We start from the raw sequence: 137,672 nt of genomic DNA, 5'->3' as shown, positions 1-137,672 counted from the left end.
ACCCAGCTGTGATTCTCATTGGGCGCGTTCATCAATCATTTAAATGTAACACACGGCCTGATATCGAGCACACCCCTTTCCTGGCTGGAGGCTAACCGACCACTCGGCTCACTTTGTCTTGACATCTGTCAAATCGAGGCCCGCCGCGACGGCAGCCTCAGCCATTGTTCCTTTTTCTCTGTCGGCCCGAATTCTCTGCTATCCTTTCTCTCTCTCGGCCTGCTCGTGCATAATTTCGTATGCACTCCTAAATAAGTCCGCTCGGACAGCCATTACCATTGATAGCGCTTCTCCCCGACTCTCTCGTTCTGTTTCTGGCCTCGGTCCCCTTTCTCTTCCATTCGTTTCGTCCCGACCAGAGCCTACGTTCCAGCGAACGATACCCACGGAACGCTCGATGGGCGCGAGCCCCTCCCTTTGCCTGTACGCTCGAGTGTCGTATACATGCTCAACGTTGGAACAGGTTCGTGAAATATGAAGACTTTAATCAAACGGATGACAGAAGAAGAGCGGCGGGTTCCAACTGGAACCGCAGCGATGCGGGGAGTGAAAAATTAATGATCGACGCTCGGGACCGGCCGCCACTGGCTTATCAACTGTTTCGCGTGTGCGCGGCCCAGTTAGCGGCAACATTTTGATCGCGCTGGATTTCTTACTCGACATTGGCCTGAGTTTATACAGGGGAATGCCGCTGCGTGTTCTGTGAGTCATACGTAGGATAACTGGGAATATTTGATTTTAAAAAGGATGACAGGGAGATAGAGAAATATCAACAAGGGGAGGATAAGCGCAAAGTACAGTGAACTGAAAGTGGAGGCAGAATAGATTAAGGGATATATAATTAATTAATTGAGTTTGCGAGCAGGAATTGTTGAGTACTGAATTTATTATTTTTAATCAAGTATTCGCTACGACTTGAAGTTTAACATTTTGCTGGTTAGAGGCAGGGTATAAACTGTTTTTTCTTTTAAATATCCTGCAAGAGTCACACGTTTTGTTAAGCTCGCGCCTTAAGCTACGTAAACATACCGAGGGGATAGGAATAATAGGAGGGCGTAAAGTCGAGGCGAATGAAAAATTAAGTGGAGGGGAAGCTCTGGCTTCCATTGTGCATTCAAGACACGCTTTCCCGATCGATCAGCCTGCAGAGTGCATTTTTTAGAGGGACATTGTGCATTAAACAACCGATAAATTGTATTCGCGGTGTGTTCAGGTGATAGGGCGACAAGATATTTATACGCTACACCATGTTTTGTCTATCACCTGAAGTTCAGTTCATCGTCGATTCATGAATACTGTGTGGAAACGTTGTGCAAATACGAGTTAGAGAGATAATTAGGAAATGTTTCAGTTAACAAGCGCGAAGATACTTCTGCCATAACTTTTTTGTGAGCACAAGAAGGATTTATGAAGGGATAATAAACGTCGAACAGCCGTTGAATCAGGTGTGTACACGCTAGCATAACACTCACGAAGTTAATAAACCGGGACACCAAATGTAAAAGAACGGAAATTCAATTACCCCGGCTACCCGTACCACCTTAACCTCAGAAATCCAAGCCGAGAGCAATTTTTCTCTTTCCACTTTCAGTGATTGCCAAAGAGATTTAGTACCATGGTCGAACTGGTGTTCGTTCAGAGCGAAGGTGTACAGGAAACCAGTGCTCGAAATTCATTCTGCTGTCTATACTAAACGCATCCGGGATCGTGAATCGTCCCGTTTTTTCTTCCTTCCTTTCCGACAAATGTGCATCGAAAACAGGGAACGAACTATGAGGAACGATCTCGAGAGGTAGCGCATCGACAATTTTCTCGCTTTAACGTCGCATAAATCTTCGAAAAAGGAACGCCAGGGATCCGTGAAACTTGACGATTGCTCGCGAGGTTCGCGTCTTTTTTCTTTCCCTCTCTGAATATTACGAGAATTGTGTTGCTGCGAAAGTAGAAAATCCGTGGCGACGCAAGGATCTCGGGAAAATCAGAAATGCAGTGGCTCACGGGCGATATTTAAATCCGAGGGATCCTGCGGGAAGAAGGGCTGCGCTAGACATAAAGATTATTTCTACTCCTTTCGATGCAACATCCACGCCATCGCTCGCAGATACATCGAACTCGCTGTATTTGATCGACCGGGTGCCTTAGGGAAATTACCGAGTCGCACTAAGGAAATCCTTCTCACGATTGACGTCTAACAATTTCTGAAGCAATTGCGAGGATTTCTGAGCGCATCCGATTCTATCAATTGGTGCCTTACGAAGCTGCTGCTCATATCAGATGATATAACATTCAACTGAAGGTCTTATTTGAACTCACTATTTTCCATTCTCAAAATGTTGCTAAATGAGAAGAAAAAATTGATGCATCTTAGGATGACTCGAAAAAGTTAACCGATTTTTTATCTCCTCTCGCCAACAGCGATTAATCTCGAACCCTTGTGTCACCCCTTCAGAAGATAACTGAAATCTCTGTGATATCAAGATAAAATCGCTGTTTAAAAAAGAAAGGAAAAACGCAGGGGTTGTCAGGGTTTTAATTATCACGATCGATCGAAATATGCCCCTAATCGGATGGGCGTGGACACGTCGATCCGACGGGACAAAGAAAGGGACTTTCCTAACAAGCGAACGACGAGGGGATGTTTTTACGTGGCATTCAAGTCGGCTTACGGTCAGCATATAAATTGGGGTAAACGCGACGGAATCGTGATCCTCGTCGGTTTTGTCCCGGCCAAGGGTTGGCCCCTGGCGGATCAGCATAGGGGAAAGAGGTTCCGATTGGGAGGGTTGACGATCGGGCCAGCGTAATAATGATTAACCTTAAAATCGGTGAAGCTTAAAGCAGGATCCTTCAGTGTTTCGTTGGAGAACGATCGACGCTCGGCCACGTGCACCTCAGTACTTGATTAACATGGTCCATTTGCTGTGGAAATTGGAAAAACAGGATATCCTACGACGAAATGGCTCTCCCCTGGTCAAGCCCCGCGCGCGCATTGAGCATTCATTTTTGGTGCTTCTCGCGGCGAAACGCGTAGCCTCTATTTTAATAAAGCGAAGAGAATCGCGATGGGATTATTTTCCTCCCCCTCCCATCGCTCCATTCGCTTTTTTCGTCGACGCTACAAAAGCTACATTTTATGTATGAGTTTTATCGATCCCGCGGAGTTATCTTTGATCGTTGTTTAAAGCCATAATCACGTTACACGCAGAAAAGAACGCACGATACGCGATGAAATTCCGCGGGAAATTTCCCCGGAGTCACAGCTATCGACGACAACGATCGGCGATGTTTTTCGCGAGGCTCGCGATACTCGATTGCCGAATAAAATATTCAAGAGGCAATGGCGGGGGATACGAAAATAACGAAAACGAATTGGTAGTCGGGCCATCGTTCGTCGTAGCATCGCCGGGATTTACATACAATTGGTAGATTCGAGCTTCAGCGATAAACGCTGAACAAATTCCGATTTTAATCAAGCGTTTGATCGAATCACGAGAATTTCGGCGCACTAATTTACTGTCCCGCGCACCGTTCGACTCAGAAGCCACCGACCAGGAATTGCGCGACGGCGAAATCTCGGGCGGAAACGTTTTGATCTAGCTCCAAGGCGGATTCCAGACAGCCATCACCGAGCGGAGAAAGAGGGTTCGATTAGGACCCAAAACTGCGGAGGATCGTAATGAAAGGAGGAAACCGGGCTGGCTGGAGCAACGTCAAGAATCGAAAGGGTGGTTGCCTCCGAGATTATACGAGCTCCCTCGCCACGGTTGCACTAACCTTCGAAAACCACCGACCAGCATTTTGTTCCCCGACTCCCTGTGTTAACAGTACTCGATCCGGAAAACCTGTGACCTAAGTTCAACCCATTGAACAGTTTTATTTAAAAAAAAAAAACGAGGAGGAAAATGGAAGCTGCAATACCAACCAGAGGCTTTTACAGCACATTGCAGTGTTTACAAAAATATTCGAGGAAAAATGTTGCACTGCATTTCGCCTCTATTTTCGTAAAAAATTTCCTAGACGAAATAGTACAAAGCAGTTTTTACAGAAGTTTTAAATAAACCGTTCTAATTGCGCGAATCATGTGCCGAAAGCTCTTATTTAGCTTTCACCTAGTTATTTCACGGCTTTCGTCCATGAACGATTTTACTGTTCCCAAAAAGTATGATTAATGTTAGAAGAAAGGAGCATTTATGGGGCTCTGAAGGCTGTCCGAGCATCGAGCAAAGCGAGTCGCAATAAATAACCATCGGCCTAAGAAGATTCCTCAGGAAGACCGGTTCGCCGCGCCGTCAAAGAATGCCTCCATCAAAGCGCAATTAAATCGCCCTGGGCTACGTGGATTACATAAAGCCGAGTTATTGGCTTTATTGGAAATTCGGCGAGGCGAAATCTTTTGAGCAATCGGTCGCTTTTCTTCTAGCCTCCGGCTTGCTGCACCGCGAAAGTGTTCGTTCTCCGAACTCCGAGCTGGCGGCCCGTGAAAGTTGACTACACCTTTTTCCTCGCGATATCGTTCGCGATCAAAGGTAATTATGATGTTATTGCCGCAGGAAGCAACTCTACGCTGGATGATGGACGACAGGCTAGCACAGCTGACGTTAAATATTGTTTTATCACCTGTACGGTCGCGTACAGGCATTGTCATTTTATTAGTTCACATTAGTGGAAGTACCATTAGCCAGTGCCCCACGACGTCAACATTACTGACCGACATCGGTGATAATGTCGGTACACAATCGTTTAAGGATCTACTCATTTATCGTGGAAAAGAAATGAGCATTTACGTAATAGGAACTGTGTAGGGGGAAAAGTCAGTGTTCCAGAGGCTTGTGTATTTTTTATTTCGCTTAGGGATGGCATGAAACCTGCTGTCTAGTGGTGTCACGAGGTAGAAAGGGAATTTTTCGAATGGGGTGGGGGTTGCCTCACTAACCAGTGATTGCTAAGAATCCCCACCTCCTGACGTCACTAGATAGCAGATTTCATACCATCCCTCAATCCATCCAATATTGAATATATGTTGGCCACAGCGTAGGTATGCGAATCCAGTCTCAGAGTTAATTCAATGACTTCGGTTCTTACCTTTACCTTGATAAATCAGAAACACGTTCCCAGCGAGGAATCTCGTGATCGTTCACACGTCCCCGTTCGTGCAGACGGCCGATCCAACCTGGGAATAGACGAGTCCTATGGGGATTCGCCTAAAGCGTCTCCCATCGAAACGATAAATTCGAGACCCCCCAAATGGATCTTGCGAGCAGCACGCAATCTAGAGCGAACTCGGTCGTATCTCGCTCCACTCGTGGATTTAGTTATGACGAACTTCGGGAGCAGTTCGGGCTGATTATGCGACGTCCTTTTTATTATTACGCCCGCCGTGGCAAGTAATTTATGTCTGATGGAGTTTCGGAATTCATTTCGTCGTTTACGAGATGACAAAACTATATGAAGCCGCCCAGCCGGTGGGAAATATGAAGAGAATTGATGGTCGAAAGGAACGAGATAATCAAGCGACATTTCCTTCTACCCCTCATCCTCTCGATCCTCCTGCCGTTTTCCTTTCATCCCTTTACCTCGAATGACGATAACATTTTTTTCTTTCCCTCGCCGACGATCACTCTCTAATTCGCGGATTATTGAAATCGTCGATGCACGTCGACGTTGTACCAGGCACTCTTATTCGACGCTTATAACGGGCTGGATAGTGGCTCGTGAAATACTTTCCGACATGGTACAAGAGCTTAATATTCATTTATTAGAGACCCCATTCTTACGACTCGCATTCTGGGTCATATTGCATTTAAAACTACACCCACCGCCGTCCACGGTATTAAAGCGTTCTCTATCCTCTCTCCAACCGCCACCGCGTAATTCTCGGATACGACGAAGACACCCGAGGCCCCCATTGTTGTCTCCCCCTCCTCCCCAGTATTAACTTTCCGCGAAACATAAACTAGTCGATACACCGAGCCGGCGAAACGAACTCGAGAGCATTCCTTCGTATCATCCTCCGACGATGGACTTTATTAAATCAGCCAGTTCCTCTGGAATTTGTTTAATTTCACGAAAATGTTATTTCCACGCAGAACTCCGATGGAAGAAGTTTCCGCGAATGGAAGAGGAAATTATTAAGATTACATTGGAGGCGAGTTATAGCGCCGTTGAATTTCTTGTCCGGCGATTTAATTCGTTGTCGTATTGCGGAGTTGCCAGTCAAGTTGTTCGAAGTGGCGAAGTTGGTACTTCGAGAAGTAGAACTTTGCCGTGACGTTCTCGACGAAAAGGATCGTTGTTATGTGACAAAATCGAGAGTAATCGCACACGGATCTCTGGTGACAGCTGCCGCTCTTGTGTTAGAAGAATTATATGCACAATAGACTCCCACCTGTACTGTCACTCGATGAAATATCGCGTGGGATGGGTAGGACGCGCCTCCCACCGACTGCAATCACTGTATACAGATTTCGCAATGGCACGTTGCCCGTGGCAGCTTAGCCTATTTTGTTGATGACAAACTGGTTATCTATATTCTTGTCCGGTCGTATCGAGTGACCATTAGTCTTCGATCAGAACAGGCCGAAATAAAGTCCGATGTGTTCGGTATAAGGAATTATGACGTTCCATGACAACAATTTATAAATAGTTCATTTTTCATCACTGCCATATCCAGCAATTGAAAGAACTCTGGATTCGTACAGTACCGTTTAAGAAAGAATAAACAAGTCGTAAACCAAGAATCAGCTTCCCATAGGAAGAGGCACATCCCTTAAACAAGGTAGCCGATAATATTCGAAAAAAGGTGAAGACCGATGACTTTTACCCTGAAGCTCGCCCACGCGAGGCCCCTAGTTAAAAGGATGAACGACGAAGGAATACCAGGTCCATGCCTATCAATCCTTTTCTGCAATTCCCATTGATTACAACGTTGACCGACGAAATCGTGCGCGATCGTGCACAATCTACGAAGGGCTTGTAGTGGATGTACATATGTACATACCGCTCGAGGGTAAAGGACGCCAGGGGCATGTCAGCCGAGCTAGCTGGACAGCCAGTTCGGGCCAGACAGCGTCTAATTATTATCGGGAGAGCCGAATGAAGGAGAACCGGCGGCTGCATGGCACGATGTCGATCCTTCACGTGTGTCCCCGTGATTGCACGTCGCGCTATTGCCTTGTAATCTCACCACTCCACTCGACGCGCCCTTTCTGTCCTAGGGCACCACGATTCTACCCTGACGTTCCTCAACAGTCACTCTCCCTACTGTCATCGATCGCCGATTACATGGGACCACGTCATCACCTGTCAGGATAGTTTTCGATGTCTGCACCTGTTCCAGAGCATTTGTGCACCCAAAGTGTCCAACTGTTTTTTTTTTCAAATTAGGGTATCAAGAGTTGGATCTGAATCGTAGGGAGAGTTTAAGGATTTTGTTTTAATCAATGAGTCTATATTTTAGGGTTTCTTCGGGATTCGCTAAGGTACTTAGTTAGGTACTATTTTTAGAGGTTGCTCGATGGAACGTGCAAAAATACGCCCACGTTATAGTTCAATTGCTCGTGAATCCAGTTCGTGTCCCTCTGGCGAGGTCTGATCCTCCACTATCGTGTCTTTACCGTAGGTTATCGATTAATTGCGGACGCAAACACTATCAGGCATGAATCTCAATCCTATTTCCTATCCCCGTCACTTGGAATCAATCACGCGCGACGTCTAAATGTCTAATCAATTACCGACTATTGTGTAATATTGCTCTGAGGGTATAACTCATAATGCGATCTCGATGGAATTGTTACCGAATTGAAATATTTCTTGATTGAGAGGAAATTTCAGTTCCTAATTAGTACGTTAAGTTTCTCTCGAGAAACTAACGATCATATTACCTCCCAGTATAATAACAATTAAATTTGAGAAAGGAAATTAAATGGCAGATCACCTTTAAGCTTAAGTCGGTGACATTCAAATACCATTTTCGTCTGTCTGATGACCGACATATCTCCTGCGTTCTCGGTGCTTAAAAATTGTTACCCGAAAGGTGGGATCATTAGAAGCCATCGTTGGAAATACTTGGACGGAGCGCGGGCATGGTCGATCGATCAAATCCTTCAGCGTTTCGCAGGCATCCGGTAATTAAAAGGCTGAAGGATAATTAAGGACTTCGTCAGTGTCAATTTTCCGGTAATGAGGAGGGTGGATGTAAATTAAAAATTAGAAACACCAACGCGTCCCGATGGCACGAACCCTCGCGTGTGTAATGCGCAAACGTGACCGTTAATTATTTATTTGAGACTCATTAGCGGCTGTGTGCGGCACGGAACCAATTCCTTCGGCTTCGTTCTCATCGAGTCGCTAAACCGTTGCTCCATAACTGCTGGGTACTACTAATTTCAGCTCTCTGCATATTTGCTTGTGACTTGCAAATTTATTCACTTTTTCGTCGACCTTTTCCACTAGAACTGAGAAGCAAAACGTTGCATACCGTCCAAGGGTACTGTAATATTATTTGCTCGAAAGACCCACCAATTAGTGAAGATAAATCACAATACATGGATCGTGGGAGTAAGCAACTCTTTTAAGCAACATAGGTCGGGAATGGATCGAAAATCCAATCCTTCTCGACTTGAAATGACGGTGCTCTATCCGCCGATAAGGAAACCAGTGCAAGGCGGCCCGCGGCTTTAATTTTTAACTCTTTCATAATTGAAAGACCCGGCCCCGTGGCTCGGTCTTCTCATTAAAAAGTTTCTCATCCACCATCTGCGCTTCTCGCTCCGTCTTCATATTTTATTCTTTATAACAGCATAAGCTACTCGGCGAAAGAACCACTTTATGTTCGTTGAGATTAGTTGCCCAAAGTGTATCCCGCTTCCCGTTTCCCAACGTATTCGTGGCCGCGGAACAGCGAAAAAGAAAGACGCGCGATTTCGCGTAACTCAATTAATCTGACCGCGATATGGAGCGAAAGTGTGTGACAAGCTGACGATAAACAAGAAATAGCGAAATTTTTTAATTTCCCTTCGATGCGCACATCGTTGTCGCATGTGTATCGATCTTAATCAGGACGACTTTGTTCTCGGTCGTATTTAAATTCATTACGGCCCGCATAATAAATGCTTTCGATTACGTCTGGGCCATAGCGCCATAACGCGCGTTATTAAGAAACCGTATTTGCAAACGACGTTACTGCATTGCGACAGTACGTGATTCTGGAACTTCTGAAATTCATACCGTGCCTTTGGTACGTAACCGTCGTTAATTGTACGTGTTTATTGCGTGGCATTCATGAGTCATAAAATCCCAGGTGAACGCGAGATTGACGTGTACGTGGAAATATATTTACATGAATAAACATACTTTGTGCAGTGCAGTAACTAGGGAGTGCGGAATTAGACCTACAGCGAAGGTGAGATCAGAATGGTCGACTCTGAACTTCCGTGTACAGAGTGTCCACAACACGTGTATGTTTAAGGCTTCATTTTAGAGTTATTAATTATTGAGGGAACTACTAGCGCAAAATGTGTCTGACTTGGAGCCTATTCTACTGACCCCGCTGTGTCTGACCTGGCTGAAGCACGTCGGCGGTAGAATAAGTCTCAAGTCAGGCACATTTCCCGCGTATTTTAGGCGTTTCTTAGTAATTAATAACTCTGACATGAAGTATCAAATGCATTTTCGTCATTTTTAATTTTTGTTTTATCGTAGCATGCAGAATCGCCTCTTAAAATTTCTGGCACCTGCTATCGAACACCGTGTATATTTAATTCGCGGTAATATTGAATTAATTATTTATTGCTAACTACTTACTGCAATGATAAATAATTAAATTTAATTAATGTTTCATGTTCAATATTTGGAATATCGCTTGATATAACATTAACTTCACAATTGGAATGAATTAAATTTCTGTTCAATATGAGTGGGACGTATTTTCAGATTTTCTGGGAAATACTTTCTTTACATAGACCCCCTTTATCAAACTTCAATAGAAAAATTCAATAAATTTCGGTCAGATGACTAGTAAAACAACTGCTATTACGTGTTATTCGAACGTTTACAAGGAAGCCGCATGTTGTAGCAATGGAAGTCTGTGTAGTAACAATTAGACATTCTGCTCAAAACACCATTATTGTCCTCTCAGCAGCACCGTCGGCGGAGATTAATGAAAAGATATACATAAATGTGTGTGCACCTTTGCACAATAAACGTATACAGTCGCGTCGATCACCCGCTGACTCTCTCCTCGATTATGGCTAGTCACCGTTCGACAATGAGCGTGTTCAAAGCGATATTTCTCTCCAGCAGGCTAGAACGGTAACAGCCCGAAAGGAACTTTGATTACCTGCCCTTTATTAATGCAGCTCGGTTTAAAGGCACACTGCCAGACAAATTGTGCTTTATCTGTATATTAATCGAGATTAGAGACTTGCGGCGGCACAAAAGGAATGTGGAACGCTGTTGCTGACCGACGCAACGATAAACGACGCAACGGAGCAAGCTATCTAGATGGAAACAGGTAGATGAATATCTGCGCCCAGTTCGCGCCTTAACACCTCACTTGTTGACACTATCAAAACAAATTTTTCTTCCATGTCTGTCAGAGACAGTTCTCTATAACAATTAGAATTTCGAGAGTAACTGGAGGCCGTTACAGAATTCACGGGTTTTTTTATCAAAAGGAATAATCAAACACGGTAACTCGTTAAAATTATCATTAACGCTTGATGCAATGTTCGCTCTCGAGTACTTTCAACGTTTACATCGCTTTGGCGCGCGCGCAACGAAAATCCCGAATAAGCTCGGCTTATACGGCCATGCAACAGCGTTCACGAAATCTGCTAATCCGATGGTAAACGAATAATTGAACGTCGAGTCACTACTGAACGGGGCATTATCAACCGGCTGCCCCTGTATTATTATAGTTCGCTATAGTTTGCATGACCATCACTACGTCTGATGGTGATTAGGCTGTATCAATTAACACAAGCCTGCAATTGCTCGCATTAATCTCTCCCCTCTAACGGGTGTCTCTAACAAGCGCCCAGTAAATTCGCCTCTATTTCTGCAGGCGCGCGCAGACAGAGGAAGGGGTGCAAGAGGAGGAACGGTGTTTGTACGCGCGTGATCAAATATTCTATTAATCGTATGGCCGTCAAATCGTTATCATTGCGCTTCTCGTTAGCCAGGACAGGCAGGTTATTGCTAATGAGAAACGACGGGACCTCGAGGCTCCATTATTAATCGCTGGACACCCTATCTGTCGCATTTTTGCCACACGTTTCTACCCCCGTTCATTTCCCCTTGACCAGCGGTCCTACTCGCTCTGTTCGCAGCTTTCAAATGGATTCGCACCCCTCTGTCGCGGTATTTTATTAATACATTGTAATCGCGATACGTGGACGACTTTGTGTTGCGGTTGGAATATATTTTTAGATATAATTGTCAGGGAAATAAAGAGAGGGAATGGTGGACTTCATTTATATAGTCGGTATCGATGGTTGAATATTCGAAAGTGATTGACATTCATTCACTTGTTTTTTAAACCCAGAATATAGGTATTTTGAAATACGTTGGATTAGCTTTCATTAAAATAATGGAGGAGGAATACTTAAAGGTCATAAATTCAGTGTAACAGTATATGTAAAGTTCAAGGAACGGTGTATGTTAATGCGAAAATTCGCACGACATGAACCACGTAATATTTTCCTGTGACTCACTTTGCATAGCATATCCAACTGCGAAGGCAACGAAAAATTGTTCAGCCGTACATTTTCAGACCCATCGATTCTGCGTGTTGATTTAGCTTCGTTTCGTACTGATTACAAGTCATATTGTTAATTGAGAAATGCTGTAGCTTGCCGTAGCCATTATCTGAAATTTTAGGATTGGTGAGTGGTCTGCAACGATACAGCATCGCATTAAAAATTCTATAAACTTCATCAGACTTACACTTGGCAATTATTAACGCGGATTACCAACGGTGTGGGGTAATTCCCCTCTGAGCAAACAAAAAAGGGGGATTTAGGTGTTTCCATATGCAACACACGTCTCACAATTCAATATCCTTGTTGCCGTTTGTTAAATTTAAAAATTTTTTTAAATTTTTAAATTGAATTTAAATTTAAATTAAATTTAAAAAAATTTTTAAATTTAAAATTTTTAAATTTTTCAAATATTCCATTTCTACGTCATATACGGTAGCTACAATTTAACAGCATAGATAAATTATCATTCAGTAAGAAGAACTAGAGCTTCTTATAGCGAAACAAGAACGAAACACCTCTTAGATATTCATTGACGTAAGAAATGTTAAAACATAGGTAAAGCTCGTGCGAATAAGCAAATGCAAAAACTTACCCTCGATCGACAATTCCGTGGGACCATAAAAACAGCAAAACATTCGTGTCCAGCCGTAGCTGCTTTCGAAAGAGTTGTAAACTGCTTCCCCTTTTTATTTCACCTTTATACCTTTAGTTCGCTCGCGTAATTACTCCGCCTCGTAATAAGTAATAATTAGAGCAGTTTCCTTGCCATTGCTTAGCCCTTTTCACCAGTTTTATATACATATTCGCGGTCGTGATGCGTGCCAGAGCCAATCGAAGAGGCCAGTACCCACCACGTTAAGAATAGAAACGGTCTTTTAATTTTCGCGATTACAGCTTCCTCTTTACGAGGGGAGTTCTCCGCGAACATACACGGGAGGGAGGGGACTTGGTATTAAATGCGCTTCCTGATACGATCACGGCCTCGTTAAAACGTCGTGATTCTTTTAAAGACTGTTGAAACGAAGTCGGCCGACCCGACGAGACGCTTCGTGCCTCGAACGTGAAAGCAAACACGCGAACAGTGGAGGCCAATAAAGACGTTCGCGCGAAATACACGCGAAATGGAAATGCAAGCTTCTCCGCTGTCTAATATGTCTCGACGAAACAATGCATATGCATGCACGGTACGTCTCTGCAAGTACTCTGGTCGCGAGCATATAGGCTGATTCACTTAACTCCGCGTAATTGAAGTTAACTGTCCGCTAGCAATTGAACTACGCGACGGGGATGACCTGAATTTTCTTCCTTCAATCTCTCAGCCTTTGGATCGCCTCTATCGTAATCGATAAATATTTATGCGAAACTTTTGAGGCAAAGTATCGAGAGTCTTAGATATTCATAAACGTTCAACGTTTAATGAGGTTCTTCGAAAGTCTCCGCGAAGTCGAATTGCTTCAAGGATCGTTCCTACGTAGAGAGGAATGAAATATTTACAAGTTTCGAAAGTTGGGTTTGGGCAAATTCACTCGCTACTTTTCAAATTCTTAAGGTCATTTTTCAAATTCCCCAGTTCCTTTCTTTACCATTAATCAGCGCTACATTTACCAACCATTCAGGAATATTTAAATTAATTATCGTAATTGATTTGTAGTGCTATTCACATTGATTTCATTCTGAATTAATTTCTAGGAAGAAATATTGTTTACCTCTTCTACTGCCAAAATTTCCAAATTCTCTTGACGTTACACGACAATAAGTAATTAATTGCTTTCTAGTAGAATCACAGGCAATGCCGTGGTCGTGCTCACGATCAAATCTATTAGGGGGAACAATTAAAATCTTTTTGCAGCTCACCGTCTTAATTATGGAGCTGGAATGACGAAGAGGAAGGTTCGACAGACGGCTAAAGACGGTTAACCGTTGATGACTATGGAATATATTTCTATTGGAAGGCAGCAGAGTCGAAACGGTCAGAGGCCACCCGTCGTGAGACGTTCTACCTCCTGTGGCTCTTTGTCCTTGTTTAGATCACTCATCACGGGGCCGTGTGCCCGAAAGAGTCATTATACAAGCCCGATTCTGACCGCTCATTAACTCCTCTAAATCTGCCCGACCGTCGTTACTGTCCTCGTGATACCCTGGAACTTCGTTTGCAAACCGGATCCACTGCATCCTTCTTCCTCTATCTTGAAGCAATCAGAAGTTGTGAAATGATAATCGGGAGTCTTCACCAGGTAGGATAATATTTTGACTTCGAATAAGTAGCAAAAAATATGACAAATGGAATGAATAGCAAATGTCAAGTATTTACCTCTCAGTGGGAGGTATAATTGACTTGTATCACTTGTATTCGGAAGGTCTTTTATTTGAAGAGTTTGGGACAGGTAAAATTGTTCTTTTCGTGGCCCTCAAAATTCAGTCTGTTTTTAAACAATTGTAAATATGGAGATTTTCTACAATTGAAGACAATTTATTTAGGCCACCAAAAACTACCCCCAATAGTCTCATTTCATGCCAGGCTAGCTTCTCGCGTAAGCCAGTTTATAAACCAGAATCCTGTAAAAACCTAAAATACGCGGCACGAAAAATTTTGTGAACACAAAAGCATGTCACCGAACTGTCAAAACAAAAACAAGTAAGGATAAAAAAAGGCAAGCGTCAACAGGGTGTCAGTCACTCTTTGTTAGACTGCGCGCGCCAGCAGTTCGACGCGCGCCATCAACGTCCTACTATTTCACTATTTTTTTATCTCACTTTTAACGAAAGTCATTCATTGTCCATCGCACACACTAAATCCTGCTAACTCTTTTTTCCTCCCTCTTTCCTTCTGTTAGGCATTCGAATCAGGACAGGAGCGCTTCAGAATCAGTCGAAATGCAAGTGTCCTTCAGTCCTTCGCTAAGGGTACCTTGTTGCCATTTGAAGCACGATTATATCGAGCTGAATGGTGAACCACTCTCTGGAAGTCATTAAAAATTTCATTCGTCACCCTTAGAACGAGTGTCGCGGCTAAACACGACGCAGCGTCGCGCGGCGCCGAGCGAGCGCAAAGTCGCGTAGGCTTAGACTTTGTTTCTGAATGCGCGACACGGGTCACGATGCTGGCTCCTGCGATCCGAACTGAAAAGACGTCGCTGCTGGAAGATGAAGGTGCCCGCGGACGTTTAAATTACATCCCTTGAATTCAGGTGAATTCAAGTTTGACCTGTATCCGCGGGCCCGGATAAATATATTCGTCGTTCTGGGACAAAGCCAGTACATTCGCTTTTAGCTCGAGCCACGGACGAGTGTTAACCCGCGGCTTCTGACGCACCTGCATAATAGATGGATTTCCCGTCACTTCCTCTGCCCTTCTGCCTTTCAATGAAACTAACTTCTCTCCGCGATTTTGGATCGCTTGCTTTCCGAGATTCATTTCCGAGCACTCCATGCATATCTCTAGGCAATTAAAACAGGGCAGCTTTAATTCTTATTTAGTTGATTAACTGCGTTGCCAGATGCCAGGACAATATAGCTTCCAATGATGTCAAAGAGTAGAAGCGTAGGGGTACCTCAGGCAATGCAGTCAAACACCGTGTAGTAGCCCAACTCTTCTACTCTCTGACGTCACAGGAAGACATTTCGTCCCGGCACCTACCAACATTGCTGATTAAGAAGGTAGACCAGTCCACACGTCGACAGAAATCTGCTCCGTTCATCCACGCCCCAACGAAATAAAGCCTCCACAAATTTGTCTTCCCGCGGTACCCATCCATTACGGATGATTCAAGAGCTAAGCCGTCGCTCGCACGCGAGCCTCGGCTAATTGCATCATCGTCCCCAGTGGCGAACGATTTTATCGATAACCAGGCACGTTCGCAGAATTTCCACGGCGACGCGCGAAATTTCGCAACAGCTGCGAACCGACGGTCGTCCCGCGGGCTGGATGCAACAGGAAAAAGTCTAGCCTCGTTCGGGACGTAATTCGTTCTAGCCCCACGTCATTCTGGAGGAAAGGAGGTTAGATTCCGACCGATTGGTATAATTTTTGGCTCGATCAGAGAGAAAGGCGAATCAAAAGCGAGTGGATGTCGACTTGATCGCCAGCCTTGGGCGTAATTGGCCGGGAAAGGCCGATAATACATCGCAGCCTTTTGACAGATGGTACGAGGTCTCGGGCAAATTGCCGCTTGAAGCTCGTTCGCTTCGTATCCCCTTCTCACGCTAATACGCTGGACGTTGTTTTGATAATTTATTGAAATCGTCGAGGGTCTAAGCCGCCGCTACGTATACGAAAGGATCCGCGTCTGTGAAATATGGCCGTGCGAATTACACGAGACGTCGGACCCCCGTCAGTCGGCCAGCCTCGGCGATGCGGAATTTCCCGGCGGAGAAACGAGCGGCGTGCACGCGCCTTACGCGACTTTATCGTCTTTGCGTCTGGAGAGAATGCTGTTGCTGTCGAACAGTCTGGGCTCCATGATGGTTACATTGTCCGAGATAGTGTTTAATCTATTGCAAAGTAGATTCGCATATCATCCTGTTATGTGAAGTGTGTGGAGTTAATTTTGAAACACGGAGATTTCAGAATGTAATGGAGCGACTGCAGGAGACATGCCTTGAATTTGAAAATAGGAAAAAGTCGATGGCTTGAAAGCTTCCCGACGAGAAAATGTTCTGACCTCTTTACCGAGTGTACTAAATTTCAGTCGATTATTGCGTAATGCGCAGCTTTATGTTGTTCTCTAGCACGGAGCGAATTCTCGCCCGAATGGAATAACAAACGACAAAGGGAAAGAGACGAAGTGCTCTCATACGTACCATATGCTCATGAAGCGTTTTGAATAATGCGTCTAATATTTGCGCCGCGTGGATCGCTCGATTACGATGCCAGAGCCTCTATTCGGGGATGGCGAGCGTTCAATGTAAATGAAAGGATGCGCGGATCGTAAAAATGACAGTCATATATTAGCAACCGAGCCTTCTGCATCTGATACAGGGCCATTGAAATATCGAGCCAGCGGAATGGCATTCTCTGATGAAATGAAATACGCCGATTCGGCAGGCCGAATACGCGATATGGAACCGTGATTAGCTGTTTCCCAAATTTGCCCTGGATTCGAAAATATTGCTTGTGCCTCGATGGAGCAGTAAGCGCAATGTTAGTCCTCTGAAAATTTCTATGTTAAAAGCAGGCTATTGTTTTCCAAGGACAGAATAATGCAACCTTTGTTTGACAGCGACGATCCTTTTGTCTCAGGCTGAATTTAGAGTACAATAACCAGCTACAATGAATATTCTTTGCAACATGGGGCTTAGAATTCGCGGCGACGAAACGACAAAATGAAGGTAATTGAAGCGTTTTTGCGAGCAACGGGTTGCGTTGCTACATTTTTCCAGAGGATCCAGCGAACGAGATGTTCGATAATTGCTACTATTCTTATTTTACCCACCTCCATTAGCAACTAATTGCCATCATCTACTCGTTAGACGTTCTTCTGCATCAAGACTGAAGAATAAAAGTAACATGGTGTTCCTGATGTTGTTAACGATGTTGCTAGATATAACCTGGACATCCATTAAGCTTAAAGGTTGCTCTTACGATTTACGTTCTTTATTAGAAGGCTAATCGTCCAAGGAATTGAATTTCAACTTACTCTCTTTGTTTTTTCCTCTATGTATTCACATGCTGGGCCTGCCAATTAACCCCGATACCTGCGTCATTTATTTACACGAACTCATTTTACAAACAGGCTAATCAGTCATCATCCACTTGCTCTCCTTCACGCTCTATCATTCAATGATAAAAAGAAATATTGAACGAATGAAACCTTAGTCCTACATGATTTTTCTTGACCAATTATATCAAGAAATAAGCAGGCAATGATCGACAGTCACAATCAAAACTGTTGCACATGGCACGCTGAAAATTCCGTCAGCGTTTTCCAAGGTACCTTGCAATAGTCGATTATAGAAAGAGTTACATCGCTGTACCCTCTGTAATTATGGATAATTGGATGGAAAATACTGTCAGATCGCGGCAGCCAAGGGCTGTGCTACCGTCCTTTTTCTGATTTACGCAACAGGCGGAACATTTCACGATCAGCCTTTGACGTACCACGCGCCACGAGCCCTTTACTTGCACCCTCCTTTTGATCTTTAGCATCGCGCCACTTGCAGTCAGGTAAAAGTTACTTTATTCGAGATAACGAAACGGCGCATCTTGAAACCAATAGCATTTACAACGATTCCTTTACTTCCAGACGATTTGATTCAACGGACACAGTGTCGTTTGTCTGTGCATCTTTCATTGCACATTCTCTCACAATTATGCACTTCTGTCAAGTCTTCGTCGCGTTCCTTCTTTCTTTACAAATCTTCAATTACATGGAAATGCAGAAAGAGACGAATTGAAAAACATTCAAGTATAAATTATTACAGCTTTCAATAATCGTCTAGAACTCTTTAACTGCAACTTATCCAGCTGCAGACTCTAGAATGGTCATTTATGGTCTTTGGCTGTGAGTGGCGAAAAATATACAGTCGATGGCAAGCGGCGCCGGTCCGTGGCCACGCTGTCGCGTTTCCTGTGGAAAAACAATAGCTGTCGCGCGATCGCCGCGAAAAACGTTGCATCGTCGCCAGTTCATCGGCGCGTGTCGAGCGCGAAACGAGTAGAGTACACTGGCAAATGAATTGCCGCGTCGAACCTGATGCACAACGACGAAATATGCGCGCGTGAACGGGCGAGCGGAAGGGAGCCGCCAGCCAGGGCAGATTAATGTAACGAACGGTGACGCGGACCCCTGGACCGCCGAAAATCGGGATTCGGGGCGAGATTTGCGATAAAAATGTTTTACGACAATGGACGCCGCTGTTACGTTTCGCGCGACGCCCCCGTCAGAACGCTCTCTCGCAGCTTTCACGGGTGAATGGGAATGGCTGGGGGAGGTTTTATTCGAACCTTTGGAAAAATAGATTTAGGGTAGTAGCCACTGTATTAGTTCGATCAAACGCCCAAGGAAAAAAGAGGAGTAAAATAATGAAAATTCGAATAGAATTTTAACTTTTCCGAAATTCAATTTATGTACACTTCTCTCTAAACAGAGTTAGGTTCAACTTCAATTTAGTGTGGCAGGTACAGTTTGTCTGGCGCAACTATACAAAGAGACTCAACGATTCGCATATTTCTAGGAATTGGAGCACATCATTCTGCGTATACAGTAAATATGCCAGACTCAGGTTGCAGGTACTATTGTGATCATGCGACCATTCCACGAACGAGTATTCCTGCGCTGAATTCTGACACAATAAACTCTACGGAGAAATTCCTGTCTTCTCCGTTAGGTAAAGATTCTGGACGTTCTTCCAAACGATGAAATAATCATGAATACGTAAACGTAGCGTGCCAGCGTGCATAATACACTCGATGAGCTAACAGTTTCCAACGCGACGTCCCTCGATTGACCGAAGGGAGGTCTTCAACTTTTCACGCTGCTTCTTCGCTGGGCTTCTTAATCCTTCACAAAGCGCAGAAATATTAACGCGATCCCTTACCCGGCAGCATCTCTGGCCTAATGCACAGGCCGACAGCCGAATTGACAGACAGTAATTTCACGAGATCGTAACGGTACTTTAATTAACGGATCCGCTAATTCGATCCTATTGATTCTCACCTTGGGCAGGTCGTAACAGGGGACCGTGGCAAAGGTGAGAGGATATTCTCGCGAGTGTGGACGCCAGCAGGCAAGTAGAATCGCTTCGCCTCTCTACCAGTCGGCGAAGGATGTAATTAAGCCCTGCTCGAACGATGTGTAGCGCATCGGCAACAATTAAAATAATGACTAGAATCCTAACAGTTCCGAAACGTTTCGACTGAATGCAGTAGGAATAACGTAACCTGGTGATTTAAACCGATACGATATATTTTTTGGGGCGCAATCTGGCCCGCTCCTCCTAATCGTTATTGACTGCGCCAGAGAAGCACGCAGAACGCCGATAAATTAACCGTATGAGTCAGTTTTAGCGAAGTTTCAGACCATCGAAATCGTTTTACGATACTGCGCTCAAGGCTCTCGCGACCCTTCGTGGAGCGAACGTTAACAGCGCGGGAAAAAAATACACGAAACAGTGGAATCGACTCGCTGGAAATATTTCGGTCGGAAAACGAATAAAGAACGAGAGAATCCAGAGGATAGTAAAAATTTCAGGAAGGTTCTATTATTCTACGATCTATAGAAAATATCGGTAAACTATAGGTAGAGACGTATAAAGGCTCAGAAAATGAAACATGGTTACAGAGGATAAAAAACGAACTTATAGAGTCAGGTAAATCAGACTCGATTCTTTTAAACGAAATACAACAGCAGTAAAACGGGATCGTCGCAAGTCGGCATCTTCTTTCGGCACTGTATCGATGCCACTTGTTTCCAATGGTGAAGTTCCTTCGAGCAACGACGACGGTGCAAGATAGATACTTCTCGAAGGAGCATCGATCGGTGAAACGTTCACAGAAGCACGATTCCATAAAATTAGGTACATTTGGTCAATTTATCTGAGTAGGAGTAACGTCGGCGAGCACTCGCTCATCCTCATTTTCCGCGATCAAAAATAACGACTGGTCCCTGACCGGAATGGCGAAATTTCATGCAGAGCTAAATTAGTAGAACTTTCTCGTCCGACAAGAGGAGCAACAGTTGTCTTCCAACCTATTTCAATTCTCCGATACTTCCGAACAGAGGAACGCGCTACTTCTGCGGCGGCACAATTCTCCATTGTACTCTCGACAGCACAACGTAACGTCAGCAAACGCCTTGAAAGGTCCTCGAGGGAGGAGGAGAGCGTTCAAAAGGCCATTGTTCCACTCGGGAAACAAGTGTACGAGTCATTCTTTTAAATTTGATTTAGCCACTCGGCCCGAGACCCGTCATCGCGGATCTTCCTTCGGCTCGTCCCCTCGCGGCGTTCCCTCGAAGAGGAAACGGGATCGAGGCGGCTACCCAGCCGCATCTTTCTTTCCCTTATCCTGCGGAAAGTTCACGGCCGCAGGCCGAGGTTATCTGTTTGCAAATTAACGTCGAGCCACGCAGCTTCCGCGGACGTGGCCAGCAATAAAAATGGAAATCGACAGCAACGCCCTAAGGGACTGCCAGCGGAAAGGCTCTGGAATTTTCAGTAGGTTCTCACCGATGAATCGGGGACTTAACTCGGGGATGATCCTTGGCTCTGGGGTTCAGTAACTTTATTGCGGTCTAGAGACTGGATTATTTGACGAGTTGCCTAGATGAACTTTGTTGGAAGATAGGGAGAATCGTTTCTACGAGATAAGCATACCCTCTTGCATTCTGCTACAGCTTCGACATAATTTCTTCTGTCAAGAGTACTCCAAAAAACTCGAAGCGAGTGTTGCTATTATTCTCATTTTTAAAAATTCGCTTAATTATTTTATTGAGATTTTAAAAAGCGAACTTGCTGAACCATTTCTGTCGCGTTAAATTTTCCGAAAATGAAGTGGCATTTAAAAATGGTACAGCGAGCACTCCTGAAAATTGTTTGGTGCAAGATTGTTCCAACTTCATTTAGTGAAAGCCGATATCAGTGTGCGAGATGGAGTTCGCGTCATAATTAAAAGACACGCGGAACAATGAGCAACGTGAAAAAGGCGGACTGTGAAGCCGTCATGCTCGTTGAGCGGTTTTGTAGAGTCGGACGATTCAACGGAGTTACGACGCGACGCGCCGTAGAAAGAAAGTTTATTCCGTGTCTAAAAGTTTCCTCAGCTTGGGCTTGGAATTCACAACGACTACATGTATCCACGTTTCTTCCCTCTGCTCTATTCCTGCGAGTTGCAGTGGCAGACTTTCTGTTATGAAACAGACTCGTGTGGATACTTTCGCGTGCTCTCTGCCCATTCTTAGTCAAAGTATCTGCGATGAAATAATTCAGAGGTCGCCTGAAGACGTGGGTCGTCTTCTTTGAATGCATGCCACAGGCCGAAAGTACAAGCCTGGGTCTCGAGAGAAGCAAAGAACGACGTTCAGTGAGATTAACGAAAAAGGAGTGTAGGTACTTATAACTACAACTAAAAAATTTGAAGCGTAACTAGTGAACACATAGAAATAGTATTCTATGTACACTTTTTGTTCGAGAAACAACATTTTTGCGAAAAAACCTGGCTTTGGTTCTTTGACCTAATAATATTGTGCATAGTGGAGTGATGGATCGTTGAACCAATGCAGTCATACTCTTCCTATTTACCGTAACATGCAAAAATACAAGAGGTAGTTATTTTTCGACTACAGTGATTTTTTCGCCGAGTGTAAACAGCGCAAACAACGTTAGAGTAAATAAATATGGATCGCATGCGTATCGTTTATAAATCAAGATGAACAGGTTGGGCAAAACATCCAGGGGAATTGCATTCCCAGATCATTGATTTTCTTCCCCCTCTGTATTCTCCATTCGATCAGTATTTGACGACTGTGGAAACCAAAAATACATATAAAGGGAAGGTTCAAAGGAGTACAATATTTACAATTTTCTTCGTCGATGCAAGGATCGTATGATCCTGTCTTTCTCTAAGAGAACCATTGGAAAGTTTACATTTTACCAACCGTTTGAGTGCACGAGCAAAGCAACGTGAAAGTATAGTATAATTTGTAATATAACTGAGAAGAAAACGATTTCCAGGTAAAAAGTAAATTTAAAAAAACGCATTATGAAACATATTTTCGAAAGCAAGCTTTCTATTAAAAATACCGATTAATCGGGTTAAAGACCCAAATGGCCAACGCTTTAATCGTCCCAGAAGCTGCGTGACGCCGCACAGAGACCTCAAAGAGTGGCGAACAGCGGGCAACAGCTCGATGGGCAGCAGGGAAGCAGACGTGATCGCAAATGAGAAGCAAATGAAAAAGCAGTTCCGTCGAAAGGCGTGTTAAACCGACGGTTACGTTGGACCACGTGCCCGTTGACGGCGTTCCCTACCAGCGCGACAAAAAAGAGGACAGGAAATTGTATCAAATTGGAGAGCGTTGGGATTAAGGATCCCTCGAAAGCGGGAGCGTGGTTCGCCAAGCGGTGGGTTCGCACATGCCCCGCTGATCCGACCATTGTTGTGCAAATCCAACAAAAACCGGCCCTCTAATCTCGCGAACCCACTTGAGATCGCAACATGCACCCCGCAATCGTACAATTAATTTATATAGGTATCTAAAGTACTTGCGACACCGTCCCCGTTTCCCCATTGCCAGACAAGGATATTTCGACCCTGCTGTCCGTTGCATCCTTGATAATCTTAAATAATCTCCCAACGATCCTGCACTAGAGACCGCCTCACTTCCCTAGATACCTTCCTACTCATTGTACTCACACGTGACAACTGTTTAATCCCGAAAATATTATTAAAAAATATCGTGGAACGTCGTTCATTCTCAATTGGTCGCATTATGTATTTTTTCTTCTAGGATCTGGAAGGCTTCAGACCATGCCAGTACAAAATTAATAGTATATACGTACAGAAACTAATTCTGCAACGATCGCTTCGTTATGAGAGGCAACTATCAAGTAAGTGCAATATTCTATAGTAGACAGTACTAAAATCAAAGTAATTGAATTGTCGCTGAATTCAAAAGGGAAATTCAACGAATGGCGTCATTCCGCATGTTCACCGTTACGAATTTTATTATATCATTACATTTGGATGAGATTAAACAATCGAATGGCGTATCCTTCGCGTATATGAATTGTTTAATTTTACATTCGCTTCACGTGGAAAATACGTTCATCGAGACTGTATCTGCCAAACATAATATTTGACCGTCAAATATCGGAGGGAGACAGCAATAACGCGTTTTTGAGCACTGTTATATTTTGCAACAAAATATCATGGGATCCTGGCTGAACGTTGCTCGTTGACAATGGTCTTCGATCTTCCTCGAAACGCTCAGTGATTGATAATTTCCCATCGATTACAATTTAGAACAGTGTTCCGATGACACAGCGTAGAAAGACACGCGTTATCTAATTAAAACTAATATCGATTTATATGGACATTTCGCGTGATTAACGTATCCCGCGCCGGACCCGTTATAAATGATTTAATTAAAATCTCGCGTAGTCGTTACCGTCGCGTTAATTTGATAACACGTTTAATTAACGTAGGATGAGTTGTTGATGGTACAAGTTGCTAAATCGTCGGCTATGCGGATGGGAATAACGATCGGAGTCGTTAAAAATGAGGACAGGAATAAATTATGCCGAGGGACGTAGCGGATGCACTTTCCGCAGAAACCGGGACGAAATGATGCAACGGTACTGTTTTATAATCATTCATGTGCACCTTGAGTATCATCGATTCCGTTTCGATACGATCGTCTCGAAGCAATGTAAAAAGAAACAGTAGGTATTCGATTCCGTGAACCTCGCTCTAAACGCGAGAAATTTCCTACTGGCGGTTAATTCGATATCGATGAGCAGTGATTGTCGGCTGTTCTCGAAATGCCACCTCGCGATTCGATTTCTCGCAAATAATGAAACGTAAACACAGATACCGCGTGTCGAGCAACGAACAATCGCCAGGGATATCGGCTGGGAATGATAAAATCTCGGGGAATTCTGGCGAGGCTGCGCTTCCGATTCGGAAGCTGCGTTAATCGCAGCCAGTGCCTTATGTAACCGTTTAAACGACCATCGTACGGTGGTCGGTGTTCGCTGCACGATAAACGCGACCCGGCCGAATTACGCACGGTCGATAACACTGGCTTGCACACCGGTGTTTGCAGCTCGGTCGCTTTAAATCGCGATCGGGCAGTAGTCGTTTCTGGCCTACGCGACAGGGATTCATTTCCGACTAGCACGCTTCCTCGTTCGCGAATATCTAACTTTTTTTTTCGCCGTGTCCCAGATTTTCCTACTTTCTGCATATTTCCGCTTTTGCCAGCGAGCCATTCGTTTGTCCTTGCCTCTATCTCGAACTTCGACTTTTCTTTCGTATATACCTTCCCTTTCTGCTCTGTCTCCTTTACCTCTTGACTCTTTACCCCTTTTACCCTTTTCTCCACTTTTTAATTTTCCTTCCTTTGTACTTTCTTTCCTGCGCCCTCGCTCCCCATCCCCTTCCAACGGACTCCACTTCACCTTCTCGCAACCCTTTAGCCCCTTTTCCACCCCCCTACGTCCATTTCTCGTTTTCATTTAACTCCTTCCTCTAATTCTACCCTTTCCCTTTGGCCACCTAGTTCCCTCGCTGCTCTGTCCCTTCCCCCTCGATCCCCCTTTCCCCAACCCCCGTAAACACGCTCACGCCAAGTGTTTATACACGCTGTTGCGAGGCCGTGTTTATCGAACGTACGACGGCCGTGTATCGTCGCGCACGAAGGCGACACGGTAGTGGCCGCTATCTTCCTGACTGGCTGGAATTACACCATTATTGTGCAAATTAGCGAAGACCCGTGCATGATAGGGCTGCCGGACGTCTAGCAGGATTAGAATTAACGTGGTCACCCTGAGCACCAGCGACAAACGCCTCGTGATTACCACGAGATTGGCGGTCCTTTTTGGAAAGTCTGCTCTTCTTTCATTAATTAACGAGAAGTAAGCTAGCACCTTCACGGCTGAATCGATAAATGAACTGTGCTGACATTTAAATTAATTCTGTACCTGAGAGCTGGACCAACCCAAGTTCATTTTTTTCAAAATTATCTTCTTTATAGAATCTTATTGCTTTTCTTTCACTTTATTAGAATAATAGGAATTTAGTTATATTATAAATGAAGGAAATTTAATAGTATAAAGTACTTCAAATACTATCCTGAAAAATACCAAAAAAGGTCTTGAGTCACGTTTGCTCTTAGGTACAGAATTTTCAAACAGATTCTTACTTGTTTAATTAATTTTTCTACATCTGACATCTAGAAGAATATTCATAAATTTGAAGCAATCGTTATTTTTAATATAAAATTATGAAACTTATTTTACGTTTAGGGGACTTCTTATTATAATACTATCTATAATCTGTAAAGGATTTATGCGGCAGAACAGAGTGTTTAGTTCGAAACAATTTCTACAGTAACTAGCAACGATCATGATTGCGAATCTACGGTGTTTTTCACTTACACCACGCGAATAGAATGTTGAATCGCGATCCCACTAATTTACGAACGAGCTCGAAATACGAGGCACTTTCGCATTTGCCCGCGTGCTCGCGTAACGTTCGACCTCCACTTCCGGCCGCGGGTTATCTACGCGCGATTGTGCTTAAAATTCCAACGACGCGACTGTTGCCCCTGTATCACGCCAATTATGCATCCCTCTTGCTTTAACAGCCAACTAAAATCCTTCTTACGATAAACAGCAACGGCGTAGCGTGCAGCGAAAAGAAAAAAGGCTTAACAAGGATCTCCGTTGAAGCGAACTTCCCTTATCGCTAACGAATTTCATTTCCTATTTCGGGAACTACCCACGTACGTTTACACGTTACTGACAAGATTACAAGATTTCATGTAGAAAGCTATCGATCAACCGCTACATCTGAATTCGATTGTAATTTTTATAATTGAGCGGTTGCATCGTTTAAACAATCTTAGAAACATAGGCTCGATATTTTCGTTCGAGTTGACATCGTTCTATCTTCATGGATCGTCCACGTTGCAGGGGAGAGCAGAAAATGTTGGGTCATCGGGATCATAGTCCTGTCCTTTCTCGTCTGCGGCCACAACAGACGGGCTCACCCCTCCCAGCACAAAAGTACATTGTCCTATTGTAAATATAAACTGTGTATTCCGCAAACTGTTTTCCTGACTATTTGTCGCGTTTCAGAACATATTGCGCGCCATGGCCATTTAACTGTGCGCCTGCTTATTGTACAGAGACAGCAGATGGCGTGAAAGTAACGTCTCTATTATGCACTGCTGATAAATGGCCAGCCCTATTTAACGTGGCTAATCGAGCTGCATATGTAAGGAACGCATGCGGTTATGCATTTAAGTAGGTGGTCCTTTTTAAATGAATTTCATCTAAGGTTCGAGAAATAGATCGTCACCGATGAAAGCTTATTTGCGCAACACACTTACCTAAAATATCACTGTTTTTTTTTTGCGCTTTGATAGAAAATATTTTTATCAGTGATTTGTATGCTTCTACTTGACCTTAACATTATAATATCGGTGATCTAAAATTTGTAGTAGATACCTCTTATAAATAAAAACATCTCAGCAGTTTTGGAACAAAGTTCAATCGAAATAGAATCTGTAGAATAAGTTTCCTAAGAAACCTTATCAGCAGTTTATGTTTTTTTTTTCTTTATTTTCTTATCTTCCAACCGTCATCAGTTCACACTTTTATTACCATACAAAGTAGTATCGCAAAGCATGTTCAAGATGAGGAACAATTAAAACGAAATACTTCATAAACTTACAAATTTTCAAATTGCTGCGAAGTGATCCCACATGCAATTACGAATGAGGGTTACCGTGACGATGCGTGTGTCAGTTCAGAGGCCACTAATTGAAAGGGAAAGGCCGCGCGAACGGGCCACATTGTTAACGAAATCTAATAACACCGGTCAGGAGGATACGTACACGCGGCCGCGGTTTCTTTCGTTTCGCGAAATCGAATTGATGTCCCCTCCCCCAATGTATACAAGCGTGCTGTATGGAATCGGCACGGACAGAGACTGGACTCTCCCCGCAACAAGATTATGGTAATTGACTATCCGACTTGGAAACCCCCATCAGGCATATCAATTACGTACGTATGCATCCCAACCGGGAATTTGCCTTTGATCCGCTCAAACTCAGAGGTAACACAATTCACGCCTGCGTCTAATCTCAAATGGGATTGCCTGATGGCACAAGGGGCATCGAAATGGGCTTTTCCGACTTCACAAGAACGCGACGACCGTTCCGATACCGCGCCCGGTCGTCGAGGACACCTCTTACGCCCCGACAATAATCCGGTTACTTCTTCCCTCTGCGCGCGGCCATTGCACGTATTCAAACGGAGAAATCATTTCCAGGATTTTCCTGGGGAGCCTCGCCGCGACGAGGGGAGATTTTCGCGGATTCGATCTAGCTTTCGTCATTCGAGGACGAGTAGACCGATCGCCGTTAACGCGCCGATGAACTTCGCGAGGGTTGCGATTTATCTTTTCACGGTAGTGGGTAATATTGGTCAGGTTGGATGTCCGAGTCATGAGAACTCAATATTTATATCAACAACAATTGGCTGAACGTATGAATTTCTATGGATTTTATACGCTGTGACCAAAGTCCTTAGTTACAAGGTTGCTAACTGAGCATCGTTGAACTTGAATAGACAGTTGGTGATCTAACAATCACCGTACTTTCAATTCAATTATTGATACGGATAGTTGGAAACATTTAAGATTGGCTCGATTCTAATTAGCTCTGCTATTTCTACCCGAATGATAATACATACATACATTTTATTAATGGAACAGATTAAAATAAATTTGTAACGTGGCTGGGTAAAGTAAAGTTGTTTTCAGACTAGCGTTCTATTTGATGTGCTTTTTTTCAACAGCAGCGATGCGGAGTAAGGATAAGCTACCAACGATAACCTGAAATTTAACCCGTTCGACCCTGCCGATATAAACTGTTGTAAAAGAGATGGAATATGATATTTTCTCTCACTCTATTAGTTGACGATGCACTACTGTGGTAGCAACAAAAGAGATAGTGGGGATAACGGTCACCTCTTAAGGCTAAGCTCGAGACTACTCCTCAGTCTGGCAGCACAGCTCGAGACAAATCGTCTTGGATTAACGGTTTGACCACTGACTCGAACACATCGTAGATACCAATATGACAAGATTCATTATTTTCGCCACTCTTCTGATCGTCCAATTCAACGTCGGTCTTTCAGGTAAATCAATAGATTTATGGTTCTTCCTTGGTCCCACCCTTTCTCTGTAGGGACGTAACCATCCTCCCTTCATCCCTGCGCCAATCGAAGTGTCCCTATGCTTTGCTCGAAATTTATTGCGCTCATCCTTCCGTGCGAAACAACTAGATCAAGCTGAAAAATGCGATCCCTGTTCGACAGCTTTGTCGACCAAGTGCTTCACTTTAGAGTTTTTACAAGAAATTGTTAGAACAGTTACAAGAAGATCATAATTGGTGGTGTTTTAAATCAGACATTTGTGTTTACAGATGATGTGATTGAAATGGACGTTGGAAGGAATGTATACTTAGATACACATTTTCAAAATATGTATAAAATAAAAACATGTGAACTCGAAACAAATATAGGAGAGAAATTTACGTATACGCCTTACGCGTATGACATTACTGACCGTATTTCTAGAAAAGAAATAAACTATTATCGTCCTTATAAGTACATTTATCCCCGTAGAGATGATAACGAAAAACAGGGCTGTTCTGTCTATATTTATGAGATACAGGTAGGGGATAGCGGAAAGTGGACAATAAGGACAAACTTCACGAATGAAACTATTCCTCCTATAATGTCCACGTTCAAAATTTGCTCAAGACAGGTAACATCTACGTTTATCTTGACTGGTATTTCTGTCTGAAGAAAGTAGTGGCTAACCAACTTAAATACATTTCTTTATTTCATAAGAATCTTGTTTTTTTTTTAAATTTCAATGATCAATCTTTTCATTTAATTAAAGTAATTATAACTATATTACTTACAATCGGTAATTTCATGTATACTAACCCTACAAAAATAAGGAACTGTAACAAGAGGGCGAAAAGTAGCATTGTAAAGTTGTACCATCCGTAGTAAAAGTCTTGCGGCAGGAAAGGCATTTTAATGCATTTATTGCTGCAGTAGTTCAATGTAGTGGCAGACATAACATTTTACCGTGTGAATCTCGCGAGAATACAGTGAACGCTTTGTCTGACGACGAAGCCGTGCAACCACAGAGGAACAGAAAGTGTACAACGATCTCGCGTACTGGATTCAATTTTTCTTCTTGCTCGCGATGTAGTACCTAACCTGGCCACATTTTAAATCAGATCATTACTGTGCTTACACGATCTCTAGGTAATGTACATTTTGGTTCTGCAGGAGGTCAAAGTAATACCGTCCAGTAACATAGAAGTAGTCGACGGATATTACGTGCACGCACAACTTAACAAAACGCTGATGAATCTTACTGAATGTACAGTAACTGCACCAAATGTGCGTGAACCTCATTGTTACTACCGAATATAATATATCCATAAGTATAGAATGTTATGTTTGTATTGTACGAAGTGCTGTCTTAGAATTTTCGTGGAAACCAGAATTTAACATTTTAGGGAACACGTATCGATCTCTTAACTGAAGAGAGGCAAAATTTTTATAAATTCGGAAATTGTGGATTTCGGGCATTAATGAATTTGGGCGATAAAGGCAGCTGGAAGTTGATAGCTGTCGATAATGACGTCCTGCTGTACACTGGCATCGTAAATATCATTGTAAAAGAAGACAAACTTATAGAATATGTAAGTTTTTTAGCAGATCACAAGCAGGAAGTGTAGAATGTTTTAAAAGAAAAATTTATAAATTTGTGTACATGTATAAATAATAATTTAAGACTTCGTAAGTTTACGATATGAAGCAGGCTGTACTGGACTATCACTAGCCACTTATTAAATCTTTACTAAATCATTTTTTCAATTTTCCTGGAGCAGGAAATTCTTCCATTGAAACGCGGCGTCATGGGTCATCTAAATTTCGAAATTAACACTGAGTTTTGTGAACTGGAAGATCCAATGGGAGTATTAATATCAAATTTAAAATCGTGTCATTACACTATACCTGTAGTGACAATACGTGATGAAGGCATTTGGAAATTGCGTTATACTGTTTATGGAAAGCAAGACCTAACAGTCATAACCTTTAAAGTCACTACTTATGGTAAGTCCTTTGTTTTTGTCGATTGTGAAATGAAATTAGGCAACAAAAAACATTATTTATCACTTGTTACGTATGTTGTCCAAGGTTGTATTATGTTACTTCAATTACTTTTTCAGATTTCAATTATAATGTTAACAGTAGTCTTACTCTCACGGAAAATAACGAAATTCAGCTGTTCTGTTCAGGAAAAGTTTATGAGTCGAATTCCTTATGTTTGTTTACCAGGCCTGATGGATATGTATTGAACGCATATTCTGGAATTGGAACAAGCTCGTATGATCATTTACTTAACTTTTAATAATTTTAGAAAGAAAGGGAGTTAAATGTCATGTTAAATTTTATTTTCCATTACATTTTTTATTACATTATATATACATATACGCGTAGTAAGGTCCTCGAATGCACTAAATGTGACACGTTTATTATGACAAGCACAATTTTACCCCCATCATTCTTTCTCCATATGACCGCTGATTTTTTTATTCGTACATATTTTTTATATCCTATTTCGTGTGTGTATTTTCTGCTTTTCCCTTTCTTTTTTTACTAGGTGTTACGTGCCTTTCCACTACACAATAGCGTGCCGTTGTATTACGTGCAACGGTCAACAACCCCTACCGCGTTTATTTATTGCCACATGCACTATTATTTACCGGAACAAACGGCTGTACACGAGTGTTTCTGGCTTTTAAAAATTCGAATGGCCATGCACTCCGGTGTAGTCATAAAGGCTAAGTGCTTTACAATACGACAATAATTATGGATCGACACGGAACTAGGAATACAGGGTGCTCTGATCTGACCCATAAATCGAACCGTACAATCGAAATAGTCCCATACGTCGAAAAGATTAGACAGTTATCTATATCACAATTATTGTTACCTTGAAATTAAACGAAAAGCAAATATGTTCCTAATCATTACTATGGCATTTCAACTTTGACAAAAATGTCATTCCTTGCAATTAGTGAACGCATATTCCTTTTTTAACAGGTACAGTTCGATGAAAACATACTCTAGTGTGGAATATCTGTATAATAAAAAAGTGAAACTAGATTGCACTTTGATTATTCACAAACCAAGAAAGTATGATTATGGAAGTTGGAAATGTATCCTAAAGGACGAACGTACATATGACGGTGCGATTATTTATGTCAGCCCCAACATATTGAAGGGAAACGCAACGCAGGATAGCGATAAGAAAGTGAAAGTCTCTGCAGAAAGGGTATACGCGAAGGTACACGAAACATTTAAGGTGAATATGAAATGGCATTTGTATTACATTAAATTGACGTGTAATGAATTAAAAAAGGAAGGCACAAGAAATTTACTGGTACAAACATTTTTTAACACTCCCAGGTTAAGTGTACCGCTAACGCATCACTGGACTACTGTTGGTTCCGCAGTCCTGACGGAATACCTTACACCGCTTCTGATACTTCCAGTAACTTTCATTTGGGTGAATGTGCGAAGACAATTGAACATGCCTATTCCACGCATTCTGGAGAATGGCTGTGCAACGTGGGAGTTGTTAATGGATCGGAAGAACATCAAGCATTCCTTGTGACTGTCTCAGGTGAGCATTAGTAGTGTTATAATGCGTAAGTTCGTTTGGTTCGCTTTTGACAAACGATATTTATTTCAAAGTTTGTTTGGTATAACAGTACAATCTTCTTATCTATTTTATTTATCAACCTCACAGAAGATTACATAGTGCCTGAACATTCGAGGATAGCGGCGAAATGTGGAGAGAACACAACTCTGTCTTGTATCATTCTTCCGAGTGTAAGGAACAGGGCAGTTCAGTACTGTCGTTGGATTCGTCCAGATGGTCATGGAATTTACAATAGCATGAATAATCGATACACAACCACCAAAACCCCCAGTCAATGCACTTTAATCATCGGAGGTAAGTACTGCTGTTTATTTACATGTACATATATTTGTAATTCGATAACTTGCGTTATTATATAATTTTACTCGAAGCTTTATTTCGAAGTTGCGATTATGTTTCATTGAAAATTGGTTAATAAATTAAATCCCAATCGTCGTGCTGCCGTGGCAAAATATTAATGTCGAATACAAGTGCTTTTTATATATTAACAGGAACCATCCTACATAACAATTTTATTACATTCAACACAGTATTAGAGTTTTATGCATTTTTGCGCGTGCACTTTAGGTCGATATAACATTAATTACCAACGATTGCTTTTTTTAGATCGCGCTTGCAAATTCTCTTGCACGTGTAACATGGTGAAAATAATCGTTTCTCCGCGTAATGCTTGGCTTTTGATCTCGATTTTAAACGAAAATAACTCTTTAGTCAAACGAACAATTTTCGACTGAAACAATTTACGAAAGAAACGTTCAAAAACTATTCACAGTTGTGAATAGTGTAAAATTGTAAGATTCTCCTTAACAGTCGTATAATTAGGATCGTTACTGTGACTTTGGATACGCCATACGAGTTTCCACCTTACTCAGGACAAAAGTTCCAAAGACGCATACGTTTGTACGGAAATCAAACGGAAACAAGTAAAGAACGGGGGTAAAAGTATCCAAGATGCACGCAGAGCGAATACCAAAGCGGTTCCAATTTGCAGACTCTTATCTCCACGAAACGCAACATCACTTACAAAGAATCACCAATTTCGTTTTCTCCCACCCCTTGCCCTATCCCCGACGTCGTGGAAACTTCTTCCTCCCTTCATACCGGAATACCAACTACCGTTTGATATACGCGAACACGCTCGAACAGAATCGATTCCCAAGAAGCATAAAGTACGAGGTCACTTCTCCCTCGCTGGAGAAACTTGAATTTCCACATAGACGGAACTTCTCATTGACCCTTCCCTTCTGGATTCGCGAAAATCGAGAAAAGGAAGCAAGACAACGTATCGCTAACACTAGCTTTTTGTATAAGACTCAGTCGACGTAGGAACGGTTTTCTGACAAGGAACGTCTTTTTTAATGTGAACACCCAGTTGTTAGGGAAGAATAAATCACAGAAATTGAAATATCAGTTAAATCGTTAAAAGGGTTGACTTCCGTTTCAGGGAACTACAGCATAACGGACATCGGTGAATGGACATGTGTAGCTGGTTCGAAGGACACAGATGTCACGGAAGCGAAAGCGACAGTGGTTGTTTTTGATAACAGTCCTGCACCTTTGAACCAAACTCACAGTCAGTGTGCCTAAAGCTAAAAGACGCCTCAAGAGAATTCGGCGATTGATCCCTCGCTTGCGAGACATCGACGTTTTCTCCGACACATCGATGCCTAACTGTTCTCTGCGAATCAAAGTTCATCCTGTAATTGGAAACAGCAGCGACTCGTTTGGCTGAAAGATTCACGACTGAATTACCGTAGGAACACAACTTACTTGGAGCTATCTCGACGACGACGATGGGGGCTATACCTTCGATATTCCCCAGGAAGGAAATATGCTAACGATCTACAAAGAGAAACGGTACTGCGACTACTTTTCCTTCTTTCTCAGCCTTCTCTGTTTCTTCCGCCTCCGGTCTCCGTGGCGATTTAAAATGTATAAGCCAAAGTGCTTTCCCGTAAAAATGTAAATAAAATTGATTCGACTCGACGCTTTCCCTTACGTTTCGTTTGCCCTCCGCGGCCGATCGTTAATGGCGTACGAAGAAACGTCTCCGTTCTCTGGCAGAAGGAGTAGGACGAGCAAGGGAGAAAACAATTAAGGATTGCGTGAAAATGAAATTATAACTGGGATATACACGCGGCTTCTCTGCGGACCACAGACGTTTCCCCATTAACGAACTCCATCGCGGACGAAAATAATTCCAGCGCAGACTGTCGCTGACAGGTTTTTGTGTGTTCGTTAAGAGTCGGATTTGTAAGCATTCGTTTTTCTACCGAACTCGATTTTCTTTGCGCGGACCCGATGGGCTGGGCGAAAAAAGAAGGGGTCGCGGTGGGAACGAACAAGAGGGAAAACGGGAGAGAAAAAGGGAGGAACAGCCGATAGGGCGTTCGCGAGGATTTCAGAGCGACGAAATTACTTCCATTTACAACGGTCCGATAACGAGTTATTGGATTTTGAATGATTGAAATTGTTATCTGACGTTCCTAGAGGGCTGCATTACAATATTTTCTGAAATGACTGACGCCTCGAGCCCCTCGAAAAATTATCTTCTTCCCGTGGTTGGTAAAGTAGAGATATAACCATTTGGAAACATAGCTAAGCTCCTCTAAAAACTATATACGTACAATATAATCGAAACAGATTAGTCACCCATTAAATTGTAAAAAAATATACACGTCAAATATTATTCAACTGTTTAAAGGGTTACAAATTCGTCAAATAAATCCAAAATTTCAGAAATATTTTGCACTGGATGCATCGTACTCGATGACGCAGGAGTTGGAATAACACAGTGTTTGGCTAACCCAGTAAAAACATCGATTTTTACAGAGGATATTCGTTTTACAGAAAAACGTTCAATTAGTAAATACGAACATGGTAGCTTTGGCAAACCGTGTATTCAATTTCGAAGCGCAAGTTGAAGTTCATCGCACGGAACACAAAAGATCCCTCGCTCTTATTCTGGTTCCGAGTCCTTTCACGGACACGCGATACGCATTAAACAATCGGATTCGTGGCAGGGCACCGCAATAAATTGCCTCGAAGGAAAAAGGAAAGGGCAGAAGGAGCCGTGTCTGCTGGCCGTGCTCGAATTGCTGAACTTATTTGTGTGTCGGTGTGGTCTAGCGTCGCTGGGTCCGCGTGATTAAGACCCGGACGCTGGAACGGCCGATAGCAATAAGTTCTCCGATTTGCGAGCGAGTTTGTCGCGGCGCACGAGCATATTCGCTCGTTTCATTGCGGATCTAAATTACCAGGGACACTTGCTGGACGGGGCGAAACGCGTCTCCTCGGTCGAGCATGGCTCCGAGCTCACCGTGACTCGATCATGTTCTTCCCACACTCGTGTTCTTGTTTCCTACGTACCACTTGATCCCACGCATCCTAATGCGAGGAAACTCGAAGGAGAAATCTCTAGAACGGTCGAGGATAAATAGTCGAGAGGTAATTCTGAAACCTTTCCTAAAAAAGTCTAACTCACCGCAGAATTGTTTGGTTTGCTCTGGTTGTAGATCATTGAGTTGAGAATCCGTTTCGTGTATTGGAACGTCGAGGGTCTAGTTGGGGACCCAATTTATTGCATGTTAGACGGGTAGGCCCTTCAAGTGGCATGGCAAGATGCAAGGTCCTCTTTAGATTACACATAAATCTTTTGAGTGTCTCTTGTACAGGTTTTTAAAATGTGATTCTCGTTTTTTTTTTTTTATCTGTTGTTCGTTACAGCATGAGTTTTCTGCCTTTATGGTAGATTTGTTATCATTTTAGGACAGGTATACTGTAGCATATTATAGAGAAGAAATAACGTTCTTCCACCCACTAAGACGACAATCGAGTTGAGAATTCATTGTTACAGTATTGAAGAAATATCCTTTCGTTGGTAAAGTATTTTCAATGCAAACCGTCACGAAACATTCAGTTCACTGAATGGCTTTAAGGAATTCCATGGTAGTGTCAGGCTAAGTCCGTGGAAAAAAGATTAACTTAGAGACAGCGTTGTACGGCGGACCGTTGATCTAAATTACAGGAAAAGCCAGGGGAACAGAGTGGAAGGAGCAAGGTACGTGTTCTGTTACCAATGCTTCCATTTGCCCGCCCTGTCTCTTTGCCTTATCCACCCCTTATCCATTTCACCATCCACGACCAATGCGCTGACACTATCTTTCAGTCGTATTTACCGCGTAGCGCCACGTTTCTAAATATTCTAAATCTTCTGTCTCCGCGTGATGAGTCTCATCGGCGATGATTCATGTCCCTTCGACATTTGCCTACAAAATTGACAGACTTATCAATTCCATAGTCAGCCAAAAATCTATATTTTCTAATTATTAATTAAGTGCCGCGACTCTTGAAACACACTTGATAAAATTGAAGAGATCCCAAGCTATCTGAGTACTCTATAGAAATTGTCTGGAGGTTAATTGGCGGATCAACCAGCGGAGTATTTGACTGAGATGAAATTATCGTTAGTCAGTTAGTAATCTAGGGGGCAGTCTCTGCAGTTAGCCAATTAATAAATTCGTGTGGCTGATCCGAGGGACAAGGTTCTCACTACCTCGATTGCTTCACGATCGAGTAGCTGCCACTTGGATAGCGCGCGATCGAACGTGATATCACGCACGCGTACAGAAGAGTACAGAGGGGGTCGAAGATAGAGACGGTCCAAAGGATCTGGTGGAATCGTAACGGCGGAGCGAGCCACGTTAAATCCAGGACTGATATCTTGAGCCCTAGGTTAATCCACCGCCTAGATTACTCCTCATTGCTTAGTGCGCCGCGAGAGTCGCGTGTGGGTGCACGCCGCGTGTATAGGTGCGCTGGCCGAGTTAGAGATTGCGAGGGCAACAAAAAGGAGCTGCTACGATGAGCGAAAGATTGCCGACGCGCTAGTAATTTCGCTGGATTAATATTTAATATCCTGACAAGCGGGCTGAGAACCGAGCAGAGGAACGATCGCAACCCCTCTCGTTCGTTCCCCTTCTGATCACCGCCTCTCTGTCCTCGTTCGAAAGCAAACGATGGAACTATGCAGCCGCATTTGGCTTTCTTCAACCCCTAACCCTTGACCCACTGTCACACAGGGAAACAATGAGACAATCCCCGCCTCCCACGGAATTGTCGGCTTCCCAAATAAGCGCCGATCGAGGCCCCGCGACAGCGCGTAATCACACGCTTTCTCTCCGCCGTTGGCCTCCTCCTTCGACGTTCCCCAGCTTCTTGCAATCACACGCGGTCCCCCGTTCGAGATTGGAATGCCTTTCAACGCGGGGAACACCGCGCGGTGGCGGAACGCCAGCAAGAACAATAAGGCGCCACTTTCGGTTTTCATGTTTGCGACTTCTCTGCTAGTTTGCTCACTTTTCTAGCCTTTTCTCTATGCCCTCGTTTACTCTTTATTCTCTCTTTGTCTTTGTCAAAGACTAGCGTTGTCTGTGGAAATCCTTGACCGAAAGATCGTTGTCGGATCACAGAAAAAGAAAAAAAAACTGATATTTCGGTAGAAATGCTTTTGTTAGTGGAATGTGTCAGGAAAGAGTTAGAGTTCTGACTCTTGTGAACCAGAGTTCCCCTTATAAATACCATAGAATCAATGGACGTATAGACTTCGATGCTGAAGCACCAGATAATAAAGCCCAGAAACGTAAGTTCTCGCGAAGATAGTGTAACACTAGTATTTCCAATAGCTCTGAAGATAGCACCGAAGGATACTTCATTGAGATTGCTCGAGAGACGTCTACTTATTTTGTCCAGCGAGGTCCAGCTCTCTTTTGTCCTCAATTTTAGATCGAGGTGAGTCGAGGAATTTAAACAGTCAATTTATGAGACGGAATAGAATTCGATTGACGCGGAATCCTCTATGACAGGGGAAATACTATGCCGCGGAAACAATTCGACAGGATGGAATTGCTGACCGATGAAACGGAAGTCGATCGAACTTTCCTCCATTCGAGGCTCCATGCAATCGTACGCGTTCCCCTTTTCCCGTCCCCTCACGCCCTACACGTGCCCCAACTCCAATCGCCGAACCCGAGTAGGTTTCCAGTGCAGGTCACAAGTACCTACTTCTGCAAAAATCTTGGCGTGTCGGTAGAGTAGATAGGTAGCACGGGAATTCGAAGAAAAGCGCGAGTGGAATGCGCGCAACGTTATTTCAAGCGCAGATTATCAGCGATCTCTCGTGATTTCATCCAGGACTGCTTATCTGGGCCACATCATTTCATTTACCGGAGACGTTCGAACGAAATTCCTCCTCCTTTCTATTTGGTGAACGAAATCCAAGCCTGTTTCTGTTTAATACGCATGCAAGTAACTTTGCATCCTTTGTATCTGAAGTAGGATGAAAAGTGAATAACTATTAGGGTGGTGAAATTAAATTAAAATTAGATATTCTTATACAAAGGAAGTATCAGTCTGAATATAGAAGCGTACCTATGCATGAAATATGTATCTAACTTTGAAAACAAGAAGGTAGAATACTATCACCCAGTTCTAAAAGACGCCAAGAGAGCAATCTACCTACTTCTATCGCACGAGGCTTGTAACAAGAACCAATCAAAAAAGTAGGACGTGAAGCGCATTTTCACCTGTGTTTTCCTCAGGGCATAAAGAACTGCGAGACTTCTAGTTCGCTCTGAAATATTGAATTAAATCTCTAGCCAAAAGCGAACATCGAACAATACCCCGCTGAATAGCAGTTCACAGTCGGCGGGAGCACGTGGACACAAGGGTCACGAACAATCGAATTTCGTAGAAGCAATCGGTTGACCCCCCTACACCCCTCGATGGAGGGACGAGGGTCCAAACTTGAAGCTGCTTTTGTAAAATTCCACCAGCCTCTGCAAACCGCGAAGACACGTGTGGAAAGCACGTCGGCTGTTCTACTTCCCCCTTCAATTTCAATTATCTAATTGAAAGTGACGATCCCTTGACCTATCTACCGCGTCACCCTCTTACCCCACGCCCTGCTTCCACGCGTGGAGAAAGGATGATCGTCGGGACCAGCCCCAAATGTAACCTCCGATAAATTGCTGCAACCTAGCGAGCCCTTCCTCCCCGAGCAACGGCGTAGAAACGGCCAATAACTGTTAAGGACACCCATCTGCTTTGTTCCCAGCACGAACGGTGACCAATGAAGGCAATAAGCGCCGCTGGAAACGCGCGTGTACGCTTTGCTGACGCCTGCGTCCGCGCCTTTCCAGACCTGCAATTACAATCCACGCTGCATTACACGCACGTCCCCCCGTTTCCGTTCTCGCCACCTCTTTCGTCGTCGATGCGTGCACATCCATCTCCAAGGAGGATCCCGTCACGTTCGCCCTCGAAGACCGAGCGGGGAAACTTTTCCACTAGACTACGTGCAAATCCTGCTCGCGCTTCAGGGGTAAATACACCCCGTTTGCGATCCCCGAAGCGGGGATACAAGACACGACGACCTCTCGTCGCTTATGGTTTCGTTGATTAAGAGCAGGGAGGCTTCTCATCCCCTTCCTTCTTGATGCTTCGAGTTGAACGCGCTGACACAGAAGCCAGCCAGACGTCTGTAGATGAATCTTGCGAGGAATCGCTTGATTCGCGGCACCCTCTCCCGATTCTGCGGTCAACACGCACAGTGAAAGAAGGGCGTTGAGTCCTTTGAGGGGATTTTGGAAAGGGGGATTCATGGTGACCTGTTTTATAAGTGGACCACCTTTGCTCAATGATTGAGGTTCGTTACACGGTCACCAGTCATCCAATCTACAATGGATTATACAGTTCGAAGAAGTCCTCAAGATCAAAAAATCTTCACAGGAGGTTGCAAGAAAATACATATTTCGCACGTTCGCAGGACCAGCCAAGAAGAAGCGTAAGAAACGAGCAAAAGAATGAAAAGAAACTTTTCTGCCGAGGTACAGGCGAGTTCCGCGCTGTTTTCGCGAACGCTTCGACCGCGATTTTGCTCGGGAATTTGTTTCCCAAAAAAGGTGTGGTTATTTTACTTCGTACCAGGATAACTTTCTTGCTCGGTCTGCTACAGTGTATGCAGTTAATGCTTCGAGCAGCGCACCTTCGGAGAATAGAATTGAAATTTAGCCGCGGTTGGCTTAACTATTTGAAATATTAGGCTCGAAGAACAGAAATCCACCGTTGACCGGGATATCTCGAATACCAAAGCTATCATTCGATAGGTGAAAGATTCGACCACGAATTCCGAGACGAATCGATAGCTCTGCTCCTTTCTTTCGCTCATGATATTCACTCGAAAAGTTTTCTTATCTCGTGGAAGAAACAATCGAGGCTTGATCAAAATTCGGAGGGCGGTAATCTGCGAGCGTATCAAATTCATAGGTTCAGCGGCGAGCGAGCGAGCGGAATAACGAAAAGCAGCGTATAAGAATTCACGTCAGGTGGTGGGAACGTTAACAAGAAAGTGTATGTAATCAAGAATTTCCGAGGCAGCCTCCGCCAGCGTCACGGACTCGCATTAGGTGCTTTCCTTTATTTGCCGCAACCAGGCTCCCTCGTTCTCACGAAACCGAGAGACAGTCCACGTCCGCAAACGGTGAAATACTGAGCAGTAATGGAGCCAAAGAGTATCGTGGAGCTTACGGTGTGCGGTTTAAACGGACCACTGTCCGTTTCGCCCTACGTTCCAGGCAGAAATCAACGAAACGAATTTCCAAGCGTTTGACTCTTAATTTTCGAAGAAAAAGGAGAAGCGTAATATTAAATAATTTCAAGATCTCGACGATGGAGCACCATTCCTATGATTCATCGCTCTTCAAATCATCCCTCTCCTCTCTATACCTAAACTGTGAATGTAACAAAAAGTAATAAAATAAAGAAAAATAGAAAAAGGACAGGAACGATGTAGAATCTCGTCGTTCGAGTTAATAACAGTATTTATCAACGAGATACTTGGGTGTCGAGGGTCGAGAGCTTTCCTCCTATAAACATTGGATGTAGTTTCCAATAACAGGCTGCGCTGCGCGCTCTTTTTCCGAATGTTTCCGGATAGGGGTGGTCGGGGGGCGCGGGTACACCGTGCAAAACAGTCAGGAAATGTCGCGTGCAATTCGACGCGCCACTGAAAAAGCTCTGTCCCCGTTATATTTGCGAAGCGCGTTTCCGTGTGCTTTTACGGTGATCAGTCCTGGCTTTTGCCACCCCTTCCCGTGGCCAGGGCGCACCCCTGCGGCGCGTCGCGACGCGAGGCGGACGAGAGCGTGGCATTAAACGCAGATGGCGTCAGTTTTACGCCGCGAACGTACAATTGAGTGAGCCGCGTGGGAGAAACCGCCATAGGGATAATGGCGATGGGAATCGAAGGAAGAAAGTTCATCCTCCATCCTTTCTTCTGAAGATTCCCACTAAACCCCATAGCCGATTCCCCAAAAGTACGCAAGCGATTCGAATTGTCGTTCGAACGAGTGATTTTTCTCTGCGCTCGAAGAGATCCTCTGCTTTCTCCCCCAGGAAGAGGGCAAACTTTACCAGGCAGGGAAACACGTATGAAGGTGTAATAAAAATTCACGTTGCGTTTGGCTACACCGAGCTCGCTGTTAACCAGCGCGCTGCCTCCGGCGTTTTTCGTGGCAGCCCGCGCGTGGTCGGCGAATAAAGCGCATCCCACCCTCCACGCGACGATACATAAGCTTAATGCTATTAGCTGTGCGTCAGTCATGCTCCTTGGACTGCCTTTCTCCCCCGAGATAAAGAATCAGCCGAATTTCGTGTTTCGTCAGAGCCATTGCCCGCTTGCCTGAAGGATTCTTCGACTTTTATGTGTGTACAGTTTTTCTTCTGCTATTCTCCTTTTTCATTGTCGCTAAAAACGGAAGCTTAAAGAGCAGCCTGCGTTCAGTTTTGATATTTGACACTCAGTCATAAATATTTATCGAGAACTCAGTTCGACGTACTGACGTAATTGAAACACGATTTCTCCATTAGTATTCGACCGTACTTATTCGGGAATTCGATGCTTGCCCCTATTTTTCTCTGATCAATATAGTTCCCACGATCTACTTCGATTATTTTTGAACTAAGGTATTTTTGTCGCAGTGAAACTTGGCAAAGTGCTAGTGCAAGGGCTAGTTCAAGAGATAGTATCGAGCGATATTGGCTTCATTTCACTATCAAGCATATTGAACAGACAATGCTACCAATCTAAAAAAAAGGAGTTAACGACCTGTTGTATATGACTTTTCAGCGCCATCGTTATAGATTTATGTATCGCGAGAGTGGATCGTCAGCGAAAAGTTTCCGCATCGACGGGAACGTTATCGCGACGGCCGCCTCGTTATTATCAAACACCGTCATACCTTCCTGGTGACACGCCCTCCCTCCCCCACCTTTTGGACCGAAATTTTATAACGTATTAAAAGCGTCGATAATGTGCATACATAATTACTTGATACAATATAACATAATACCATCGTTTAAATAGACCCCTGGTATCACCTGCAACTCATGCACGCGCGAGCGCGGTGTGACGCAAATCACGCAACCATTAACAGGCGTGAAACTGTGTACGAGCTTAATGGTAACTTGCCGTGGAAACAAACTTCAAACCTCGATCGATTTCGTAGCAGATGGAACAAGTTGCTGCGTTAAACGTTCGTATGTCGCCGCTGTCGCCCTATTTTATGCTATAACTTTTGTTTATCAAACTTCCGTGGCAAATAATTGCGCCCTTTGTTACAGCTTCATCTCTGCACGGTCCACCAACAGTCTATCCTTAAATTCTTGCACTTCCACGTACATACGTGCTGGTGCACCTATTTGGAACATAACGCAAGCTTGTGCACTCAGTGTCTGACACGCTCTGACCATTCGTGAAGCGAGCTATCTTATATAATGGATTTAACATCACTAGTGAAGCTTAGGATCTCCTAATTACCTGACAGATCTGTTTCCTCTCACGTCATTAGTTTTTTTCATTTTCCCTTTTGAAAAGAATACTAGTTTGCTGAGGATTAAGATAGTTTAAAGAATTTGTTAGCACTTTCTTATTCAAGCTGAGTCCAGTTCCACTTCCGTCGCTACTGCGCTTCCCAAAGGAAATATCGCCTTTATTTATTCAGAATCATGTTCATGGCTCGATATAAGTCTTCTTGATTCAAAGCTCTCGTATCAGACCATGGTCATTCAAGTCGAACGAGCCGATATTCCTCTGCGCGCCACCGTTCAGCGTTTCCTTTGCATCCTGTCCCGTCCTGATCCGGATTTCCCCGAAGAAATACTCTCGCGGTGCAGAGTTTCTTCGATGCTCAGCCAATTCCAGCATCCCAGCACGAGGGGAAACCGAGAGTGGCCGGGAATATCCATCTAGACCAAGCTAAGAGCATCCTAATCGCGTCTTAATCTAGTCGAGGATGCACAGGACTTCGTGTCTGATCCACAGGACCCACGGCTGGCAGGGACGGCAGTTAGGATTCAGGAAGGGCCACGCCTACTCCATCTGCAAGGGCTAAGCCACTTTGGTTTGATCTCTCGCACGTAAAACTAAGTCTCGAAATAATTCAATAACGACATTAGTAAGCAACGCCCCTTTCCTCCCTCGATGGGACGCGTTCCCTTTCGTAAGCCAGCACCGTGACTGACTCGTGTCCCGCGCGAACCGAATTACTCAGCTCGCTCGCACCCTCGTCGGAGTGGCACGTCTCCCCCGAGATGGATTCGATGCTAATACTGGCCGACTAATTGCACGCTACCAAGAATCAGGAGGAATACGGCATGACAGCGCGCAGCCAGCCAGTGATGGCGGTCCTTCGACGACTCATCCCTCACGGGGAATTCAATGATCTCTTATGACACATGGCGATCTACTTTCCTCCCTTTCGTGTTGGGGATTTAACGAATACTTTGGCATCTATACGCGTTGAAGAAAAACGTTGAGGTGTTGCTTAGGAAAAATGGGAAGTGCTCAAAGTCCTTAAAAAGGAAGATTAAAGTTGATAATGGTAAGAAGTCTGTTGATTAGAGATTTATTTGATAGTAGAAATACCATTTTGTATCTCGGCGATGCTGGTGTATCAAGTTGGAGGAAATAGACGTGTATCGTGAAATATGAATTTAAGAAAGTAGAGCAATTGCATATCGCCGCGATCCACCCACGGCACGTAAGTAAACTGTCAGCTCTTGCAAGGTACAATAAATCTAAGAAATATCGGTAACCTGAATTTTCACAATAATGCGCCCCGAGCCGCTCACCAAAGACGTATAGGAAAGGAGAGTGGATGCATTTTGTCGTATCAGGAACTCTGCTCATGCATCACTCGCATAAATGTTCGTCAAATTACATATCGGTATTCTGTACGTGGCCTTAAGACATCGATCGATATCGATATTGCTTCTCGATGCATGCACCGTGTGTTCCTAATAATCCGCTACGATGCACCTCTTCGCTAGCACATATTCTCTTTAACTATGCATGTAAGAGAGCTAAAAAACACCAAGAATAAATGATCAAAGAAGAAAAAATAATTCATCGACAAAAGAAGTCTTCAAATTTGACTCACCGAACACAAAAAACATTTCTTCGATCTTCGCCTAGATAGCAAATGGTTTAATTGAAAACACGACAAGCAGGAGCGTCAACTCTGCGGTAGATCCTCGTCAGAGAAATCGCTCGTGTGCATTAGTCTTCCTCGGGTAGTAGGCCGAGCAGGGAAACCGAAAGCGTTCAAAGCTAACAAGAAATTGCGCAATCGCCGTCGTACATCTCCCAGTGGTGCGTTTGATCCGCGCCGGTTTTTGTCTCATAAATAGCCCAGCTAGACAGAGTACAAGCAGGCGAACACATGGCCAGACGAGACCACCAGAAAGACTCTCTCGTCCTGGGCGGCGTGCACTTCGGAGCATCTGGTTTTGCAGTGACGATAGCCTCGTTAGTCACACCACTCTCGCTCTCTTGTAATCTTATTACGGAGTTGGCTCGTCGAGACGCCCGGCGCTTCCAATTTTTATTCGAATCCTCGGCCGCTTTGTCATCCGAGCCAGACTCCGTGCCTGGCTCCTCCGAACTGAGACGTCACGCACTTATGTGCATACTTCTCGTTGGCTCCTCATTGAGGGTCTTCTTCTCTCTCGTTGTCTCGACCATGCCACGCTTATCTCTGCACGCTGGGCTCTATGTTAGCAGAAAATGGGGAAAAAGAGGAATCCACTCCTACACAGTTGGTTCCACTACGTCAATAGGCGCTCCGATCGCGAGGGTAGTTCCCCACGAGCGTTCTATCACTGTCTCCGAGACAAAGTGTCTTAATGGCTGGTCGTTAGTATGCTAATAGACGGTGGCCTCGCATGATCTGCGCCAAGAATGAGCCGAAAGAATGGGAAGGAGAATAGGACAAGGGGGTCGAGTCGAAGTTCGACACTAGCAGCGATTAATTATGGCGATCTGACTGTCACGGTCGCGGATGAGGAATCATTAATTTCTTCTTGAAATTTTAGCACAGGCTCTGGAACAACGAACGATACGTACGCGGACGGGGAAGCGCGAGATTCCATGGTGGATATTAGGTTGTGGTAATTACAGCCATTAGTTCGCGCATACATCAATTATCGATGACACGATGACACGAGTCCGCCGCTCGGAGGCATCCCTCACGATGGGAATGCCTGCGCTCTCTCTAGGTATGTATACATCACCCGCGTGGAACCGCTTCTCTCTGCGTATCCTCGTGTCTCGTATTCTCCTTCGTAATGACTCGTTGCTTTTGCCTGCTGAAAAGATGCTGGAATGATAATTGATATCATATGAATTACGTCCGTGTATCTTCTAAGAAAAGACTCTCTCTAAATCATGATCTCTGAAAAGGAAAAACAAATGATCAAAGATCGGCGCAGCTTCGATCATTGCCACCTGTCGAGGAAAAAGTCGATCCTATCCATTTCACTCGATCCTGCAAATTACCCGAATTCGATGAAAAGCTCATTAGAGCAAGTTGAAATTAAAGTTACGTAACTAGAACGCATCTAATGACAGCTAATCTTTCTTTATCGAGTCATTAAGAACTAATTTCGGCAAGGCCTATTAATCATGTCAGATGGGAGGACCAGCATTAACGATGATATGTGTGACCACGTTACATTGACCTATCGACATATTTTAGTCGTAACCTTGATTTATTCTTCCTGTAGCTTTAACATCTACACCCACTATTCCTCGTCTCATCTTCCCTCGCCCACGTATGGTTCACAATGGACAGAGCAATGCTCTAGCTCTAAGCCATCCTCTCGATATCCGGTTGAATAATGTGAATCGCGTGACCGATCGTCAACGTCGCCAATTCACAGTTCAGTCAAACCGGTTCAGCAATATTCAACTATTTTCCCATACTATAGATGGATAAAAAACAAGTCGCGTCAAGTCGTACGGATATAATTGGCCTCGCGTATATTTTCTCATATTTATGTCCTGGTTCGTAGCGGAATTACGTACACTTACTTAAACTGGTCTAAACCGGTTCGATTTCCTGATATTTACTGCTCTACCAGATCAAACGAAATAATCACGCCACGTTGCAACTAATTAAAGCGTCTACGCTCACCTAGCACTATTCGTATCCCATGAGAAGTCCCTTGAAACACATCAAGGGCAATGCATTTCAGGGGACTACTCATGGGACACGAATAGCACAGTCAACATTCTCACTGTCTGTGCCACTGCAATGTGCAAAATTAAACGTCCACTGTTAACGTATAACCGTGTCGGTAGCCGATGTAACGATACAGACCTGTCTGCCTTGGCATGGGCGTGAAATAGCGCAACAGAGTTTCTTGTCCAGAGAGAAGGTTTTCTTCGTGCCGTTCACACAGCCGTCAATAATTAGGAAAAGAGGCTGTCGAAGCGTGGCCACGTGTGTAGACACGAAAGACGTCCCACGATATGAAACTGCCCCGTTAGGTGAATAAACCCATAGATATAAAGCATGGACATCCAGTCGAGCGAGCCATGCGATAAGATATAAGGGAGACGGCGCGCACCAAGTCCCCTGGGACCAGTTGAGGTCTTAATTACTATCCTCTCATGCTGGAATGCCGCGTTATCATGCGGTTACTTTTGCCCGACCCGTGCCCACGTCCACGGGTCGGGCAGTGAATTACACTTTCCTTTTTGGTGGACCTTTCGAGCAGGCATCACCGTCGGATAAACGTGTTAATTACACGTGACACTCGACGACTCCGGGAAAGAAAAGAGGCACGGTGGTGTTTAGTGAGCTTTGAGCGGGTCTATAGAAGGAGATAGGAAGGAGGCAAATTGCAGGGGGCGATGGTTAATTGTGATGTATTAGAGGGGAGCTTCTCTTTAGTACGACTATCAAAGTTTTTATTTAGGATACTCATCATTCTGGTAGATTAGATGCAAATTAAGTCGAATGTGGTGGAATTAAAAATCCAGCTGGACTGAAATTGTCGGAAAAACGAGGCATGGTAAGGTAATTAGTAAACTATGTATAGCGTTGAGACAGCTTTGATCTCAAGTACGAGGCTACTCAATGACAAGCTTTAGTCGACCATAGAAGAGCTACCTCGATATAGTATCGTCCATATTCGTGTCAGCGTTCAAGCATGCTAGAACATGTTTAAAGTTCTATCCCTATCGCTTAAGCTCCAATTAATGCGCAGTCTATGAAGTATCTATTAAATCGGGTTTATAATAAGTTACACCTCTTCCTCAGTTAAAGTCACTTTCCAAAGAAACAGAAAATCATGACCATGGAAAGTGAGAGACCCACTCGGCAGATTCTACTCAAGCAACTAGAAACGATATTTCTCCAAAGAAAAACGGAGCAAATCGATTAGAACTTCGCCCTTCGTTGAATCATTTCCCAGCCAGACATGTATTATGCATCTTTCTGTATTGAACACTTTTGAGAGCTCCTGGAAGTGTATCTTCTTCCAAAGAACTTCCTAGTAAAGTTTCAATTGTAACATCCAGTTAAAATGACTTATCGATAACTTTAGGAAGATCTCCTCGGGAAATATCTAACTACTAACAGCACACAGCGATCCAACTTTCTTCGCTGCACCCTGAGACCGAACGGGTTTGAAAAAATCGAAGCTAGTGTAGTTAAAAGTTTCAATACGTGCAGATAATGGAACGTAATCGAGCGATCAACCGAGCAACCGCTGCGTTATTTTTACGCCGACGGTGTCTCGCTAGTCGATGATTGATTTGACAGTGGTATTCGAGCGCAACCAAGGGAAACCTTTTCGTGAACTGTTCGATGGGGGATGTTGAAGGGCGCGAGGAAAGCACGGAGACTCCAATCTGGGCGTTCGAGCTTCTTTAAAATTGTTGGTGGCTGGCCGACGACTAATACTATGGCCAGGAACGTCGATGAGGCAGATGCGAGGATGGGTCGTTTGGGTCTCAGGTGAAAAGCCTCCGCATGCACGTGCACAGAACTGATCCGTTTTAGGCGCAACCGGGCGCAAGTAAGGCACTTTGAAATGAGATAGGTTCGTTATTTTGATAGCCTCCTCAATGCTCGCTGGTGCATCCACGGGATCGTGGGCCCGCTTTAGGTACCGCGGAAACGGATTAAGGTACGGTGCAGTGAAGTTCTACGAAGTCGTCAAAAGTTTGCAGACTCCACTCTCGCAGGCGTTCACAGACGCTCGTTTGCCGCTTGTAATGTGATCGATAGGTGTAATTACTGAAATAAGTGGAAAAATCGTCTGTCAGAGAACCGAGTCCAGCATGGAAGTTGCGTGATAATTTGTTAAAGTCCTCGAAAGTGATGATCGCTTAGTTTAATCAAACTTGAGTTCGCTGATTAATTATCTTAAATGTGTAGTATACACTAGTAGTCTAAGGGACGAAGATGGTTTGCGGAAACAGAACCAAGGGCTGAACATATTCGTGTGTAAACCGCCATCGTCTCTCTTAGACATTATCTCGAGCATGAAATGCATCTATGGTCCTATGAACTCAACCCCTCTACCCTAAATACACATCCTTCTCTTCTGACTGTAAACAAGACTGCAGCTCATGGTCCTCTGAACAATCTGAAAAAAGTTTTCGTACCGTTATTCCATCCGATCGAGTCTCTATAAATTGGTTACCAAACTCCCTCGACTTTTATCGAGTGAGCTACCACGCGAGTAGATTTCTCGTGTAATGGTATTGATTTTTTGATAAAGCAAAATATAGAATATGTGGTAGAGTATGGAATAAATCTTAAAACACTCCGAATATTTTATTTTTCAATTATACTACTGTGCAATTTATTCTCTTTTCGAAATACCACCCACATTTCGCGTAATTATGAAAGTGCAAACGTTACACGTTCGGCAAGTTCTTGTTTGTTTACTGATCATTAAGCTGAATTCGCATTAAATGGCTAATGCCAACCATTGATTCTGGATAATTTCAATTTTATAATTAATTACGCAGTGCAATTTCGTAAAAGAATATGTATTTAAATACTGTTATTACAAATATACACACTATAATTAACACAGACATTTATACTGTTAAGCGTATTAAAAATTGGTTTTGTTTCGGGCGATTACATGACAGAATAATATAATGTAAAATAAGTATATCAAATTAATTACTTGTAAGAACAAACATATACTGCACAAATTAAGATCACAATAATTGGAACATGAAATAGTATCAGCTAATACTTATGCATTTATTTTACAAGTAGCACGCTGTAACAAAATATATACATTACATGGATCTGTTTACTTAAACGATTAGCTATCTCCACTTCCATTATTTTGTTTTGCTTTGACTTGACTAAGCTTTTTAGACTTTTTACGTTCTCTAGAATCGCATTCTGAAAGGCGAGTATTCGTTACTGCGTCACCGCAAGATAAGTCATCACAAAATTCATAATCATCACTTTCTGCGGTACTGTTCTCTTCTTCTTCATTTTTAGTATCACTTTTTGAAATTTGTACCATTTCTGATTTTTTTATTTGTGATACATTTTCTATCGCTGGAACGTTGGTAGCATGAGGAACCTATACAAATTTATTCGTGAAAGTAACATGATGCACAAAAACGTAAATAGGTGTCGTGGATTTTTGAAAATATTACTTCAAATACTTGGAAGCCAATGAGTTACCTGCAAAATTATTTGGACCGGATCACGCGCCTTTACATTTTCTATGGACTTACTTTTTCTCTCTTTTCTATCATTTCTATCTTTTCTTTGATAATCAATGCCGAACCTTAACAGTGGTCCCAATCCCAAATTAAAAGATGCACCAGATAAACAGAATGGTAATATTATTATAACAAGTCCTACGCATAGGAAGAGCATACACCTAATTAACCATGCATATGTCCATGGAAGGTCCTCTGAAAAAAACAAAGGAAGTTGAGATGCAAAATTCCAGTTTATAATGTTAATAAGAGTATAATACACGCACATAGAAATAAAAGTTATGTAAGTACCTGTGGCATTATTTATAAAACTAGATACAACAGTTCCCATGTGCGTAATTGGATGAAGAATAACTGTGGTAATGAAGTACGATAGAGCATGTGCAGGTGTAACTTTTAATTTTGGATTGGACATTGTCAGTTGATAATACTTTTCACAATCATCACTGGCTGTAAAAGAATCACACGTAAAAATATAAAGAAAATTCTTCTAGTACATTTTATTCGAATATAGTATAGTTACCAGACATAAATGAAACAAATTTATCCCACCAGCTCATCTTATGTGGCTGACATGAGATGGGTACTTCAGCGAATTTCATTTGTGCTGCAACACTTTTAACTTCAGCTTCCTTTAGAATATGTAATACAAATTAATTTAAAGCTACTGTGTTCTTTCAACTTTAATGATTAATTAATACTATTTACCTGTAAAAGGTGCCACCATGTCATAAAAAAGCTCATTACAAATATGATTTGTATAAAAATGAAAATAGAAAACCCTCGTCCGCGTGTAATCATTCTAACTGTTAAACAAATCATTAATATTGTTAATACTATTATAGCTGCATCAAACTGAAACATTAAACATAATAAGTATTTCATTAATATATGTAGATACAACACAAAATGGGATAAATGATAAACAATAATGATATTTTCTTACATGCTCTTGCACTATTTTAAATACCATGCTAAGGTTTGCATACAGTTTATCGAAACCTTGCACAATAGTGTCTTTATAATTGTACTGAGGTTTTTTTATTATATTGCTCAAAATTTCATCAATTTCTCTCAAGGATGTCTTTTGAATATGAAAATTTTGTAATTGCTTCATTTGTGAATGAGATACTTCAATTTCCAGTACCCCTACAATTGATACCTCATCCATTATCTATTAAAAATAATAAAAAAGATTAAATATTTATTTTACTTAATCTATTATATAATTTTTAATTGATTACATCTACTAATAAAATGATTGCTTGTAGTGATACCTTTACATTAAGATTTGATAATATCATGTTCACAAGTCGTTTATAAAAGACTCCTTCATGATTACTGTAATTATTCTCTTGTTGATTATGCTTAACTACCTGTTCTGCATTTCTGTATTCTGTTCCAGAGTTTTTTATTCTAAAAAAAGTTAACAATTTAGTTATGTACAAATAAGTATATGTTATCATATAGATAACCAATTATAAAACTATACAAACCTATTTTTATCAGTCTCTACATACTCCTTATCTATATCCTTCATTACTTTCTTACTGTGCTTGTCATAATAAAATGAATGTGGATCAATTAATTCCTCTGGAGCCCTGTAAAAAAATCCTTAAATATCTGACCATATACAGCAATAAAAGTATTTTATCTTTAAACTATAAAAATTCATTAAATTACTTACACTGTATCTTCAAAATAGTTTTCATCTTCACATTGGACAATCGAAATAATAATAAAAATACTTATTAATATATAAATAAAACCGGCTAAACACCTCATGATAGAAAAAATGAAGATCTAAACACGATTTCCTTAACAAACTAGGTTTGTGCACTATTCTAAAAATATTGATGTCGTCAATTGTTCCTTAACCTTTTATGAATTTACTATTCTACAATAAATATACACATAATACATGACATGCTCTAATAAAATAAAATTTATCTCTTTAATTCGCATAAAAAGTACGTAATTCAGTTTAAAATACACACTTTAAAGTACAATCACAGTGACAAAACAGTCGTACCATACTATAGCAAATTGAAAACATAATATATACCATAGACAAGGTGTACAAGTAGATACACTACCTTATGAAATTTTATAGCTCAAGTAAACTACTTTATTGATTTAGAAACCGTTTTAAGAAGAGTAGTTTTGCCATCTATGTCGAGCGCAATAGTCATGTGGCGGTGAGTTTATCAACTAAATTGGTCTATTAATCAGTTTTGATACTACTCGAAATGCAATATTCTGCAATATTAAATAGAATGAAATGCAATAAATGTAGATGAAAGTAAAAATTGTGCGTTAATGTACTTCTGTATTTTATATTGTTCGTACAGAAAAACAGTATTTACGTATAGTGGAACAAATGCAATGTGGTGTATTCTTGTGCATACGACCTGAAGATCATAGATTGAGCGAATCCTAATTTTATAAATTGAAATGGAAATTTTGAATCATTTTGATCGTATTAACGAAAGGTAGATGTGTATTTTTATTAAAAATTTGATAAACCAATCGTTTTCTGGTATGGCACAAGAAAAGAATAAAAATAATATAACAGTTTTTAAATGTTTAACTGTAGCATGGATGAAAGTACAACAAGCAACGATAATGTTGGTGTAGTTCTGGAGGAAGCAGAGATAATAGATTGTGACACGGAAATAGAAACTGTTCCAGAAGAAGATAATCTACATTACCAATTATGTGAGGTGAACAGAAATGATAATGCAATTGCATATCGTGTGGTACAAGTCAGCGATAATCACAGAAATAATGCTGAGCTATCAATAGCTACGCCAATCAATAATACTGTTCAAGTTTTGACGTCACCCATAAATGGTCAATTTTATGTACTTAGTAATAGTAATGAAGTAGTCACCTCTGAGTCCGCAAGAACAGTTGCTCCACGTGTAAAACTTCAAATTGACAATCCACAAAACATCCTAACCACTATAAAGAAGGTAATGCATTTCTTATTTCTAAGACAATAGTAATTGTTTAATATAGCAATAACTATAGCAATAACTATATTTACTTAGAGGGATGAAAGAAGAAGGGTAACGCATAATGAAGTGGAAAGACGCCGTAGGGATAAGATCAATAACTGGATATCAAAACTAGGAAAACTCTTACCGGATTGTGAACAAAGTGCAACAGGAGATGGAGATGTAAAGACAAACTTTGAATTGCAGGTAGGATAATTTTCAAGCTCTTAAAAAAGAATTCAGAAAAAGTTGTTTTTTAAAGATATTTGATTTCACAACACTTATATATATCTATTATTTGTAGAGTAAGGGAGGAATTCTAGCTAGAGCATGCGAATATATTGCAGAATTACGAGATGTGCAAGAGAGCTTTTCCCAAAGTTTAGACGAAAATGCTCAGCTGTCAGAAGAAGCTAAAAATTTAAGACAAGTAGTGAACCAATTAAGGAAAGAAAATTCTGAATTAAAGGCTCAGATTTCAAATAGTTCAACTTACATACTTGGTACCTAATTGTAAGAAATATATATAATTTATAGTTATAGAGTACAATCTTATAAAGGATCAGAAAATTTTAATTGTACTTGTAACACTTAATGTGTGAAAAACACATGCAATTCAGTGCAATAAAATAGTAGTAATATAGTAATTATAAAATGTTTATTTACATATATTTAACTGAGTGTATATTTATATCTTTAAAACAATTGTAAACATATTATGTAATTTCAACTGTACATATCATAAACAATAATTATTTATAACATGAACAATCGAGCAAAGACGGTAATTTATTATTAAATCATTAAATTAGATATACAAATATACAAAACATTGCGTTGTTTAATTCAGTAATTAATCTTTATCCAAAAGTTACACGTCATTTAACTTTAATATCGCTTAACGCCTAAGTTGTGTTGAAGTTTTTCCACTAACAGAGTTCTACAGTATTTACATTTATAAAGTACAGTATCTAGTTATTTACATGAAACACAGCGATACATCCTTGTATCAGCTTGTAACTCATTTAACGTGTAATGCGCGTGCATATTAACGAGATGCATTTAATTAATGTCAGTCATCGATATGCACGTGCAACTACCAATATCAAATACAGGAAAAAGTATATGCGTTTACATATATGTATATGCAACAGTCTAAACTGTTATTGGAACGCCTAGTAATATTATTGCTTCAAAGCACATTATTTTGACGTTTGTGCAGAATTTGTTTCAATATATCCAGAGTAATAATAAAAGTTCTTTGATCTGTAATTGCATAGAATGAATAAGTATCGAACATCGTTTAAAAACATATTCCCCGAAACGCAGTGTGTGATCAATTGTAATATTACTCTGGTAATTAGTAGAAGTTATTTGTTTATTCGTATGAGTGAAGTGTTCCGAGTTGCATAGTATGCGGTATTATCCTTTCAGCATTTACATATAACACGAGATATTCCCTTTTTACGTTTAGTTACATATTGGCTATTAAATTTGTTCTTACGTAGCAATGCTTACAAAGAAATCACGCTTGAACAAATAAGTTTGTCCTATAAAAATAACTCTTGAGTGAGTTAGGTTCAGCAACAAATGTATCGCTAATCTACACATCGATGGTTTGTTCATGATCTCTGTACAGTTGAGTAGGAATTTTGTTCCTTCATTTTGTCATCATATTGTCCTCGTCGTATAATAATACAATGCCAGAAAATGAGCAAAAATATACTTCTGTGTATTGTTTTTCTTTCGCAAATACTTTACCTAGAAGACTACACGTGTTCAAAACGAAACGTGGAAAATTTGCCAGTACTGAATGATTATTAACTTTCTTGCGTTTCTCTTTTCTTTTTTAAACGTATATTAACAACTATATGGTGCGCTGGACGTTGACGAAAAGCGATAAAAAACGAACGAAGACGCATATAGTAAACATATGGCAGTGTTGAAAACTTTCATAATTGGTGGATCAGTTTTTGAAACGTTAATTTAATAATCTGTAATGAAGGATTTACACAGACAATGCGTACAATGTGTTACCTCTTCATACAAAACACAGAGATTTTTGCTGGCTGACTGGCTTTCGATTTTTCTGTACAAGAGTAGAAAAACTTTTGAAAGATATCTCTGACGATTCTTTCGTTTAGAAACTGCTCCAGCAGTAGAAAAAGAGGCTTGATATGCGATTATTTACATGTTTAGTGATACCTGTTACCGCTAATACTGACCCTCCGTTAAGACGTAGAAATATATTTCTCCGTCCCTTTTACCGAATTTAAAATCTTCGTACAAACTAACATGAGTATTTATTACGATTACTGCTTTAGATCGAACAATGATAACTTTTAGGCAGTAAAAGTGTTATTTTTTGTCGCTTGTTTCACAATTTTTTCTACGCGTACATGCTAATGATACGTTCTGCCTCACTGAGAGAGAAGTCTCTAAAAGAGATGCTACAGTCGAAACATTTTATTTTAGTGCGCATCCCAGAGGACTGTCTAAAAAGTTATCGAACGGGGAATGCATTTAAAAGACCTTCCAATCTGAGAACTACGAATAGGTGTCTACAGCAAAATTCAGTTCTATTTCGATCACACTTTTCTCTCAGTGCTAACCTCGTACCGATTCTCTTGTGGATATCCGGGAAAGTAGCCTGTCGTCAGTCTTTCGATTACCATTAAGAAAAATGTGCATGGTCGTTACTATAATCTGTTCGTTACTCAACACTCATTCAAGCTGTCGCATTTCAATAACACTAAAGGTTTTATCACTGTTTTTAATACAAGTTTGCGATGAGAGTGACTAGTACTTTCTCTTTAGTACCTTGAAAGCTTACTAGGCTTTAAACACATATTACCTACATTTAATAGTAAGTGTATTTATTTTTCTTAGTTTATGCAGTTTACCCCGTCAATTTTTATACTTTCTAGCGTAATCATCTCGATATTCGTCTTCTTTGCTATTATTTTGCTTACTTTTTTTTCAGAAACTTGCATAAACGTTGCTTGTGCGCATATTTATCCTCGCGTAAATATAATTTAATCAGTAACACTTCATTGACTTAAATATTTACTCTAAACAAACAACGTTTATCACTTGCTAGAGAAATCTAAATGATACCTTGTCACTCCGTACTGTAATTTTCGTGATTTTAAAACAAACAAAGAATGAAGTAAAATAAATAACATTGATGATTCAGACTGACATCTTTTTCATCGAACTTTTTAAATTAAATGTAGAGCGCCACAATCGAATTGACGAAATTGTAGCGTTTTACTACCCTGTCAACAGGATGTATCGATATCATGAATTCGATAACAGTTATGAAACGAAATTTAACAATTATATAAATTAAATACCTCCGTTCCATACATGTGACGAGCGCTTTACTTCGCATATATTTTCAAGTTACCATTGCGGAATGACGAATAAGCGCTTCTCATCAATGTTTCATAAGTCAATGTATGGCACGAAGGTAGGCCTGTCTCAGGACGGCTGAGGTCGAGTACCTTTTTTGCTACTACCGAACATGAACCAAGTGCCAACTTTACGTCCTAGCGAGTTTGTCGTGCCCTGTCCGATCATGGTGGGCATGTCATAAGCCGACTCTCTTTTGTACGCTTTATCTGTAATCATTCAGTTCAGATTGTTATAACGATTTTTCATTTCTAAGATATCTTCCTCTTACAATTCAAATAATAATTCTTTTACGTACTGCGAGGTTTGATCGGAGGTCTATTCTGCTGCCTTGTAGCCGCGAGCCTGGCTAATTGCCTGGCCGCAGCTGGGAACTCCAAACCATCGTTTCTGTCTTGGGCGACTAGTCTCCGTTCCTCCGCCATGGCTGCCAACCATCGACGCTTTTCTTCCGCTGTACGACAGCAAAAGAGCAACCACTTATCTCGGACACAACTGTACACTTTTAGGCAGTGCCTTACTGTCACTCCTAATTGATGATCTGTAAATAAACCGAAACACTTCTTATAATATCGTACTAAATATCAGATTCAGTAATTGTTCCTGCGTAAATTACCTTTTCCATCAGGGACGTCAATCACTTCACTTGTGTCGAGATAAATCCGACCTTTGTACACGTAAGTATTTCGCTTTAAAATATCCTTTTTACAATAAACTAGTTGATGGTCGAATAGGAACAGGGTGATATTGTTTGTCCACATACCAGTGGTGACTCTTATCGCGTCACCTTGATAAATTAATTGAGACGAAACTTCTATGAGATCTTCACCCTGTAAATGTCATCCACAAATAATGTCATCGAAGAAGTAAGTTGTACTATCTTTCCCCAGAATCTAAGATAAATTCATACCTCCCATCCTTCGACTCTCATTTGCCATGCAGCCAACTTTTCCAGACTCTCCATTCGCCTTTTCCTCTCATTTATCAAAACAGCAACTCCTCGCATCGCTTCGAGAGCTTCCTGGATCTTCAAATAATCCGGATGGTCGGCTTTAGTATATTTCAGTAACTCTGCCAATTGAAGCGGATATTTACATATTCGTTGCACGGGCGTTAACAAATACCCGTCTAATGGGATTTCTATTAATCCTCTCATTAATCTACAGGCTTCGAAGAATTTGCTATAACGATTATGCTGATACAGTTCTTGCAACGTGGCGGTTGCCATTGGATGACTATTGCAGTACTCCGAGTACATGCGGAATCCTGCCCTCTGAAAACAGTTTTAACAAGAGCGTAAGTATAACAATCGACCTCGTAATATCAACGCCTTCAGTGTCTTCAGCTTTCTTACATGATTAAGGAAACATTCACCGACGCAACTTTTGTACGGAGCGTTCCAATCGATACTCGATTCAAGATCCTTCAAGAACTCTGACTGGAAATCCAACAGCTCCTCGAGGTTGATGAAGATGGTTTCTATCTGCTCCTCGTTGAACATATCTGTGCGTCGTCGACATTCAGCTATGTAGCCCTCTGCGACGTCTCTCAACACTTTCACGAAATCTCGTTCAGTTTGGACTAGTTCGCGAACCACGCTTGCTCTGACCTGTTCGTTCGACAAAAGCGAAACACTTGTGCGTCTTCTTAGCTGAGAACTGGACGTGCCTCCGGAGACCATTGCCGCTAGACAATCCTCGACAGTATCCTCTTGGCTTACACGTAACTAAAAAGCAACGTTTATCCTCACTGACTTGGTTTCCTCGCGAATAAAATAGTTCTCGATGAAGAGACTGATGTTATACCCTAACAAATGCAGCTGGAAACCAGCCATGTTCTCCTCTACAGCTACCCCACCACCAATCCTTGTCCAAGTTGTCCAAAACCTCGATCACGTCGCCAGCACGAAAAGCTAGCTCTTCTGGTTCCATCGCCACGTGGTCCCAAACAGCTTCAGCCAGGATTACGACTTCCTCGTCCATCGTCTGCTCGAAGGACTTTTTTCTGTCCGTCAAGGAGGCAATGGAGGACTCGGAGTCGGACATCATCTCGTCGTCGGACGTTCCACCTCTTCCGTCCTGTTCGTCCTCTGACAGGACGTTTCCACCGGGCAGCCTCGCGCCTGATATTTAAACAAAAGAGGCTGCGTTTAACACGGGAGCATGGAACGCTTGCAAGTAACTCGAACGTCTATCTTGCAGCCTAATCGGTTGTATTGCTTAGACTTTAATCGGCGATACGAAAAGAAACATTCACATGATCGAAAAATCACCCAGCGAGTATCCATCGTAGGCGTTGGCAGCGAAAGATTGAAAAAATTGTTTATGATGATTGACGAAGGGCAACTAATTTCTCGTTGGAACTTCGCCAAAACTGTTTTAATATCGAGCTCGCGATGCTGTGGGTATTGAAGATTAATTATTACAAAGTTTAGATACAAGAGCGCTTCGGACCCATTCGCGAAGTTCCTCGAGAGTAATTAGTTTCTACAGCAGCTTGCAAACAAAAGCGTATTCACAGGAAGCAGTCGTCGCAGAATGAAGATACATTAACATGTTCAATATAGGAGTGTATCCGCATTCCTTACTTTCAAGAACTCTTCTTACAGGTGCGTTCTTTTACAACGGTGAATGGTTTAAGATTTTTACAAGGGTGCATGCTAAATCAAAACACTCTCGAAAGTGGTGTCTATATAGAGAAACTGGATACCATCAGAGTAGAAAGTGTGCACTAATCTTCGTCAAGGGGCTTGCTACCAGTGGACCTTCGTATCAAGCAAACGTACAACATGTTTAATAGGGCTATGAAGTAATTCTAAATATTCTTCAACTATCTCTGAAGAAAAGAGACATTTTCGTAGAAGCGATCGATTGCTCGTTTGCTCGAGAGGAAAGCGAGGAAAATGTCTACGTTAAAACTCGAAGGATACAAATTCTCTAAATTGACGCGAGTGTTAACTTTACCTGCAGTTTTGGTGCGCATCAAGGGTGATAGTTGATTGATACCCAGTGGTTGACTAAGTGAACGCCTCAAATTTGTCCGAGAACTCCTCCCTTTCGCGTTACTGGGACCAGAATAAAATCGCCATTAATTTTCTCCTTCACTCTCACACGTGGTCGGATAGAGGATCAACAAGCTTGTGTTTACGTATAAGCATCGATACAACATTCAGCAACGAATTACAATAGGTAAGTATATTATATACACACGACAAGGTATACACGTGTATACAGAGTGGTTCTGTGAACTGGCCTACCTTAAACAATTGCTCGTTTCTTTTTTATAGATACACTTTACCACGATTAAACCATTGTTAGAGGTGTTCAATGGACGTTAAATATTTCCTAGTAGTTACTTTGATTTTTCATTAAAACAGCACTTGAGTTGACAGTCAGACAGAGCTTAAATATTGATCGTAAGAAAAATTCAGTAATAAGCTTCAGATTCTTTTTTCTTTGGAAGCTACGTGGTTTCTATATAGACAAACTAAACAAAAGAAGAGACTTGTTTTCTCCTCGGTTTGCCCGTGGCAACGAAAGAACCACTCCGTACATTGTTACTCGTGACAGACCAACTTGTTTTACGAGGAAAAGTTGAAAGAAGGTGGTTTGTTATAATACCCGTCTACCTACCACTATTCTCCCTCGATTTACTGGAAAGGTTCGAGAATAAAGAATTTAAATTTCGTCAAGGATACTTTTCAAGTTGTTTTGATGATTGTCTAATGTCGTGCTATGATTCGTTTCGAGTCAAAGAAAAAAGGGAAAAGAAGAAACAGCGAGTCGTTCGTGATAACGCTCCTTCGAAAATCAATGATTCTACTATTCGCTATTAAAAAAACACCAATAACGAAGCACCTAGATTTTTCCATCGTTTCTTTTCGGTAGCAGCTTCGCTACAGTTTCCTTGCATTTTTTCAAAATACAGTTTCCTTGTATTTTTCGCGAAACTTTAGCGATCGCCAAGCACGATACAATCAAAATTGAACAACGAAACTTCTCTTAATAATAATAGTAATAAGTATCAGTATCAGCAATCGCTCAAAGCTTTTAGACTTTTCGTTAGAGAGCTGACTCTTGCTCGCAGATAAGAAGAAGTCAATGAGGCGTTTGCGATAAGGGTGCGAAGGCGCGAGGATGGGATTCACAGGCATAGAACGCACCTTCTGAGTGTAACGATGTCATGGGAGGAGTGCCTCGGACTGAGCCTAGGAGGCCTCGTCTTGATGGGCGATGGAGTTGACAGCATCCTTCGGTAATTGTGCACGTGGCTGTAGCCAGACCTCGTGTCCCACTGTAGTAACCTCTGACCTCCTAAATCGCTGTTCGTTCGCCGTACATGCTGGTGCCTCGACGTTCGACTTTGAAGGTCCGCCTGAAAGTGTCACACATCCTCGTTAGCGTCTGCGTCTACGCTAATTTTCAACGAAAGCGTGAACGCATGGTTCTTCTGGGCGTGACGCTAAGCCAGTCCTCCAGAAAATTGCTGTTCGACGAGCCGACGAACACTGTCCTCATGTACTCACGCGAATTTTGTTAATGCACTATGCAAATGCAGTTGTTACAGGCACCCCTTTTTATTAATCAAACGATTCGACAATCGGAATGTACTCGCTGATGCTACAGAAGACACGTCCATAAATGCAAACGTTGTTTTATGTCGTTTACAGTATGAGATTTCGATAGACACTTGTTACGATTATTCCAGCACTTCCTTTGATCTCTTAATATGTAAGAATGAAAATACTTTTGCGACGAAACACGTCACGTTTTTCAAGAACGATTGCTCATTGTCAGTCACGCTGAGGAAAACAAAAGTAGACGATGATGACGAACGAGCAGCTCCGATTCGACTGTCGCGTACGATTTCGTAAAACGTGCTCGTTCAAATGTACAACTCGATATCAACTAACCCGGACTGCGCTTCCTCTCCTCGTATCCTGGCTGACGCGATATATTCTCTCGTCGCCTATCAGGGAATGCCAGTGATCTGTGCGAGCCTGGCTGAACCGTATACAAACGTGAGTAATGCGAGTTATTGTGCCGAAGGAGACAGTCATACGCGGCCTGATAATGATTACAAATGTGTGACGCTTTTAATAGCAAATATAAATCACTGTGGAGAGAGAAGCGTTGCGACACGAGTGGAAAACGTGTGGAAAATTAAACAGCGGTGACGAGTTTGTGTTCGTCCAAAGCGAAAGCGTTCCTCCTTTGAGTCCTTACTGTCGTACCCAGATAATTGTTAGCTCTTTGGGATTAATTAGTTAGTCCCTTCGTGCCCATCGATTAAAATAATCCAGCTTAACTGTACTTTAATCAGTTTGGAACAGTAGACACGAAGAGATCGAATGTAACAGAGAGAGTGTTCTGCATTCGTAAAGTTCTGGTAAATTATTATCATTGATGAATCTATACTCATGTATGATTACAACTGCAAAATACTTTCCCTTCGTAATGCACAGTATTAAGTTAGGTACAGCTGAAGCGACAACAAAGCTGCTTAAACATCGATGTTATTGGTACTGTTAACAATTAATGTACACACTGCATATAGCGGGAGATGGGGCAAAGAACGACAGTCTTTACCTTAAACTTGTCAATCAGTATCTGGTTGATGAGCTCGGACTGGGGCCGTGATTTGTCGGCGACTCGCCTGCGAAGAGCTGGCGGGCTGTCCGTCTCGTCTTGGACATCCGTGTCGTGGGACTCGGAGCTATCACCACCCCCCATCATTCCACCACCACTGCCCCCAGTCAATGCTCCACCAGATACCATCTATATCGTTTATACAATTCATTTCATTATTCGCACTTTTTCCGTAGCGTCCTTCAACTAACGCGATGCTTTGTAAGAAGACTGTTGCTAGGGGTACGGTTCTAGTAACCTTTAATCGATACTGTGTCTTGACGATCAAGCGATAAATAATTGAAAAAGTCTCTGTAGTACCCTCCGATTAATCGTGAACTTATCATTCGCTTACCTCGATTTGTATCCCACTGTCTCCGCTGTTGCACTTCGCATTTCTGGCAGCCTTGCTGCCCTTTTTCCTCTCCTTGCTACTCCTCCACACAAGAGGACCGAATCTACGTCAATAAAAGTTTCCATTAATATCACAGTTACATCAATTTTTGTATGGAAGGAATTGAAATAATGGATATTCCTGCGACCTACCGAAATTTTTGGTCGTTGCTTGTATCCTCCTTGTGCTGAGTGGTCTGCTCGGCGACAATCCGAGGCTCCCGTTCCTCCTCTTCGTCTAGAGGGCCAGACCCGTCGTTATCATCCACAGGACATTCGCTCTCGTTGCTCTCCTTGCTACCTTTCTTGTGGAACCTCAAGGAGAAGCTCTTCCTGAATTTCTGCAGAACGCTCTCCTGTTGGCTCTGCGTGCTCGAGCGAGCAGAATTCTGGGCCCCGGAAGTGGCCACGATACTGCCACTCAAGTTGGAGGGCTGTTCTTGGAGCCGCGAATGGGAGACCAAAGGAATCGTCGCTTCCGCCAGAGGATGCTCAGTTGTTACGTGACCAGTTGACCCCTCGTCTTCTTCGTCTCCCGACCACTGTCGACTGTTCAAACAATCCAGTAACACGTTATCGTCGATACGTTACACCGTTCCAGTAGCTACTACCATTAGTTTTATCTTTCAGAACAAGAAAGAAGGTCCAGGCAAGGAATCTTTTTACAAAGCCTTGGGTTTTTTAGGGTTCAAGGGTACCTTGACTTTTTAATAGTGAACTCGTGTAGTCTGTGTTTACTATACATTAGAGATACTCGGTTTGAACAAACTTGGCGATAAGATATGCTCGATATGGAGGTGTTTTCTGGACTACTTCAAGTTTCAAGTTATCTTAGAGTCTCATCAAAGCCACAGATGCCTCGCCGTAAAATTGATACGTTGATCGTGATGGCACGATTCGGGTCGGCTGGATGCAATTTACGCAGAAGTGCAGCAGCTGACAAGATGACTGTTCGAAGCTGCATAACGGAAACGACGCCGTCACGGAACGGCCTCTGGTCGTCATTTTCAAGACGGAAATCCGCGGTTTCTGCGCGAATATTTCGAAAGTGCTGGTGTTCGATTACGATTTCTCGAGTTGAGAGCGTGTATCATATTCCATGAAGTTGGTTCCTAATTTAGGGTATGGTAAATTATATGATAATTAAAACCTGGCAGTTCTATTTTGGTCAAATTTGCATTTTGCAAAAAGTTTATGTAGAACAATTTGGCTGAAAGAGAATATTAAAAAACCTATTTATTGCTAAATAATTATAAATATGGACATATGATTTTGTTCAGATAATTGTCTTTTTTTAATAGACCACCTTGTATACTTGTCTACGATATTTGCATTTTCCCACATTTTATCGCACTCCTAACAGTATAATAACTACTTCAGGTTAATTAATATAGTTTTTGCTATTCCCGCGTTAACAGTGCTGTGCAACAATACTTTTTACCTCGGAAATGCGAGCATGGTAAGCTAACGAGCGTTAATGAGAGCACAGATGTTACGATTTTTCATTTTTCTGACAATGCTTTTTATGTATTCGCTTTTACCGCGTTAGAATGCGAGATTAATGGATAAACATTGCGCAGCGTCACGTACCACATCATGGAGAAGATTCTGATCGATTTTTTCTCCTGTAAAATAATGTTTATCCAGCTTTCTTTATTTCTTCTTCAAATAACATTTTAAGCTTCTGTCTTGGGGCACTTTCTCTTCTACTTTTCTTCCTAATCCTTGTATTTCTTGAAATTCTTCACGAACAACACGTAGGCACATAATGTAAAAGCATTTTATAGTTTAACGAAACGCACAATATACACCATAAAATTAACAACTTGAATCCTGTTGAAGTAGACAGAAGAATTGAATTAAAATCGTTTAGCAGGGAGCAGAAACTGCGTTTCGTTCACGTGTATCGGTCGATTCAACGCACAGAGGTCCTCGAAATTCTCATGAGCACGAAGAACCACTTGCAACCACTTTTAGGCAGGAAATGCGTCGAGTGACGGTCTGCAGGCGACTGAAACCTCCGGACGACACACTAAACCACCTTCGTGTGTGCGTGACAGTGTGTCTGTGGTGCTCGTAGGCCTACACGATTCTTGGCACACGATATTCATGGAAACCCCGCCGCACACTACATTTTACTCCACTATAAAAGTCTGCCGCCTGTGCACCCTGCTCAGGGAAAGAACCGTCACTTGTTGAGCCAAGGAAACGGTCATGTGTACGCATATTTTCATTTGTAATTATCCTTGCCTCGCATTACTCTGGAACCGTGGTACGTTCTTAGAAACTTCCGCGTAGAAGGTGTTACATTTTTAATCACGACTGGGGTCAAAAGACGCCTCGCTCAAAGGAGTAGGCGATGCGCTAGGTCTTCTGTTTCAAGGCATAGATATATCCATGTTGCACAGGCCGACGCTGCTTTTCGCTAACAGAGGGAGGCGTGCGAAAAGCCAAAGGGGCACTCTCAAAAATAAGAAAATCGCTCGGAACCACTCTGGCACAGGAAGTGCATTGAACGACGAGCTGCGGGCGACTGAAGGCTCCGCCGGCCACACAAACCCACGCCGCTCGCGTGTGTTTCGCGTGTATTGGTGCGTGCGGGGTTTGTGTGCCAGTGCACCTCGTGAACTCTTCCGAGAACAGATTTCAAGGGTCGCTTCAGGTATAAACGGACGAGCCGAGGGTTGAATGTGCCCCTCTCCCTTCGCTCCCTTCCTTTTTTTTCACTTGCTCCGTTTCTTTTCGTCGGCCATCTCACCCTCACCGCCTCCTTTTCCTTCTCAAGCTTGCTCGAGGATCGTAGGCGGGAGAGAAGCAGCCAAGGAGAGCCGTCGGCCTCCACAAAAGGTACCATTTATCCATTGTAGTGACAGTGGCCCGTTGCTCCTCTCTCGTTTCTCTTTTAATCGGCGGAATTTTTACTCTCCCTTCGTGGACGTGCTACCTTCGACTGTACAAATTTGACACGGTGCACCTATTAAGCGTTTCGTCCTTCTTGGTAATCTCTGTCAGTTACCACGATCCTTTTGTTCCTTGCTGGTTTACTTCTCCCTATCTTTCTCGCATCGAGGATCTACTGATCTAGATTTATAGGTATATAGATGGATTTTAGATCTTTGGTGTTAATTTGTACCAATTTATTCATTTCTATTAACCTGTAGCACCTAAGCTATTCTGTAAATGCGAAACGGTGATATGTTTTTCCATGAAGATACAGTAACTTGTACCCAGAGATTCCCAGAACTAGTCCTTGGACTAGCCCCTGGACAGACCCTAGACATTGATGCAATTAGGATCTTCGTTCTCAGAGATGTACCTGTGACTAGAATATCTCTAAACTGTCAGCTATTTCTCAGAAAATGTATAATACAATATCTTCAAATCGCTTCAATAAGACTCAAAGCTGAATGTACGAAATGCCCTCGAGCACTGCGAAAATATTTTTCGCCGAGACATTTTACCCAGAATTCTTTAATTTTAGAAGAGGGTTTGGTAAAAGGAAACTTCATAATGCTTCTACGCTATGATGGAAAGTAGGAAGTTTCTTCAGTCGCGACGGGACAGTCAAAGGGTAAAGTTTCCCTCTTGAATGGGTCGCGAGATGCTCCAGGGTCGTAGCAGAGATAAGGAAATAAGAAATATTAAAAGATGACACTCCTCAATCGTCGATTTTTTCTGAATTTAATTACAAAATAATCTCGAGCTGAGGACTGAATTTCAGGATGAACGGAATTCCCGTGAAAAGGCTTCGAAACGAAATTAATCGGTCCAGAGCAGACGATTTAAGGGAGAATTAGTGTTCGAAAGGAGAATTCAAATTCCGTGAAAGTAATTGCTTGAATGCTTGAACCTGAAGAAGCTGATTTACATTCACGTTGAAGCTCCGTCGACGTTGTGGAACTTTTAATTGGATTCTGCCGTGGAACAACGCTTTTTTCTGGATCCACTCTCTTGGATCCAAGGGGTTCGAACACGAAACACTCGTACACGGCGGAGGGAAGTTGGCGGTGTTAAACGGAGCGAAAGTGGAAGTGAAACGGTTCGACTGGCGAGTCAAGAAAGGGGAACTTACCATTTCCTGAGACTTCAAATTAGAATAATGCCTCGCTACGCCTCATTGTTGGGACCGCCGAGTTCCGAAGTGTTTCGAGGCGGAGGAAATTAACGTCCCACTAAGTCGTCACGAACTCGATGAAACTAGGACCGAATTTCGAGAAGAGTCCGCAAGCGTCTTTTAATATATGTGTTCTGTGTTTGAAAAATATATGCGATACTAAAAATTGATATCTCAAGAATCAATTACCCTAGAGCCCAGGGAAAATGCTTCCGAGCAATTGAGCGCAAAGCGTAAGTAGTAGGTGTCTTATGAAACGAGACATTTTCACGAGGGACATTTTAGAAGGGAGCAAAAAGGAAAGGACTTTAAAGCTAAAGAAGATGTCCCGAGAGATCCCCCATTCATGTTGCAATTAGTGCACGACAGGGTGAATGCTCTTCCAGGTGCAAGGTCGATGGAACCGTAGCAGGTTATACGAAACAAAGTCTCTATTCTTGTCTCGGTGAACAACCCTGGCTACGAGGTACCAAAGGGATCAAGAAGTCATGCTGCAAAGCTGGAGAGCAGGAGCAAGCACTTCAAACGAACCTGGCCGCGATCAGCTGGGAACCTTTGATCTATTCTCTGCTCTTCGATGAGCCGCTTTTTAAAAAATTATTTTCGGATGCTGCTGCTGTCATTTTCATCATGCTATCGATAATCTCGCAAAGTGAGACTAATATTTTTGACGAGCGCAGGTCTTTGTGCTTGTGAAATTTCAAATGATGGTTTTTTAATAGCAGGACGAAATTGTTAAACATTTTTTTGAAGCCTCTATAATATTATATATTTTCCTGACTTGAAATTATGAAAACTTTTAAAATAAAAGTAGAAAAAATCTATATTTATCGCGTTTGTCTCGTGCGAGAGGAACCAACTGCCTTCCTTCAATATTTACCTGTACAATATTTTTGTCTGGAGCAAACACAGCTCCCTGAAATAAGGAAATCTCCACATATAGCTCACGACGCATGGAAAGGGCAGGTTTCATAACTTATCTTGCCCACCCCAGGTGTTTGCACGAGACAAGATGACGGTGAACGAAAGAAGACAAACGCACCCCGAAGAAATCCGAAACACTGGCCTCTGCAGCGACGGCTGCCACTTCTTCCAATATATCTCGCGCAAAATTTTATACGCTTATCATATTTTTTCGGAACATCGTCCATTTATCTTCCGCCTTAATATAATTTCGCAAAAAATTCTTGACACTGATGGGGCTCAGGAGACGCGACAATTTTAGGAAGGAAGACACTCTGAAGGACAGAATAAATGAGACGAGAGGAAGTTCGAGCAAGCTGGGCAGGGAGGATTTTCCACGCGACCCGAGGCGTCGATAAAATCACTCTAGCGTGATGTTCGCTAGGGTCTCAATGAATTATAAGGTTCATTCAAAAATAACTCACCTTTCCACTTCACGATCCAAGAGCGCCGGCGTGCTCGACGCTTTGATACGCCTCTGCGCCTTGCTCAGCCCAGGAATTCGTCTTCTCTCTTTTCCCGCGTACGCGCTCGAGCGTTGATCGTGCAGCGGCTGCAACGGAAACATAATCGGAATTATATTACACGTCGTCATGGTATAATTGCGCGAAGCCCCGATCAAAATACTAGATGCAATAACCCGTTGATAACCTCACGCGGGAAAGCAGCGGGCTCGTCGATCTTTCCCATGATTCGCCACGCACGAATGCTCCCGATCGCTCCCTATCTAGACACGCTTATCGAAAGGAGTCTGTAACAGCTGAATATTCGATTCAGTATCTCGTTAGCGAATTATTTCATAAGTGGGACGCCGTCTAGCCCCGACATTAGTCTCGACTTCGGTACAGCGATCCCATTTACGTTTCAGCTTCGATGTTTCTTGTTCGTGGGCACGATCAACAATAAAACGTGCCTCGTAGCAAACCAGTTGCACGTTATTGCATCTTTATGATGCTATAAGGATGCTGCTACTTCAACACCTTTGATGGAATAATTGTTTTATCGTGAACAGAGAGTAATTAAGATAGGGGAAGCTGCATGGTTAGGGAAGTTGCTAAAATTCATGCTGCGTTCTACGTAGAATAATTTGTAAATTAATTAGTTCGACGCCTACAAGCAGCCCGCCTACGCTCACCCACCCAGACTCCTATTCGATACTAACTCATTCACAAGTACACCCACATTTTCATGCTTCTACACACCTGTGCTTCCTAGCTCTAGTCTAGCTACTTTTATCCTCTTTAATATTAATCGTACGTTGCTCCTCGAATATTCCATATCTTAGTAAAGTATTATAGCTGGAAGTATTGCATTATTCATCATGGGAAGTGGTAAAAAACTGACTTCCGACACGGAACGTTTTATTAGGTTGTTAGGATAGCCTGTAGAGTGTCGTGTGTGGAACTTTTTTCGTGCTCGTCCTCAGTTTTAAGGAACGAAGCAGTTTAATGAAATTGAAGATTTCACCCGAGCTGTAAGTTAATAATAATGAAAGCGAAGCTAATTGCGTCGAGCTGCTCGATGTATCGTGGTAACTTGTGGATTGCCAAGAGTCACGATTGAAAATTTGTGGCTTCCAATCATTTGTGGTGGTTCTTGGCCACGGTGACAGTTACCGCTCGGAAATGAAAGGGGTGCGAATGGCGCAGTGCCACAAAAGCTGATTATATCTGCGACCTTCTTCTCGGCTGCTGTGACGGTTTGCTAATTAAGACCAGGTCGTTTCAACGATGCTTCGCGCGCAGTGTTTTAATGTTTTAATAAAACGCACGTCGATCTGTACTTGTGAACGTTTTACTTAATTATTACTCCGGAGAGGGAATATGGAAAAAATGATCCAATTATCATTAAAATATTGTTCATCCGTTTTAAGGACACTCGTTTCTTCGGGCCACTTCTCTGGTTTCGTGAGACCATCGCGAGCAAATCAGAGCCTTTGAAGAAAAATGTAATTACAATATTAAGAAGAGAAATGCGTGTCACGAAATTTATATGTAGACCGACCGTCTTCTTATCCAACAGAGCTTCAATCATCGTGCAGAATTCTTATTCTAAACGATGGTTACGTTTCAGTATCACGTGTCTTGCCACTAGTCCTCAAAATAGAATCAGGGTAAAGGGGGTTAGTTCCACCCCTCAAGTTGGAATTCACGTAACTGAATAAAGCTTGAAAGTTTCATCGGAACTTGTTTTTATGGATCTTCTTCCTGACGATTCACGAAACACCAGGCACGTAGGAAGTATAGTGGAGATTTCTCGAGAAAGCTGAGGGAGCTCAGAGAAGCCCTAGGAGAGAGGAACACGCGAAAACACTAGAGGAACACTAAACGGAAGTCGAATCGAACAAGACAGCTATTTATAATTAAGGAAGGAAGCAACGGCATCGAGACATTTCAGCTGAATTCCTGTGAACAGAGTAACGCGGACAATGCTCGTCCTCGAGGAGTCAAGTGACTTCTCGACCTCCCTTTGGAGACACCTCTGGGTACAGAAACGTGGTCCGAGCTCGTCTTAAAAACCGGAAGTTGGATATACTGTCGATCAATATTCTGTTACTTCGATATATTCGCATGGACCCTGAGAACTTCGCCACATGGAACGATTGGACGGATGTATTTCATTGCAAAATCTATTTCAGTTGAAACATCGTGTCGTAATGGACACGTTGTGGCAAGGAAGTAATAAGAGCGACAGGAACATGAAACCTGCACTGCGTTCTTTCATTTACAAGCTTTCAGGATTTAGTCTACATCCAAGAGCATTATTCATAATATTTTTTAATTTCGTTTGTTTTTTCTTCGAGCAAGTGGTTTTTATTCTCAAGCACCGAAAAGACAATTGAAAGTATCATAAATGGTAGAGGAAAAGTTTCGATCTACAATAGGGCAGCGTGTTCGGGCTTGGCAGAATTTTTGAGTCACGTTAAACCTTAATTAACAGCGCTCTGAGAGCATTTGCATGTACCTGGCAGAGGCTGTAACCTACATAGACTTCGGTCCTAACATTCTCAAAGCACAGATAATTCCAGGCTGTGTCGAGGTCACCACCGAATTATTCATCCATACGATTTCGATGCCTTGGAATGATTCGTAGGAACCCCGATCTCAAATTGATTACATATTCAGTTAATTTATCCCACTGGAAGTAATTCTGATTTAATGATTGGATATACCAAACGAATCGATACGGGCTTATTTATGGCTCTGTACAGAATCGGGCGACCGTGCAACACGATCGCTCTAAATGGCTCTCATTTGTGGCTCGCAAAAAGGTGCAACCTTTTCGCGGGATTCGATGGAATGTAACAGTCTTGTGAAAGGAAAAATTGCGGGGGTGAAAGAAATTTTCAAAGGTTAATTACTACTGGGACGCGAGGAAAATGAGAATCGTGGGAACGCGAGTTTATTAAATGGTCAGATGAAAAACGTCTATTATCGATTGAAACGCTTAATGAAAAGTTATGTAGCAATCGACCCACAGTTAATCAACAACTTCGTTTATCGAGATCGATCAAGAGAGCTGACGATAATTGTCAACGCTAATGCTTAAGTATCAATCAAGAAGTCACGAAATTATTTCCAAGGATGGACGCCAGACATTCGATTCGCTAGACAACCGACTTGTAATTTCCTCCTCGGAAGTGGTGGATGATAGAATGGTTGAATGAATGATGGTCGACGCCTCAGACGTCTCAGCCCCGAACTCACGCCGATGCACATGCACCGTGCTTGCACGTGAATGAGTGCATTAATTACAATCAAACGTTTTAATAGTCCGACTTAATATCTTTTCAATTTTCCTCGTCCACTTGTCCTACAGTTTGACCGACTGTCTAACTCCTGGGTTTTCTATATAGATAATGCGTCTAACTACTTTTTAATTAAAAAGGTAACGCTGAAATTAATTGCGGATATACTCACGTAGAGTACACAGTACTGTTTCTATATTTTAGAGTAATTGCTGTTGGCTTGGAAATAATCTACGCTCGAATGGGTAAAAGACTGAAACCGATATTTCAGAAGGAAAACCGGAAGAGAGAATTTCATCAGCGCCTTCAATTACACTCGACTTCTAATTGGAGCGTGTTAATATATCGATTGCATTATTGCGTTCGACTGTACGTATGCACCGTATGGTAGCTGACAACGACCTACATGCATCATTCACAGTGACGACAGTCCACGCCAGTTCGTTAACATTACCGGTAACAATGCCACACCAAATTGACTATATCTCCCACGTTTGTGCGCAGGTTACTGTCACCAGGGGCAAGCATTTATTTGACAATTAGACGTAACCGAGGCCAGGGGTATTACAAATCGTATTGTGAATACCGCGATTATCTTAACGAGAGTAATTCCAAGCATTTTGTTGTATCCTCTGCTACGCGATAATTCTACGATTCTCTGCTCCATTCATTTTCTGCCTTTTGTCTCCTCACAGACTCTGAAACCGCGAATAACCTTCACAGGGTTCCTTAGGGCATAAGCTGATAGCTAAACTGGTACATGAGTAACGAATTCGAAAACACTGGAGCACATAATGCGCTGATGAGACATCTCCTGTTGCTCATAACCCTCAAAGTCCCTCCAATCACGCGACTCGCCCCTATAAATCACTCCTCAGAGTGGAGCCAGCCCTCTTCTACTCCATCCACTTCATCCAGCGCATCCATCAATAAAATATCGAAGATATCGCGTTCTCTTTTTAACCTCTCACCTTTCTCCCTCCCCAACAATTTACTGATCGTTCCATCGGCGGAAACCTATAGGTCACAGCCCCCTTCCCCTGACCGTCCCAAATAACATCTTGAAAAGGTATCGATCATAGTCGCGCGCGTGACGGATTGTTCCAGAAAACGGGCGAGTCTCTTGTTAAAGCAGCGCCACGATGTCGCATTACGCCGTTTTAGGGTCCATTATACTCCCATCCAGTGACACGTCCGCCGAAAGGAATCACGAGCGTCGCCAGAGGAACAGGAGACTCGGTTCCTCGATCCGAGAATCTGTCGCAGGATGTTTCCACCTCGGATTCTTCGGGTCTGCGGGGACACGAGCCGATCGAGATCGAGATCCAAGGTATTCGCGGTCCGTGCTTTTCGAAGCATCGACGTGAACGGCGCATTCCAGGGTCGTGCCGTGAGATCGTGGAATTCCCCGCGGCGATGCAAATCTTAGATACGTTATCGTGCCTTCGAGACGTGACTTCCCGCAGGAGCATCGACAAACGTGTCTGTGACCTCCCACGCAGTCCTGTCTCTCTCCCCTCGGGGATTATCGTAATTCGAGGCGATTACGTGTTAGGTGTGAGGTACAGAAGCTACCCTGACGACTTTATTACGAGCATTGAATGAAGATCTGTGGTTCAGTTTTCGGTGGATGAGCGAGAATAAGAGACGACTGGTGCTTGGGGATTATTGAGAAAAAAGCACCTTGCTTGGCGCACCAGTAATTGACGACTTAATTGCGCGTTCAGTAACGATCTATTACTCGATTGGTTAATCCGATTTCAAGGCCGACCTTTCGGAGGACTCTGAAGACAAACTGGTCGTGTGGAGGGGACACTTTAATTGAATGTCTTAATTGGGGCAGGTCTGAGCAGGAACTGTTTCAGGTAACAAATTCACTTTTATAAGGTATTTAACTTGCGTAATGAGGGATATGAAAATTGGTTTCCCTGGGGTGGCACAAGTCTTCGTCGAGAATTAGCGTCAGAATACAGTGTGCTCTTTTAAGGATGGCATGCAAGACTTCATGGGTGAAAAATTGTTGCTAAATAGGACGAAAGTATAATAGTGGGGGCCGTGTGTCTCCAAAGTTCCTTGCTGAAACTTGGAAACCGGAGATTTAGCAGCGTCGCTTGGGGTCAGCTTAATTAAACCGGAGGAATGTTTTATTCAACCAAGTGTCGTATTGTTGCAAGTTCGCGGATTTATCTGCGCCGGCTGTACGCGCGCCACAAACAGAGCAGTTTCTCGCGGCAATTAATCACGTCGGTCGTGATATTAATTAGGATCGTTATGCGTTCAAGTCCCAGGCTCCCTCCGATTAATTAATGGAATTCGGTTTGCGACTCGAGTAGCTGCGAATTTCGCGATAGAAATCACCGACTGGAGGCGACCCAAGACTGTTGATTTTATGTCAGTCTTGTTTCACTTTTACCGATTGTCGACTCTTCACGCAAGCAGAATTTGCTAAGCCGCTGCTATAAAGATAGGAGACGTTCGTGCTCCAATTCACGAAATAATTCCTGACGCATGAGGGTGAGTGTATAACCAAAGACAAAAGGTATTGTTTCTTCGTTGAAAATGGCACAGAAAATCAATGATAACTGCAATGGAATCGGCAAGTGCTTAGAAACGCTTTATCGATCGAGCCAAGATATAAGGTGACTAAAAAGTTCAAGGAAACCGCTCGGAACTTCCCCTGAGAACGAAAGTTGCTGGAGCTGGTGGATCGGTCACGAAACTTTGGAAAGGGAGACCCAGGAAGCCTTGAAATGTGTTCAACATTTAAAACCACTCTTCTTCGTGTGATGGGCAATTGTTCCGCTAACTTAAATAACGATAAAACTGACTAGCAACTTTAACCCTAAAAACCAAGTGTACCACTTTATTTATAGTTTTAGAAACCTAATTAAAATGTAGTATCCAAGTTAATATTCTTTTCTTAGTCTATCATTCTCAGAGGATCACCGACAACGCGATCGTTTCAAGTAGATACGAGAAACCAGCGTAATTGAGTGATCAGGAGCATAAATAAAAAGAAGATCCGTTTCCGGGAGGGATTGAAATACTCACGGAAACAGGAGCTGTATGAGGCGTGGCTGCTTCCTGTATGTGGTGACGTCGACTGGGACTGGGGCTCGACCTTTGAGAACTCTGTCCATGTTGCCAGGAGCCTCCCTTATTATGGCTGGAATCAAATTAAACGAGTCGATTATTAAAGTTCACTTTCACCTATTATTGATTATACTACTGACAAATATGTTCATTGAACAAGTTTACCGCTAACAACGCTTTGAACATTCTGCGTAGTCATTGGCAGAGATACCATTTAAAGTGGGTGCATGTGGAACTAAAACTCTATTCATTTAGAAATAGTTTGTAGGTTGAAAGAGAACAGCTCGAGACTGATATTACCTAGTTAAAATAAATCCGTAGGCTTTACTTATTCACGTTTATACGAAGACCTTTGATAGGGTCATGAAGCGGAACAGTGACTTTCACGTTAAGAAGAAGAAAAATGACGCTGCTATGCGATTAAATCTCGCCATATATTATTGCAGGGCTAGACTTGTCATCGTGGCTAGGTAATAGAACAGAGTAATAAATTACTCCAGGGTCGAGGATCTTCGAACGTGATTTACACGTCCGTTCATCGATAATCGTCCTATGGAGATGTCGATATATTACACGAGACAATGATCTACGAAGTGATGATCTATGCCTCAGAGATCAGAAACCTTTACTAATCCCTCTGTATAAATCAAACCTGGTAACTTCGTTCTCGGAGACTCTTCGTGACATATACGGTGCGTCTCGTTTCTACCGATTGGAAAGCTTCAAGGAGAATCCAGAAATGACAAATTAACGTCACTTAATCAATTAACCCGTTGATATACCAGAGAAGGTCACCATGAAGGACTATGAAGACTCAATTATCCGAGATATAAAGTGGTCTTCAATAACCTTCATTACTACGTGTTATTTATTTATTTGTAAACAAGATAACATAATCTCTGTTGAAGAATAATAGCTCCTAGGGAAGAACAGGATATCAATTTGAAGGACGTTGATCCCGCTTGAAACAGGACATCCTATCACCCATTATTAATCTCGTCTCCAGTCTCAGACAGTAAAATTCCCAACACAGTACCTTAAAAGCCGTTCCTCCAGTTCCCCTTCATAAATTAGAAACTCGCTCGTCACCGAGCATCTTCCCTGAACGTCTCTTGCTGTCGAGTCGCAGAGAAGACACGCTTATTGTTTCTAAATAGACAAGTTTCATCCGGAGCCACTCCCAGGCCACGAGAAAGGATCTCCCAGGTTCTGTTTCGTCTTGCGATCCCGTAGAAAGTGGAATGAATCGATGAACCTCTATCTCAGGCTCGTGACCCGGCTTTCAGCCGAAGACGACTCGCCTGCCAATCAGGTTGCTCGCTCGTGGAAATTTCCCCGAAAAAATCCATATTCCTCCTGTTGAAAATCACGGTTCGACATGACACGCGAGCCGCGTGCACACAACGCGACCGAGCGCGACCATCGCTGCCTTTCGCTGCCGATGGACCGGTTCGTTTAGCGTCGCGCGTTAAGCGATTCATCGTTTATCAAGCCGCGATATCTCCGATAATGATGTACTGGGTCGCAGTGAAAGCACCGTGGGAATTCATTTGCGCTCGCGTGCGCTCGACCAGCCGGAAGTGTTTGGCGGTAAGGTCACGTCAAGGCAATAGGTAGGTCGATTAACGTCGCTAATGTCCCACAATTTTATGGGCTCTCTCAGAGGAGCGCGTAGGCAGATTTCACGTGGAAACCTTATCTCGCAAATTTTCGTCTGATCGCAGTGGTACAATTTATATCGTGTAATATAATCATTCAACTACCGTTTTACTATCATTTTACTATCGTTCAACTATTGTCCAAGTAGCTAAAAATACTTGACGTGCCATTGACACGGTCTAGATTCCAGATATTACTCATGAAAGTTCCACTGTAGGAACTTGGGACTTTCTGCTTCCCGTCGCGCGATTCGGAAATTGAGATATTGAGACACAGGCAGTGAATCACAGACATATCGCGCTGGCAACTCGCCGCGAGTTGCAGCGGATTTCTCGTGTGGTGCACGCGCTAATCCCGTCGTTATCAAGAGTTTCATAATCATCAACCGGCACGACACGCTGAGCACGGTATCGCCTCGTTTTCGTGTAGAAAGTGCAAGGAACTCGGTCAATATTTCCAAGGCTGGCGGAAATGAGACAGTTTCCGCAACTTTACGGCACACAGCTTCGAGTATTGCCTCTGGATTGATATTGGGAAAAGCTAGACGAGTGCGTTCTCATAATTATCGCTGTTTGCCATCTTGCGTTCAGCTGACAAAAATTATGGGAATAAATTTCGAAGCATTTTCATGCAATTTTTTAGGGAAATTTGATCTTCGTTGATTGGTCAGGACTTGTGATCGACAGACCTGTGTCATCGTGCAGTCAAATTCTGACAATGTCCAATTTGGACAATTCTTTGAGCAAACACCCATCCGGCACAGATGCAATTAGTTCGAACGTGCTTGCGGGAAAAAGCAATTGGATTCTCGACAATTTGTGTCCCAGGGGCCAGATTTACTTCAACAAAAAGTGCACTGATCTGAACACTTCCACGTTCCTACGCTTTGCAGCGAGTTACAAGCAATTCAGATAAATGCTGGCGAATGCAAACACACGTAGTCGAACGGTACCATGGTTTTTTCCTTGTGTTTTCATAAGAATCGCCACACTCGCAACTTTGTTTCACCGCTACGAGCCTTCTTCCGTGAAGTAGCGGAGCTCGTTAGTGCTACTGATGAACACTGCAAAACTATTTTACCGTTGGATTCGCCAAACGCGACTCATCGCTTCTTTCCTCTGGATAGAGAGGAGTAGATGAAAGTTGGAAAGTGTATACAGAAGAGCTGAAGTCTGGAGCTCTAAATTGGTCAGAAGTATTCCAAAATTACATAGGTGAATTTCTAGTATATGGATAGTATTTGGGTTAGACTTGGATTTGCCCTGGATGAGATATAAGTTATACTCGCGACAAGATAGATCTTGATAAAAATAGAATTTCTTGAAAATATCATTCCACCAATGCTATGATTTTGGAGCCTCCACCTCTACTTGCCCTTTTTTAGTAATATTTTACGGTGCACCACGGATAAATTTACACTCCAGTGCAAATAAATAAGCGTATTTATCGTCCCAAGTTCACGTGGGTGTGCTGTTACAAACCAGAAGAACCGGTAGTAAAATCTTATCGGTTTCGTAACATGGCTTCCCTCATCCAGCCACGATCTGTGCCACAGGAATAGTCCATGCACATAGTTTTATTTTACTCGGTCAGAAGGTGCACTCGCGGCGACTCAAATTGTTTTAGGCCTCACGCAGGCTCGGGGACACGTAAAAACCTCTATCACCGTTACTGCATTGTGACGATAGGAATGACTGGAATGATTTATCGACCATGTCGTCGTGAAATTGGTAATTGCGAACACTGGCAGTTGTGGACTTTGCAATGCACGAGCCAGTGCTGCACACTGAATGACCTTTTTTTAAAGTAGACATCCTTTGGAGCTTTCCCTGTAAATCTTTCGTTGTCCTAGAGTCTCAGACTTAAATATCAAACAGAATTCTAACCGCACTTTCAATTAAACCGACTAAATGTTTAATTACAAAACAGAGTATGTGGTTTACATAGTACGGTGTGTACCATCGAGCTCACTTTTCCTCGCATTTTCAAGGATATCGTTTTCGTAACACAATCATTAGGGTGCAATTACGATACTTATTAATTCGTTTTTATCAGTCTTATATTGACTCGTATGGAGTGGCATACTATGGGAACTATCCTGTTAAGAAATACCTTTGACGTAATGCGCGGGTATTTAAAAATGAATTACACTTTTTCACAACTCTCTGATTCTTTTATACGTATATAATTACAGTACCTGTGGTATCCTGAAGGACCATAATGACGAAAACCTCCAGTAGATTAAGATTATGGGACAATGGAAACATGGTACAATAATGTGTCTTCTATGTTGAAGTAGAATTCGGTATAATTTTGTCCTCAGAAGTGAAATGACTTCTTACGGTCTAAGGAACACGAGTTTGCGAACCACGTCTAGGTTCTCAATCTTCCCTGACCATGTGATAACCTGATGAAGAGTGGATACGTGTCCTGTGAACCTGGATGCGTTCCCGTGAAAGTCGATACGACCCTACGCAACGAATGACCCTACTCGCTACACGGCTATTGAGTTTCAATTTATGATATCATCGTTTAATTAATATGATCCTATCCTGACGCGTCTCCTACGCTTCTCGTTGCTCACGCTCTATCGCCCCGCTGACTTCTCTTTTTTGCCCGGGCTTTGTCAACAGTTACCTGAAACTGCATTTATACCGCGTTGCATCGATCGAGGGTGTCGTGAGAGACTATTTTTTTTTCAAACTTGTCGATGTCTGTGTGCGCTTTGACAGAATCGATGGCGGAGAAAAAAAGGATTTCAGTTTGTCATTTATAGAATTTATGGCAAATGGAGTTTTCAATCTTCTGCAGGTTTTGTAACTTCAAAGCTTGTAGGTTTATTTGTTTAAAACCTGTCAAGATTAGAAATTCTGTAAAAAATTGTAGAGACTCAGGAAAAAATTAGATAAATTTGGAAATTGAATTTTCACTAGGACAAAAGTTTGAATTTACTTTCAAAACTGCATAGTGGTAAAGTAAGATGGTAACTTTTAATTTCATCTTTCAAGGTGTTATTTTCTGCAGTATGAGAAAGTCGATATTTCTTGAGCCCTTTAGGAATTTCGCATATGGCCTGCAGAAACCAGTTGCATGAAGTATGCAGGTATGCGATGCAGGGACGATGCACACCTCTTCAACTTTTAGGACGCCAACCTGTCCTGCTACAGTCCTCGTATGAAATTTGGTAGTCTCCATGTGAAACTTGAAATCACACTTACTTTCCTTACAAGTAAAATAACTCAGAACACATGTTCAGTATTTTCAGTACTTGAAAATCCTAGCCTCTCCATGGAAATCGTGCTTTAAAAAAAAAAACAGCGAGAAGATGCATCCAGATTCCGTCAAATCCACAACTTCATCGGTGCACAATTCACACGACGACAGAATAAAAGCCGAGCAATCGTGAATCGTTCGAGATGAATTTTCGCGTGTAAAGTGCAATCCTATTTGCCAATTCATATTCATGACAGGGCATTGCAATCACGCATGGTGTGCTTTCAATAATACGATTCGAGTACGAATCTATGCTCGAACAATGACACCTAACGAGTGTTCGTCGTTTTACAGCCCTTCAATCGTCCTACGGCTTCATTTATGCGTACAAATTTCCCCTTTATATGTAGAGACGAATTCCCAGAAAGTGAATTCAATGTGTATCGAATAACGCCAGTGTTTCGTCAGTTTACAGGATCGTAAAGGCTTATGCAAATTATTCTGGATATTATAGTTTCGATTAAAAGGAGTGAAACGATCGGAGAACCGCTCTAAGCGTTTAAACAGGTATCTGCAAGCAATTACAGCGCACGATAAACTCTGAGAGCGTAGCATTCCCTTGTTTCATGGAATGCCTCCACGTTTGCCAGGGTCGAAGCACCAGGAATCCTTCGCCGAAAGTTAGCAAACATTGTGCGCCGCGTGCACGCACGTGAAACGATTTCTCGCAAGCCAAAGAAGACGAGAGAGAAAAATAGAGGCTGGAATTGTTCCAAAATGGAGCAAAACACTGCACATGGTCGCCGAGATTGGTTATACGTGGAACCCTGAACATCTCTCTCTTCTTTTTCATTAATCAAAAAAGAGAGACGGCCCAGCAAATAAACTTCTTTCAATAGCCTTCATATTATAGATACGCTAAGCGTTGAGTAATAAATTTGTTTTCTATTTCAGGTGCTATAGAGAGAAAGGAAGGGATGCTGGAAACATCGAATCCAGGAGAGGTAACATATCTCACGTACTCACTTCCCAAAGGCCGAATTTACAGGTTTCCACAAACTTTCTAATGATTTCACCGGATTAAGTTCCCGCAGTAAGAGGATTAACAGTTGAAATCGCTCGTTGAACCATGTTTAACGACAATTCGCGTCAGTACTCGACAAATTGCATTCTTTGCAGGCGAGAACTTTGACCCTACGCAGAAGAATTCCTCTTTTAAGCCGCTCAAACGAAAATTGTTTGATTTATGTAAAGCATACAATAAAATTCTTGAAGCTTTAAAAATGTTTCCAAAGTGATTTCGGCGTTTTAACACTTGTACATTAATGTTTAAGTCACATTCGAGATATCATTATTATTCATAAGCCTTTTACGCCTGCTTTCACCTTGAACTCCCTACATTGTGGAAATTTGAGTAGGATGTACGGACTGGTTTCGATCAAACACTCCCGCCGAGGGAAACGCACATAAAAATGATATGCTGGTCGGATTCGTTCCACGAGGAATGGTTCCTTCGAATTCACGTGACCGCCAGCTCGTTATTCTACTGAGAGAACGTGTTGGACGGAATTCGAATCAATTCCCGAGAACATTATTCTGAACGATGCCCAAAAGACCACCCGTCGATTCGTCTAGAAGGAATCGATTCGATTCAGAATCCTCATTGTTCTTGCGAGCCTTTTTTAATAGTTCCACGTTTCTGCGATAAAAATAGTGAAGCGCGAAACGAGAGCGTATCGAATTGCGCCAAATAAACGAAACATTTCTCCCAATTGCATGGCATAGCGGAGTAGAAAGTTGCTCTAAATCGACGATAAAACAGCAACGAGATTGCAGTGCGTAATGACGTCCAAGATGAAAGCTACCAAGCCTTCGAAATTTTATCTTAAACAGAGATGAACGAGTTGGAGTACAGTCGGGGTCGGTCGTGATTCAAAATGGCTCTGCAGTCTCATCAACTGGATAAAGTTCCGCAAACTTGGCGAGTACCTCTGGCAAATTAAAGAACGGGAAAGAAAAAAGGGAATCCCCAGGAAAATTTTCGGTATTGCGTCAGCTTTTCCTTTTTTCACCGACGAACTCTTTCTCGAGGGAGGAGCCGCGGTTCTCTTGGTTTTATTCAGCCTTCCGTGGAAGGTCATTGTCAGCGAAGAAAAGGGAAACGCGACGGAGCAATCAGCCGCCCATATAAATGGGAGCAGGAAGGAAGGAAAGACGGAGTCGAAGGAATAACGAAGAAAAAGAAGCAGCGCGAGGCAAGAAACAGCAACGACCGAGTAAATTCCGTCGTTGTCGCCGTCGTCGTCGCTGGCAGAATGGCAACGCTCGTAGGGCAAGGTACTTTTTTTAAGGGCACGTTCACACGGGATGAAAGCTCGTTGTATCCAACTCGCGTTCTCACAATTCTCGGTACGGTCTTTAAGAGCATTACACTCGTTGGCTTTATTTTTCGTAATAATATCACGTGGATGCTGCAGCTATTATTAGTTGGATTTGTGTTAATTCCTGTTCAGAAATTGTGACTTTACTACAGTAGTTTCACGTGTTCGCTTTTAAAGCACCTTTAGTCTCTATATTTTTTGGAAGAGAAAGAAACTTGTACAATTGAAAATCCAATCGCTGTGATCTCGCGCAAAGACAGTAGACGAACACGAAGAGAGACAAGCACTTATTCGAGTCTTATTCCAGCAGATCTGAAACGTGAGGAATGTCCTCGCAAAACGCTCTCGATTTCCAGTTCACTTTATCTCACCAGTGCTGTAGGCTTTGTACGAAAGTTCCATCCGTAAGTTAAATCAAACTGAAGTTCTTTTCACGAGCGAAATGGAACAAATCTGTTCGACTGGAAAGGATTTAGATTGCAAAGAGATACGTACGTCGAATCAGAATAGGTTTTCAACCTACTTCATCCATTTTTGGAGTTCATTTGGTCTGACAGTTTCTGACAATGAGTTGATAGTTCTAAAGGGGCATAAAATTCAAGGAAACAAAGCCAAATTCATTTGGTATCGGTCAGATGAATACGTAGGGGGAATACTGTGGACAAATGTTATATGCTTCTAGCTTGTGACGCAAACGGATCGGCAGGATGGATTACTAGTCGGATCGATAAGAGTAGAGTTGGAGCTTAAAATAATCCAAGCTCGAAAAAGATGTCTCTGAGGAAATATTTCCAAATTATTCTGTCGGAAAAACGACGCAGCGACTTACGCAGAGTGTTCCAAACTATCCTGTGACAATCTTCAACTATCGTCGCGTGATTTGTCCCAGGTAGGTCGAGTGTTTCTGTTCTAAAGGGCTGGCACACGACAGCACACTTGTTTCTTCCCCGTAACTGCGAGCATTAATCTCAATTCTGTGACCTCGACCGCGATGCAAACGATTCCAGGTGACAAAAGAGGTCGCGTTCAGCTGCAGGACTCGACTTCTACTCAATAAGTTGAACTTCTTTCTATCCAGGGCAATACGTTTGTAATTGTATGACTCCCGTATAAAGAGAAATTGTATCTTTCAATTAAAAGTTTGACGATACAATCGATACTAACTGAGATTTTATCGTATACTTGTACATGCCTTTCTAGCGTGTCAAAGTTTTATAAAAAGTATCGTTGGTGTTAAGTTTTACGACTTGGAAGCAAGTAGTAACTACTAAAATAGTTACTGGCTGTGTTGATACCGATCCTTAGAAGCAGTTAATATCGTGGTTTAACTGCTTACACCAGCTGACATCACGGATATCGTATGCTAGGTCATAAGGTGTCAGTATCGATGCTCTACTTGTTACTCCTAGGATCTTTTATGCTGATGTCACTACATGAATCTACTGCCCCTTTTTATTACAATTTTAAACCTCTTCACAGAAAGTTCCTCTGATCTCCAACAATAACTTTTCATCTCTATAGTTATGACACTCTTGCATCACAGCACAGGAACATATTTTCTCATTAAAACCGCTGGCAATTAAGACCAGCACGGACAACTGTTATTGCCCCAGAGAGGACATCGTCGAACGGCGAATAAGAATGATAGATACGTGACCGAAATGCCTTAACTAGTGGCACGTTAGCCAAGCCATTACAAAAGGGAACGAAATGCTAAGGTACAATGGTTTAACTATGCGAGGCGCACACGCACGTACAGTCTATCAGGATGATACGCTCCTTTTCGTTGCATACCAACGAGTAGTCGACTGACTGGCACGCGTCAAAGACCAGAGCCACGATAACGGAATCGCTCGTCCAGCTCCCTTTGTCACGATAATCCTACGTGTGCTGCTATCTTCGCGCCGATCCCTTTGGGGGTGGCAACGCTGATTCTTTCGTTCAAGCAGGAAAATAACGCTCATTGTAAATGCATGCAGCAATACAAAGCTGTAACGCGTCATAAGAGGCCTTCTCAGTTGCCTCCCCTTGAAATGAAAGGCGGGGCCAATCGTTCCAATCTATCTTCCCTCAAGTTCGATGCATACAAAAGTGGTAGCGAACCAGCAACGACTCGTGACCGGTTATTTGGACGTTGAACACTGTGCACGCAAATCAAGCGGTCGTTTAAGGTGAATGTCCCAGTAGTTAACCATGTCCCAATACCTAAACACTAACGTTCATTTTATCCAATTTTAGGCTTAAATTCTAATATATTAGGTAACCTAATTAAAAATACAAGCTAGTGTCATGAAATAGTGTCCACAGTTTCTGGAACCTCATAGTTCAAATATCAGGACTTAAAGGTTTAGTAACCACCAGCGAACGTGGTTGCCTCTGCGACCGCGAAATCCTCTGCTCGACATTAAATTAATAGCACCGCGACGAGCGATAATTCCCTGCAATATACGCTCGCGTTCGAGAAGAATGAGCGAGCACAATGTTGCATATTCACCATGCTTGCGTGTAGGCATGTCAAGCAGCAGCTGTTGTCCAACTACCGGCAGCTCCCTGGACCGGTTCCTGCGCGCGGATGGTTTCTGCTAACTTCTTGCATGCAGATAAGCGTATTTACGGGGTGCTAAGATTTATGCTAATTCCATGGTACCACCGTCGATCCTGTTCGAGGAGAATGATGCATTACTTGATTGTCAAAATTGTAGCAACCAAGGGCTGTTACGATGTTAACCACCCTTGAATTAATTCTGAATAAGTATAGGGTCGAGAAGTTACAGAGACTCTAAAGAATGCGAAACACCGAAGACAATGGTTATTGGGTTCCCCTGAAATTTTGAAGAATGTCGTGAAGTAGACTTCAGGTGGTTTCGCCTGATTCAATCCCCTCAAGAGCGCACTCGTGACAAAGTAGCAAGAGCTCCGAGGTGGAGATGCTTGTATTTACTCGACGCGAGTATATTACACGCGTGACGGGTCCTTTCATTCAAGGGGACTGCTAAATGCCTCGCTCGTGCAACTTTTTCTGCCTCTGTGGGGTGACAAAGGTGAGAGGGGAGAGTTTACATCGCTGGAAATGTGTGACGCGCGTGCCTTCCCTCATTAGAGGAGACGTAAACGAATGTCTGCGAGGAGATTGAGTAGTCCTTGTCGAATCAACGCTCGAGTGGTTCTCATCAGTCGCCTGACCTAGAATTTACCTTACTTGCTCACTCAGCCCACGTGCTTTCCCTGAATCGCAGATTTGTTTTAACGCAAGCTCATACATCCATTAGAAGTTCATACATCCGCGTTCGTGCTCGTTGACGAACTTCTTGCAATGAAAAATCCAGGCTTAGAGCACGAAATGTCGAGCCGTATTATACATTATTTGCGAAAGGAAATATATCTTTGAAAGCACATGAGACGGCAGCTGGTATGCCACTTAAATCCGCTGCATCTGGACCGGTTTCAGGCGTGCAGCCTAAGGGAAGGATGAACGACTCTGCGGAAAGAGGGTGCTTTTATTCTTCGAAAGGAAATATGTGGCACGCGAGTCGTGCGCCACTAGTCTAGACGTGGGTGGACATACTATTTCTACACACACGCAAATAGCTATGTTAGACGTCAGTGGCTCTCATCTCTTGACATATGCGTTTTTCCAAATGATTTACATTTAAGGGCTACTTCAAATTCTTTTAACGATGAACGTTTTTTACAAATCAAAGTACTAATGAAGAGATGTAATCAGTTCTGAAATATTTACTCCTACAGAGTATTACAATTATTTAAGTTTCTCAGTTAAGTCTAGCCGACAGTTTGAGCTAGTTCTTGAACAGTTTTGGTTTGAACAGGGAATTCGATCAAACTCGTGAACAAGTTTCAAGCGTGCGTTGTCTAGGATTTTGCTGACGTTAGTTCACGTCAGAGCACAAGTTGTCTACTTGTCTCCTTGGAGTAAATTTTTGGATAGACACTGCACTGTCAGATGCTTTTCTCCTGCGTCGTGGCCAGGTTTCTATTTTGTTCGAAGATATCAAATCACCTAAACGAAGGAAGAGGCCGAATCGTGGCGCACAGCTGTCGCGTGCCCGAACCAACATCTGCTCCTACCTGCGCCTTCTGACTCCACAAGCTCTCTCTCCCTTCTTTTTGCCCCCTCTTCGCGTTATTATTTCGCGGTGCCGCCGACGATTTTCCCCCAGAGCCCGCGGCTCCTTTAACGTTCGCCACCTGCCGCTATTCCAGGGAATTTTATACGCTCGCAAGGTGATATCCCGATGAGATCGATAGGGAAATTCTATGAACCGTAAAACTCCCATGGCTCGAGCTTCCTTCTTGATTTCTCGTGAAAAGACTTTACAATTTCGTGGGTGGAACGACCCTGAGGCTATGATCTACTCTCGTGCAAGTTTATTGCGATAAAATGTTACGATCAGTTTAGAGTATTATTTTGTTTTACTATTCTAAGGAGTACATATTTGAATTTTAAGCAAATATTTAAAAGACATTCGGTACATGGGAGATGGTTACCTTACCCCAAATCAAACTTTGTACTTCTTGCAAACAGCTACTCAATTTTTGTTAATTTCGCGAGATCACATACAGAGGAGCTGTTTATGTTGTTAATTAAGAGATTTTCACCCCCCTGTATTCACCTCAATTACACAACGTTAAGCTAGCGTGCGACAGGTAGATCGTCTTCTCAATGTACAAGGGTAACCTGTGCTGGAAGAAAATCGTTCCTGTACTTGGCAAGTTCGCTATCGTTGGGAGATTGGAGCTAAATCGAGGCATTCGTTTAGGGAAGTTCGATAACAATCACCCTCCGATCGCGAGGTGATAGTATCGATTCGGGTTATCTAATAAGGTCACTGAACCTCCTTGACCATTATGGAGGACGTTACGTATCGATTTCTGTTCTGGCTTAGCTTCTCCTATAGGCGATAGAAGTTATCGTAGGCCAAGAATCGATTGTGCAAATAACAGATACGTCTAGACAAAAGCTATACACTGATGGGAAAAAGGCTCCAACACTCGTGATACGATTATCTAAATGATAGGTCGCTCATAGAAAGTTCGACTAAAATGAAAGTAATTGCGGCATAAATTTGCGTTCGACTACTAATTAAACTCGTTAAAATGAACGCATTCGCCTGCAATTTATTACACCTATGCACGCGTGCGCGCGATTAAACGAATATCACGATCACAATTAAAATTGCCTCGGTTGAATGAGATCGAATTAGAAGGTGTACGGGCAACAGTAACCCGCAAATTGATTTGCACTGATAAAATAGTCACGACGATTATTCCAATGACACGGTACATCAACAACGCGGCCGACTACCATTCGGAGGAACGAACAGACATTTTTACAGCTTCTTAACTACAGTCTCACCGTATACGGCTACGTCGTGCATTATGATCGCGAAGCTGTTACGAGGCACGGGTGCAATTTAGGAAATTTAATGATCCTTAATAAGCGCTTAGGAATATTTAAGGAACGCTCCCCTGATTGCGTCCGCTGCATCTACCTCAGTAATCGCTCACAATATCCCTGCATCGTTAACTTTTAATCTTTGCCAACAAACTGTTGGTCATTTGAGAAAGAAAGCCGTGACGAAATGGAATTCGCTGGTCTTCTAACTGAACCCATGTTCCATGACAGAGATTAAGTCATTATGAGTCGTTGACAAATGACCTTTTTAGTTAACATGTCGCGCTAAAAATAGCGATGCGAACCTCGATTGAACTTTGAGGACCTAATAAGATTTCGCAAATAGCGTCTCCAACGCCGCAAACTCGTTGATCAATATCGCTGCATTCACCATCAAGATCTTCACGGTTCTGCAAGGGGTTGCACGTTAGCCTGTACATAATGGGTGGAAATAGTGTGCATGTATATATGTACGTTGGATGCAACGAAACTCCGTCCCACGCACATTTGCGTGAGTTTACTTTGCCATAACGACGGCCGCGATAACTCGGAGGCAGCGCGAGTGCGTTGACTGGCGCGGTTCGAAACGCATTTGCATGGCTAATTCGTCGTAAGAGGGAAATGGCACCGTCGCCGTTATCAGGAAGTCGTACGGACGAAACGTTGCATGCAAATTCGCCTGGTCCTCGTTACTGCATCCTACCCTCGATATTCGATACGATGGAAAAAGAAATTGCGGCTAAATATTTGAAATATCAAATTCGAAGTATTCTGAAACTGAGTTAGTCTAAGGATCAAACATCTACAAAATGAGGGTTATATTTATGACGAGAGAGTATTCTAAATTGGCGAATTTAGACAGCTCTTGTCTCCCGTGTGCAAATATATATTGAATACACGGGCAAGAAGCCCTGTAAGATTCAAAGCGGCCGAAATTCGTGTGCATGCACAGTGAACTGCACAGTACCTGATTTTCCAGGCTAGGGACGACGACGGGAAGACAAGTTAGAAGCGACAAGCCGCGGGAGAACGGGACAGACAGTTTCACGGTATGCAGGCATCAGCTCGAATTTCAGTGGGATCCTACTGCATTTTCATTCCCATTAATTCTGATGCGCGAATTTCCGGGATAGTTTAATATCAGAAGCGGAACGACTGTTTCGAGTGTTATTGTCTACACGCCGGAGGGTAATTCAGAGTCGAGTGTTTCGCGGACTTTATTCCCTCTCTTCGTCAACTTCCCTCTTCCTCTTACTCGCCAGAGATTTTCTCCTCCCCAGCCCCTTTTTCGTGTCCTCCCAAGTTTCTCAAACTTCGACCGACGAGGCCGCGGAAAATTGTCCTTATTTACCATAGGTAATTGCATCTCGACGTTACTTCTATTTCATGAACTCGCGCAGAACTCTGTTGCGCTTCAACCGTTTACTCCTTCGATTTTAACTTTGTAATAGAGTTGTCGCTTGATCTTTGAAGAACCGAGAGATAATGGGCTCGATATTAACGATGAGACGCAGATTGCGTCAGTGAATCGGTCATTCTTTCTACTGATGTTGCAGCTTCATTAAGAGCTACGAGTTAAGGTCATCGAGGCATGCACTTTTCAGAGATAGAATATTAATTGACATACCAATGAACGACCTCAATTAACGCAGCCAAGTCTTATCAAAAAGGGAAGCGGACGAGTCTTCTCTCCTAACTATGTATACGATCCAATTAACGTTCGCCAAACAGTGCTCGTAAATACCCCATAAACCCAGCGCGCTGGCAGATGTCTTCATAAAGGAGATAACAAGGCGACAGCGTTTAATATCGTATTCTTCTCGTTCACCGTGTCTTGAATTTTCACGTCGACGTTAGACTTAGCCTTCGTACACGCTGCCATTAGATTTTCTGCTCGCTTGTAAATTCGAGTTTGTGAAAGGCCTGTTACTTGAACGTTTCCTAGGCGCACACAGTGATTGCAGTCGCACATCAGCTAGCGTTCATCTACGCATGGCTCTGCATGGAAATTATGGGTTGTTGCAATCTTGGTTAGCCCGACATTGCCCACGGTGATACGATTATCCTGTCGATGCTGTCCAGTCTACGTTCGCGCCGCTTTGCTTGATTTTCTCTGCAATTATGTTTTCAGACTATCGATTGCGGCACCTAATGAGGTTGTACGTATATCGTGACTCATTATACGGTCCTCCTTTGACGTCACATGCTAGTAGTGCCAAGACAACCGGCCGAACTTATTTAACTATCGAACGTTTGACAAACCGTGCCTCGATCGATTGCTATTACGTCTTTGGTGCGATTATCTGCATAAGGCAACGATTAGGAGACATTCGATTTTATGCGAGCGATGGAAGTTAATCGCTGCTTAACTCTTAAAGAAATGATAATTGATGTCTCAACCGAGTGTATAGACTAACAGGTCCTTTTTCTGCTGATTAACTGAACTCGTTTCGCGTCATAATCGTTCCACTTCGACTTCCTAACTTTCTTCCTCGAGATATCTCGCGTAGAAGGTAATACGAGGCTCTTTGCCCGTGTTTCACGCAGCTTCTCTTAACTTTTTGTCAATATTTGCCTCCTCTTTCGCTGGTTGAAACAAGGGGACAAGGGATAATTGTCAGACGAGGTTGGATTTTGCGAGCAGACACAGGACTGGAACGACCACGGGACTACGTGGTTATTCACGTTACCCTGAGTATACGATTCGAATCAATTGGGCAGTAATTGCGATCGCACTGTCGAATTATCGATTTCACTTGGACTGGAATTCCAATGAGGAACGTCGTCGAATTCTCAGAATTCCGTGGATGTCTTTAAATATTTGCACAAGACGTTCCTGTGCGACTACACGTACATTTGTACTACTTAAATTGAGTAGATAGTTACTAAGTAAGTTTAACAAGATCAAAAGTGTTCTAAAAATACTACTACATTAAAAATGTATCATTTCCTGTATCGCTGTCGTATATTTTCTCTCCCATGTGCGTTAACGCTCAAGACCTGCCACCTTTGCAGCTCATTCGCATGCAACACGAAATGCACCAAAAAATACTCCGACTGAAAATACGTTCGATAATGAGTGCGTAAATACACATTTCGCAGAAATTAACTCGATCATAGAGTTTCACTTTGACAGCAAAGAGAACTCGGCGCCACGGTTGCTCACGTATGAAGAAGTAAATGCCAATTTCACCTACCTGCGGCCGATCTAGCGAACAATAATAAATGAAAAATGTGTGGTAATTGCGAGCAAAATGGGAGAGTTAATAAGTGAACTTTTGTAGACCAGTCGATCGACGGCTGCGGTGAAATTGAAAAAAAAAGGAAAAACGAATGCAGAGAAGGGTGTTTCTCCGACGTACCAGCGTGATCTTAAACGCGAGAGCAAGGTTAACACTAGTAAAACGGGAATCGTTTGCATGCACATGCAAAACCGAATGCCTGAAATGTCAGAAATCTGATTTCTCAAGACGGCTCGCGCGTTCGCCTATGGTTCGTTGGTAAACTTATTAACCGCTGCATCGCGGCCAGGAACACACAGGTTATTAAGCACCGGCAGTAATTAACGTAATTACTTTCCGGCCGTTGCATTAGCGGCGCAAGTACACACCGATGCAGCCAGCCACGGCAATCACGAAATGCAAATTGCACGATTTTAGGAGTTTCTGATAATGAAATATGACAGGGAGTGGGCCGTTAGTTATCTCGATGATGTCTTCTTGTTATCGAGTCAATTCACAAGAATCGTCCTTTTCGCGCGACTTGTTCGACACGATTGCTTGGCTGCTCGCGATTCTTCTTTTTTGATTTCAGAATGAACAGGTTGTTTTGTTCCATTCTACGGGTTTCCCTAATTGTATTTGCTTGGAATACTCTTGCTATTTTATTTGAGTAAATTTATTGAAGCAGCATGCAGCGGAAAACTGAAGAATTCTTCTCTTGGTGGTTATTTCTCGTTACATTGTAACATCAAGGAATCCTTTCATACATCCAGGCACATTATCGTAACCGCTTTAAAAAAATATCTTCATTCAATTTCTCTGAGTATTCTCAGTATTATATTTTATTTTCTCCTTTAACGCGAATAAAACTCCACTTTCGACATTCAATTTACGGAGATAACCTTTAATTATATTACATAAGTTCGATGCGTGATTATGCACTCGCGTCCTCTTGCTCCTCCACTCGCCAGAGGAAAAAAGGAGAAAAGGCTCGCGCAGGCAGACTCGAAAAAGGACGGAGCAGTCTCATTGGATGAGGCACCGGTTAATATTTCGTAACGTCGGTTGGCTAACGAACGCCATTCACTCGAAACCCGACAAACGTATCCTGCATCGAATGCAGCCGACTCGTTCCGCGGTGCAATCCGCGGAGGCATTCGTTGCAGCGTGAATGGCGGCACGTGTACCAAGTGCCGCGTTAGAATTAATATGCCGCCGCTCTGTTTGAAGGGGAGAGAATAAAGAAGGAAATAAATTCTGAACGCCGATAGCCTTCTCTCGAGCTTCGTCCTTCCAGGAAGCTTTCCTTCATTATGCATGGGAAACCGATAGCCCAACGCCTCTGGAAGAATCCAAATGGCTGCATAAATAATACAAGCAATTCCGTTCATATTTACTCCAAGTATTGTACAGTGATTATTAAATGCAGGATTGGTGGAACCGGAAGAGAGTAATTCTCTATTCAAGGACGATGTCGAATGAAACCTTCGATAAAAGGCTGCTATGTGTTCTGAATTTTTATAGTAGGCACCATTTCCATCGAATTCACTCGGAGATTCACTTGATTCTAAAACGACAACTTCGCGTGGTATTAAGATCTCTCTGCTCCAATCTTCCCTCCTCTGCACGAGTTTGTCTCGGTGCCTCGCCGATACAATCTGTTCAGAATGCAAAGCAATCCCGACGCCACAGTGCCGATGTAATCTGCCAAGAACACGAACCAATCTTAGAACGTTTCCAAGAGTGTCATTCAATAATGTAAACGTTCCTTGCCGCAAAACGTTCGATATCCCCCGAGCGTCGAGGCCTCGTCAAAGGCTTCTATCTGTCTGTTCAACTATTCATTCCCGAATTCAGTGAAATCCCAGGCCGATGAATATAGAAATACGGTCGAGATACAGTGGTCAATACCCCTTCGCGAGGTGAGTTGGCCCGATGGGTCGAGCGAGCTCGGGGGAGCCCTAACGAGTGTCGCGAAGGGAAAGGAGGAGCGTGGAATGATCAAGGCCACCGAGAGCGAAGTGAAAATTTCGCTTTTACATCAAAGCGAGCATCGGTCGAGTGTACCGTGTACATGTATGTGATGCCATCAATTGAGCGGTGCACATTGTCGCGTAGCGAACCCTCTTACATTATTTGTCGTAGCAGCAGTAAATATCCAAGGAACCGTTACTTGCCAAAATTTAGTTTATTAGCTGTCGACACGTTGTACCAGGGTTTGAATTTAGTCATAATTTTTATGTTTTCCATATGTTCACTCCAAGTCGAGGTGCTCCTTGGTTTTTTATTGCTAGCTGTAAAGCATTAGTCGGATTAGCGGCGTGGGTCATCGGGGATGCAGTCGGTAACTTCCGATGACCGTTGGAAAAACCCAGAAATTCCCACTTCTAGCTTAATTCTGTCAACCCCACTCCGTTTGAACTCTGTTTTCTTGTTACCCCCTCTTTTTTACAAAGACCAATGAGATGTACGCTTAATTTGAAACAGCACAACCTAACGTATAAATATGAAGACTGCCGCGAGAATTGGTGATTTTTGCTTCGTATTTGTCCGACAAACGAGAATAAAGTTCATTAGAGAAAAGGTTTTGAATCTCTACAAACAACAATTTATACAGTCCACTATCGAGCTAAAAGTATTCGCACAAGGTTAATTCGGCGTGCGAAGTGTAAGTTCATCTATCTCATAAGATAGAAAACGCACACAAACATTTTGGTCCTTCGAGCCGGATACTTGGTGACAAAGGAACTTGTGCAGTGCAGTGAACACTAAGGAGTGCATCAGCTTTGGTTATCGAAAGCGTTGCTTATTAGTGTTGGAGTTTGGCTTAGAACAAGAAGCTTCAACTTGATACGTCTGGATCTTAGTCTCTATGCAAAGAGGGCAGATCAGCAGTATCACCGTATGGGATACTTCAACCAAGGAAGCAGCCTATAGGACACCTCAACCAAGGAAGCAGCCTATAGGACACCTCAATCAAGGAAGCAGTCTATTTGGACACCTTAACCGGGGAAGCAGCCACCGGACAACGGATCATTTAGGAGCGACACATCGAAGCATCACCGAGGCATCGTAACAGCATCATCGAGAGAACGCAAAGTCGTTGAGGAACTGCAGCAACATCGCAACCGTCCCAGAAGTTCAAGAGTCTGAAGGTTTAGTATACGAATCACCATTTCCTTAGCATATTTCCCTTCGTATAAATAGCATCGATCTTGATTTCGTTTGTTATATTAACTGTCGGTGTAACATGGCTAATACGCAAGAATCAGTGCAATTGAAGAGTCTTAGGAGACAGCGGGCTTCGATAAAGGGACAGCTTACACGTATAGAGACCTATTTGAAGGAGGGCGAGCATGTAGAGGTACACGACTTACAAATTCGTAAGGAAAGGGTAGTAGAGTTGGGCAAATCGTTTGAAGAAGTTCAGCTGGGTATAGAACTAGAGGATGAAGTTTCAAATCATGACATCGAAAGAGAACAGTTTGAACGTAATTATTTCAAAATAGTTAGTACAATTAACAGACAGCTTGAGGGATTGCGACCTTCGAATGCAGCAACAAGTTCAGTTAGAAAGGCGGATTCACCAAATACAGTGATGATAAAACAAGAGAACACGCTTCTACCAAAAATAGAGATCAAACCATACGACGGCAATCCAATTGAGTGGCATAGTTTTCACGACACCTTTAAAACATTAGTCCATGATAATCTAGACATACCATCGGTGCAGAAATTTCACTTATTGAAAAATGCTTTACGCGGGGAAATCGCGTCGGTCGTTTCCGCTTTGAATGCGTCAGAGCCTAATTACCTGGTAGCTTGGGATTTGCTGCAAAAGCGGTGCAATAAACCGCGTCAAATAGTTCAATCTCATTTAAAGGTTTTGTTTGAATTGCCAGAAGTAATGCGCGACGCACCTGCGAATTTAAGGTCTCTTGCAGAACAAGCGCAAATGCATGTGAAGGCACTAGCGACACTAGGTCTACCCACAGGCCAATGGGATGCAATTTTAGTTTATATGATAGGTAAAAAATTGGACAAAATTACAAGGCGCGGGTGGGAGCGTACTTTAGAAAATGAGGACATGCCCACATTCGAACAATTATTGAATTTTATAAATAAGCAAGCGCGCGGTGAAGAAATTGAAATAGAAGTTCTTAGCTCACACAGGCGAAACGTGTATCAGGAGCGTTCTCAACGCAATAATGTCGGTTCCAGAGGTCATTCTTATGTAGCGACGGCAAATAGTAATAAGTGCGTTATGTGTGAAGGGAATCACGAAATATATCAATGTAATCAGTTCTTAAAGGCAGCCGTTCGCGATCGGTTAGAGGTTATAAGAAGAAGTAGATTGTGTATCAATTGTTTTCGATCTAACCATGTAGTTAAGAATTGTCAGGCCACAGGTTGCCGGAAATGTAAGCAGAAACATAATACTTTGTTACATTTCAATAATGAAAATAGAGTCAATCTTAATAATAATAGTACACAAGCAGTAGATCAAGCAGGAAATTCCGGATCGAATGCAAATGCATTAACGGTCACTTGCGGTTCGGAAGTATTATTGGGTACTGCTCAAATAAAAATACTAGATAGATTCAATAAGGAACATGATTGTCGTGTGTTATTAGACGGAGGGTCACAAACTCATTTTATTACAGAAGAATTAGCGGAAAAATTACAGTTACAAAAACAGGCTGTTAATTTAACTTTCTCAGGCCTGGGGCAACAAGCGACCAAGGCACAATATTTAGTAAAAACTGTAGTTAAGGCGCGTCATAGTTCTTTTACAAGTCAGGTATCATTTATAACTCTGCCGTTTCTTACAGGACTGTTACCTTCACGACAAGTTGACCGCTCGAACATGCAAGTACCGCGAAACATTAAATTAGCAGATCCAGAATTTCATAAACCCGGAAAAATAGATGCATTGCTAGGGAATACATTATTTTTTAAATTATTAAGTATTGGCCAAATTAGATTAAGCAATAGTGCAGTAATCCTGCAAAAAACATTACTAGGATGGATTGTTACGGGCGAATCCAACATCCAACCAAAATATAGAGCACCCACCTTGGTAAATTCATTTCACATAGCAACATCGTTAGACAAAACATTAAATAAATTTTGGGAAGTAGAGTCATTCGTAGATAAGCAGTTTTTGTCAGCAGAGGAAAGAGCTGCGGAAGAATTATTCAAACAAAGCACCGTAAGGGATACAGACGGCAGATATTGTGTCAGGCTGCCCTTTAATGAGCGAAAACAGCTCTTAGGGAATTCGCGAGAAGTAGCACTTAAGAGATTTTATGCATTGGAACGCAAATTACATTTGAATAAAGGATTACTAGATAGTTATAGTGAATTTTTGAAGGAATATGAGCAACTGGGACACATGACACAGGTCAGTGTAAAGGAAACAAGCAAGGGCTTTTACCTGCCGCACCACGCGGTGGTAAAAGAGTCCAGTGAAACAACTAAAGTACGTGTAGTATTCGACGCTTCCGCAAAAAGTTCAACTGGGGTTTCACTTAATGAAACGCTATTAATTGGGCCTAATTTGCAGGACACTTTATATAAATTATTACTCCGATTTCGTTCGTACTCATATGTTTTGACAGCAGATATTGAAAAAATGTTTAGACAAGTTAAAGTACATGCTGAGGATAGGAGTTACCAAAGGATCCTATGGCGCAATTCGCAAGATCAACCTGTCAAAACATATGAACTAAATACTGTAACCTACGGAACAGCATCAGCTCCGTTTTTAGCGGTACGTTGTTTACAGCAGCTGGCTAACGATGAACAGAACAAATTTCCCAGAGCAGCAGCTATATTCAAAAGGGATTTTTACATGGACGATTTGTTAACTGGAGCCGCCACTCGCGACTTAGCTTTAAAGATACGGGACGAAGCAATAGCATTAGCAAGAGTAGGAGGGTTTAATTTAAGACAGTGGACATCGAATGATGCAGAATTAATTAAGGATTTAGATACAAGCAACCATGAACGGACTCTTTCTTTAGACATCGACGAAACTAGGAAGGCATTAGGCATTTGTTGGAAGCCAAGAATAGATGAAATTTTATATACTATAAAGAGCAGCGAAAACAATTCTAGATCGACAAAGCGTACAATATTATCACAAATAGCCCAATTATTTGATCCCTTAGGTTTATTAGGGCCGGTAATAGTTAGAGCCAAAATAATTATGCAAGAACTGTGGAAAGCAAATATAAATTGGGATGATTCAGTACCACAAGCAATTTTGACTATGTGGCTGGAATTTAGAAAGGAATTACCGCATCTAAATAAATTTTCGATACCAAGAAAGACTGTTATTGATGACCCAGTGACGGTTCAATTGCATGGGTTTGCCGATGCTAGTGAAGCGGCGTATGGGGCTTGCATCTACCTACGATCAGTCAATAAGCAAGGCAGCTGTAAAGTTAGTTTATTGTGTGCCAAATCACGAGTTGCCCCGGTAAAAAGCATATCATTGCCTCGCTTAGAACTGTGTGCGGCTAAGTTGTTAGCTAATTTGCTTAAGGAGAGCCGTAGCGCATTGAGTCATATTCGGGTTGAAAGGACTGTATTATGGTCAGATTCTACAATCACTTTGCATTGGATTAAAACATCGCCTCATCTGTTAAAGACATTTATAGCAAATAGGGTCAGCGAGATTCAGGAACAGACGGATGTTCAAGCCTGGCGACATATTTCGAGTCCAGAAAACCCTGCGGATTTTATATCCAGAGGTTTAACGCCAGTGCAGATCCTAAATAATCAATTGTGGTTAAAGGGTCCGCATTGGCTTTCAAAACATGAAGACGCGTGGCCGTCCGTAGATCTTCCTGATATCGATATCCCGGAAACGCGTAATTTTAAGGTTTTAGTAGCAAGCCTTGATACGGCGTTTTTCATAGATAGATTTTCGTCAATAAATAAGCTTAATAGAGTGTTAGCATACATATTACGGTTCTATAACAATTGTAAGGGTAACCTAAGAATTACGGGTGAACTAAGAAACATAGAAATGTGAAAAGGATTAAGAGTTATGTCGTTGTATTTGTATGTTTTGCTACAAAAGCCACTCATTTGGAACTAGTCACAGATCTGACTACAGAAACATGTATAGCCGCGATTAAACGTTTTTTCGCAAGAAGGGGAAAGTCTCGAAATTTATATTCCGACAACGGTAGCAACTTTGTTGGTGCGAGGAACGAAATCATAGAAATTCAAGCATTTGTAAATTCTGAGGAATATAAGGGAAATTTAAACAGATATTTGACAAATGAACAGGTCAATTGGTCGTTTTCTCCGCCTCGTTCACCGCATTTCGGAGGCCTATGGGAAGCCGCGGTTAAATCCTTTAAAAAGCATTTAAGAGCTACTATTGGAGAAACTGTGTTTACCTACGAACAATTTAATAGTATTATAATCGAGATCGAAGCTATTTTAAATTCCCGTCCACTAACTCCCTTATCCTCTGATCCGAACGATTGTATCGCATTAACACCTGCCCATTTCCTAATTGGTGGTTCGTTACAAACTCTGCCAGAATACGAAATCTCAGATATCCGAAACAATAGGCTGTCACTGTGGCAGCATACCCAAAAAATTAAACAGCATTTTTGGAACAGATGGCACAGGGAATACCTACATGAGTTACACACTAGAAGCAAGTGGCATGTCGATGCCAACAACAACATCAAGGAAGGGATGCTGGTCCTAATACGCGAGGACAATCTAGCCCCGTTGCAGTGGAAGTTAGGCAGAATCATGGAGCTACACCCAGGAGAAGACAAGATCATCCGTGTAGTGTCTGTGAGAACACCATTAGGAATTTATAAAAGAAGTGTTAAGAAACTGGCGCCATTACCAATAGAGTACATGTAATAAGAAACTAATTCATAATTTGTTACAAAGGCGGTATTAGAGAGTAGTTGTTTCTATAACATTGTACACGTGAATTTAAGACCGCGTTGCTATAAGTATATACTGTAAGGTAGTATTAAGATTTTCGTTTTGACTTTCCGCAAACCATTCATTGTTTAAATCTTTTGAACATGACCGTTCAAGGGGGGCGGTATGTCGCGTAGCGAACCCTCTTACATTATTTGTCGTAGCAGCAGTAAATATCCAAGGAACCGTTACTTGCCAAAATTTAGTTTATTAGCTGTCGACACGTTGTACCAGGGTTTGAATTTAGTCATAATTTTTATGTTTTCCATATGTTCACTCCAAGTCGAGGTGCTCCTTGGTTTTTTATTGCTAGCTGTAAAGCATTAGTCGGATTAGCGGCGTGGGTCATCGGGGATGCAGTCGGTAACTTCCGATGACCGTTGGAAAAACCCAGAAATTCCCACTTCTAGCTTAATTCTGTCAACCCCACTCCGTTTGAACTCTGTTTTCTTGTTACCCCCTCTTTTTTACAAAGACCAATGAGATGTACGCTTAATTTGAAACAGCACAACCTAACGTATAAATATGAAGACTGCCGCGAGAATTGGTGATTTTTGCTTCGTATTTGTCCGACAAACGAGAATAAAGTTCATTAGAGAAAAGGTTTTGAATCTCTACAAACAACAATTTATACAGTCCACTATCGAGCTAAAAGTATTCGCACAAGGTTAATTCGGCGTGCGAAGTGTAAGTTCATCTATCTCATAAGATAGAAAACGCACACAAACACACATGAAAGACAGTACCGTTATCCGCATGCTATTCGAGCTTAACGTCTCGTGCGTAATTGCTCGCGACGAATCTTTTGTGTGTGCACGGGCAAAGGCTCGCGAACCCCTCGTGCCAAACACGCACGAAAGTCGTGCTCGTTGGTAATGAAGCCCTTGCCATAGGATAATGAATGGCGTTACGTAAAAACCACTTATTCTGCGTACTGCGATACAGGCTTGTCGAATATTTTGAATCCCTTGTGGATTGCGTTTGCTTCGTTCACTCGCTGTATATAGGTATTGGAGCACTCTGTTTCCTTTCTTGGAGCAATTTCATTTTCTCTCTTAATATGGTATTTAGTATGTAATGCATGAATTGGTGAACTGGAGAACAGTACAAGTCCAAGATTAGCCATTTTCAAAGAGTCCCAAAGCTATATCTGGACCCCAGAGGAAATTTTTGCCAATTTTCTACGAGGAAAAGGAGTGTGTTCGAAAAATTCAAGCTTTGAGAGCCTCTGACCCCGTTTTTATCGAACAACAGTAAAGTTTATAAACGAATTATTTGCAAGGTTGAAGCTTGCGTGACAGCTCGATTCGGCAGACAGCACGTGAATGTTCAATCACGAGACGTGTCTGCGTACACTGTTGCGTAGACACGTTGCGCGCACGCACCACTAGATTAATATTTAGACTACATATGTGGCGTAGTTCGTGCTGTGTGAAATCATAAATGTTTCAATCTCTCGAGTCGTCGATATGTACATTTCGATTGATCGAAGTCCAGCAGTGACATATTCGAATATTTGAGCATGTTAAACGTTCCTAGCATTTAATTATTATTAGGAATTATATGCTTAAATTATTAATCAGCTGACTAACGGAGAGTTTCCACTGTACAACAGCGAGGTAGTTAATTTAAAATTAATTCGAGGTTGTGACGAATCCGCAACGTCCACCTCCCATAAAAATATCGATGTTCGTTCGATGTGATCACAGAATAAATAAATCCCGAAATTCATCTTAACACAATCACGCGATTCGTTACGTCGGTACGCACAGCGACTCGAATATAAAAGGCAAGGAAAAGAGGCGTGCACGAAAGATCGAAGAAGGGAATAAAAATTAAGATGGGACGCCGATGAAGCCTCGGAGGAATTCGCTGACGCCCACGAATGCTTTGTGCCTTGGGCCCACGTGCCAGCAGAAACGAACGAGTGGGCTCGTTGCAAAACACCTTGGTGCAGCCATTCGTATCATATTTTCAAAGTGCATCGTCGCACCACCTACTTTTTCACTCGTCACGAGCTCTCGGCATTGCTGGTACCAAGTCCCTTGAAATCCCTGGCGGCTGCCACTTACTTGATCAAAAGTAATCCAGCTGGGGTAGTCGACTGCTTCAGCGAGTCTATTGAGAGAAATAATCTTCAAGGCGCGTACGCCGCGCCAAACGTCCAGCTTCTTCTTTCGTTGATGTGTACAGAAGGGAACAAATGTACTTAGCGACACACCCTTTGTTTAAGCCGTGGCGGCGCGAGCCACGAAACTCGGCGCAGGCGTAAAACGGTGCAATTATGCGGTCTAATTACGGAATAGCACGTCTGTCCACATATATAGCCACTCCACGCAATTGCACTCGCATAACGCGCAATGTATACGTATCCACCTGCAGCCTAAGTTACGACTGCCGAGGACGTATTACATTGGTGATCCATGGACGCCTGGAACGTAATCTGCGGCGTCGGTGGTCTTCGACCTGTGACGAAAACCTTCAATTCCTTACTGTGTGTCGTAAGTCAGTGGTAGTGGTGGATCAAGGCCGCGAGGATCGGAGAATTCTGAAGAGGACGTTGACACTGACAGCGATGGCAGAATTAAAATTTAAGAAAGTCGAGGCAGAACTAGATAGACAAGTAGAAATTTATCTTGTTTGGTAGACTTTAGTACTCATTATTTGAGTGCATAAGATTTAACGAACTCAAAAATTGTGTACTCAACTTGGTGGATAACTAGTTAAGATAATTTTATTATAATGCGTTCTTATTGGAATAAAGTGAAATTTTCTCTAGAAATTGTACAGGAATTTAAAGACATTTGCATTTACATTGGCGTCAAGTTTCAGTATCTCAGCGTTCACAGTGACTGAGAAATTAAGTGAAAGTTAAAATTTTACCATTTAAGATCCACCGAATCTTTCACACTCGTCAGTCAAAAATCCAGCCTGGTTGTTGTTTTATTTTAACCAGGCTCTTTAATTGTCGTTGATCTCTTTGAGCTATAAACTTTGAGGTGTTAACTTTACGGAAAAGTTTATGATGGAATATTAGGAGCACTTGAGGCAGCATGGCTTCGGTGAGCGAGAAGAAATTTATGAGAATGAACAGTTCACTTCGGGAGAACAAAACGATCGACCTGTTGTGGTCCGTTTAATCAGAGTGGTAGCAGGTGGTTGGCAACGTTCCGACTTCTACTCGATACTTGAGTAATACTCTCGTGAAAATCTCTATCTTATGGAATATTGTCGATCGGATTTTACCTTCTGACCTGCATCTTGCGTCTCACGTGAAATTTGTTAATTGGAGTTTCCCAAGTGCCAGTGCTTTGGTGTTAATTTCAGAATTCATCGCCTCTATCCTAGAAATCCTTACAATCAAAGCTTAATTCCAGCAGCCTTTAATTGCAAATTGCCCAGAATCCTTTCCGATTTCAGCACTCGATTACGTGTCATCGACTTGTCGAAATTTCGAGGATCAGCTAACGAGGTCGATGGTCGAAATCGAGTTTTCCCTAAAGGGATGAATTGTGAAAGGAGAAATGCAATCTGCAGGGGATGCGGAAGCGTTTCGACGCTCCGTTACCCTTCAGTTTTCTTTTCACAAATTTCAATCCACGAAAACACAGAACTTAATTGATCTCTGAAACTGTCTGCTCACTACGAAATTTAATTAAAATTTTCGCTAAATTTAGATCCTCAGAGAAATAGTCTATAAATGGATGAAAAAAATATTGAGTAAAAGAAAAATGTTCGTTGCGAAAGAAAAATGTCCTTCTATCGTGGCTTGCTCTTTTCTGACGTCCCTTTTTATCCCAGAGATATCTTCTAGCAAAATTGACGGCCGATATTGGACTTGTGATAAGATCCCTAATTGTCAAGGGACAGATAGGGAAGAAATTTATTGAGAGTTGATCAGGCTGGCTTAGTACGATTAATCGTCCCTTATTCTCAGCGAAATGACAACGGAATCCTTCAATAGATTCAATATCCATCTCTGATCGCTTGAGGATCGATCGTTTCATACTTCCAAACAACAAGATTCATTTATAAGAGCGAAAGATAAGACTAAAAGAATTAATGAGTTTCCACAGACAGGGGCTACGAAAAATAATTACTGACTTTAGATTTCGAGAACCGCTGAAAGTTTCATCACCTAGAAGAGGGTCGAAAACAGGAGGTCCGAGAGGATATTTTGTGGAAATTGGATCTTCGTGTAATCTTCTTCAAGATCCGAGGAGCGACAGAAGGGAAGGAAAAGGGCTCAGGATTGCACGCGAATCTTTGGCGCGAGGTTGAGTTCAACTCGGTGGGATCCCTCTTAGCTTCCGGAAACGATATTATCATGTATTCGCATAATGAAAAGATCGTACAATGAACGTGTGGGCACCCTCGCTTCCACAACGAGAAACAATGAAATTTTCCCGCCAGTTGCTAAAGCTGCTTATTCAGTGCGTATTCTGGATTAGATTAGATTAAAAGCCGACCTCAGCTTCGTAGCTGCTAAACCAAACCACGTTTGTTTTCACTCCCCGAAAACTGCTCAAGCACGTGGAAAATCATCTGAGATTACTTTGGCTACATAATGCAATCTAACCGACGGAAGTTTCCCATGAACTGACCATCAGGAATAAAATCAATCGACCGTTCGATACAGTTAGACAATAATTGGAACAATATTCTGTTTCCACGAAGTTACGATGTTGTTCAATTATCGACACTTTATCGGATTACGTACTCGTTTCCGCTACGTGGCGTTGGTGTACATGTCAGAGTTAAATCATTTTTCAAGCAATTTTGAAACTGACAGTTCGTAATGAAAAATGGCAGCATAGAACTCGTAAAAAGGATCAACTTGTGTACTTTTTTCTCGTGATCGGCGTCAATAATTTGGAACGAATTCTGAGGAGCAAGACACTGTAAAGGGACGAAAAGGTATAGTATAAGCCGGATAAGCGCATCAGAGAATGAACGTGGCCCCTTCCCTTTTTGTAATTACGGTTGCGGGGAATCTCATCTGAAGGAGCGTGCCCTTGCCACGACGTAAAAACTCGGATCACGCGACTCCGCTCAATCTTTCTTCCGTTTAACGAGATTTTACGGTAGCAGCGGTTTTATCGGCGAAATATGGCCGATAACTGGAGGACCTTTGACGAAACTAACCATTAATGTTACTCGGGTGTAAAACTTCTCCCGCTTCGAGTACCGTTTTATGAGCGGTTTGCTAAACAGTTGACGACCGCGTGTATTGCGATTCTTGAAACACCGCGAATATAAATTTCCCGTTATTACAGCCTCGCCAACGAAGTCAAGTGATAAATTGAAACATGAAGCTGGATTAATTGGATAAATTAATTATCCTGTATTATTTCACTGTGGCCGTTTCATGGAACGAAGCGCGTACACGCCGAGAACGTGTTTCAAAATGATCCTTCTCTTTCTCTGTGCACAGTGGCCCTCAACGAAGCGGTTAGGGAAACAGATTGGCCGCGCGCCAGATTACTTCCAGAGAGAGTCATGGAAAAGAGTCAGTGGAATGAGATGTTTTTAGTCCGACTGCCCTACTGCGACGAGATGCGACAATTATGGAGAGATATTTCCACGGACGATATTTCAGTATTATTTTCCAATTTTTTGAATCTGTGAAACGTTGCGTCAGTATTTAATACACGGACAATTATCATAAGTGAACAAATGAAATAAAATTTGATTTTATAGATATTCAGAAAAAGTATAGCTTTTCTCTCACTTTTCTGTTCGATAGATTGAATTTTCCCTGGCTGGATAAAATCTCTTGTCTTTGTACTGTTTCCCTATTTTGTTACATCTTCCTGCGTTTAGCAACACGATGCAGACGAAATTCTCGTCTGAATGAGCTCGAGCACAAAAACGTCCTGTGCACAGGAAGCGCAAGGTAAGTTCCTCGACAATTTATCGGTCTGTAAAACTCGACGAAGACTAGTCGTATTCAAGGGTTCTCGAGGAATCTTCAGGAACGCTGATCTCTCCGCAGTTACTCTATTACGTCATTCCTCTTTGTACTGTCACTCTGACTTTTTACGTTGGAAATTTCTGATAATTCAATCGTTTTACTGATTTATCATTAGAGTTAATTCAATAAAAATTACAGGTGCACAAAATTATATACAGATTCACAAAATTTTTAAATTCTGTAACCGTAGAATTTTTGAATATTCAAATTTTTGAATTCTGTAACCGTTGAATTTTTGAATTTTCAAATTTTTGAATTTTGTAACCGTTGAATTTTCGAATTTTCAAATTTTTAAATTCTTTAACAGTTGAATTTTTGAATTTTTGAATTCTGTAACCGTTGAATTTTTGAATTTTCAAATTTTTGAATTCTGTAAACGTTGAATTTTTGAATTTTCAAATTTTTGAATTCTCTAACCGTTGGATATTTGAATTTTCAAATTTTTAAATTCTGTAACGGTTGAATTTTTGAATTTTCAGATTTTTGAATTCTGTAACCGTTGGATTTTTGAATTTTTAAATTTTCAAATTTTTGAATTTTGTAACGTTTGAATTTTTGAATTTTCAAATTTTTAAGACCTTCTATAGGTCGTCTACGTAAGGTCAAGCAAGATTCCGAAACTCTGTATTATTAGCCGTGCAAACTACAAGAAAAGTATTCTCGCAACGAATGTAAGAAAAGAAAAGCGTGCATAATAGTCACAGTGAGAAGAGGAGACGAAATTATTACCGTGTCCTATGTGACAAAGAATCCTCACTTCGGCCTTCGTACACTCAGAGATGCGGTCGTCGAGGCAAACTGGGTCAGGTGTGTGTTCTGCGACATGTAGGTACACTATACCCCCGCGAATTTAAGAACTGTTGCATTGTCAACGCGAAAGGTATATCTGGAGATGACATATCGTTTTCATACAACTTGAGAATCCATTATAAAAGTTAACAGAATTAATTGCATCTGCGGTTTCCTTTCATTTACTATAAACGCAATCCATGGTCGCGATTGTTTCGTTAGGAAGTAATTGGCTGGAAGTAATTCCACGGAAAAGAAAATGAGTTTAATTATTTCATGCTCAATTAGAAGCGAGTACAGCTTCACTGAGTGAAATATAGTGACATCTTTTCTGCGTAAGAATTCATTTTTAAATTAAAAACAAACTAATGAATTCCAAACTACTGCAGTATCGATATTAAAAGACTACCTATCTATCTTTATGATCCTACAGCGTACTACATTCCACTGTCTACTTTCTTTCAAAGCGGAGCTCTTCGTCTACTTTTTTTCTGACAAAGTTTCGTCGGAATAGAAGTGAGATTTACTTTTATAAGTTGTTTTATCTTCGACCAGCCTCTGCAGACTTCGTGGCGGCCGCCTATACGGAGGATTTACAGAGGATTTCCCAGAGTTACGATCCAGCTTGCACGACGACAACGGCTGGTCCAATGAAAAGCCGGGGTGAATGCAATGCGATGCACTCTGCGACGGGCGCATCGGCACGCGTATTTTATGCGTGACGTCGGATCGCAGGCTGAATGGTCAGCCACTGCGGGAAGGATGTGGTTAACCTCGCTAGTTTCGTGTTTCCTACAAAGGTGAAGCGTCCACGCACACACACACGGTGGATTTGCTTTCAAGGGGTGCAAAAATGTGCCACTTTTTCCACGAACCAATGCAATGCTCTGTCCACTCCTTATCAGTTCCAAGGAAATATCATTTGAATCGTCTCAACTATCTTATAGTCTTTTTTATATACAAGAAACCCCAATTTTCTACCTCAGGATTTTTAGTAACCATGATACACAGTACTATAAAGTACCTGTTTGTTCTCGATGAATCTACTTGTAAAACTGTACCGTCGAAACCATAGAATAGACTTCTGAAAAGGGCATGGTACACAAGTAGAAGTCTCGAGTAGCAAGAATCCCGACCACAGAAGCTTCAGACACACAGAACCTAATCTCTGTCCACCGAGGATTAAAGGCTCAGTCTAGACGGAGGAACGAACACGATTCTTCGATCTCGGAATGAAATTACGGAAGTTTCTCATGGAGTGGTCTCCCTAGGTCCTCGGCGTTATTCCGAGCAACTGTTGGCGAAAACTGAACGTCTGCGGACGTCTCTTTACGGGATGTTTATGTCGTTGCTCGCGGCGGGAAAGGTTCGTGTCGCGCGCATAGACAGAAAGGTATCCATCCCCTTGGTAAGTACGAGGCAGGTTCTTCCAAGACCAGTTTTTCTTTAATGCCGCACACCAGCCGGCTCTTCATGAAGCAGTTTGTGCTGAAGCAGACAATGCGCGATGCAGACAAGGCAGCCTCGGGGGGCTCGTATTTCATTGATATTGCATCGTGAATTCCCGACCTAAATCACATTCTGATAGCCAACCAACCCCCTTCGCTCCACCCTTTCTTCTTCCTCTCCTATTTTTGCCACTGCCCTCCCGCCCTCCTGTTCAGTCCTCTCTGTCTCTCTCTTTGTATCGTATCGCAAAATTATTCATAAACGAAGCCCTGAGGAAACTCGGGGAACTCGAGTCTCCTTCCGCCTAATGCTTTCATTGGACATCTTCCCCGTTGCATTCGTTCGCACTCCTGAATATTCCATTTCGACCTCCTTACGGACTTATTATGCATAAATTGTGTACTGTGCAATTTATTCGTTTCTTCGTGTTCGATTACGCGTTCAGATAATTTCTTTGATAAAGACTTTGTTACCTTCAGGAGTAAAACCAAAGGTGCTTCTATTATTGCTTCTACTATCTTTGAATGAGAGATCAAAATCTTCACTTAATTCCTTGTAGCTTCGTTTAACTGTTGAAACAAGCGAAAACTTTATTTCGACCGAAACGGAAGACGATTAATCTTTGTTCCTGGTGAATTAATAATTCATCTTTCCACAGCCTTCGGGCTTTAGCGATTAATCGCCTGCCGCCTTCGCTTCCTTTTCCTCTCATTCGCACTCTTCTTTAATCGTTATTGTCTCTCGCACATCTCCAGAATTTATGCAGGAAGGTTTGAGAAAATTTAAACCGCTTTTTGTGAAAATGCCACGGTTCTCAAGATTTAGATAGTATTAAGTAACACTTCCTGTCGTCTGAACGACGAGTTGCCTGTACATGGGGTTATTTTCACTTTACCGCCACCTTCGTTTTGCCTTTTTTCCCCTTCTGTCTGTCTCTTTTGTTACCAACGCGAGGAATTATTCAGTAATGGAACTCTGAGAAAAATGGATCGAGGATTCTTTTATCGTGGCATCTGTTTCGAGACCCTTTTATTTGAAAGGCTATTATAGATCGAACAATTCATTGATTGAAATAAGGGCGCCATTTACTGAGGCTTCCGTCGACACCAGATCTTGGAAACTAATGAATGATCAAATTACTTTGCTAGCAAAGTTTCTTAATTGTTTTACCGCATACTTGATCTCTCAGCTGATCCTGTATTTGCGGTAAAAATTCAGACTTGGGTCTCTGTTATCATATAAGTTGTTTAAATAATCCTATTCCTGTGAATAGATTATAGAGGAAAGTCAACATAGCCCGCAGACATTCTTAATTCTCCATGCTGACACGAACGGAATTAATTAGCGCCAAGTCATCTCTTCTCACTTCCCCTTGAAAACCGTGTTTCAATATTAGAAGACGGAGGATCTCCTCTCCTCGACATATTATCGTCAAGATACCATCGAATGGTATTATAAAAGCACACATAAAATTGCGAAATTCTATTCAGATTATACTTAATATCGTGTGTAATGGAAACTCTACGGTTGAAATCGTTTCGTCGAGCTTTATCGTCGCGGGATTTAAATCCGAGGCTTTGTAGTCGACTAATAAAATTCGTAAAGCAACGTAAATTGCTGGAATAAACTGTTTCCCTAGTGCATGCCGCAGCCACACTGGCGTTCGAATAATCCAGTTCGAAGTAACCACCTTAATGACCCGAACGAAATTTTATAAGCGACTTTTAACGCGCTAGTCACTCGCATGCGCGATTTGTCCACAGCCAGCGGCCATTCCTAGCGGAGTTTCCATCGACAATTAATAAAACAGAATTTACTTAAAAGGTTTCAACGCGATCGGCGTTAAACGGACTCGTAACTTAGCGTTTCGCACCCACTGACGCGAATTACTCTCTCTTCGCTATCCATGAGAGCCCTGATGTATTTGCTTGCTGAAAGATTCGATTAATTTGCCCGTGTCTCGTCGTTAGAGGCCTCCCCTGGAATTTCCATTTGCGAGAATTCCGTGTTTCGCCATGGCACCGAGTGTATTTTATCGATCGCCATGGAAATAATACCGAGGATTCGGTGCTATCGAACGGTACCTGGGACCGTGTTCCCTGCTTTGACAAAAATAAAGAGCAGTGCGAAAATATAACGCTGGTATAATTGGCTCTTGGACACGAAAAGAGATCACGCGACAACGGGCTCGTGAAATTTACAACGCGCCAAACATATGATCCTCCCTGGAGTGCTGCGCTACAATACCACGGTAGTCGTACAATTTAATAACGAGGATAATGCGTGAAATTTATTCACGCCCCTCGATACTTAAAACATATAAACATCGTTGTATAATGCACCTTCATTAAAATTGAAATTGGATTCTATTTATTCTGACAGTAAACAATATTCTCTATTATACCGAGTACCCTGAAATTCAGGAGAGTAATCCCATATAAAGCCCACGATTATTATAAAATTGGGATATCAATAATGAAATTATACATGGACAAAGAAGTCCACACGATCAAGCTGACGCATTGAGTAAGCCTAAAGCTGTCTAGGTACCCAGCCCTAGAACCTCCTCCTATCTTTTCTATTCCCTTCTCTGTTACCTTAGTCATTGAAATACACGCTCCACGTACGATAAGAAAAAAGGTAGAAAAGGTTCTTGAACTCTTACTTGTCGGTCTTGGCTCGAGCCATGTTGTCCCAGCTCCGAACAGGGCAGTTCAGCTTGCTGAAGGACAATTCTCTCGATAAATAGGCCGAGCAGTGCCAGCTGTGCCTCCAGAAGATACTTCCGCTCACCCTTTCTCGGTTCTTCAGCGCCGACACCGCACCTTTTTCACTCATTTCACTATCGGCCACGGAATTACCCTCGTCAAAGCACGATTCACACGTTCACGTTTTCACATCAGCCTACGCATATTACTATTCGTTCCGCGGACAGTCAACGAGAAACACAATGATTTCAGGAAGCGTGGTCGTTTCCTGCTCGTCGGAGGAAACAACTTCCGACCTTACATTTTGACGTCGACCGATCGATATCGACGCGTTAGGTACTTTTTCCACGTCACACGACTTTCGGACACGTTCATGGAATTTCGCTGTATTTTTTATCTTCGCCTGGCGAATTATCGATCGCGCGTTATCAGTCAGGGGAATTTCGTGCAGCGACTCCGCATTTTTATCGCGAACGATCCATATTTTTCGTTGCGATCTTCGCCAAACAACCGGACGCCCTTCACTTTCTCATCTATGGTTAAAAGAAAAAGCAATAGAAAAATTTGGATATCGAGTGGAACATTAGTGTCGATTTCCATGATCGGATCCAGAGTCAACGTTCCTCCAAAAAGTTTTGTCTAGTTCCCAGTATGTTTCTACGTGATCAGTTCCACGTATAATCTTTCGAAAGTTTCATACCTTCGTTTAGTGAAATAGCTCCCTTACTATCGGTCTCGTGGAATTCTACCTCCTATACTGACTAACGATTCGCGGAACTTTTACGACACTCGAAGTTTATCCAGTCATTCCTCCAGTATAAAAGAACGATAATGCTCATTTTTCGATAACCTGCGAATTACGATTCTATCCGTACGACTATCACGCGATTCTTGGCCAACCTTTTTCCAGTAAAATACGATGTTATTTGTGATTTACGGCTTCACGTTTACGATTCGACTAATAAAGCTAGTATATGAGGACCGATGAATATATAATATTAATCTATAAATTATTCATAACTTTACAGAGGTTTCGTCGAGACCAAATCAACTTCTTCTCGATAGTAAACTTGATACCATATTAGTATACATAGTGTGTTATGCTCGTAAATTACTCTACTAAACAAAACTGAAGAATGCTTAAAGTGCACAGGAAGAATTATTCAAATGTTTGACGTGACCTACGAGAACAATACGAAATAGTCCACAAAAGGTGCACTGTTTCCAGGTCGCTTTAACCTATTGAATGACCCCTATAGGCTTAACGAAACTGCCGGAAGTCGAGGGACATGCCTGGATACGAGTTCGGTATTTGATACTATAGTATCCGGAAAAGCCTGGTCGACGTTAACCAAAGAAAGCCGACCGACCGCGAATCGATCGCGGATTAGAAGGTCTCCTATCTGCTGATCGAAAATTGTTAAGCTTCCGTCTAATTCGCTGGAGCTTCGACGGTTTCAGGGATGATAGAGCAGTCTGCGGGAATTTCTATCGATATTCGCTGGAATATTTCAACGCCTTTGGAGAATCTGAGTCAACGAGTTCGCTCTTAATTAAAAGAGAAGTAGCAGCTCAGAATCCCGCAGACTGTGGAACTTGAAATTTCCGAATGAGCGGCGGTGCCTTTTAATGACGGCGTTGGGAACGAATCTCGAAAGACGATCGAATAACTACTGTAATTACGCGACGAATTCTCCAACAATTTTTCCCTAGTTCCACTCCACGTTTCCTCAATCAAGACTATTCTAGATTCCAAGCTACAAGTGATTCACGAAGAAGCGTCGAAAGAAGATCTAACACGAAGGTCGTCTGCGTCACTTCCTTTGTTAACTGTTCTTACTCTTTCTATCCCTTCCGTGCGTAATCTGAGTCACGTTCCGCAAATCATCGGGGTTCATCTGAGCGGAAGGAACGAGAGACGAGCCACGGATATCGTTGGTTCGAGCCAGAACGAAGGTGAGCAGGTTTGCCGCGAGGATTTCGCGAGCACAGATCCACGCGGGACGACCTACTGCACTGGATGGACCTGCGGACGTATTTTCGAACGTTCAAGGACGGTCGATCGCGTGCACCTCGCATGCACACTGAGAACGATCCTCTTTTTGCGAGGGCAGGCGACGTCCACCCGTCCACTGTTTGCCCTCCCCGCAAATTTCGTTCGTTAGCTAAGGCACGTCCAGTTGACCAAGCAAACGAACATTTTTTTCCCTCCCTAAATTGAATCGTACGAGGGACGATCGATGGCGGGACCTTGCGTTCGCGAAATACATCTAACGTGACCTCAGCATTTATTTATACACTCGAGCCGAGAGATTGCAAAATTATGTAACACTGAACGACGAAATAAAAAGTCCCCAGCAGCGTTAAAACGCGAGAATGTACGTATAATCTGAAAACTCACGCGACGTGCCACGATAGCGTAATCGATGCACTCTGGTGGTCACAAAAACCACTCCAAAATAAATGACCTCTCGATGCTACCAGATAGCAAACCGGAAATGATATAACCCAAGAGCAAAGATGCTGTTTAGTGGCTTAGAACGTGGACACTGAGACCCGATCATAGTCGAGCTGTTTTTGAATGCAACTTTTATGGAGGATGGTCGAGGCCAGGTTATCGCTCGACATTGGCGAACGCGTTGTGATGAGAAAAGAGAGTGGATAGGAATAGTGACATACCGTGTCGAGAATTTTCGGAGACGCCGGTAAACAAAATGCGCACGGAGGGATGCGCAGTGAGGCGGGCGAGGAACACGTTGACAGGAGCGATAAACGAACTTTAACACGATAAGACGTGCTTCCGTCTCGACGGCGCGCGGTGTACTGGCTTACGATCGCAGCGCCGCGCCGCGCCAATACACCGGCGCGTCGCGATGCGCCGTGGCAACCACTTTGCCATCGCCGAGCCGGTTCGCTAACCGGTGTCCGCTACCACTTGTTCTCGCCACGGAAAAGACGGCATGCTTTTACAATTCTAGACGATGCAATCTGGGTTTATATTGCTCTCTTTTGGAATGGTCTGAATACTTTCTGTGACTCCTGGATTTTAGAAATGTTCCTAGGAAAATTTTCTGGGAAAAAGAAATCACCCTCACCTTCCCTCCCCGAAATTTAGTAGAAAGCGTCTTGGAAAAAATTCAATTCAGAAGTGAAAAGGTAAAGACTTTTCCCAGACTCTTACACCATTTTTCTTTTTTTTTTTTTTAATAGTTACAGTAGCTCAAGCATCGACAAGTTTTCGACGAAAAGTTAGTGATTTTATTTTCTTTTTACTATTCTCCGCTTCTTTTTACTGTTCTCAAATTGGAACAGTTTTTAAGAGTTGTATCTTAAGTCGTTCTTGATCCCTTTAGTGGGCCGGGGCACGAAGAACTTTGGAAGCTGAAGCAGCTTGCTGGGTTGTTTCAGTATTGTCGATAACAGTGACAAAGTTAAGGACCTCGGAACATTTTGTAAGTAGGTAACACTAGATGAACTGATACGAAACAAATGTCAGTGGATATTGGAAATAACTTCAGTTGGAATTGTTCTTGAACTGCGATTTCAATTCCTCTTGAGCATATTTTAATGAAAGAAGCTTTGCACGTCAGTCGACAGGATTTGATTAAACGGCAATTACTGAATAAAAGCAATCTACGCGCTTACCAAGTCAATATTAAGCCCTTCAATTCCAGACGAAGGAAATCTTACGAACCATCGTTCGAATCGCAAAATTATCGATAACAATTGCGTACGTGCGTTCAGCTGCCAACAGCGGCAGCAATTTTTATCAGGACTCCTGCCTATTAATCACGTTCTCGTTCGATAGAATCCGACAGGTTTATGAATCACGATTTGTAACAGACGGGGGTGCTGCACAGACGTTCCTTATCGCGGACTATACCTGAATTGTTCGAATAACTTCACGCTAAACCTCGATAGCGCTCCTGTTCATTCAGTCAACTTTCGTTTCAAGACTACAAATAGAAAGGCTCTACTTCGCGACATGCATATATACGTGCCCAATTATCTACGCCAAGCACTTTGACCCTATCACAGAATGACGAGGAAAGGAAAAGTCTGAAAAATTCCTCACAAACACAATGGAACCTACTGAACCTGAGGATCGTTGAATTCTTGATCGATGACTGATAGCAGGGAGGTACAATCAAAACTTGAAATTAAAAAGCGAGGACTTGTTGAAAGAGAGATTAGATCAGTGCATAGTTTCTTCATATCGTAATGCAGGGCAGATCTTACAACAAAGGTGTGTAACGATCGTTACATTTGGTTGTTAATATCAGACGTCTGCGCCAGGTATGCGTGTGTAGGCGCTACCGAATATGCCAAGTCTAGCAATTTGCATTCAACGCCGCTTCAAACCAATCCCTGCCTCGACCCGCATATATCATACTAACGATACGCGTGTCGCCTCGGTGGTTTCACTTTCGAGCAACGCGTTATTTATACCTCAATCAATGGTACCAATTCATTTTCGTTCAGGAATCTATGTCGTAATTACTCCCATAGCGATTAGGACAGCTCTTTGAAACAGCATCGCTCGGCAGAACGAATCGAGTATCGACCTCTCCACGATTTTTCCACCAATGGATATTTCCTCGCGATTGGCTCCCAAAGAGATCGCTCTCAAGCTCTCTGAAGTCCATTCGTGGACCCGTGGGCGTTCGAGCGAATTCGTAAATTCTCCAAACCGTATCTTCAGGCTCTTTTGTGCTCGATTCTGCTCGAGCTGATTTGTAAAACGTTTCATCCATTTTACTGGACTCACTGATTTTCGAAGCACCCCTGGGTCTATTTACGACGCAAAAGAACTCACCCCATTTCCTTATGTGTTTCCTGTTGCTCTACTTTCACCGCGATACCCTTCACCATGCTCTACTATATGGTAATAAATTAACGAAGAAATGTATAAACGACAGGTTCCCAAGAAGAGTGGAAATTTAATGACTCTTTCAGATCGACACTTGGCAACTTAGCGTTCGCTGGCAAATGAAACGTGTCGTTACAGAAATTCTAATTACCATGTAATTTTATGAACGCGTCGCATAAACTTCACGTGCCAAGCGCGACTGCGCGAAACTTGTCAAATGCTACGGGGTACATTATTCAGAAACTCCGTGAAATTTCCGTGGAAGAGCGAGAGAGGAACAAGAGAGTAGCGAGCTTGGCGAAAGCCAGGCTCGGCCCTTTCTCGGCTTCGACGCCGTGTTCCACGTGACTGATCCGAATATCACGGCCGAGTGTGTTCTATTCGCCCGGTGCCTCGTAATTTATGCTCACAATCAGACCAGCATCCATCCCCCCGAGTACACGCGCCAATACAAACAAACCGATGAACATGCACAGGGAGTAGCAACACGCACTAGTAATTTCTCAGAAGTCTACATATACACAGATAATGTCTCGCGACAAATGCGTTGTGCGACGACAATTTGGCTTCGGTATTAATTGGGACGATTGTTGGCTGTCGTTGCTGTCGACTATTTCACTTAATCGAGGAATATGTAACTTCGAAGTGCTGACCAGGAGCAATTTCGATAGTGTCTGTGCATGGTCGTCCTTCTTTCCGAGGAAAATTGAGTACTCGAAACGCGAGGATAATGATGTAGCATCAACAGGAATACCTTGAAGAGGGGAACCAAATTGCGTTCATACCTCGTGCAAGCATCTTTGCTATTGTAATCATGATTTGTTTCCTTCTGAGGCTGAGGCATGAGTCTATGGTAGTGACGTGGAACAAGTACTTTATTGAGTGTTGGTAGATTAGAAATAACATGGGAACTTGATGAGAAATCTCGTGGTGCGTGAGTATTCCGGAAAATATAAGCACGAAAAATGTCAGAATATCTCCAGATCTTATAAGAATATATGTAGCTCGATTTACTTCTATTTTGTATTGCTTTCGCAGACGTCTGCTGGTTTATTCACAATCCGCGCCGCTATTGACGCGAATACCGCGGCTGGGGAAACGAAGTGCAGCGAAATTCGAACGCAATCCAGGTTGGTAGGAACGCCTAGAGCAATTCGTCGAGCGTTATCGTCATCTTCTCTTCCATGCTCTTTGTGACCCTCTCTTTCGCCTACTTTCTGCCGTTCTCATGAAGAAAATACTACGCGCTCTATGCACTACTTAAATATTGCATTTCGATATGGAGAATCTAACTTTCTGCTACGACCTGTCTCCCTCAGATTCGTCGTTAACGAAATCCCTTTCCTTGGATCGATCAGCCGAGCAAACCTTTCACTCTGAAAGACTTTCCCTTAAGCCCAAGCGACAATTTGAATAGTCGAGTAATTATATTCGTGTCCCATTAATGCGCTCAAAGGGATGTGTAATTTCTGTCTCGCATATTTTACGAGTTCGTTGTAATGTCGTCAGGAATTCCTGTTATTAATTCAGCCCATTATACGCCATGCCAACGTTGGAGTATTATGGGACGTGTTTATGGAATACGTAGACGGCGAAGTTTGAACTGGACGAAATAAATTGGACTTCTGAAAGTTATGTTCTCCATCTTGCATTTAATATTTCGCCAGCAATACTTGTATATGTATCTGAAAATACAATTATTTTCAAATTTTGCTTCGTTACTAATCCTTTTATCACAACTCCAATGATCTCGTTATCCTAATTTCTGCATCTTTCTAAAAATATTCCTTTAGCGTTATTATGTTTTCACGCGACATGTTGAGAGCTCGTTCACCAATGAGACACGAAGATGTAGGTACCTATCTCGTTTACGAGTCTTGAAAACGTAATCGACGATGTAACATATGCCCCCGCCATCAACATTTCGTCCGTGAACCTGGCAACTTTAAAGCTCCATAATGTCGTGAAAAATGGCTCGACAGATGCAAAATAAAAGCCATCCCAAGGCGCAAGCTCCACCCTGGGCGTACACGTGCGCGCTTTTACGGATTCCTTATCGCAATTCATTTGCATGTAACGCTGCTTCGTCGTGTAACCGACAGAGTAACGTACATGTAAAGTCCGCTCCGACGACGATGTTGTTCGCGAATGAAAATTACTCGCGTCTCCGCGCGCTATACACACTTCTGGCTGGAAGCTTTGACCCAATTAGTGTCACTTGCGGCATGGATTCCCAACTAAGGACGAATGAATTCAAAGGATTCTGCTTTCGAAGCACGCGCTTGGATGCTTCATGCGGGGTTGTCGAGAACGCGATCATTTAAATATTTTGACGATTATTTATTCATTCTTGGAGAGGTTTGTAGAAACAGTATCGTGGATAAAGTTGTGGTTTCGTTGGTGAAATCGGCACAGCTATTTGATTAAGTAACAAGCAGTAATTTGATAAGAATGTGCCTGTATTAAGAGAGACAGCGGATGAGGATCATTTTATGAATGAATTGAGGACTAGATTTTCTATATTTTTCGAATTTCTAGACTTTATAAAGAATTCCTCGTTTTAGTTACGTAAATTTTATAAGTTAGCTTACACGTTACTCGAAATATTTAATGCTGTTCCGGGTGGTCCAGTAACGTTATTGGAATTCTCATTATTTAAATCCGTAGTGTTACACTTTGTACACGTAACCAGTTTAACAGTGATGGCATGCAATCTGTTCTAAAATCATGACCGTAATTCAAATGTAATTCAAATAGCGTCCATAGATGGAACTGGAACATGCAATTTCAGGTAACTTTCCAAACGTAAATTACGGAAATTAGACGAAGGTGAAACGCAGCGATGCATCTAAATGATTTTCAGTAATTTGAAATTCTTGATTCTCACGTTTTGTGGGTTTTAGAAGCATTCTCGCTCAGATGACAAGTATTTTTACAAAGTGGCATCGCGAATCGGGCGACTTCTGCTGTTCTGGAAACAGGATCGAAATCGCAAATTCAGCAAACGATCGTCTTCCGTAACGTTAGTCGACCTTCTGCATTGTCGGCAGTGAAAGCATGTAATTTCATCGCCTCCTTCGTATCATTCGACCTCAACGGGTGTAAGTTGCAGGTGCAACGTACCGTACTCCGCTCCTCGTCAAGATAAAACTCACCTACGTGAGCAATTCTGTCAAGCGAATCCCGCGAATGGAATGCAAGTTAATTTTATCGCCGGTTGAACGATTCCAGGCAGAAATCTATTCCGTACAAATTACGATACTGATTCTCGTTTCCATTTTAACGCGTATTATGTAAATTCCGTTGCATCCATCGATGCTGCACTGGAATCGCGGTTCTTTAATTTAGGAGTGTATTCATATAATGGATGCACTCATTCATTATGATGCAGATACTTTAGAAAAGTGATTTACATTATTAAAAATTAATTAGCTAACTTCACGGGTAGTGGTGCTCATTTAAATAATACCTCATTCATTTATTTTATTTGCTTTTGATATCTGAAGTATTATAATTGTGGCCACTCTTGCCTAAGACTGCTGAGAGAATTATTCATATTTCCTGCTCTCTTTGAAGACAAGTAGGAAGTTTAATCATATTTTTGATGAATGAAAAGCGAACTGTAATTGACAGCGGTTAACATAAAGTCTCGCATATCGATTATACATTATCGCGTGATGCACACTCTAGTTACCATTTGCCAGTGAAATAACAAAGAAAATAACGAGGCCACGGAGCGCCATTGACGCCGCAGAGCGTTTTGTTTTGCCTGGGGATTTGTAGTAGAATAATGATTATCATACACCGGCACGGTAATTTAGCACTTGTTCATCGAAACTCTCCGTTCTTTTCGACTAGCACTAATTATCGACTTTGTAATTAATGCATGTCGTTTCGACGGATCCCATCACACTGGCTCGTTTCACTGAATCTACCAATCAGAGGAAACCTGTCGACCCTAATTGTAGATCACACCCCTGAAACCATAATGTAACAAGCCTACTTTTTTAGAAGCTATTTGGATATTTAAAGTTACAATATAGGTGAAATAAGACTGTTTTTAATTTCGCAGTTTTTTCAACATTTCAAAATTAAATGATATCATATGTCGTTTTAATGCAAGTAATTCATCATAAGCAAGAAACTATTGAACGATACTGTTACCGCCAATTTGAAGGAGTACAGGTAATAGCAGACAGGGGAGACAGGTAAGAGAACGTGATGCAAGGCCATCTGTTAGTTTCAGAATAAAGTAGCTAGCACAGGTCGATACTAATAAAGCCTCCAGGTAGCGCCTAAAGCGAAAAAATCAACGCTCAAAGAAACTGCATTCTGATAGGTGCAGATACTGCAGATAGCTTATTTGACTTTGAGCCAACATGTACCAGGCCAAATCAATTGAATATCTGAAAATTTGATTAGTATCATTATTAATTACTTGTCAATCTGACCAACAATTTGTGAAATGAATAGCCTATGTCTAATCAGAATTCATGGTTTTGCAGATATTCTATGAATGTTCAATAGGTTTCAGAACGATACGACTACCTGTCGCGTAAATTTCGATCCTTCGGAGATTAATATCGCTTGCATTGACGCAATCGGAACAACATAGCGTACTAAATCGAAAGTCAAATCCTACAATGGCAATTTCAGTCGAATACTTTCAATACGTTAGACACGATCACACGAGAGACAAGGTGAACTTTTATCGGACCTGAAATAAATTTTTCTATCAACGGAAGAATAGATTGGCCCCTACATCCCCTTGTATGTTTACACCCATGATATTTATTTCACCTGAAAACCGGAAGTGCAACACGAAAACAACAAAATCGAAATTTATGTTTCTATTGCATAGAATGGCAAATCTGAAGATTAATGTTTCGAGCACTTCGTCACCAACTTAGGAAATATAAAATATAAAATTCAATGGAACAAAGTCGTTTGCTACTGTGGAGAGAAATTATTCAGAATTTTTGACGCGCGTGGGTGTTTTTCAGGAGACAACTCGAGAGAAAAGTAAACGATTTCATGGTCGTGTCTTGAAAATGCGTGAATTATTCATGGAAGATAAATTAACGGTCCATTCACAGGTGACTGAAAAAGGAGGCACGAAGCAGCAATCATGGAAAAGAATCTAACAAAGTATTGTCATGTAAAAAAAATGAAACACACAAATCTACTGCTCATACACAGATGTACCTACAGAAAAATTTCTTCAACTATAACTTCATTTTTATTCGATATATTATGCATACAAATACTATAAAAATAGTGATGTTAACTGATTTGATAATTCAAGAAGAAATCGAGATTTTACAAAGAGAAAATTCAGTTTTAAACTTCGCATTTGGTAAAAGAAAGTCCTCACGAATCTCGTTGAATTATCCAGGTCCCCATATCACAGTCAGAATTTATATACGAATATTTTCTTGAGAATATCATGGAACGATCCTTCGAGGAGCATTTTCATACAGCATTCACCGCGAGATATGCGAATACACAAGGGGCGGATCGCTGGAAGAAGTTGTACGGTTTAAGAGAGAAAAGGGAATGCCGAAGCACGCGACTCTTCCGAACTCCCCATCCCCCGGATTAACTATTGGCCAAAGACTGAAAGAACTTCCTCCCTAATGCCTAGTTTAAAAGTCTGAAGACACGCGAAACGCATTCGGGTCGGACTTCCGTAAAATGTAAAGCAACCGCATGTTTCCGCATGTAACTGACCAAATTTTTATTCCTCATAACTGGAGTAAAAAGTTGCTTCTATTTGTCCAACTTCCACCAGCGTGCTCTTTGTCCTTATACAGTATACACACTTTTGACCTTTCTGTTTTTAAAAAATTGACATACCCTGTCCTGATGGAATTTTGTAACATACCATTGGTCAATGGCTAATGCAAGGCACGTGGCTCGAATTAATTACGAATTAATGACCCTCTCGTGCATCATATTTTTATCGTGTTTCTGCTCGTGTTCAGTGTAAACTGAAATCGTGCGTGATGAGCGGTATAATGCCCCTTTGTCCACTGGCAGACGTCGTCGCGGATTCCGCGTGGGAGGCTCGTAGGCGACTTTACACGCGGCGTAACCGGTTCGACGGACGGACGATTACGTCGCATTACACTTTGCATGTCCATATGTTCGTCACTTGAGAGCGTCGAGTGAATTTCCGTACTGCTTGGACGATAAGGTGCTGGGACCTTTATGGCAGACTATAGGACCTACGTCGTCCTTAACTCAATGGAAATATTGATATACGCAGGAATGACATACGAATTCTCTGCTTAGGTATAGTGAGGGAAATTGAGAGGTGGAGGAAGAAATAATGGGTGTCCTATTGTGTTAAGGTTTAGGGCCAAGATTTATGCCAATAGGGCACCCATTATTTCTTCCTTTACCTCCCAATTTCCCTCTCTATACACAAGGAGGGAATTCGTACAGCAACACTGGATGTACGTGTAAGTATTTCAAGTGAGTTTGTGCAAGTTTGACGTCAGCTCATCTCCTCTTCCTTCTCTTTTGAAAATAGAAAAATCTACCATGGCATATTTTGTGAGAAATGTTCTAGATGTCCGTAATCTACGCGTGATATCGTTCGGTTGATTAAAATACTGGTGGTGTCAAGTGTCAAAATTAATCCACACCCACACAATTTCACCTAGAGAATCGAACACCTATCCAGGGGGTCGAAGCATCCACTGCACGTGACGTGTATGCGATTGCACCATTAGTAACTTCGACGTACGATCTACGTACTATCACTGGCAGCGGGGGAACTGGTATAACTGTGAACCCCAAGTAATTGAACTTGTGGAAAATTGAATTTCACTCTGCTAACATTGTACGAGTTACAGGAAATGTACCTTCGTCGAACGTACACAGTTTCGTACAGCTTCCAATAAAAACCGAGCTAAATGTTTACCTGACATACATGGAGAACAGGCGAAATTATTTCTATCGAATTCATTCCGCTACGTGGCCATAGAATGGTGTATCGATCGTCCGAGAGAGTGAAAAATTTCTAGGAAACGAGATTATAGGCGAGACGGAGAATTCTTAAAAGTTCTTGAGAAAATGGTTAAGAGATTTACGCGTTTCAAGTACATAGGATGTAATAGCCAGCAGGTTTCAAACAGAAAGCCAATTAGAGAAATAATCGAACTTCTTCGCAACCGAGAAATCCAGTAAATAAAACTAGAGCTCATATATTTTGAATTATTCTATACCCACCCAACATATGCACCAGGGACACTCTTATTAATAGTCCACCCTGATTAGATAAGAATATTTCCCCATTAGCTTATCAGAAAATTGATCGACTTACCCATTGCTGTTATGCGTGAGGAAGGACTTCGGCAAGGACAGCGACCGCTGGTGTGGATCCAAAGAGATATCGACTGACAGAGAATCCTCTCCTCTGGTCGGAGCGCTGCCAGGCCTCGACAGCATTCCGTCTTTGGGTGGCTCCATTAAGGTCTTCAGGGATCCAATCACAGCGTCCTCCATAGGAGTGGACGCCCCAGAACTTTTCGCGTTTCTTGGACTCTTGGTCACAGTTCGATCAGAAGTGGTGACCCAAATGTCGCTGCTAGAGGATGAAGAGGTGGTCGACGGGGACGCAACTTGTCCACTAGGCGATCTGTTTACTATGCTCTTCCCCTGCACCGGGGATACTTTCCTGTCCTTATTCTCGCAACCTTCGAAGCTACCTGCGAACTCGGGCTTCCGGTAAAATCGATGGTGCTCCCTCTTCTCCACGGTCGAACCATTCCCATTGGATCCTTCGAGCGGTGACCATCGATTCGGCTGCTTCAGGACGCTCTTCGGCTGCCTGTCCTGGTACTTTGACGCGCTCGAGTTGATCTGATCACGGCTTCCTCGACTCTTCCGCGAGCTCTCGCGTTCACGGAACTCTCGATCGTCCATCCGCTCTAACGAGGCTGGGGACGAGCAGGCGCTGCCCCTGCTCGCGTGGCTACCAGCCTCCGTGGGGAGCCTCTGATGAGCGGGATAGCTCTGAGACAACTTCATGAATACTGGAGCCTGGTTGGGAGAATACAAAGTGTCTCTCTGCGAGCAGTGCGGCCAGAAATCGCAGGTGCTGCTGTTGCAACGTAACTTCGTGTCAGGGTTGACGCAGAAGTCATGGTTCGAGGCAGAAGGGTTCGCGTTTGGGGTCGTTGCCCCTCTCTGAAGAGTCTTCGGTCGTCTAGATTGTTGTTGTTGTTGTTGCTGCTGCTGCTGCTGCTGCTGCTGCGACTGCTGCTGTTGTTGCGACTGTTGCGACGAGCCACCGGTCGATTTAGAAGGCTGCTGCTGTTTCGATGATATAAAGTAAACGTCGTAAGCATTGGAATTGCTCCGTCTTTGCTCCTGGCTTTCTTCGCGGCGTTCAAAGCGACTCGAAAGGAGATTCCTGGCTGGCGTACGGCTTCTTGTGCCGTAAAGAAACTCGGCTACTGCCTCCGTCTCGCGGAGGAGTTCTTCGTTTAATGCGTCCTCAGTCGACTGAGCTTTTCCTGAGAAACATACACGAACAGGGCACTGTAGCAATAAACGATTCGATCGTTCAGAAGATCCAATTTACCTTAGATCCAATTAAATATCAAAATAAAGGTCTTTGATATCGACCATTAATAAATGTATAGAAAAAGTAAAAATGTGTGTCAGTATATAACGACATGAATCATAATAAGTACGGGAAGGAACGTACATGAATAACAAATGACAGGAAGGAAGGAATACGTACTGTTCTGAAGGGTGTGGCGTTTCCTATCGGTTCCTCGGTCATTGGAAATTTTAACAACGACTCTGTGGGGCTCGTTAGACTCCCTCGAGTGATCCCTGCTCGGAGCTGCGGTACCTGGAGACCTCTTTTCAGGTAATTGAAGGCTTCTCGATCTCCTTACTCGTGACTGATGAGATTCCGGGGACGCTTGCGTCGTTCTCGCGCTCTGATGTTGCCTGGAAGCGTTCCCACGTCTAAAGGGATTCGGCGTCGGCGATCTGCCCTGCCTCTCGGCGCTGCTCGACGACGAGGAGGTGGAGGAGGGTGAATTAAACGACAACTGCTTCCCAGATTCCGAGGATCCAGGCGATCTCCTCAATCCCTGTTGACTCCTGTGGTGACGGCCCTGTCTGTTTGGCGAAATCCTCTCACCGTTAGCGCGAATCGACTCCGTGGATGAATTCAACGCTATGATTGAGGACGAAACAAGGCTGAGATTCAAGGACGAGCTGGGATTATCGTCCTCGTCGCCATCGTCGTATCCCTCTACCGAGGAATCTGTGTTCTCTGATAATCGGGGCATAGTCGATCTCGTGACGCAGCTATCGAGGCTCCTGAAGCCCATCGAGGACGAGGAAGAGCTCGAGGACTCGATGTAACGTTGAACAAATTGCGACCTTCTCGAGGATGATTGATCTTCCAGCGATTTAGCCTGCGCCATTCGATACTGTTGCTGTTGCTGCTGCTGTTGATGGTACTGCTGCTGTTGGCTGCTAGAGTTCTGTCTCCGCGATCTGGACGGCGTGCTCGACGATTTCCGAGAGGAAGATGGCAAGGAACTCCAGTTCATTTGATGTGGAGGCGATGGAGGGGGACTGATTATATCGCTGTCCACTATGGCGTTAGATCGCGGTAAGAATGGCGCTTTTCCGTAGTTGCTGCGTCCAGTGGAGTGTTTCGAAGAGGACTTTTTGCCGACCACATCTTGGAATGCTGGTGGGGGTGATATGATCGGAGTAATCGAGGGTGGGGAGTATGATTCTGGAATACTGTGAGGGGACGTGCACGTGCTGCTTGCCACGGACTCATAGTCCTGGCTATGAATAGCTAGATAGTCTGGTCTTTGACTGTCCAATCTCGAGAACTCTTGAGGACATTTCCCTGGTTCGCTGTTGCAATGATAATCAGCCAATTTCACTGTAGCGCGTCGGGGCAGGGGCAGAGTGCCAGTGGTCGCCGTGACCAAGCTGCTTTCGTAGTTTATCCTTCGATTTTCGTCCAGGGACCTCTGCTGTACTTGGACCCACCCCGATCGACCCAAATAGACTCCGTCAACTTCTCTGTCGCACCATCTGACCGGTGATAATTCTCTGCTGCAATCGCCGCTGATGAAGAGCTCGCCAGAGGTGCCGCTGTTACCGGACAGGAACGAATTCGAGGATTCTCGACGACGAGAACTCGTCACCTATCCACAAGTTCATCGGTAGAAACGTAGGTCTTCGAAACACTTTGGGAATCTTGAAACTTTTTAACGAGAACTAGAGAACTCGACAGTCTCCTAAGAAATTTGACTAACAACTAATACACGAATGGAGAGTACATATTAATCTGTTTTTCCAGACTGAATAACAATTATAAAATCGAGAGATAATAACATTTAACAGAGAATTTCATAGCCTTTAAAGAGTTTACCAAAAAAGATGAATACCAAAGCGGAATAGAAAATAATGGAATAAATTATTTGAGTGTGCCACTTGCCTGCCCGTGGCTGTCCTGTCGATGCTGCTTCAAGCTCGAGCTCGACGTCGTCGACGCTGTCGTGTCATGACGTTTTAAGGATGGTATTGAAGTGCCACGTGTGTATGAGCCGCGCGTGCTCCCGCTCGATTTTCCTCTGATGCTAGTTTGGCTTTTATTACTGCCAACACTGTACGTGGACCCCTGAGAACCCACTTCCCAAGGATCCGAAGTGCTGCGTAAATGAAGAATCGACACGTTCGGACCTCTGTAAAAAGTTTTTATTTTCCTGTCACGAGGTATTATGCACTCTGAGGACCTACAAGAGTGTTTGCTAACATTGTTTGCAGACAAGATTTACGAAATTTGCTTCCAGTATGGACCCGAGATTACAGATCGACGCAAATACATTCCAGGCAAACCCTATCTACGGTTTGTACTGCCAGAATTCACGATGTTTGAGAGGGTCATTGCACCCTGGTAACGCTGTTGTTCTATCATATTCTCATACAATCTTCCTCGGTATAAATATTCATCGATACTACGTGGCTAGCAATATCTCGAGATAGAGGGAGAGCAAATAAAGATGTCATGAAGGGGGTAGAACCAAGGAAAACGGGGACATTGCATCCATCTTGCGTCGAAATGTCTACAGAGGCATGAGCTCCACCTCCCCCGATTTGAAACTGCTGCTTGATGGAGGTTAGAATATGATCAGATGAAAAATCAGCATAAGAATAACTTTTTGGGGTAATGGTTCATAAAAGTATTAGCTAGGGAAATGAGATTGCTAGCAAGATTCAAATCACGACCAGGATGGTTAAAATACGGGAGCAAATGACACTTTAATCTTCCAAGTGAACCAGCTCATTTGGAAATTAAGACTTACGAATTTAGTTTGTAAGGCTTAAAAACTTGTACGTCCTTCATATCTAGCAATTAAATATAATTGCTTTAATATTTTAATCCTGCATATCTCGATATGAAAATTCAATATTAATTCACATTGCCTGTTATATTTTTAGAGTAGTACCAAGAGTTCAATAGTTCTCTTAAGCTGACCTGTCTATTCCCAGCCAGACAGGACATCTCCGAATACAGAATCCCTTAATTTGTTCCACTTCGGATGTCATACGCTAAATATATCCATGTACGTGAGCGATCTTATCGGCGAATCCGAATATAAATGTTCTGAATTACTTAGCTATATTTACCTTTTAACAGACATCGTTTGCAGGGTAGTTGACTTCCCTCCGTTTTCTCACTTGGTTCACTATTGCGCGTTAAATTAGATATCACGTGTCACATCAAGTATCACGTTGTTACCGGAAATCGATATACTGTCATTTTGCGATCGCATTAAAACTCACGTTAAATAGACTAATGCTATTTTCATGCATCTCACGAGTACAATTTGGCTAATTTATTGCCAGTCCTCTGTAACAAATTTACTTCCAGATAAAATAAATCCGCTATATTTTAAAAACTGTAAGAGACTTAAAAAATCGACCATTCTCGTTTCCCTCAATCCCATTAAACACCTTGGAAACGAGCCGAGGACGCTAATTATCCGTACAAGGACTCAAAAGAGAATCTAGAAAGGATCCATTTTATTACAGCCGTGTTCTAGTTGAATTCTGTATTGATGCGTGTAAACAAGTTACGCTCCGCGGGGAAGCGATGCAGGAAACAGCCACGACGTTTCATTGAGCTTCATGAAAGTTGCATCGCATGTAACCTCCGTCGAAGGCAGCAAAAAAGTAAATACTGGAGAGAGCAGAAGTAAACTTCGCAACGATCGAATGAATTCTGTTTTTAACCCGTTCAAGATCAACGTTCCTCGCCGCGATATTAATCCCCAGGACGAGCCGCGGTTTTTGCGAGCATCGATCTCCCACGGAACCAATATTTCTCATTACGCGTTTCAAATCATTTTGCCTTGCTATTGCTATTTATCTAGTCCTCCACGCGTCCTTTTTTGGTCCGTCCGAGCAGCGCTGTCGAACGGAGGCCAGTCAACGGACCACGGACAATGAACTCTCAAGCCCACGTAAAAAATTGAGGAGAGACCAGTTCGCGCGCGAATAGTTACGTACTTCATTAATATACATATGCCACGGTCCTTCTCTTTCCCCAGTCAAATTCCAAGAATTTATCCCGCTACGTCGTAAAATTTCCTCCAGATAACGACAGAGAAATAGCTCTAGTCTCTAAGAGATGAACAATTATGAGCACAGAGCACACATGCGTAACAGGTACAGCACAGTCACGTGTATAACACCGTATCCTCGTTGGAAGTCTTCGAGTGTAACGAGTTCCAGGGCACAAAACACGAAGGGAGAGAAAAATGTCGAAAGGTACCGGTGCGGTTTGCCGCGTCGGGAAGCGTAGAGCACGGTGCAGGCGCGGGCAAAAAGGAAAAGCACGAGTCACGAGCGTTACCTGTCGCCGCGGGAGCCAGCGGTCGTATTCGAGATGTCGGTAGAATCCGCGGCTGGACTGACTCTACGAGGTGGCAAGGCGGGAGCAGGGGCCTGACTCGAGGACGAGGACGAAACGGGCCCTATGACGCCCACGTTGCCCCCACGTACCCCGTCCTCGGCCGAATGCTGCCTGCTGGACGATTGCGAGCTCTGCGACAGCCACCGACGACCGCCGCTCCTCGTCACCACCGTGCCACCACCGGACCCTGACGGCGCCGCTGTCTGATGGGGCACCGCTCCTCCGCTGTCCAGTGACGTGCTCTGCGATCAGAAATTCAAATCACCCTCCGTGAACTGGCACGGCCGAAAGGATGGGGCTGCTTTTCCTAGGGCTCGTCACGCTTTGTGTCCATTGGGTAAAAGAAACCTTTGCATACGAATCGTGAACTAGCTTCAAATTGAGTTCTCGAACGGGTGCTTTCTGGGTTCTTTTTGTCGATGGTGTTCGAAAGAGAGCGACCAATTTGGGATGTTTAAAGAGAATTTTTAGAGAGTATAGAGAAATATTGGGGAATAACTAAGGTTCTTGTAATCTGAGATTTTTTAATAGAATGATCCGCATGCATTTGGCGTTTCTTGTCAAGCGTTTTCAATTATTCTTTGGATAGGTAAGCTAATCGATTCGGTATGAACTCCTTATTCAGTTCTATTCCCTACTTTTTTCTCATTCTTCCTCCGCTTTTTCTCGACGAATGGCGGAGTCCCCATTTTATGGAAGATTCACATTCTTCGACAAGAGGATCGAGGATTCAAGAGTCGTTCCCAACATACCGCCGCAGAGTTTCTTAAGTATTCCAAGAAAATGGAAAGAAGTTATTGTCCTTTTTTTCTTTAATTAATTGCACTCGATATCTTCTTTCAGACATCTTCCCAAGTCGACCAATCGATTATTGGCCACTTTTAAGGGGACTTCGTTGTTATGGAAAACACGAGATCACCGATTTTGAAATAACTAATAAAGGTGCTCATATTTCCTATTAGAAAGAAGGAGATCTTTAAGTGTACACGATACAACATTCAGTAAGACCGACATGGAAGTGTCGATTGCATAAAAGCGTTCTTGAAACCCTGGCTAAGAGCGTGTCGGTGCGGTGTGACACAAGATGAACTAAGCGTCTCGCAGGTACGGCCGCGCGACTGCCTGCCGCTGTTTCTACTTCCAAATACGGACGAGGCTGGCGAGAGACTGGCTACGCAACTCCTTCGACGAAAGTATTTTTATTTTCGTCGTGGCACGGTGAAGAACCCGTCTCCGGGCGGCGATCTGTCGGGAATCGAGAATCGAGAGCTGTGGCGGCGGCGAGGCAAGAGTGGCACTTTGAAGTGCCGATCAGATTCACCGATTAACTTGTACCCATTTCCCTCGCATCGGAGCGAAATTGGCGCCGTTGATAAGAAATATGAGAAATCAAGGTCCCTGCGTCATGTTTTATTACTAACAGATCTCTTCGAAGTCGTTTGTTTACCTAACGTGGAAAAATTGAAATGACCTCGCGACAAGAAGGAGGATAGAAATCAACGGGGATATGTAGGTCGGTAAATCGATCGATGCGATCAGAGTTTCTCGCGCTCAAGTCCGAAAGGATCTATTGATAGCTCAGGATTCGTTTCTTAAATTCTTGGAACACACACCGTAAAGGAGTAAGAGATTCCTATCTTCTGGGAGATTTAATGGCAAATTGACTCATTCGAAGGGTTATCGCGATAGTAGCGAAATGACTCGAAGCAGGAAATCACGGAACACTTACATTTAAATGGTTCTTCCTGGACGTGACGGATGAGTCCTGCGAGGAGCCTCTGGAGTAATGCCTGGAGAAAACCTCAGCCAGCCTGGACCTCCCTGAGCTCGTTGCATTCTGCTTGGATTTGTTCGGCGCAGCTTCGTCGGTTGTTTTGGTCAAATTCGGGTTGCTGCTCTTGCGCTCCGGAAAAACTAAGTGTTCGATGTTTGGCGTGTATCCAGGATCGCTTCTCACAATGTCCTGCAGGGTCACGCGGCCTGTGCTCGGACCTCCATTGCTGAAACAGACCAGAAGCCCCTTCCTTTCTCAGTCGACTCTGTACATCGATACCTACGCTCATGTCCCACAGAGGGAGAACCTTTGCACGGTCTATGAAGCTCTGATTTTCGGTTCGACATTAATATTTATCGGGGGTTCGAATGATTTTCCCTGGGAGACGGGCCTCGCCCGGGGGTGTCGACACACTCTCCGCGCGTGTGTGAAAGGAATTTCGTCAAGTAACGTCGAGAATGGGCGTGTGCGACGTGAAAGCATAAAAACAACGTCGTAGGAACAAAGAAGAGGACGAGACAAAGAAGGGGCAGCAGGCGAATCGCTAAAATGCATCGTGAATGCGATGTCGCGCACGTCGACACGCGTAATGTCAGCTTAAAAGGGTTAATTATGCAAGCCCACTGAAAGCCACGGATAGTTTCCAACCCCTTGCTATTTCTCCCCGAGATTTTCTCTTTCTTCTTCTCTGATCCGCCAAAGACGATAAAATAAAAAGAGGAAATGGTCGGCTGGTAATAAAAACGTCGACGACAGACCGCCCTGGAATCTAGTCTAACCGAGATGGTAATGAAGACGAATATATGAAACTAGCAAAAAGTATACGATACGTCGAAATGGTTTTCCCACTTTACCTAGAGAATTTATTTAAATATACCAGATTGACTGATAGCACATAAATGACTTGACCTTATAGATAAGCTCGATAAGTAAAAAAATCATCTATAAATTTAATTAGTTATTTGACAAGAGGTTCTGAATATATGTGCATATAAATGAACCTGGAAATCGCTACATGTGTAATATAGGATGCTGCACATAAAATTGTCGTTTTAAATGAAATTCAATGGAGTAATGGAATCTCATTATTTGGTTCTTTATTTAATCAGCAATTTCATATGCACCGACCGAGCAAAAGGTTAACAATGTTTAACTTCTCCCGCTTCTGAGGTTATTTTGAAATGTTCTGTGCAGATGAGCGTAATAACAGTGGCCATGCTACTTGAATGATATTACGGGCATTGTAATTAAAAAATTTTTGCAAGCTGACCTGGGTCCGAAGCCGTGAGACTGCCTCTGGCCTCGTCTTTTCCCGCTGCCACGGCCAGGCTTGATGTTTGTCGCCTCTGCTAATTGCAGCAAGCGGTTGCGATGCTGCCGCAACAGCGGGTCCTCCTTGCGATTCATTTTAGCCGGTGCAAGTGGAATCCTGTCGTCCCTGCATCCTACAATCAGAACGAAAAACGCTGCACTGATATTTCGTCGTAAAAATTGCGATGCCATTGCTAAATAACAGAAAAAAATAACATTTATGGCAAGTAATACAATTCATTAACACAGTTGGCTGAAAAAGACGAAGTAATTAAAATAGTAGCTCGATGAATTAATCGATTTTAATGCAATTCTCTAGCGGAGGATAGACTTCTCTGCCAAAAGCCCTTGAATTTTTGTCCTCACAATACCGAAACCAGGTCATCGTCAAAATTACGTTTATAGTCTCTTTTTATCGCTTTTATTGGCTTGTTCATTTTTAGCAGTTTAATTTTTTTTTATTTTTGCAGCTCTAAACGAAGCAGTGCCCGTTAAGCGACGGAAATGGTTGAGCTTTACTATCGTTTTTTTTTTTATATTAAACGAGAAAGTCTAAAAACTTCAGAAGATATTGCTTCTATATTTTTTGGGAAAAAATTTGGTTTCAGGGATTCAGTATTTTGGATCGAATGGGACGATACAGCTAGAAAATAGGATTGCATTAAGGGTAAGAAATAATTTACAATGAGACGTTTCTAGGAACATTATCCTTTTGTAGCGTTTCGTTTCTGAAGCTATTGGGTCGTGACTATCGAACTGTGAATTCTTTTCTCCGGAATCGAATCAGGATAGAAAAAGAATCTACTACTGTCACTGTACCTATTCGTTGTGTCTTTTATTCTTCTTTATCTTTATTCTTCTCTAATAAACTAAATTAGGAAATAGAGTAGAGTTTAACTTTTAATTAATGGTTATCCAAGTCATGCTTTGTGGTGAAACCTGCCACTAATATGGTGTAGCTTTAATTTCTGGCGATCGACGATAATGAAGCTCGTTATTATAACGTCAGATATTGACGAAAGTTTCCTGCGTTTAACCGTACCAGCAAACAATTTCTGCTGGAAATAATGTACCCACGAAAATTTAATACATGGTTAGAACTATTTTTCCCAGGAATTTCAATCAATGTGTGTTAATGTAGTAGCTCCAACTATTTTAAAGGAGTAATTTGCGTGTTTGAAAACTCAATTACGCCAAGCATATCCTAATTCGTCTCACTTGTGTATACATTATTTGAAATACCATTTTATACGAGTTACAGTATACATTAAAAACATTTGCATTCGATATGAGTAAACTTCAGCTGTAATTTTAACGAGTGATAAATGCTTAACTGTACCTTTGACGTGCTAAGCCCTCTGTAAACAGTGAACTCGATTTATTTTTCACCCTTCGCTCGCCTTAGTACAACCCCCTTATTATATTTGTATTATATCTCTTCCACACGACTGAGAGAGAATCTTTGATTACAGCATCAATTTGAAGAGAAACATTTTAATCGGGGTGCAGTGAAAAGTTACTAATTTTTGGCGAATGCCGTGTTTAATTACAAAAGCTGCTAAAGATTCAATCTTTTCATCGTAAACATACGTTTATTCCATTCGATGCATAAAAGCTCATCATGTAGTGACCATTCGCGAACCGATAAATGGAAGAGCAAATCGTGCGGTTAGTTTGGCAGTGCAACGAGTGGATTTTTGTTCGCTTCTCAGTGTTCGTGTTCGGCTAAGCCACTCCATAAATTGCAAATTCTGATTGGGATTTACGGCGGGCGGCGTGTATTGCGGACTTTCAAAACGAAAACTACGCGGACCAAGCTGGTACTTCCAGTCGCGCCATTGGGATTTATGGTCACTTGCTCAAGAAAATAAGAGGAAATAACAGAATAGTCAGAGATCGTCTTTACTGACAATCTTCTCTACGCTCACCTCCTCCCCTTATCGATCTCTTTTCATTTCATGCATTTTATCGCTAATTGTGTTTTATTCGCTAATACTAGATCAACAGTTTCCATGAAATGATTAATTATAAGTTTTTTTATATCTACTGAGGCGAAATTGTCGAATGAGTTTACATCGACAGAACTTTTGAAATGAATGTCTTTACGGAGTATCAAGTGAAACGATGAAACGATAAAGTGTATGGAAAATGGCACTGTGTCTAAACGGAGCTAATTTTATTTAGAGATGATTCTACTTAATGACTGTCATTCCGCTGATTTATGAACAGTTTGAGCTGATGTGGCTTTACGACCAGAATACCGTTGTAATCACGGACCAGCCACAATAAAATCTATTAAACCGTGCTTTGTGAATAATAATACCAACCGCAAGCTAGTTGAGAGAGGCAGGATCAACGTCCACAGTTCAACGAACAATAGAGAGTTTTGAGAGATTCAAACGTTTTACAATAGAAGTAAGAGACCGATTATTGGTATCTATTTTTAACTTCGTTGCATAATTCATATTGATTTTATTCAGCTTTAAGAGCACCACAAAGGAGGAATATTTGTATTTGAAACCTTAATTACCTATATGCAATTTTCTCGACCGGTAGCGCCTGCAAAGGTCGTCCGACTCGACTCGACTGTAAACCGGAATGCTTTTCCACAGGCGTTGCAATTCCTTTATGACTACTGTCAGGAATGGCAGAAAAACGTTTCTTTTATCTCAACAAGAACTGAATTACGTCTAAATATAAAACTTTGTTACAATTTCGTGTGTGATGAGAAGAGTTTGCCATCTAGGTTTTCAATTCAGTTTGGGACATACAACTCAAATAGTTTTTGTAAATTGATTTGTTACATCGTAAACTACCTTCCCTCTCATCTTTTTTGTCGAACAATTAACCACAATATTCAATACGATAAAAATGAAACAATCTTCTATATCTATTACCTTTGAAACACGTACAGTAGTGTAATTGTTCTCGAAATGGGACACAGAGATGAGGAGTGAAATATTCGTGTTGACGTTTTTGTGCCTGGTGCCATATTGTCATGTAAAATTCAATTCATTTTATAATAAAATCCACAGAGTAAAATTTGTTCATTTTCCACTGGGAGAACGTAATTGCAACAACAATTGTGGCATACTCTGAGTCTAAACGTCGAACGAAATAAATTTATCGGTAAAAATTCTACACTATGTACAAAACGTCAATCCATGTGCACTGTTGCAAGAAAAAAATAGGTTAAAAATAGAGGACAGTGCGTCGTTCAAAGATTTATTTTCAAAAAGAATATACTCTAAATATTGAGCAAATATACACACCCACAACAAAATATTGGCAGCATGCAAAATGAAATTTGCTCCGACCGCAGATGAAATGAAACTTGGAATCTCTTAATAGAGTCTGTGAACTGTAGTAGTCCTCTATGACAAGATAACCCAAGGGCCTCGTGATCCCACCACCAATACGTGCTGCTGTGACCTTTTATATACCGTCGGTGGTTGAAGAGGTGGGGTGGGAGTGGGCTGAGTGGAGAGGCAGCTTTGGGGTTTGATGTAGTTCTTTCTCAGAAAAGTGGGGGGATGGTGCACGAATGTAGTTAATGTTACAATACGCGTGCTGCTGTCAACAATGTTATCAGCGTCTCCCTCGTACTTATACAAAGCAGAGCGCTTTCATTGATTTACTGATGGTTTATAGATTATAGAATCGTCTGCTGGGCAAATTAGAAGCTTCGTCGAGGTAAAAATTAGTTTCCTTTCTCTCGATGAATAAACGTCATGGATGACGTTTGCAGCACGTGCTGGGAAATCTGTAAATATACTTTATTCAACATTTGCACTGCACTCGATACTCTGCAGTGGTATGTATTCTATTTGCAAAAGCTAAATACATTTTCCAATGAAAATTTTCTAAGTAAATGTCCTGCTTTATAGTTCACGAGAATTTCGACAATTTTGAGACCCTCTTTTCTAAGGATAACCTGTACTTTCTTGTGGAAATTCTAAGAAACGTAGGTAGGCGCAAAGTAGCGCACTTTCAAGAAGACTCCGCTGTACGCCGATACGCTTGCGCGTATTTCTCATTTGCATACGAGCGAATCCAGCGAACCAGTGCATATAAATGTGTGCAATATTCCACATGAGCACATAACGTTGGCTTTATCCTACGGCTTTCGTGTTCGTAGCTGGATAAATACAATAGGGACGGCGTTAAGTCAACACGGCACGGTTATCTGGACTTCGGAGAGAGGAAAATGCTCGTAAAGACAGAAACGGTCCTTCTTGAAAGCTCTTAAAGCTCAGACCATCATCGAATTACGCTGGATTTTCGAGGGTCACAGTATTGTGTCACGTTTTCGAAGCTGCATGGAAATTTTCTGCGCGTCGTTTTGCAGAATTCTACTCAGAACATTCCTACACCCTTCGTTGTATTAGAAAAATATGCTCTTCGTCCTGCTGTGCACGCAGTACCAGTGACTAAAGTAAAATGACTTATTTTTTCGTGTCCTGTGAGGTTAATAACTTAATAACTGGCGCCTGGTTCGAATGACACAGAATTTGTATGGTATTTGAGGGCAAATACAAGCATAACTGGACATCAATATCGCTAATGACCCAATCTTGATAATCCTCCCATCGTCTGAGAGATTAATTAATCACGTAACCTAACAAATCCAGGATCATGCTTGTGGCAGCTCCTGATGCAATTTCCTAGATGATTTCCTCATGGAATGCATGGTAAACCATAAAACTTTCCATTGGGCACAATATCGGGTAGTTCTCAGTCGAACAAATGAGTATCGGCTAGACTTTTTCAATCAAGTCGTTCAGAAGAATCGCGTATCGGATATTTCGAGTATTATCCGTCAGACACAGCAACGTTATATTTTACCAACGCTCAAAATACAGTGAGTTCCAAACGTCGTAAGTTCTACTTCTATAGTAAAAGAAAGAAAGGATTACAATTAATATCGCCTGTGACAAAGTGATAGTGACAAAGTAATTTCACTTCGCCATCTTACCTACTTTCCATTGAATAATTTCTGTCAGTTACCAAACTCATGGGAATATTAAGCAGAACCGTCAGGCAAAATATAGCAGACTTCTGCTGCACCTAACATCCCAATATATCAAAGACAAAGTGTTCTATGAAGAACTCAACCTCGCACTATATCATAGTGTACAAGTAGGAGTCTAGCCAGGATACGTCAAGTGTCATCCCACTGATGGGCCGCATACATAATTCTCTTTTTCGAGCACAGAAAAGACGACGATGACAAAGAAGAAACGAAAGCACTTCGTCGATGACTAAAACTGTATGGGTAGATTCTCAATTATCCTGAAAAAGTGCTCCAGAATTCTAGCCAAGAGGCTTAGTTTCTTTCCTGAATTTATTAATGGCCTAAAGAAAAATATTAACAACGTAACGTTATTAAAGGAAATCACACCATTAAAAATGCAGTCCATTAAAATCGAGGCCGAGAAAGAATGATAATACATAGACGAGACTGTCGTGCAATACGTTACCAACGCAAATTAAAAGTCTCTCTTTGATCTAGTTGCGAGGTGCGGAATTCTTTGAAAATTATGAACACGTTATAAATTTTCACAATATTACTTTGTCCTTTGCATAACACACATATCATAGAAATGACCAAACGTCATCTGCCACGGGACATGATAAATTTTTTGATGCACTTAATCTACCTTTATTGAATACCAACTATAGTGCTTATAATGCACGGGAGAATAACAGGTAGAAAAGTATTTCTGAGAAACATATCTTCGATACTTCACGGCACTTAGAGCTTAGAAACGGCAAAAGGGTCATTCGGCGATAATTCGAGGAACTCTCGTTTAACTCATCAAACATGGATTACTCTGTTCCGCGGGATCGTTCTAGAGGTTAGCCGCGTACTAGTATCTAGATGTATCGGTCGATACCAGAAGCATTTACAGCGAATAGTAGCCGTGATGGAAACGGACGAGCTCGAATCGACTGGTCGCGGTTGTTTCAGTCAATGATATCTACCTATGAACTTCCTGCACGTCGATTTAGTTTCTCGAGTTTTCGCAGACACCTGCGAGAAACTGATATCTTGCGCGGAGACTTTGTAGGAGACTTAGATGGACTTAGGGAAAGATGTATGGTCGGAACTGATGCAGATTTGGCAAAAATTATACACCTCAGAGTGAGAGGGATAAATTATGTTAGGGGGCAGATTCTTCGAGTATTCACGTGTAGAAACATGTGATGGGAAAAAAATGTTCCAGAAATAATTAGCTTTTTCTCCACGAGTGTAATTAATCGCATAAGTTGGAAACACTGCGCAGTTATCTGACAAGTTTACGTAATCTGAATAGAAGTTTACGAGAACACTCCGAGAAGAAGATCTGATAGAACACTCTGAACAGTTTTTAAATTATACAATAACTCCAGGTCCGTTTCAAGCGAGCAGCGACAGAACTTCGTCATTGTCAAATTGTTGATAGAACTAACGGAGGAACTACGACAACCATATCGCCAACTAAACGTTCGACAGCCGAATGCTGTAAATGTGCTTCAAAACTTTCAACGTTCATGCATCTTGGTGTCTACAGTCAGACAAACGCATTACATTTGTGTCTTTGGGCTTGACGAACAGTATGTAAGCTTCTGTCGGTTTCCTTGGATCTAATAAATTAGACCTGAAAAATTGGACATTCTGGAAACTCGATATCACGACTGATTTCATCCCTAAGTGGGGAGGATTTCAAAGAAAAATAAAAATTACAGAGAGCAAGGCGAATTAAAGGAAAAATCGAATTAGAGTTATCAAAGCAATAGTTGTAGCGATGGAAAAATATGTTTTCCAGTCAAAGCGGCAAATAATCGAGAAGAAATCTGTTCTATATTAAATTTCCAAATCAACGCACGGAAGGGTAATACCGAATGCGATTCTATGAGAATAAAGAAGTAAATCAAGCCGTATGAATTCGTATGTATTATTGGTGTTTAATGATTACGTGGGTTCGACCGTAGAAAAGGATTTTTTATCCGTGAAAATCGTGTTCTGCAATATCCGACACAGGACCCCTACCAGCACCCTCGGGATATCGTAAATCAATTTTCTTTGTCGCGTCGTACATTTCTCTACCTTTCCGCTCCCTGTCGTGATCCTGTCGTAAGTTTAGCTTCGTTAAACTGGAAATTGGCAGGTCCTTTGACGTTTTACGAAAGAAATTAAAGATCATCGAGTACACCAAACCTTTCCCTCACATGGTTCCTGTCAAGTTGTCTCTCGACAGTACAGAATTTACTAATATATAGTTTTAGCTTAA

At 42.4% G+C, this 137,672-nt stretch overlaps 4 protein-coding genes across 5 annotated transcripts; 2 read left to right on the top strand and 2 right to left on the bottom strand.

Moving 5' to 3' along the window:
* The first annotated feature begins 28,543 nt into the window (after positions 1-28,543).
* LOC143179934 (uncharacterized) lies at positions 28,544-34,227 on the top strand. Of its 2 annotated transcripts, XM_076379386.1 has the most exons (10): positions 28,544-28,622; positions 28,910-29,253; positions 29,793-29,906; positions 30,026-30,211; positions 30,401-30,626; positions 30,743-30,899; positions 31,620-31,881; positions 31,986-32,202; positions 32,329-32,535; positions 33,686-34,227. In XM_076379386.1, exons 1-10 carry the CDS (start codon positions 28,562-28,564, stop codon positions 33,826-33,828), a joined length of 1,917 nt encoding a protein of 638 aa, XP_076235501.1. In that variant the 5' UTR covers positions 28,544-28,561; the 3' UTR covers positions 33,829-34,227. The 2 variants fall into 2 exon arrangements, with proteins under 2 accessions (XP_076235501.1, XP_076235510.1); XM_076379395.1 differs by lacking the exon at positions 33,686-34,227 and having other exon boundaries at positions 31,986-32,227; positions 32,329-32,469.
* Positions 34,228-49,849: 15,622 nt separating this feature from the next.
* LOC143188906 (uncharacterized) lies at positions 49,850-52,319 on the bottom strand. The gene is made up of 9 exons (XM_076393422.1): positions 52,035-52,319; positions 51,844-51,948; positions 51,625-51,763; positions 51,294-51,521; positions 51,056-51,202; positions 50,871-50,979; positions 50,639-50,797; positions 50,307-50,542; positions 49,850-50,202 (listed from the first exon to the last, which is right to left on the bottom strand). The coding sequence occupies exons 1-9, from the start codon at positions 52,130-52,132 to the stop codon at positions 49,933-49,935; spliced, it is 1,491 nt and encodes a 496-aa protein (XP_076249537.1). The 5' UTR covers positions 52,133-52,319; the 3' UTR covers positions 49,850-49,932.
* Positions 52,320-52,561: 242 nt separating this feature from the next.
* LOC143188237 (upstream stimulatory factor 1) lies at positions 52,562-54,005 on the top strand. The gene is made up of 4 exons (XM_076392387.1): positions 52,562-52,839; positions 52,944-53,322; positions 53,401-53,553; positions 53,651-54,005. The coding sequence occupies exons 1-4, from the start codon at positions 52,802-52,804 to the stop codon at positions 53,855-53,857; spliced, it is 777 nt and encodes a 258-aa protein (XP_076248502.1). The 5' UTR covers positions 52,562-52,801; the 3' UTR covers positions 53,858-54,005.
* Positions 54,006-54,117: 112 nt separating this feature from the next.
* On the bottom strand, positions 54,118-130,590 carry Rhogef3 (Rho guanine nucleotide exchange factor 3). The gene is made up of 19 exons (XM_076384558.1): positions 130,358-130,590; positions 129,043-129,313; positions 127,254-127,555; positions 124,833-125,079; positions 123,096-124,539; positions 121,671-122,865; positions 74,657-74,771; positions 68,283-68,410; positions 62,934-63,329; positions 62,743-62,845; positions 62,349-62,537; positions 60,923-61,134; positions 59,724-59,824; positions 58,566-58,882; positions 58,115-58,486; positions 57,671-58,033; positions 57,377-57,590; positions 57,059-57,301; positions 54,118-56,969 (listed from the first exon to the last, which is right to left on the bottom strand). The coding sequence occupies exons 1-19, from the start codon at positions 130,588-130,590 to the stop codon at positions 56,830-56,832; spliced, it is 6,585 nt and encodes a 2,194-aa protein (XP_076240673.1). The 3' UTR covers positions 54,118-56,829.
* Between the last annotated feature and the right edge of the window lie 7,082 nt (positions 130,591-137,672).

Source organism: Calliopsis andreniformis, chromosome 1 (genome assembly GCF_051401765.1).
Source record: "Calliopsis andreniformis isolate RMS-2024a chromosome 1, iyCalAndr_principal, whole genome shotgun sequence".
NCBI lineage: Eukaryota > Metazoa > Arthropoda > Insecta > Hymenoptera > Andrenidae > Calliopsis > Calliopsis andreniformis.
This window is presented reverse-complemented; position numbering and strand designations above follow the sequence as displayed.

What these genes read in the sequence shown, in the direction of transcription:
- Rhogef3 (XM_076384558.1), bottom strand. Translation starts at nt 130,590, where the DNA reads ATGGCATCGCAATTTTTACGACGAAATATCAGTGCAGCGTTTTTCGTT. An exon ending in AGCAACGACCAAAAATTTCG is followed by an intron (nt 62,846 to 62,933) that starts GTAGGTCGCAGG and finishes TTATTGACGTAG; the next exon opens with ATTCGGTCCTCTTGTGTGGA. An exon ending in ACCTCCGATCAAACCTCGCA is followed by an intron (nt 56,970 to 57,058) that starts GTACGTAAAAGA and finishes GAATGATTACAG; the next exon opens with ATAAAGCGTACAAAAGAGAG.
- LOC143188237 (XM_076392387.1), top strand. Translation starts at nt 52,802, where the DNA reads ATGGAAATTTTGAATCATTTTGATCGTATTAACGAAAG. An exon ending in TCCTAACCACTATAAAGAAG is followed by an intron (nt 53,323 to 53,400) that starts GTAATGCATTTC and finishes ATATTTACTTAG; the next exon opens with AGGGATGAAAGAAGAAGGGT. An exon ending in AGACAAACTTTGAATTGCAG is followed by an intron (nt 53,554 to 53,650) that starts GTAGGATAATTT and finishes TATTATTTGTAG; the next exon opens with AGTAAGGGAGGAATTCTAGC.
- LOC143188906 (XM_076393422.1), bottom strand. Translation starts at nt 52,132, where the DNA reads ATGAGGTGTTTAGCCGGTTTTATTTATATATTAATAAGTATTTTTATT. An exon ending in GTAGAGACTGATAAAAATAG is followed by an intron (nt 51,764 to 51,843) that starts GTTTGTATAGTT and finishes AACTTTTTTTAG; the next exon opens with AATAAAAAACTCTGGAACAG. An exon ending in TTTTATAAATAATGCCACAG is followed by an intron (nt 50,543 to 50,638) that starts GTACTTACATAA and finishes TGTTTTTTTCAG; the next exon opens with AGGACCTTCCATGGACATAT.
- LOC143179934 (XM_076379386.1), top strand. Translation starts at nt 28,562, where the DNA reads ATGACAAGATTCATTATTTTCGCCACTCTTCTGATCGTCCAATTCAAC. An exon ending in AGGTACACGAAACATTTAAG is followed by an intron (nt 31,882 to 31,985) that starts GTGAATATGAAA and finishes TAACACTCCCAG; the next exon opens with GTTAAGTGTACCGCTAACGC. An exon ending in ATGCACTTTAATCATCGGAG is followed by an intron (nt 32,536 to 33,685) that starts GTAAGTACTGCT and finishes CTTCCGTTTCAG; the next exon opens with GGAACTACAGCATAACGGAC.